The sequence below is a fragment of the Metopolophium dirhodum genome, chromosome 1, assembly GCF_019925205.1.
Source record: "Metopolophium dirhodum isolate CAU chromosome 1, ASM1992520v1, whole genome shotgun sequence".
Classification (NCBI taxonomy): domain Eukaryota; kingdom Metazoa; phylum Arthropoda; class Insecta; order Hemiptera; family Aphididae; genus Metopolophium; species Metopolophium dirhodum.
In genome coordinates, this window is record NC_083560.1 from 95096654 (window position 1) to 95240832 (window position 144179).

At 27.9% G+C, this 144179-nt stretch overlaps 10 protein-coding genes, 1 long non-coding RNA gene and 1 pseudogene across 17 annotated transcripts in view; 7 read left to right on the plus strand and 5 right to left on the minus strand.

The window, feature by feature from the left end:
- Nucleotides 1-11167: 11167 nt before the first annotated feature.
- Nucleotides 11168-19189, plus strand: LOC132936414 (ubiquitin-like-conjugating enzyme ATG3). Its single transcript, XM_061003137.1, has 7 exons — nucleotides 11168-11647; nucleotides 11934-12122; nucleotides 12211-12339; nucleotides 13144-13356; nucleotides 14192-14338; nucleotides 14653-14780; nucleotides 18445-19189. The coding sequence occupies exons 1-7, from the start codon at nucleotides 11576-11578 to the stop codon at nucleotides 18593-18595; spliced, it is 1029 nt and encodes a 342-aa protein (XP_060859120.1). The 5' UTR covers nucleotides 11168-11575; the 3' UTR covers nucleotides 18596-19189.
- Nucleotides 19190-23272: 4083 nt separating this feature from the next.
- On the plus strand, nucleotides 23273-29267 carry LOC132934844 (eukaryotic translation initiation factor 5B). Of its 2 annotated transcripts, none has more exons than XM_061001225.1 (2): nucleotides 23273-23430; nucleotides 25568-28666. In XM_061001225.1, exon 2 carries the CDS (start codon nucleotides 25593-25595, stop codon nucleotides 27885-27887), a length of 2295 nt encoding a protein of 764 aa, XP_060857208.1. In that variant the 5' UTR covers nucleotides 23273-23430; nucleotides 25568-25592; the 3' UTR covers nucleotides 27888-28666. The 2 variants fall into 2 exon arrangements, with proteins under 2 accessions (XP_060857208.1, XP_060857209.1); XM_061001226.1 differs by lacking the exon at nucleotides 23273-23430 and adding an exon at nucleotides 23452-23835 and having other exon boundaries at nucleotides 25568-29267.
- Nucleotides 29268-29464: 197 nt separating this feature from the next.
- Nucleotides 29465-33712, plus strand: LOC132934847 (metallophosphoesterase 1). The gene is made up of 9 exons (XM_061001229.1): nucleotides 29465-30291; nucleotides 30408-30523; nucleotides 31028-31098; nucleotides 31169-31310; nucleotides 31376-31542; nucleotides 31616-31701; nucleotides 32222-32344; nucleotides 33183-33323; nucleotides 33536-33712. Exons 1-9 carry the CDS (start codon nucleotides 30181-30183, stop codon nucleotides 33710-33712), a joined length of 1134 nt encoding a protein of 377 aa, XP_060857212.1. The 5' UTR covers nucleotides 29465-30180.
- Nucleotides 33664-38953, minus strand: LOC132934846 (FAD-dependent oxidoreductase domain-containing protein 1-like). 2 transcript variants are annotated; one of them, XM_061001227.1, is made up of 9 exons: nucleotides 38175-38953; nucleotides 36403-36632; nucleotides 36230-36343; nucleotides 35995-36157; nucleotides 35731-35876; nucleotides 35579-35662; nucleotides 35018-35171; nucleotides 33944-34058; nucleotides 33664-33878 (listed from the first exon to the last, which is right to left on the minus strand). In XM_061001227.1, exons 1-9 carry the CDS (start codon nucleotides 38550-38552, stop codon nucleotides 33739-33741), a joined length of 1524 nt encoding a protein of 507 aa, XP_060857210.1. In that variant the 5' UTR covers nucleotides 38553-38953; the 3' UTR covers nucleotides 33664-33738. The 2 variants fall into 2 exon arrangements, with proteins under 2 accessions (XP_060857210.1, XP_060857211.1); XM_061001228.1 differs by having other exon boundaries at nucleotides 38205-38952.
- A 7859-nt stretch (nucleotides 38954-46812) lies between these two features.
- Nucleotides 46813-51937, minus strand: LOC132934849 (protein cornichon-like). 2 transcript variants are annotated; one of them, XR_009663099.1, is made up of 6 exons: nucleotides 51607-51937; nucleotides 49962-50030; nucleotides 48415-48527; nucleotides 48199-48342; nucleotides 47975-48130; nucleotides 46813-47616 (listed from the first exon to the last, which is right to left on the minus strand). XR_009663099.1 is itself a non-coding variant. In XM_061001232.1 (5 exons), the coding sequence occupies exons 1-5, from the start codon at nucleotides 51685-51687 to the stop codon at nucleotides 48103-48105; spliced, it is 435 nt and encodes a 144-aa protein (XP_060857215.1). In that variant the 5' UTR covers nucleotides 51688-51937; the 3' UTR covers nucleotides 47845-48102. The 2 variants fall into 2 exon arrangements, 1 of the variants encoding a protein (XP_060857215.1); XM_061001232.1 differs by lacking the exon at nucleotides 46813-47616 and having other exon boundaries at nucleotides 47845-48130.
- A 3755-nt stretch (nucleotides 51938-55692) lies between these two features.
- Nucleotides 55693-57650, minus strand: LOC132934850 (uncharacterized). Its single transcript, XR_009663100.1, has 2 exons — nucleotides 57091-57650; nucleotides 55693-56002 (listed from the first exon to the last, which is right to left on the minus strand). It is a non-coding gene; the product is annotated as an uncharacterized LOC132934850 (long non-coding RNA).
- A 48-nt stretch (nucleotides 57651-57698) lies between these two features.
- LOC132934848 (DNA repair protein Rad60) lies at nucleotides 57699-69677 on the plus strand. The gene is made up of 9 exons (XM_061001230.1): nucleotides 57699-57986; nucleotides 58282-58351; nucleotides 60485-60554; nucleotides 60616-60681; nucleotides 60783-60866; nucleotides 60954-61110; nucleotides 61197-61319; nucleotides 61384-61528; nucleotides 69120-69677. Exons 2-9 carry the CDS (start codon nucleotides 58297-58299, stop codon nucleotides 69434-69436), a joined length of 1017 nt encoding a protein of 338 aa, XP_060857213.1. The 5' UTR covers nucleotides 57699-57986; nucleotides 58282-58296; the 3' UTR covers nucleotides 69437-69677.
- An 8917-nt stretch (nucleotides 69678-78594) lies between these two features.
- On the plus strand, nucleotides 78595-101877 carry LOC132933511 (nipped-B-like protein A). Of its 4 annotated transcripts, none has more exons than XM_060999786.1 (29): nucleotides 78598-79614; nucleotides 86367-86482; nucleotides 87401-87569; nucleotides 87640-87773; nucleotides 88660-88869; nucleotides 88930-89079; nucleotides 89149-89244; nucleotides 90007-90150; nucleotides 90305-90475; nucleotides 90539-90726; nucleotides 90808-91019; nucleotides 91091-91343; nucleotides 91489-91692; nucleotides 91770-92171; nucleotides 95615-95831; nucleotides 95894-96153; nucleotides 96228-97025; nucleotides 97090-97324; nucleotides 97950-98110; nucleotides 98176-98373; nucleotides 98511-98577; nucleotides 98659-98849; nucleotides 98916-99227; nucleotides 99307-99453; nucleotides 99620-99828; nucleotides 99897-100074; nucleotides 100134-100325; nucleotides 100893-101111; nucleotides 101174-101877. In XM_060999786.1, the coding sequence occupies exons 1-28, from the start codon at nucleotides 79583-79585 to the stop codon at nucleotides 101103-101105; spliced, it is 5859 nt and encodes a 1952-aa protein (XP_060855769.1). In that variant the 5' UTR covers nucleotides 78598-79582; the 3' UTR covers nucleotides 101106-101111; nucleotides 101174-101877. The 4 variants fall into 4 exon arrangements, with proteins under 4 accessions (XP_060855770.1, XP_060855769.1, XP_060855768.1 ...); XM_060999788.1 differs by adding an exon at nucleotides 85195-85270 and having other exon boundaries at nucleotides 78600-79614; nucleotides 100893-101877; XM_060999787.1 differs by having other exon boundaries at nucleotides 78595-79614; nucleotides 95900-96153; nucleotides 100893-101877.
- Nucleotides 101878-111151: 9274 nt separating this feature from the next.
- LOC132946680 (uncharacterized) lies at nucleotides 111152-112937 on the plus strand (annotated as a pseudogene).
- Nucleotides 112938-114897: 1960 nt separating this feature from the next.
- On the plus strand, nucleotides 114898-116788 carry LOC132946687 (E3 SUMO-protein ligase ZBED1-like). The gene is made up of 6 exons (XM_061016744.1): nucleotides 114898-115001; nucleotides 115096-115187; nucleotides 115544-115658; nucleotides 115705-116273; nucleotides 116316-116493; nucleotides 116560-116788. Exons 1-6 carry the CDS (start codon nucleotides 114898-114900, stop codon nucleotides 116786-116788), a joined length of 1287 nt encoding a protein of 428 aa, XP_060872727.1.
- Nucleotides 116789-131711: 14923 nt separating this feature from the next.
- Nucleotides 131712-134434, minus strand: LOC132946696 (uncharacterized). Its single transcript, XM_061016757.1, has 3 exons — nucleotides 134143-134434; nucleotides 132706-133095; nucleotides 131712-132085 (listed from the first exon to the last, which is right to left on the minus strand). The coding sequence occupies exons 1-3, from the start codon at nucleotides 134432-134434 to the stop codon at nucleotides 131712-131714; spliced, it is 1056 nt and encodes a 351-aa protein (XP_060872740.1).
- A 9647-nt stretch (nucleotides 134435-144081) lies between these two features.
- LOC132946700 (uncharacterized) overlaps nucleotides 144082-144179 on the minus strand; it is a 603-nt gene continuing 505 nt past the window's right edge. The window contains exon 1 of the mRNA XM_061016761.1: nucleotides 144082-144179. This exon is cut by the window's right edge and continues 505 nt beyond it. Within this exon, the coding sequence (XP_060872744.1) occupies nucleotides 144082-144179 (98 nt within the window).

The window sequence follows — 144179 nt, forward strand, 5'->3', positions numbered from 1 at the left end:
AGCAGTTAATGAGTTATAAGTATTTAAAGTTTAGATGAGCGGAGTAGAGTGGTACGGGGTTACCCCGCGAAATGTTTGTCCACTTCACCAAGAAAAATATTTTCAAAAAAAATCTACACTTTTTGAAATAATGAGTGTTGTTTGATAAAGAATCACCCGGTATATAAATATATAAAAAAATGTAAGAGTAATATGATATAAATATATTAAACTATAGTAGTAATATAGGTTAGTAGTTTAATATTATAAAATATAAATAGTAATTTGGTATAAAAATAATACACTATAAGAGTACTGAGGTATAGGAAAACAAATAAAGTATAAGTTAGTTTAGTAGTCTAATATTATAAAATAAATAAACTAAAAAAGTGTTATGATATAATAATTACATATTATAGAAGTAATTTAGTAAAAAACTATAAGAATATTATGGTATAGAAATATTAAAGTATAAGTGTATTAAATTATACAAATTATATTTTATACAGTGTTGTACTGTAATACTATAAAAATTTTAATCATAAAGGTATAAATAATGTAACAGTAATTTGATATAACAGTTTTATGTTATAATATTAGTATACTATACAAGAAATTTGGTATAAAAATAATAAACTTCAAGAGTGATATTCTGTAACATAATTTTCGTTTAATATATTACGACCCCCGTAGGTTAGGTCTGCTATTATGTATACCTAGCTGCGAATACGTTATTTCTCAACTCCGCGGACCAAATGTAGTAGAAAAACTATATTTCCCAACCAAACTCTATGAATTTATATTTTTCTGATAGATAATATCACACTGAATCTTAATATATACAGAACTTACCTTAACTTCAAATATTTTCCCAGAAAACACATCTTGAACGTAAATATTTCGCATATTTTAGCAGTTTATTTTGGTTTGATCTTAAGCCTATTAAACTTTAATTTCTTACCTAAAACTTATAGAGTTGTATTCTTCTGATAGACCAGTTCTCATGACGGTTAAGATAATATAACTTTTGTCATAGTACTAAAGACAATTTCTTTTAAAATGACTTCGAAAAAATGTATATTGTGATAATCCAAAATATCGTAATTACAGTGGTTTCTTTTTTGAACATAAGTCTATTTACCCTTTAATTTTTACCCAAACTTTATGAAATCATATTTTTCTGATAGATCAGCTTGTGTAGAATAGTTTCTTATAATATTTGTCATAGTTGTTTGATAAATTTTTTTTTTAAATTATTACGAAAAAAATATAATATAATATTGGCAATTCATAGTTGTAGGTTGCCTACCCGAAAACTAGCAGGCGCAAAATATCGTCATTTTCACCCCATTAATTTGGTTTTAGGGTAATGATTTTTCGTCAAAAGTCCTAGTTTTTTTTGTTCAAATATTTTTTTTATAATAGTTTCTTATCTCGGGGATTATTATTTACCTAGCAACGTATTCCGTTTAACTGTATAGAATTGTGTTATAACAAACATTTTTATATTCTAAATTTATTTTAGTTTTCAAAATGTACATACAATTTCTTCTAATAAATTTCTTATTTATTTTAATTGATATGATTAGTTTCAGGAAATGCTCCACATTAGTTATAAAAGAAATGGCCGCTTATTCTTCTGGAAAGTCCATTGATGAAGTAATTGTTGAAGATTTTGAAAAAGTGTTAAACTCGGGTTGTCGACAAACACTTAGTTTCAATATCTTTAAAATACTTTTTCAAGTTCAGAGTGTGACAATTAAACGATTAGAATTGATCAATACTTGGATAGCCAGAAGAACTCCCTTGTTGTCCGTCGCATTCCCAGATAATGGTTACGGGAAATTTCGCGAACGTCCATCGACCTACGTTTACCCCGAATACAATATAATGCAATATAATTGGCCGTATCGTTCCGAATTCATTAATCCTTCACAAATTGTGATGGACGAGTTGAAATTAATTGTTGACATTGTAAGCGAAAAGAATGCAACGCAGACAAGCCGTAGACGTAGAGCAGAAATGAGATGCAATACCGAAGATGACCTAGCGCCTGCTTTTCAAGTGAGGAGGGAGAGTAACACTGAAGAAATAATTGAACCTATACCTGGCCCATCATTCAATGAATCAGTCACATGCAATATCTGTCCTATAATATGTACAGAAGAAAGCACGGAACAAATAATCGAACCTATACCTGGCCCATCATTCAATGAATCAGTCACATGCAATATCTGTCCTATACTATGTACAGAAGAAAGCACGGAACAAATAATCGAACCTATACCTGGCGCATCATTAGATGAACCAGTGGCCTCCACAACGTACCAAATAGGTGATATTGTAAATACAAAAGTTCCAGGAGAGCCATATGTTGCTGGAATTATAAAATCAATAGCAAGAGATCATTTCTACATATTATTTCCATACTCAAAATATGGTATTAGCGAACTTCAATTTCAACGCAATGAAATAAGACCTTACAGAGAGCCTCTCAATATATTAACTTAAAGTGCAAATGAGTAAAATTTCGTAAGTGTGTATTTTCAATCACAGAAATAAATAGAATCAAAGAATTAATGTTTGTTAAGATATGTACATTATCTAATTCGCATGTAAAACAGCGAGTTTAGTTTAGTTTTAGTTTATTTATTTTATAATATTAGACTACTAAACTAACTTATACTTTATTTGTTTTCCTATACCTCAGTACTCTTATAGTGTATTATTTTTATACCAAATTACTATTTATATTTTATAATATTAAACTACTAACCTATATAACTACTATAATTTAATATATTTATATCATATTACTCTTACATTTTTTTATATATTTATATACCGGGTGATTCTTTTATCAAACAACACTCATTATTTCAAAAAGTGTAGATTTTTTTTGAAAATATTTTTCTTCATAGTTTCAAGTCACTTAAAAAACAACGTATTTATTAAAAAATTATATTTTTAAATATTTTTATCCTTATAATTTTTTAACTTTTTAACTTTTTTGAATGACAACATAGGGTTTTAATTTTATATTCCAAAACAGAATATTTTTCTTAGTATTTTGATACATGAAAATTGAATTTGGGATGAGCAGTTAATGAGTTAAAAGTATTTAAAGTTTAGATGAGCGGAGTGGAGTGGTACGGGGTTACCCCGCGAAATGTTTGTCCACTTCACCGCTCATCAAATCTTTGAATATTTATAACTCATTAACTACTCATCCCAAATTCAATTTTCATGTATCAAAATACTAAGAAAAATATTCTGTTTTGGAATATAAAATTAAAACCCTATGTTGTCATTCAAAAAAGTAAAAAAGTTAAAACATTATAAGGATAAAAAATATTTAAAAATATAATTTTTTAATAAAAACGCTGTTTTACAAGCGAATCAGATAATGTACATATCTTAACAAACATTAATTCTTTGATTCTATTTATTTCTGTGATTGAAAATACACACTTACGAAATTTTACTCATTTGCACTTTAAGTTAATATATTGAGAGGCTCTCTGTAAGGTCTTATTTCATTGCGTTGAAATTGAAGTTCGCTAATACCATATTTTGAGTATGGAAATAATATGTAGAAATGATCTCTTGCTATTGATTTTATAATTCCAGCAACATATGGCTCTCCTGGAACTTTTGTATTTACAATATCACCTATTTGGTACGTTGTGGAGGCCACTGGTTCATCTAATGATGCGCCAGGTATAGGTTCGATTATTTGTTCCGTGCTTTCTTCTGTACATAGTATAGGACAGATATTGCATGTGACTGATTCATTGAATGATGGGCCAGGTATAGGTTCGATTATTTGTTCCGTGCTTTCTTCTGTACATATTATAGGACAGATATTGCATGTGACTGATTCATTGAATGATGGGCCAGGTATAGGTTCAATTATTTCTTCAGTGTTACTCTCCCTCCTCACTTGAAAAGCAGGCGCTAGGTCATCTTCGGTATTGCATCTCATTTCTGCTCTACGTCTACGGCTTGTCTGCGTTGCATTCTTTTCGCTTACAATGTCAACAATTAATTTCAACTCGTCCATCACAATTTGTGAAGGATTAATGAATTCGGAACGATACGGCCAATTATATTGCATTATATTGTATTCGGGGTAAACGTAGGTCGATGGACGTTCGCGAAATTTCCCGTAACCATTACCTGGGAATGCGACGGACAACAAGGGAGTTCTTCTAGCTATCCAAGTATTGATCAATTCTAATCGTTTAATGTCCACACTCTGAACTTGAAAAAGTATTTTAAAGATATTGAAACTAAGTGTTTGTCGACAACCCGAGTTTAACACTTTTTCAAAATCTTCAACAGTTACTTCATCAATGGACTTTCCAGAAGAATAAGCGGCCATTTCTTTTATAACTAATGTGGAGCATTTCCTGAAACTAATCATATCAATTAAAATAAATAAGAAATTTATTAGAAGAAATTGTATGTACATTTTGAAAACTAAAATAAATTTAGAATATAAAAATGTTTGTTATAACACAATTCTATACAGTTAAACGGAATACGTTGCTAGGTAAATAATAATCCCCGAGATAAGAAACTATTATAAAAAAAATATTTGAACAAAAAAAACTAGGACTTTTGACGAAAAATCATTACCCTAAAACCAAATTAATGGGGTGAAAATGACGATATTTTGCGCCTGCTAGTTTTCGGGTAGGCAACCTACAACTATGAATTGCCAATATTATATTATATTTTTTTCGTAATAATTTAAAAAAAAAATTTATCAAACAACTATGACAAATATTATAAGAAACTATTCTACACAAGCTGATCTATCAGAAAAATATGATTTCATAAAGTTTGGGTAAAAATTAAAGGGTAAATAGACTTATGTTCAAAAAAGAAACCACTGTAATTACGATATTTTGGATTATCACAATATACATTTTTTCGAAGTCATTTTAAAAGAAATTGTCTTTAGTACTATGACAAAAGTTATATTATCTTAACCGTCATGAGAACTGGTCTATCAGAAGAATACAACTCTATAAGTTTTAGGTAAGAAATTAAAGTTTAATAGGCTTAAGATCAAACCAAAATAAACTGCTAAAATATGCGAAATATTTACATTCAAGATGTGATTTCTGGGAAAATATTTGAAGTTAAGGTAAGTTCTGTATATATTAAGATTCAGTGTGATATTATCTATCAGAAAAATATAAATTCATAGAGTTTGGTTGGGAAATATAGTTTTTCTACTACATTTGGTCCGCGGAGTTGAGAAATAACGTATTCGCAGCTAGGTATACATAATAGCAGACCTAACCTACGGGGGGTCGTAATATATTAAACGAAAATTATGTTACAGAATATCACTCTTGAAGTTTATTATTTTTATACCAAATTTCTTGTATAGTATACTAATATTATAACATAAAACTGTTATATCAAATTACTGTTACATTATTTATACCTTTATGATTAAAATTTTTATAGTATTACAGTACAACACTGTATAAAATATAATTTGTATAATCTAATACAGTTATACTTTAATATTTCTATACCATAATATTCTTATAGTTTTTTACTAAATTACTTCTATAATATGTAATTATTATATCATAACACTTTTTTAGTTTATTTATTTTATAATATTAGACTACTAAACTAACTTATACTTTATTTGTTTTCCTATACCTCAGTACTCTTATAGTGTATTATTTTTATACCAAATTACTATTTATATTTTATAATATTAAACTACTAACCTATATTACTACTATAGTTTAATATATTTATATCATATTACTCTTACATTTTTTTATATATTTATATACCGGGTGATTCTTTTATCAAACAACACTCATTATTTCAAAAAGTGTAGATTTTTTTTGAAAATATTTTTCTTCATAGTTTCAAGTCACTTAAAAAACAACGTATTTATTAAAAAATTATATTTTAAATATTTTTATCCTTATAATTTTTTAACTTTTTAACTTTTTTGAATGACAACATAGGGTTTTAATTTTATATTCCAAAACAGAATATTTTTCTTAGTATTTTGATACATGAAAATTGAATTTGGGATGAGCAGTTAATGAGTTATAAGTATTTAAAGTTTAGATGAGCGGAGTAGAGTGGTACGGGGTTACCCCGCGAAATGTTTGTCCACTTCACCGCTCATCAAATCTTTGAATATTTATAACTCATTAACTACTCACCCCAAATTCAATTTTCATGTATCAAAATACTAAGAAAAATATTCTGTTTTGGAATATAAAATTAAAACCCTATGTTGTCATTCAAAAAAGTAAAAAAGTTAAAACATTATAAGGATAAAAAATATTTAAAAATATAATTTTTTAATAAAAACGCTGTTTTACAAGCGAATCAGATAATGTACATATCTTAACAAACATTAATTCTATTTATTTCTGTGATTGAAAATACACACTTACAAAATTTTACTCATTTGCACTTTAAGTTAATATATTGAGAAGCTCTCTCTTCGTGTCTCTTTATCATTCTTCTTTGTGCGTCTCTTGACATTTTTTGTGTTAAGTATAGCGGTTGGAATATCCCCTCAGGTAATTGGCTTTTGTAAGGTCTTATTTCATCGCGTTGAAATTGAAGTTCGCTAATACCATATTTTGAGGATGGAAATAATATGTAGAAATGATCTCTTGCTATTGATTTTATAATTCCAGCAACATATGGCTCTCCTGGAACTTTTGTATTTACAATATCACCTATTTGGTACGTTGTGGAGGCCACTGGTTCATCTAGGTATAGGTTCGATTATTTGTTCCGTGCTTCCTTCTGTACATATTATAGGACAGATATTGCATGTGACTGATTCATTGAATGATGGGCCAGGTATAGGTTCAATTATTTCTTCAGTGTTACTCTCCCTCCTCACTTGAAAAGCAGGCGCTAGGTCATCTTCGGTATTGCATCTCATTTCTGCTCTACGTCTACGGCTTGTCTGCGTTGCATTCTTTTCGCTTACAATGTCAACAATTAATTTCAACTCGTCCATCACAATTTGTGAAGGATTAATGAATTCGGAACGATACGGCCAATTATGGATATTCACTCAATTTCTTATGTATAGTGATTTTCTTATTTTGTTGTAATTTAAAAACGAATATCCGAAATATATAAATATGAGATTTATGTCATATGTTTATTTTATCAATTCCTATACTTGATAAAATTTTCAAAGTATTTTGACTCATTTTAAGCTATTTTCGGACTTTTTTCTATAAATGTCAAAAAAATTGTATGTGTTGAGTCAAGAAGCGTTAAAATTTAGCACAAGGTTCCTGATATATTTCTTAAAAAGCATTTGAAAAATATTAAAAATACATGGGCACAATAATTTTTAGGACACAATTATTTTCTAGGTATAAGTTATTTATTTTAATATTTTCTATTATACCTACTGCATATTTGAGCTTTTTTATTGCATACCTACGTGCTACGCCATTGTTTTTAGCGCATAAAGTTCCGAGCCCTGCTCATTAGGAATTAGGATAACCATTTAAGATATATTATTGTAAGGCCATTGGCCAAGGCATGAGAACTTACTGATGAATAATTAAGTTATTAATTATTGTGATCATTATTATAATTTATATCCGATACGTACTTTATTTTTGAATACAAAATTTTAAAATCGCTTCGATTCATATAATGGTTATGTAATATAATATACCTAGGCAACAATATTATTCCAATATTCAATAGTTTTGACGACATAATAAATAATTTTTCGCTGTAATAATCATGCGCGTCTCAACACGTTTATCAAAATAACATTCAATTAAAATATTAGGTCTCGTACAAAAATAATAAACAAAACTTAATTAGTTAACTATTACAGATATAAAATAATATTCTGCTAATGTTAGAACTATACAAGATTAATGCATTTACTATTTAATTATGTATATATAGGTATTAGGTACCATACAAATATACAACAATAATATGCAATGTTGTAAAAATTTGAACTTCAAACACTCTTAAAATGTAGTTTGACTTTTTGTAGAAATTTTTTGTTGATAAAGGTAAATAAAATTATGAGGATTCTTGTATTAAAGTTTCAAATCTTAGATTTAAAAAGAAAATTTTTTTTAAAAAACGGCTTCAACATTATAGTCATTAGCTGTGAACAAAAACATAATTACATGTTATTTACAATCATCATAGTATTTAAATAAAGGTTATATAGTACAACGGAAATGGTAATAACGCTTTTTGTCAAAAATTGAACTTTAAATGCTTATAAAAACGCTGGCCAAGTCGGGTATCGGCATGTAAACTTTCTTGATTTTTAATTTTTAGAAATTTATAACTGATATCACACCCAAGTGGTATAACAATTTGAATCCAGAAAAATGTCGGTGTGAACAGTCCCACAAAAAATCATTTTCATTTTCATTTAGTGAGATAGATCTCCGAAACCGGAGAGCGGATTTCGTTGTTTGGGGTTTTGTTACACTCACATTGGTTAGGTGAAGTGCTGTGAAGATTTTCAGAACTTTATCTTAAATAGTTAATTCACTACAGAACATTAAAAAAAATTAAAACAAATTTTATTGGGCGTTTTTTTATGTTTTTTAGCTTTAGAGCTTTTTAGTGAATGTCTGAACTATAATATTATAATATATCATATATCTAAGTAATTTAAATATTTTCTAGCTTTCTGTGGGAATGTGGTAGGTATTCAATAAATGTTACTACCTGCAAATTAAAAATTTACTAGGGAATAAAATTTAAAACCCGTGATATCCGGTATTATTATTTATTTTGTAATATATAATAAATACTAAATTAGTATTTTAGTAACAAGGGGGGTGGCGACTATTATCATAATTTAGCAAATTTATCAGAAACATAGTAAATAATACAATTTTTGACAAAGAAAAATAAAGGTCAATACGGCCAAGTGAGGGTGCTAATTCTTCATATACACTTATATTTTTAGATTCTGAGTAAACGATGAATGTATTGATTTTACAATGATGTGTGTTATTTTTTTGTGTCTGTCATCACCTTTTAGGACAATAAAAGTGCTTGGATTTTCCCAGTAATTTTCAAAAGCGACGTGAAAAACAAAAGAAAAATTAAGGAAAAACGGGAATTTTTACGCAAAATCTGTTATCGAGAAAATCGATTTTGGTTTTTGGTGTAACTCTAAAACAAATGACCGTAGGGACATGAAATTTTGACTGAATGTTTATAATTGCATTTCCTTTACACCATAATATTTTCCAAATATTTTGAGCTGTTTACGAACATTGTCAATTTCCATTTTTTTTAGTTTTTTTTCCTATAAATATCAATAAAATTTTATCTGTTCAGTAAAAAAGCTTAAAAATTGAATAGAAGGCTCCTAGGTTATTGTTTCAAAGGCAGATGAAAAAAATTAAAGGTCCTTAGTCACAGTTTTTATTTATAAGCATTTAAAGTTCAAATTTTGACAAAATACGGAAAAATCACGAAAATTAGCAAATTGTTCTGAGTTGAGAATTCATAAAAATTTTTCTTTTTAAATCTAAGATTTGAAAATTTAATATAAGATTAGTCATAAGTTTGTCTACCTTTATCTAAAAAATTTTTATGAGCGTCTAAAATTTATATTTTTACAACATTTAATATTCACTCGATTTTTCATGTAACAATTTTCTTATTTTATTGTAATTAAAAAACGAATGACTGTAGATACTTGAAAATTTCACTGAATGTTTATATTAGCATTTTCTATACACCATAAAATTTTGAAATATTTTGACTCTTTTTAAGCTGTTTACGGACATGTCAGTTTTCAATTTTTTTTAGTTTTTTTTTCTATAAATATCAATAAAATGTTATTCGTTGGGTAAAAAAGCGTGAAAATTTATTATAAGGCACCTGATATATCGATCTAATAGCAGTTGAAAAATATTAAAAATACATAGGCACAATTTTTTTTATAAGCATTTAAAGTTCAAAATTTGAAACATTCATCAAATTTATAATTTATTAATTATTTTGTAGTTAAAAATTTATAAAATGTTTAACTTTTATGGCTAAGGATTGAAAATTTAAAACAAGGCTCCACGTAAATAGGTTATATATAAATTACTTTATTCACAATAATATCATCAAATATACTTTGTAATATCATAGGCTGACTGACCGTTTTCGCTCAGAATCGTTTTTCTTATACAATGATATTATATCATTGAAGTCAAATTTAACACCATCCATAACAGTGACCCACTTGTAACCTACTGCACAGCAGAGCGACATCCAATTACCCACCTTTTTTTATATTATGTGGCTAAATAGTAAATGGGTTTCGAATTACATAATTTTGTAAATTACGTTTACAAAGTGACATTTTAAATACAATGATAATTGTAAGTATTTTTACTGATATTATAGGTATAACCCAAACTATCAACTAGTATTTAAACATTGAGTATCCATGAACTTTTACAACATTTTAATTTTTAAGCAATAATAGTGACATAGTGTTTCGGTAATTTTTAAATATTAAGAGGGTGCCACACAGTACATCAGCACGCATTCTCTCTCTCTTAAAAACACATAACATTGCAAATTTTACGCTCAGTATATCACATTAAGCTCTGTTCATTTAAAAATTAGAGTGAATTGACCTCATATAAAATTTAATAGTAAGATCATTATCTAGTGACTCTCTTAGGTTTTTCTTAGATTTTAATTTTAAAGCAAGTTGTGAGTGTTTTAAAAATGTAAATTGTCTGTGCATTTTAAAATACTCACAACTTTCTTTAAAATTAAAATATATAAAAAACCCTATGATGTTCACTTAATAATATTCTTATTTCTAAATTTTATAAGAGGTCAATTTTTAAACTAACAGAGCTAAACGTGATCTGCTGAGCGTACAATTTGCTATGTTATGCCTTACCCCCTTACCTATGCATTCGTAAGACAGAGAGAGAACACATACGAGTGTCGGAGTATAGCGCCTTCTAAATATTCAACGTCATACTCGCTTAAAAATTATTGTATCTATTGTAAAATGTTAACAAGACAACACTCTGAACAATGACAATGTTCTTACTTCTTATCTTTTACTTTTGATAACAAAAATATATTTACCCAAAAAACTTGAGCTCTCAATTTTCTTATCAGTTAACACAAACCCACGCACACACAATGGCACATATTATCACATAATATTATTTATTAATCACATTACAAAAGTTTTCGCAATATTTTGTTGTATTTGTTTCGTATCAGATTCTATTCTATCAATTGTAACTATTACGCATGTAATACAAAGGATCTACTGACCCTCAGCCGAATTGTCGAACAACAGCATTACGCGTTTTCATAGAAATTCATCCGAATTGTTCGTTCTTGTTCGTTTATCGTTTCTTTGTAGTGCATTAATTACCATAACTTATTACTATTACTATTACTTATTAGTATTTACTTAGTACCTACTTACCTCCAGCAAAGGTTTTTCGGCGACGGGAATCCAACTGGTTAATTTCGATCTCATGAACAGTATATAGGTACATCCAGTCATCTAATTGAAAGTAGTACCTACACCAAAATAACCATGCAAAACGTTATCAATAGCGTGAAGGGCACTGCATTAGGTTTTGCCGGATTTTTGACTCCAGTCTTAAAGGTACTTAATATTTTTTAGTGTAAGTATAGAAGTTGTGCCAGACTTAAATACGATTTTAATCAAATCAAGTCTTGCCTTTAAACTTCAAATTTTGTTATCTTTTCTTGAGTAAACAGTAGACAAAAAGCATAATATAACATGTCTACTGAGTACTGAGTGCACTTTCGACAGGGGTGTACTGTGACATTTATAATTCCTAGTAACAAAATTGAAGGTACATTACGTCAATTACTGTTTGATTTTATATTTTTTATTTAAATTATAAATTGATTTGTGTATTTAATAGGAATCAAAATTTAAAGAAACTGGTGTAGTGACTCCAAATGAGTTTGTTATTGCTGGTGACCACTTGGTTCATACATGTCCAACATGGGAATGGGCTTGTGGTGATGAGTGCAAGACTAAATCTTATTTGCCAAAAAACAAACAATATTTAATTACAAGGAATGTTCCATGTGTACGCCGATGTAAACAAGTAAATAATTTGATTCAATTGACTTAAAAATCAATATAATATGTTATCTGGATACCTATACCTAGTTGGATTATTAATTTTTTAATAGATTGAGAACTGTGAAGTTCAAGAGAATATTGTGGAATCCGAAGATGGAAATGAAGGATGGGTTGAGACGCATCATTTTGATTCTGCACTCTCACCTTTGAGTGAAAAAATATCTGAGATATCGTTAGAAGTATGTAAGACTACTAAGACCAATTTATTATTCAAATAAGTAGACGGTAACTTCAAAATATTTTTAAAACACAAAAATATTATGAACGTTTATTAAAGTACCCGTTTATTAAATAACAAAAACAATGTCGTCATCAGGACTGTTATAAGACTCTAATTAGTTACAAACTGGTTAAATAATACAACAACACATTTTGATATAATATAACTAATAATATCAATTTATTAACTATTTAAAAGATACAAATAATCAGTCAGGAACAGTTATTTTTACATAATCAATTTTTCTGAATAATAAGCCACTAGTAATTTATTAAAAAGTTTTAAACTTTGACTACCTAATTGATCCTTCAAGAGTAGATTTCTGTACGCATATTTATGCTATTTGTCTTTGTTAGATCAATAAACCTTTAAGGTTTCAGAACATTAGAAACAAGATTTCCTCTGTTGGAATAACTAGCATTGGTACATTTTGCGTAATTTATAGTATCTTAAACTCAAAATACAAAGGCTCATTACTAAATTGTTCACATGCAAATTCCATCTTAAATGCTTATCAAAAGTTAATCCCAAATAACAGATACCTGTGACCATAATGTTGTATCATTTTATATTTTTGTATGTGTTATTATTATCACAAAAATGAATAGTTAATTTATCAAAATTAAGTTTGTCTAAAATACTAATCACAAAGTTCATAAATATGGTTTAACTAACTGTTTAATTTAATACAAATTGTAAACATATTTTGTATTTTATTAAATAAATGCTCTACATCGTAATTTTAATATTTAAATGTTTGTAGGGAAACCTGAACAGTTTAAATGTTACAAGTCTTAACGCGGATAATCATGTTTTAAATAGTGCAACCAATGAAAACCCAAATGTAAGAAATATTAATGTTGATACTCAAAAGGTTTGTGTGGATGATGATGATGGTGATGATGACGACGAGGAAGAAGGTGATGCTGTAGATATGGATGCATTTGTAGAAAGTGGTTTGCTTGAAGACGATTCGGTTAGTTTATTTCATACATAATAACATCTATTAAAATTTTCTTGATAGATCACTTAAAAATAAAATTGGGATATTTTCAATCTTTTAAACTTTAAAATATGCATGTAAATATGGCCTAAAAATATCAAAGTATGCCCTTAAAAAATCAAATAAGACTATAAAATTAATTGATTTGAATTTTATTAAAAGAATTTCTTTGAGGTTTTTTTTAATATTTAATCATACCATTGATTCTAAAATACACATTTAAGTTTTCAGACATATTAAGCGCAATGTAAATCGGTAAAGCGAACCTAGACTGCGGCTGACAGCATATTTTTAGTCACCAAAAACTCTTATGGTATGGCTTATCTGTGTATTTTAAAATCAATGCTTCTAAATTGTGTTAAGTACATAAATCCAATGAGTAGGTTAAAAAATTCACAAAATAACAACTATATGTGTGAGTAAACGAATATTAAATAACAAATAATGGATTGCAATGTAAGCTATATTAAAATTTGTATAAAAAAAACCTATAGCAAATATATACAGTATAAAATAGAAATTAATATAGGTACTATTTATTATGATAGTAGATATACCAGGTGATTGTTTTATTAAAGAACTATCATTATTTCAACAATTTCTATTAATTAATATTTGCTAATAAATTTTAACATAATAAATATATCTTGAGTGGGAAAGGATTTAATATTCTGGAATATATTATTTTGAAATAATATTTTAAATATTATTTATAAAGTTATTAAATAATTAGTTATTTTTCAAATAACTTTTATTGATCAAAAAAAAAAATATGAAGGTAAATTTTGCATTTGTATTGTTTTTATAGGTAACTATTTATCCTGAACACACAAAAACTAAAAAGTTATCAAGCTCATCTGTTGATGAAATATTAAAAACCCGAACATATGATTTACATATTACTTATGACAAATTCTACCAAACTCCAAGACTGTGGCTTTATGGTTATAATGAAGTAAGTATTTTAAAATGTTATTGTATTGCATTAAAAATAAAACTGAGTAGTTTTTAACTTTTAAACTCTTTAAATTTAAGTTTTCTGTGAAAGTCTTGTCTTTCTAATAATAAACTTAACTTTTCATTTTTGCCAACATAGTCAATGTTTTGTATAATTTTTATACTATAAAATTCATATTATAATTAAAACAGATGTCAGTCCTAACACAATGTTACCTTACATAAACCTTACTTAATATGAAGCTTAAATATCAAATTATAAAGCTAGTTTTTCTTGTTTTTAATATAAAAATAATTGTTTATGAATCCTAGAATCAAGTACCATTAAGTGTTGAAGAAATGTATGAAGATATAAGTCAAGATTATGCTAAGAAAACTGTTACCATGGAATCTCACCCACATGTTCCAGGTCCTTCTATGGCTTCAATACATCCCTGCAAGTATGTACATTTTTCATAAAGCCGAGCTTACATATTTAAGATAATTTTGTCCGTTTACTTATTAATAATTGTGTATATTAATATCCATTACATCTAGTTTTATACTACTAATTTGCCCGGCCGACAATCTAGCATAATGTGTTCTGGTCATGATTTTAATGTGCGGCCAGTATAGTGCCTTGTCAAAATAACATTAAATAATGAATGCTTAAAAGCATTTATGAGCAATAATTATAATTTCAAATTTAATAAATATGATCTTGTACATGCTTAAAAATTGTCATTATTAAATGAACACACCTATGATTTATAACAAATAAAATGATAAAATAAATTCACTTATAAATAAGTTATTGGTATTTTCCTTTTTTATATAATTATTATTGTGAAATATATATTGTTAAATCCCAACAGTATTCTTACTTTATAAATGCTGAAGAAGACTTCTCTAATATTAATGGTGTATCCGGATTTTTTTGGACTGGAGTGGTACACACCATAATCAGGGAAAACTTAAAGAATTAATGAATAAATAAATAAGGGTCATGTTATTGTTTGATTCAAGTTATTTTAGGTACACAATTTATATATTTTCTAAAAAACTGTGATATACCAACATTTTATCATAACACACATAAGCGTGCGCAGGTCCTCTTGAGAGGGGAGCCAAGAAGACACTAGGAAAAATATTTTGTCTATCACAACAAGTGAACCAATTTATCCGTTCTTCACATTTATTGTTCTTATTTCATATTAGTTCAATAAATTTGTAGGATTTCAGAATTGATTTGCGGTTAGCTACTGTATAAGAAGTCAGTATTGTCAGTTTTCACAGAACAAACCAGTAACCACAGATAAAGCTGTCTTATCAGTTATCATTAAAAATATATACCACAGAATAACCAGAAAGAGCACCTTTTGAGTTTAACATGGGTTCTTATGGGGCACAGATTTGCAACACCTGTTGGAATATCAGTGTTCCCGGTAGAAAGATAATTCCCATTAGTCTTTGTTTCTTGTGAGACTGTTATTCCGAACAGAGGCAATTAATTTATCCTAACAAACTTGTAAGTTGCAACTTCCAAATGCATGTAAACATTAGCAAATCAGTGTGACCAGACAGAAAGAATTTTACATTTTTATTATATTCATGGGTCCACTGATATTCCAACAAATTAAACAGATTTTTGAATGCTCAACGCACGGTCTTAGAAGATAATGTCGGACATTATCATTTATCAGCATTCCGCTTAGTGAGGCAAATCCATTTCAAAATTTGACCGCTATACAATAATTGTATTGCGCGCTGCCCTACAGACTTTTTTTGAGTTTATGGCATTATAGTATTATACAAGTTTAAAATAACCTTCGACCATATTATAAACTAGCTAGTTTTTTATAAACCAACTAGATTATATGGTCGGAGAAAATAATATAATAATATAGTCCATAAAAATAACCCCGAATGCCATATAAATATTGTTCTTAACCTCAAAATAAGTCTAACCAGCAGTGCTTTTGCGGCAATATGGGAAATGTTTTTACCTCATTAATAAGGAATATATTATATTATATTATATTATAAGGAAAGGGTATTGTAGGAACAAGTTCATGAATGACTTAAATGTTTTTCTTGGATTTATAATTATAATTTTAAATTTCAATTCATAGTTTATTTTATACAAAATACAAATCATTCATATTATTATACTAGCATATTAAATTTATCTATTTTTTAAATTATTAGATTAATATTGATATTTATATAAATAGAATTAATGTATTGGATTTAATGTTGTTTTGATATTGATGGAGGTGCCTTTCTGTTTCTTTTATAATTTTGTTTATGTCTACGGTTGTATTTGATGTTGACAACCGCAGTAAATCGTCCAAATGCACATCACTCAAACGATTTCTGTATTTGTTTTTTATAAATGTTACCTTACTAAAAGCAGCCTCACATAAATATGTCGCTCCAAAAAATGTTAGAATACCTTTTACATTTGATAAAAGGGAAGGATATTGATGTTCCTCAAGTGTATTCCAAAATTCCATTGTATTATTTTTACCATTAAAAATATCTTTTAAAGTTATGTAAGAACAATTTAATTTTAGTGTGGGCCGCATATTGGGGACCGCTGATCTAGAAATAAACTTATAGACTTGCGATCAAAGGGTCACTTGATACATCCATCTAATCTATTTAGTTTAATTTCGACTTTAGAAAATCGATACTAGAAACATTGAAAAATGAAGAACTTAATATGGATAATTTATTAACTATTACGTCAAAGATTGAACAAGGTGATTCAATCCAATTGGTTGGTTGTGTTGATCAGAAGGAAGAATTTTCTAAAGCCATATTGTCCGTTTTTTTAAATAATGCGCATGTGTTTTATTGTAAAAATAGACAATTATAAAGATACTATGACTAGTAAGGGAAAATAAAAAAAAAAACAGGAAAATATCCAAACTGTAGTAAATAATAATAATAATTATGAAAATGAAACAGTTTATCTATTTTTACTGTTTATATGTACATTTATTACGTAAATACAGAACATTAATATTATTTTGTAGTTTATTCTTAAAGATAAATTTGCGCTGAATACGATGTTGTAATTATAATTTAATTACGATTTTTAGTTTTTGAGTTATAATTTTTTAAAGGTAATAAAGTCAAGTATGTCTATCTAATACGGGTTAATTATACTCGGACCCAGTTTCGGGTTTGATCGCCACGCAGACTGGTGGAGAAATTAGTGTGCTATGTTTTACGGGACGTTTTTTTGTGGTAGAGTTTGGCCTCTTTATCTCTAGTCTTCATGCTATGTATAATATTATAATACAATACGATAACACTGATTAATACAATATTATAATTGTATTATTAACTATTTTGAGATTGCATACTGTCAAATATATTAATTATATATTTTATTTTTAAAAAACAGTATATTATAAGTACTTTGACGGCAAATCTGATGGGAACAGAAAATTTTGCAGGGGAGGCAGCTGCCAAATTAAATAAGAATTATAATGATTATTATCTGTCTATTGACATGACACACTATGATTATGTGTTATAAATAATATTATTTTGTAGAAAGTAAAATAATTACATATGTATTATGTATGTAACAAAATGATGATAATAAAATGATCAGCTATTATCAACTTTGTTTTTTTTTCATAATACATTGTTTATATTACGATATTATAGTACACAAATTACAACTAGATATTGTTAGATACCTGTAATGGAATGGTAAACCTATAAATAGTCTAATGTTCATAAAATTATAAAAAGAAAATTATACTCGTATAGGTTTTACCATTCCATACAATTGTTTAAATTAATTTGATTTATTTAATTGATTACATTTTTACTGTATATCATTAAAATTGGATTTCATGAATTAATAATAATATCAATAAGATAATTTTTATTTCTTCTGATAATACCTCTTCAAATGTAGGTAACTAACATACTGAGCCACTTAACTTAGAATGGCAAATACCCACCAACCCCTATCCATGTAAACATGTATATGCTTAATAACAACTAACATTATTATAAAAATATAATTTGAATACTTTTATTACATTTTTAATTAATATTAAGTTGTTTGGCATCAAATTAATGATTTTGAAATATTTACAGGCATGCAGATATTATGAAGAAGTTAATCCAAATGGTGACCGACGGTGGGAGAGATTTAGGAGTACACATGTACTTAATTATATTTTTGAAATTTGTTCAATCAGTCATACCAACTATAGATTATGATTACACTCAAAATATTAATTTATAGTAGGAGTCAAGTAGTTCAATTAATTTGTTTCTATGAATATATCAGAGTATAATAAAATGTATTTTAATTTAAAATGTATTCTTTAAACACAATTAATTGATAATTGATACAATTAAAATCAACAGTTTATGTGGCCAAGCAATCATATACTAAATTGTATTAACAAGCCATTATTATTTTAGTTAATATAATTTATGTTAATAATAAGAAGTATAAATTAACATTTTTATCAAAAAAACTTATTTTACTTGGAAAGTTTTTATTAGCAATGGATAACAGTTAAAAGAAAACATTTTTACAAATGTATATATTTTACTTATACCTAAAAGGTTAAAATTTTATTTGTACTTATTTTTATATTGATCATTGTTGAAATTTCAAACTGTATAAATACTATTTAATATGACATAATGTGAATTCAATTTTTTGCGATTGACTTTAAACTTAAAATTAAAAATTATTTAGAATATTTCTTTAAGATTCTTATTGTTATGTTTTTTTAAGTTTTCATTGTTGAAATATATGCCATTTGTTTATAGTTTATTTTTAATCTATTGTTGCTTATAAAATATAATAACAAATATTTTGTTTGCATTAATTGTGTATCTTACAGTCAGCATCGATTTATCCCAAAAAATAGTTGGATTACTGTATAGTACCGGAACTTCAACAAGGAACCTGCATTGTCTTTATTCAAGTCACACAAACAAATTTTAAGCATAACATGTATTTTTTCATGTAAACATGCTTTTATTACAAATACAGCCCTTGACATTTTTTTAAATATAATAGGTTAAGTTTTTTAAACATATAATATGGCTTCCTAAAAAGGTTGATGATCCCTGGTATAGTGTTTACTTCTTAGATCTATGTAGAACTGTAGAAATAATATAATAATGTATTATCGCTTGTCAGTCTCGTTGGTTCTTCAAGAAATCTAGTTAATAAAAATGCTACTTAGATTAGAAAGATGTAGACAAAATGCCTTAAAGGTCTGTACTTTCGCATGGGTTTTCATAATCATATTTCATAATAACTAAAAACTTAGCTTAAATCTGTGAACACAATGAGTTTATATTATTATTAGATGTTATTTTGGATATATTAATCAAAATATTTTTTGTATTCTTTTAACTTAATAATTAGTTACCTATGGACCTATAATACATAAAGGATTATTCATTATTCAGCAAAATGTAATTTCTTATAAAATATTTGTATTTTAATTATATTAACTATAGGTCTGTTTTTTTTTTAAAAATATTTTGAATTCAAATGACTGTTAAGTTTGTGTCAAAATATGTCTTAAATAAACATTCATTTATGCATTAAAATCTGGCCATTTAAGTATGCATTGAAATATGACTTAAAAAGTTCAGAAAAATGCGTATATATGCACTACAATTATGCAGATTAAAAAAAAGAAAAAAACATAAGACATTTTGGTAATAACAAGAAAATAGATCTATTGATATTTTTAGAAGTTGTTTTATTTGTTGAAATGTAATTCCCAAATTTAAATTTTAAAAATATCTATTTATAAATAATAATCTAATAAAATAAATATCCTGGCAGTCGTTAATTTTAAAACAACAATTCGAAAATTTTAAAATGATTCTCATAATATATTTTATACAGTGTAAAAATATAAATTAATGAATCTTTCATAAAATGTTGTTAAAATACATGCTAAATTGCCTAAATACGCTCAATAAAATAGAAAAACGCAAAAATATGCCAAGTAGGCTAAAAAAAACTTCACATACTTAACCAATAACCATGGTACCTACTCTGAAATGGATTTCTACGTCCTCTAGCATTAGGTAAATACGACTTAGCAAGATTGGTATGCAAATGCAAGATCTTACGAGCCCTGCTGGCTGCTTTTATTATGACATGAGATATAAGTAAACGATATAATACTTATACATTTTGTACAAGAATTACGAATACGAAATAACATTTAATTATTAACAATGCACATCATCAATTTATACATATTCTACTATACAGTGTATCAAGTATTTCGCACTCCTAGAACAAGACTGCCACAACTCAAAATGTATAGTTTTGAAAAAAATTAATTTGAAGTTTGGACCTAAGATATTTTAATGAGTTTTTCACTTATGCGTTTGAAATTGAACACTTAAATACTTACAATCATACTTTACAATATTAATTTTTTAAATATTTTGAAATTCACTCTTAAACCCAAAAATTTAGACTTGTGGCCATTCACAATTTTTTAAGTAAATGCAAGACTGCCATATTTTGAGATGCAACTGTATTGCATACAGAAATTGATTTTTAGATGGCCACTTATTAAAATATGGCAGTATTGAATTTAAGCCATGAAAAAATGCAATTATAAATTATAAAATGCAATACTGCCACAACTCTAAATATTGCTGTTTTGCACTCAATATATTACACGATAATTAGTTTTTATTCAGTGCAAGAACGCCACAAGTCGAAATAAGGCAGTCTTGAATTTTGACTTCAGTGATAATTTGGATAAATAAAAATAAGTATACTGCCATAAAGTAAATATGGCTCTCTTGCATTGAAAATTAACCAATATTTAAATAATTCAATACTGACACATCTCTATAGTGGCTAAATGAAAAATGATATTGAATGTGGCGTTCTTGCATTTAATAGAGCTTATTTTTCTCTATCCAAAAGTAGTCATAACTCAAAATTTATGAATTTTGAGTTGTGGCAGTCTTGTTCTAGGAGTGTGATTTATCATTTATATAATATATATACTATACAATATACTATAAGTTATAAACTTATGGATAATCTTGTATTACATTTTTAAATCTTAGATTTAAAAAGAAAAATTTTTATGAATTCTCAACTCAAAATAATTTGCTAATTTTCGTGATTTTTCCGTATTTTGTCAAAATTTGAACTTTAAATGCTTATAAATAAAAACTGTGACTAAGGATTTTTAATTTTTTTCATCTGCCTTTGGAACAATAACCTAGGAGCCTTCTATTAAATTTTCAAGCTTTTTAACTAACAAATAAAACTTTATTAATACTTATAGAAAAAAAAACTAAAAAAAATGGAAACTGAAAATGTCTGTAAGCAGTTCAAAAAGAGTCAAATTATTTTCAAAGTTTTATGGTGTAAAGAAAATGCTAATATAAACATTCAGTCAAAATTTCATGTATCTACAGCCATTCGTTTTTAAATAACAATAAGCAATCTGCAGTATTTTGATTTCTAAATCAGTTAACTCTTAAATTGTCAAGTGCGTATAGTCAAAGTCAGTGGAAATAAGGAAAACAAGGAGCTCTACTTCCCCTAATTTGTATACTAACACACTAACACTATTGTGGAGTCAATACTCAATAGTCATCGATTAAATAATAAATATCCACTTATATTTTAAATTTTTTATAACATAGTAAACTATTAATAGTGTCATCCTCTGTAATTACCGATTTAGAAATCAAAAACTACTGACTGCCGAAGACCCGTTCTCGTTTTTATTATTAAAATTATAACCTAAGAAAATCTAGGAAAACAGTTTTTAACAAATCGTATAATTTCTGACAGCTCTGCACTGTTATTAAGAAAATTCCGACTTATAGTTACGAAAAATTCAACAAGGGGGGGGGGGGGGGGGCTCACGACCCACCATACCACCATTGCCGCCGATCTTGGCCCCTAACAATATAATATTATCATAATTTTGAAAATGCCACCTTCTTACTAAAGTGCTGCTTAAGTTCCGCCCTAGGCGTGGGCCTAGGTAGCCTACCCCTTGAGCCGGGGCTGTTAGTAGATGCTTATTACCGATGCTTATAACCTATTCAACATGTGCCCCCACGGCCCACGCCGATCATGATACTTTGAAGACCATATATATATAATAATATAAAAATAATACCTATATGTATAATTATAAAATAATTGGCATTAATATTCAATAGGTAAATAAATCTAACCTAAATATTTATGTATCGTGTCACAGTGTATAGTGTATTTTATAGTCCGATGGAAGCGGTTATACGAACAGGTTGTAATTTGTTAACAGCGTTTGGAAGCGTACGACGTACGTATATCGTATAATAATACAATATAGTTATGAATTTATAAATTGTATGGCTTGTTGTGAAACTGTTGGAATTGAAAATAAAGTGGTTCGATTTCCCTCTCCCAAACAAGAGTTTGAGTTTACACATCGGTACATTCCAATAAATATATTTTATATTATTTATAATAACCTGCGATCTTAATTATCTACTACATACAGTTCTGCATAGCCAGTAGCCTCAGAAGTAATAAATAATAATTCAATTAATATTAATGTAATAATGTATTCCCGTGTGTTAGTGTCTACCGTGTCGGCGTTTTCAAACCCGAGCGGCGGCGCATAACACTTGAAAGTTGAAACCAGAGCGAGAGGCATGACATTCCTATTATTAAAAATATATAATAAAAATTATTATATTTATTTATACGTCTATGGCGAAAGCCGTCTATGGTCGGTGGGGGGCAACAGCCGATAAGAAGAACTTGGGTCTTGGAGTTGTACACAGCGCACATATTTCTATAATAATATTTTATAGTACAGAACTACAGACGTATAGAAGTCTCTGACGCAGCCGCGTACAATAATAATATACTCTATGGCACCACCACGTCCGTTGATAACAGTATGTGATAAGAAGCACCGTGTGTCGGGTGGAGATAAACACGGGAATTCGTGATTATCGTATTGTCAGCGTCGAGGGTTCTTGTCATTTGCATCTACATTTCCGTAACATATTCGTTAGGCAAGACTGCAGACAGACTGATTTTGCTTGGACTTAACATCGGTGAGTAAATCGTTTCGTATATCGTAAATCGTATGTGATCAGGTCTCGCGTGATGTCTGTCACGCACACTACCGTTATGCAATACCGTCGCTCTGCCACATAACCATCGTGCCGATGTTGGTCACGGGACGATCACTACCTCACGGTTTTGGATTACGTCTGACGTTGGATTTACGTGGTCCAGGTCGATGAGTATTAATTTGCCGTACACACATGGTCGCGTCTGTTTTGGATGGGTTGTTAAATGCCAATGCGTATCTCCGGCAAAACGTGTCCAATGGTGTCAATATGTGTACCAGGCTGAGCCTACGGTGGTCATAACTGTCATCTGTGTTTCGTCGCTTTTATAGAATACAGATTACCTACTCATATCGTAAAAGAAAATCAATAATAATAAAATTACAGGTACATAACTAGGCAAAGTTTAATTTCTATCATTTACATTTCAACAAATTTCATGGCTGATATATTGGGGATCAATTTATTGATGTATTCTTTTATAGCGGTTTAGTGGATTTTACTATCTATTTAAAACAACTGCCCAATTCAATTTACCGAACTTCATTAAGAGTTGTAATTTGACCTGTATAAATGCTGTGTATGTGTGATAAATAGTACTAAACAATTAGGTTTAAAATATTATAATAATACCATATAAATGGTCTATAGTTGTATATCTTACTAGGTTAAATTTAATTCTTATATCTAATAATTAATGTTTGAATTAAAAATATTCACTAGACATATGTTACCATCAAAGACTTAAATTATAACGTAAATGACTAGGATATAACATAAATGCCTAATAGACATGATTTTTAGGGAATGATACATTTGGAAAAATTCCCTAGACAATGACTATACTTTTTCAGCCTCCTTCATCGATAAAATAAGCTTATACCTAGATATAATATTAGTACAATTAATTATTAAAATAATAATAATAGGTTTAGGTAGAGTGGTAAAATTGGTTTGTAGTAAATACCTAATTAAAAATAATTGAAACTTCCTTTGAAAAATGACTATGCATAGATAATATTGTCTATATTATCTGTTCATGTTATTGATTAGGAATTTAGATTATTAACGTAAATTAGGTACATCATTAACAGTAATTGTAATTTACATTTTTAAAACAATACTTTTTCAGAGCAAAATTAGGCAAAATAATATGTAATTTGCAATACTATAATACTAATATAATTTATGCTATTATACAAAAACTAAGGTTACTTACTTGACTACCTAACTCTAAAATATTATTTGTTGTATATTCCTAACAATCTATAGTTAATTCTTTACATTTTATTTAATCTATCTTCATAGTTAATTAACATAAATAAACATATTTGTATAGAATATTACATTCTATCCAACTTAAAAAATATAAATAAGTCAATCAATCTGTTGAATTAGATTATTTTATTAGTTACATAATATTATAAAATTACCATATAACAAATATAGACTAGAGAATAAACTTTGTCTATCCTCTTTAAAACTGTTTGTTTTTGTCGTAAATAGTAATAATATTTTGCACAGTACTTAAATAATTCATTCAATTCATTGTTCATTATGTTGATAAATTATAAAACAATGAGATATCTTGTTTCACTTTATAAAAGATAAAATGTATTATCATCTTTTTAAAACAAAGAAAAAATTCTAAAAAAAATTGATCCCTATTGTCTTACTGTAGGTAAATATTGCATTAACAATTATAAATATTCTAATAAAAAATAATTGTACTTACGTAAATAAATACTATAATTTTAGTGAAATATATGTATTTATTTAATAGAGAAAATATTTTGGTTTATCTATGTTAACACAATTTTAAAATTCTCCAATATGTATTTATTATTATTATTATCCAATTATATTGGATAATAATAAATTATTAAATTTAATTCCAAAATTCCAATTATATAAGTAGTATAATATAACTGTCTATAAGTATGCTATGGGACAATTCGTATTTGACAAAAAAAAATATTCATATCTACTTAAAATTATGTACTTTTTATTTAACTAATCTGCATATGGCTATTCTTAAAATTGTGGTCATATTCAAATTGATAACTTTTTTTTTATCAGTACCTATATTTTATGTTCAAATTGGATTTTTTTGTTTCAGTGTTAATTTCACAATTGTTTAGAAAATGTCGACTAATGATGCAAAGAAGAAAAAGAAGCCAGTTGTCCCAGTCAAAGATAAGAAAGGGCCTGGTAAAAAGGCTATTGCAGCTTTAAAAGAAGTATTACAACAACAAAAAGAAGAAGAGGAAAAACTCCGTAAGGAAGAGGAAGAAGAAGAAAAACGTTTAGAAGAACTCGAGAAACAAAAAGAAGAAAAAATAAAATTAGAACAAGAAAAGAAAGACAAGAAAAAGCAAAAGGAAAAAGAAAAAAAGGAGAGACTAAAAGCTGAAGGAAAATTTTTAACACCTAAACAAAAAGCTGATAGAGCCCGTGCACAACTACTTTTAGAAACTTATAAAGCGCAAAGAGAAGCATTACTAAATCCTTCAACTGTAGACAAAGAAGATGAAAATGGCGAATCTGAAGAATCAGATGAAGAAAATAATGACAATTCTGAGAACAATAAAAATGTAGCTAAGGCTGTAAAAGTTCAAACTAAAAATGAAGATTCGTCAAATGAAGAAGAGGAATCTGATCTAAGAGCTGCTGTCGTATGTGTTTTGGGTCATGTAGATACTGGTAAAACTAAAATATTAGATAAGCTTCGTAGAACTAATGTTCAAGATGGTGAAGCCGGAGGTATAACCCAACAAATAGGAGCTACAAATGTTCCACTTCATGCTATAAAAGAACAAACTAAAGTTGTAAATGGTTATGCTACTAGAAAGTTTTTAGTTCCCGGATTATTAATTATTGATACACCTGGTCACGAGTCTTTTAGCAACCTCCGTAACAGAGGCTCATCATTATGTGATATTGCTATTTTAGTAGTCGATATTATGCATGGTTTAGAACCACAAACTATAGAATCTATTAATATATTGAAAACTAAGAAAACACCATTTATTGTTGCTTTAAATAAAATTGATCGATTGTATGATTGGCAGACCAATCCACGTAAAGATGTTAGAGATGTTTTGACCTCTCAGCATGCAAATACTCAAAATGAATTTAAAACAAGATCCCAAAGTGTTATATTACAATTTGCCGAACAAGGTTTAAATGCTGCTTTATTTTTTGAAAATCCTGATCCAAAATCGTATGTGTCTTTGGTACCTACATCAGCCATTACTGGTGAAGGAATGGGAAATTTGTTAGATCTTATTGTTGAAAATTGTCAAACACATTTATATAAAAGACTTGTTTTCAATACAGAGCTGCAAGCCACTGTATTGGAAGTAAAAGCTATAACTGGCTTAGGAACTACTATTGATACTATTTTAGTTAATGGTTACCTTAGAGAAGGAGATACAATTGTCGTAGCAGGCACTGATGGGCCTGTTGTCACTCAGATTAGATCATTACTAATGCCTCAACCTCTGAAAGAACTTAGAGTGAAAAATGCTTATATTGAGTATAAAGAAATCAAAGCAGCTCAAGGTGTTAAAATTGCTGCTAAAGATTTAGAAAAAGCTATAGCAGGCTTAAATATTTATGTAGCCAACAAAGCAGATGAAGTCGAGCGACTTAAAGAGGTAGTAGCAAAAGAATTAAAGTCTGCTTTAAGTACTATAAAATTACAAGATAGAGGTGTTTATGTTCAAGCTTCGACATTGGGTTCATTAGAAGCTTTATTGGACTTCTTAAGATCTAGTAAAATACCATATAGCAACATACGAATTGGTCCCGTTGTTAAAAAAGATGTTATGAAAGCATCAATAATGTTGGAACATTCTCCTATATATGCTACCATATTAGCTTTTGATGTTAAAGTTGAAAAAGATGCACAAGAATTAGCAGATACATTAAATGTTAAAATATTCCAAGCTGATATTATATACCATTTATTTGATAAGTTTACCGCGTATCAGGATGACCTTAAAAAGAAAAATCGAGATCAGTTTAAGTCTATTGCAGTATTTCCTTGCAAACTTAAAGTCTTACCACAGTTTGTGTTTAATTCAAGAGATCCAATTGTTATGGGAGTAATGGTGGAGTCTGGAATCGTAAAAGAAGGTACGCCTATATGTGTTCCTAGTAAGGAATTTGTAGAGTTAGGCATTGTGACCAGCATAGAAAACAACCACAAAACTGTTGAAACTGCTAGAAAAGGACAAGAAATTTGTATAAAAATTGAGCCAATACCAGGTGATGCGCCAAAAATGTTTGGAAGGCATTTTGATGAAAAGGATATATTGGTGAGCAAAATATCCAGACAGTCGATTGATGCATGCAAAGATCATTTTAGAGATGATTTATTGAAAACTGACTGGCAATTGATGGTTGAGCTCAAGAAATTATTTGAAATTTTATGATAAACATTTTTATAGCTAATATATTTTTTTTCTATGAAATAAAACAAATTAATTATTCCAAATTGGAAATATTTTTTTTATAATTATTCTTCAACTAAAATGATTATCTATTAAAACAAATAATGGAATTTTTTTATCACATTAAATATTTAAGTATAACTATTGTTAGATATGAACATTATGAACTAATAATTCATAATTAAAACAGCCTAATAAATACTTTTAAAAAAGTAAGAGAAATTATTCAATGGTTGTGTGGTAATTTAAATTTAGCATCTAACTATCTAAGTAAAAGCAGATTATTTAAATATTTGTAATAAACATAAACATTTGATAAAAAAAAAATTAAAATACAAAATATTAATTGTATTCTACATTAAACAGGCTTTAACAATTAAGTGGTTTTTAAATTTAAGATTCTTATAGAAATTAAATTGTTAAATATTATTACATAATATGCTATTCATAGAATTGTTTTCTTTTATAATATGTTGTCTTAAAAAATATAATAATCTAATTTTTCTAATGTTAAGTATTAAAAAAATATATTAAGTTATATTAATTTTACTTCATACTTGGAAATTCAGTGTTAAAAATAATATGACTTATAGGTAACACATTAACCACTCAAGTGCACATCTTGAAAGATTTTTCTTTCAAAACAACACATACTACATGGTAACATAATTACATAAATTGGTTAGGTTTATTAATTTAATCGTTACTCTTGGACAAATGATTTATTTGCAGAATAAAGAACATAATATAAAATAATTATCTTGTAAATATTGTCTTTTTTTTACAATATTTGCCTAATTAGTAACTGGAAATAGGTATAATTATTATATTAATAAAAAATCTTGTGACACTTGTAAGTCGTAGGTAATTACTTAATAATGTGATTACTATGCTTGAGTTAGCTGTAGTTGTTATGTGCAAAACTATATACAAGGGCAAAATAAGTAGGTAAGAATTAGATTACCATTTAAAACCGGTATCTATCTTAAATAAGAATAATAACTAATGCACTATAAGTGTCAAAATATTTTTTACAGAATTCAGCTTAGAATAATGAAAGTTATCAAGAATAGAGTTATGTCACTGGTTTTTTTTTTTTAAATATTGGACAAAACATAATTAAGTTTAGAAAGTATGACCTTAAAACCAAATGCCTCAGGAACCAGCTAAACAGTGTAAACCTGCTCCCAATAGAACCACCTCTCTCAAATAAATAATTTATTAATAACTTGAACTACATAGTTAATACTAGAACTATAAAAATTGTATTAAACATTGTTTACAAATTCTTATCGTCACTTACTAAGCAACAATACTCTTTTCTTACTTATATCTACAGCTTATAGACTATAGGTACTTATATACTAATATTATAGAAGGCTAAAGTTGTAACTAAGAAACGAGATTTTCACCACATAAAAAGAAGAAGTTTGACTGTGCAACGTTGTTTTTATTTTTTAGATATCACTTATATGAAAAAAGTTCTTACTGTATCGAAAACCATTATTGTTTGTGTTTTTCAAACTTGAAAAACTTTTTTCATAAAAATGATAACAAAAAAATAAAAACAACGTTGCACAGCCAAAGTTCTCCTTTTTATGTGGTGAAAATCTCGTTTCTTAGTTATGATTGTAGACTTCTCAGTTCTTTCCCGCATATAACAGTTGCTGCCATGTTGTACATTTGTAAGACGGAGACAATTACACATGCGAGTATAGCGTCCTATGAATTGAAAAAAAGATCCACGGTCCACGGAATAGAATAATAATAAATAAATATTATTATATTATTATCTATTCTATGATAATAGTATTATTGTTATTTACATTATTTTATACAATAATAATATGTATTTATGTTTGATAGCATTTTTGTTGTGATTGATAAGACGGCCGAGTTGTACCGACAATAATTTACTAATTAGTGACTACCGATCAGGCGGAGTTCTTAGTCAGTATTTAGTATTTCTGTGACTTCTGTGGTATTATAACAATTTTTTTAATAATTACATTAATAAATGTTAATTATTAAAATTAGTAACTAGTAGGTAAATATTAAATTATGTCCTGTCTGTGGTCGGCACTAATTATGTCTAGTATACAAATATATTAGCTTCCTAGCTAGCTGTTGATAGATTCTTGGAACTTCAAAATTACTAGAATTATGTGAATTATGCAAATCTCAAATTATTTTACGTTCTGTACTTCTGTGTCCATAATTTATCAACGGTGGATACTCAATTGTTCTGCTTCAGTTAAAATTCGGGAAGTTCACAATGATTAAGCTTCTTAGTCTCATTACTAAGAAATTCATACGATATGTATTGTGTATCAGTGGTTTAATTTTTTTTTGTGAATATGGCATTTATTACGTCGTCTTATCACAAGTAAGAATTTAAATTGTATTTGTTATAAACATGTACATGGCTCAATGTACACTTTGACATTTTAGCCTATAGTGATGATAATACAATTTTAAGTATTATTATAACTTAATTTCTAGTGCAATTGGCCTTCAGATAGTAACATGACATCGGAGCAACCTGTTAAAGTAATGTTTTTAGCCGACATACATTTACTTGGTACAAGGAAAGGACATTGGCTTGATAAAATGATACGGTAATTTAAAATGTCTATGCAAATATTTCTGAAAGAAGTGTAATTTGATATATTTTTTTATTATTTATTATTAACATTTTAAGTTAGCAGAGGTATGCCATCTTAACTATGCCAAATTTAGATGAAAAGTTTAAAAAAAGTCAACTTCTTAACTTAACTAGCAAGTATCAATTGCAATAACTTATTAGTTAAAACAATACGTTTTGTTTTTGTTAATCACACTAAATACAATGATTTTAAATAAAAAATAATTAAATAAGTATTCCTTAATTTAATAAATTGCCTGGATCACTACAGCTAGAGTGTACAATAAAAATCAATATGATGGACATTTAACAAAATGTTTTATTATTATTTAAAAAAATTATCTTTGAAAGATTTATCATAAGTAAGCAGTAGCTCAATAAATATAAAACCACTACTTTATAATTTGTAATACATATTATGCATTCTGAACTTATTATAATACATTTAGAAAATTAAGTATTTCCAAAACTATTTTAGAGAATGGGAAATGGGATGTGCTTTTCAAACTGCTATCAAATTACATAAACCAGAACTCATTTTTGTTTTAGGTAAATACGTTTTGTTGATTTAATAAAATTTGTATGCTGAAAAAAATAAATGTATTTGTTATTTTTATAGGTGATTTATTTGATGAAGGATTATGGAGTAGTGAAAGAGATTTCAACTCGTATGTTGAAACATTTAATTATTTGTTTTCAGTACCATCAGATATTCAATTATATACTATTGTTGGTAATCATGACATCGGATTCCATTATAGGTATAAATAATCCATTTATTTGTTTATACTTAATTAGAAATAATCAACTTTATTTTATGATATAGCGTAACACCATATCTTGAAAAAAGATTTAATAAAGTGTTCAACACTGGTCCAGTAGAATTAATCAGTAGACGTAATGTTCATTTTGTAACAATAAATAGTATGGCAATGGAAATGGATGGATGTTTTTTATGTCATTCTGCTAAATTAAAACTAAACATCATTTCTAGTAAGTTGAAAGATATTATTTTATTTTCCTATAACTTTTTGAATAAAATGTTCATAATTCCTGACTATTTTAGAGCGGTTAAAATGCAGCCAAAATGAAAATAATTGTTCAAAAAAAATGATGCTAGATGGCAATTATAGTAAACCCATACTATTACAAGTAATTAATACTTTAAATTCTAAATCATTAAATTTATCATATAATTTATATATCAACTAATATTGTACTGGCATTTTTTTTTAATATTTTAATAATGTTTGATTAATAATTGTTTTTTTATAATATTATTTCTCTTTATACGGTTGGTATTCTATACCTATTCGAAATAATTATTTTTGATACCCATTTAGAGAGGTTATAGTATTAATTTTAAAAGCAATTGTTATTACATTTCATCACATTTTATATCCAATCCTTAATCATAAATATGTTAAATTCGCTAGGTTTAAATGTAGATTATATGTTTATTACCGAATAAAGAATATTTTGTTTTTTAATTGGTAAGCTTAGACATAAATTGTTAAGTATTTAAGCATTTTTAAGATCAGTATAGTAATGATTGATATAGGTATAGCTACAAATATAAAGTAATAGTGACATTATGTTTTTTATTTTATTAATATGAATTTATTTTTATGATAAATTTAACTAAACTATAAGTAAATAATTTCAATTTCAGCATTTTCCTTTATACAGAAAAAATGATATGGCCTGTAATGAACCGGATTCAGCTTCATTAAAAGAAAAAGAAAAACCGTATCGTGTGGGCTTAGATTGTCTACGCAAAGATACAACAGATAAGGTACTGAGTAAAATGTAAAACTAACTCAACTTTATAAATATAAGTCTTTATTATTTATCATCTAAATATATGTGAATAATAAATAAATATTATTTTATATTGAGAATTTGTGAAAATTATTCAAATAAATATACACAATATATAATTTAATAAAATGATTTTCTATTTTCCATTTATAAGTAGGAACTATATTTTTGTTTAAATACTCAGAAATTTTAAAATTAAAATAGGTAATAAAGTTAAAGGTTTTTCATTTAACCAAAGTAAATTATTTTTTTATTGTTTTCAAACTTCAATAAAATAATTATTAAGGTTTCGTGTAGGTTTTAATGATCAATTTAGTACACACATGAACCTAGGGTCTAGTCAAAATTAAGTACTTTTATATGTTATAGTAGGCTTATAAATAGAAAATTTGAGATACAAAATTCGTTTACATATTATACTAGTATATGCTGATGAAAAAAAAAATGATTAAAACCTAATGTTGGCTGTTATAAAACTAATAAAAAACATATGTAGAAATTACCTATCAAGAGATTTTTTTTCACGATTGCTTGTATATTTTTTCTTACTTAAAAAATTGATTTTGATGGCATTGTTATGTAAATTTTATAAAAGTGGTTTTAAATTTTATTCTGTGAAAATGTACGCATAAAAGAGAATATTAAATAATGTATCTACAGAAATTAAATTTGGTACCAAATATTCTTAATTTCTAGTTTCATTGTTTTACAGTATGTCAAATACCTAGGTATTAATATACCTATTATCATTATCCGTTGTGTAATGTTGAAAATATTTATAAACAAAAAATTTTTTGTTTCTATTTAATTAGTTGTTGAAAGTGGTGCAGCCTCGTTTAGTTTTTGGCGGTCATACTCATCACGGTTGCCATATTGAGCATACTAATGGAGTTCATGAATACAGCATATCTTCATTTAACTGGAGAAATAAATATAATCCAAGTTATATGCTTGTAAGTATAATTGGAAGTGTATAGTGTGTATTTATAAATTTTAGTCATCAATTAACGATGGCAGCAGAGGAATAGTATTGAAAACAGAGCCTCCCCTACTACAGGTTAAACAAGGAAAAAAAGTATAATGAGAAGTGTAATGCAATTACTATATTAACTGCCATTTTATGATAGTTTATTAACAAATAATATGAAATGTTTTTCTTTTTCAGGCATTATTTAGTATGGATAATTATTCCATTGAAACCTGTCATATGCCTCGAGAACATACAATTGTATTTATTTACTTAACATCTATTATAATATTTTTATTTTTTAAAATATTTAAATTAAAACAAACTTATTCTCTGAACAATGATCTATTTAATAGTAAAAAATCAAATCATTAGTATACTAGAATTTATTTTTTAAGCAGTTAGACAATGTTTTTTTCGTATAATGGTTGTTCAGCAATTAGACGGCCAAAACCTAACCTAGAAAGATCTATTGTGTTATATCCACTCTCAGTAATCATTTCCATAACAGCTCGGCCAATAGCTGGTGCTTGTTGTATACCTAATATTAATAAATATAAATAAATTAAATTGTATCAATTCAATTTAAATGTTTATATTATATACCATGTCCACTGAAACCAGCAGCAAAAAATAAGTTGAAATAACTTGGATGAGCTCCGACAACAGCATTTTGATCATACCAATTATAATCATAAAATCCAGCCCAGCTACTTTTCACCTGTGAAATAATTTAAATTATTAAAAATGATATAAATTGTAATAGCACAGAATAAAACATACATAATTCAAACAATGAAATCGTTCTGTGATAATACACATTTTAAAATTAACGTAAACATATTAAGTATAAGTATCATTTGTATTTTATTTAATAGAACATAATATTGAATATTTATAAACACTGCATAAAATATAATACTTTATTGTCGGTTGCATGAACAATCACTAAAACATTTTATTGAATCAATAGTGAGCATATGGTATCTTAAACATGATTTAGTGGCCCATGATTTGTCCATTTAATTTTATTGAACCATTAAATTAATCAATTTTTCATGCAACTCGGCATACCTTTAATAAATTGTTAAGTAAAATATGTTACTACTAAATTAAGTTAAGGATTAAAAATAATTTATTTTAAATTGTGTAAATGATATATTGTTTTATGTGAGAGGGAAAATCTTAGATAAATTAAAAAATGAATTCTCACTAAATTAACTTAAATTCTTATTTACATTAGTGTATTACATTTGTAATATACCTACAAATTACCTATATATTATTGTTTAAGTCTTAAATCTGTTGTTCTATAATTTATTATAATGATGTAATAAAAGTATTAAAAAAAATGTGTATTATAACTAATTATTTTATACAATGCCCGTCATCACTTGTAAAATTGGTAGATAATGAATGACCAATACAAATTAAAATATGTATGGCTATAGTCACCAAATAAAGACTTAATTACAAAACAGGTAAACTGCATGTTAACACCGTCCAGCCACAGCCACCCGTTTACTTATGTCAACTATGTGTTAAAATTGGCTTTCAACGTGTTAAATACATCTTGAAATTTTTTTTTATTTAAATTATATTTTGATAATATAACTAATTTTGTTATTCCTTTATAATTAACTGAAATAAAATATTTATAGTGGAACAGTTTTTAGTTACTTTTGCTTCTTCAAATGCAGGTACTCTGTGTGCAAGTGTTGCCCAAATTTCCTTTTCAAAAAAATCATGATCTACATCTAAATTGACTGTTTCTGGTTCTTCTGTATCACAGGGTGATTTACCACATATATAATGGTTGTCAAAACTGTCAGGCCTACAAATCAACAGTTTAACAAAATACTTTTTATTTGATTTAATGCAAGTATACTAATAAAAAACCATGCATTAAAATATTTATTTTATATTTAGTTTATGTTTAATATAAACATCTAGAAAAAGTTTTTGAACATTTTTATCTTTAAATTGATAATATAAATATAAAATATAAAATATAAATAAATAAAGACAAATTAGCATTATCTTGGTGATAATATTAATCTTAAATAGTATATGCATAATAAATCTTCAATAAAATTATGTGTCACAAATAAATAATACATATTTACTTCCAAACATTTTTTTTTCTACTGAATAATCTTGAGAGTAATGTATTTTATAATTTATTATACAATTATTTCATTAGAAACCACAAAATATTAATATATATTTTAAGTTTGTTACCTGAAATAAGTTCCAGATGGATCAATTACCATTGGCGACATTGAAGGACCCTTAGGTGCGTGGTAATAATACACAAAACGTTTACTGTAAAGAAAAAGTTTGGTAAAGAGCTAATTATAACATATAAATAGTTAATGTTAATTTTTAATTACCGAGGTTCAATAGGTAAAGGTGTAGATAAAAATCCTTTTCCATTTCCAACTTTAGCCATTCGAGCAATATTTCCTGATTCGGCACCAGCTGCTACTATACATACACCAAATACCATTTGTTGTGTTTCACCATCTTTTAATTTTACCTAAAAAGTTGAAAACCATAGCTTAAGTTATCTAATAATTTATATTTAATATGTAACGTGTCAAATATTAAAAAATAAATATGTAAAACTAAAATTGTAAATATAATACCGTACATACTTTTACGCTATTAATCCCTTCATATTCTTTATTAGGATCTTCTTCCACCATTATGCTTGTATCTACTTTAAAACCAAAATCTTCTACTTCACCTTCAACATAATATGTCCCAAGTGATTTAGCTTTATTTCTTAATGCATCCAACAAGGACCAAGGATCAAACCTATATAGTATGATTGTAGAAAAAATTAGTCAAATAAATACAAAAAACTAGTGTATAAGTTTTACAATTTACCATCCTGAATTTAAAGTTCCAAGACTTCCTAATTCAATATCATCTACATTTAACCAAGGAAATTTAGTTTTCATCATATCTTTTGATAAAAGCTCGACATTAGCATTTAATTCCCTAAAAGGTAATTTAAAAAAATTAAAAATAATCATTTTCATTTATTGGAAAGATCATACTTTTGTAGTTGATGATTTTTTAACATTGTATCCACACCATTTTCTGTAGCTAAAAATAAATAGCCAGATGGGTTAAAATTTATTTCTGGTGGTTGCTGTTCTGGAATAGTCAAGTAATTTTTGATATCTCGAAGAAATTCAGCACTGAATTGGGATAATTCAATGTTTTCTTTAAGTGAAAACTGTTGACGAATTCCTCCGCAAGAAAGTACTGAAGATGCTTTTGCATACTAAAATATTAAAATAATTATTATTAATTTTAATAGGCATTTTAATTTAACACAGCTTTAGAAAAATTAAAATGTTGTACAGTATACATCATTTAAAGTTCTCCCATGTCAGTGATAGATCACTATGACGTTATGTTACTATGAATTTGTTCCATAATTACAAAACTATGTGTAAAAACTGTTTTGCTTGAACCAATTCCATTTAATACACATACATATATGATGTTTTGGTTAATATACTAATACAGTAACCAAATAAATAAATTATATTATAAAATGTATTAATGGTACAGAAAAATTACAGATATATTATATAAGTAGTTATAACAATACTCTATTTTATATAAAAATTTGGTTATTTTATTATGAATAGTACTCATAACTCATAAGGTTTTCACAACTATATAATATTTATGACCAGGCCCAGATTGGGTTGGTGAGCTACTGAGAAAATCTCGGTAGGGCACTCAAAATATAGACTGCAGGTCATGAGTGTTTGGCAGTAATTCTATTTTTATATGATAATGAGAAATTAGTACATACATTATTTAGTAGAAAGTATAGTTCAATGAAATTATTAAACCATTTCAACCGTACAGTAGATAAAGCTATAGTCAAACGTTAGAAATCATAAAACTTAGTGGGGTGATACCTTGCTTATCTGGTGCTTCTAACAAAAAAATTATATGACCAAAGCTCAGACATCCTAGCGTAAAATTATCATTAAAAAATGAAAAACCAACTAGCAAAGTTATCTAAAAATGTACGGTATATACACTATTCATACATCAGTGTATCTATTTATTTTAGTATTTTAAAATTATGATAATTAGTTTTAGATTCTGAAACAACCAAATTGTATTATAAATATTATAGGAAAAAAAAAATTTAAGATTAACATTTCTCAACTTAAAATTTATAATTATAGTATAACTTGAAAGTCCAGTCTTGTAAAAGATTTTATACTAAATTGATAGATCATTTTACTCCATTTTTTTTTTAAATTTTACTTGATTAAATTAAAAATATAAAATATATCAACTAAAAATAAGATAAATTTTATATTAAATAGAGATACTTTGAGTAAGTATTGAAAATACATATTTGAATACTTTTACTCGAGTACATTACAAGACTGCTTGAATTTTGTTCAGTCAATAGATGCTGATAAGACTTAAGTTAAAAAAAGTTAAAGAAAGAATAATATTTATTTGGAAATTATGTATAGATATTCAATTATAAATTGTGATTGATTTATATAATTATCAAAATAGATTTATTCAATTATTACATATATTTAACTAATTTAGATATAAAAAGGGGTGTATTACAAATTAGAAATATAGGTAGCTTATTTTTTAATCTGGATAAATTGATTTTACCAACAAAAATAATTATAGTACAGTAGTACCTATACCTAAAAGATTTATTTGTTACAACTCTCAATATAACTCAAAAGCCGATACAAATTTCACTATCTTAATATCAAAATAATTAATACTGTTACCATGTACGCAACAAATATTTAATCAACTACAATACCTCCTGAGTAGACATAACTGATTTGTTTACCGATAAATCTTTTTCAACAACAGCAATTGTTAATCCATCTCTGCATTTATTTTGGAGCCAATAAGCAATGGATGAACCAATTACACCTCCACCAACAATTAAAATGTCAACCGTTTTGGGGAATATTTTATCATCTTCGTACTGATCAAATGGGTCATTAGCTTTTTTCCACATCTCATTTATATCCCTTTTGATAAACCTCTTACACCTCTCCAATGGATTCTCATGAATAGCATCCGGGTCATAATAGTTATCTGGTTGTTTTGTGGGTAAATCGCTTTTGAGTCTGACACAAAGGCAAGATTTAAAATTATGTCGAACAATAAGACCGACCTTACGCGTATACATATTTGAACGTACAAATCACAACTAAAATGCGTTAACGCGTATATTCAATTCATATGTAAGTGTTAATATGGTTCATCGCATTTTCTTATCTTCAAAATATTTTAATTAAAGAGGTATTACTAATTGCTGCTGTTGAAATACTAGTAGAAAAATTAAATTAGCACTTGAAACACAAATGTATAGTGTTAACTATGTTTTGTTGATGATAAGATAAATGAAAACGCACGTTATTCAGAAGAGTATAAAATATATTATATGATTACACAATTATATAATTAATAATTATAATATATAATCAGCGATAATATTAAAAATGTAAAACGTTTTAATTAAATTTAATTGTCTTATTAAACGCAGCTATTTGCCGGTGTGCTAGATCCTTATCTGCTTAGTTTTCACTGCTATCATTTAACAATATTAATCAAGGACGTACGTAGGTAAAAAACATCCAAACGACCGTACATAAAATCATAGAACAATAAAATAAGTATTGATAAAATAGGTAAGTATTAGATAAAATCAAATACTCAACGTATCTAACTAGTAACTACGCACCATAGGTAGACCAAAAAAAGATTAAGGAAAAACGGACATTTTTACGCATAATCGGTTTTTGACAAAATCGATTTTGGTTTATGGTGTAACTCTAAGACAAATGACTGTAGAAACATGACATTTTGACTGAATGTTTATATTCTCATTTTCTATATACACCATAACAGTTTCAAAATATTTTGACTTATTTTGATTTTTGAGCTGTTACGGACATTTTTAGTTTCTTTTTCTATAAATATTGTTTATATTAGCATTTTCTATACACGATACAATTTTCAAAATATTTTGATGTGTTTTGAAAACTGTATACGGACAGCAAACTATTTTGGGTTAGGAATTCATAAAAATGTTTCCTTTTTAATTCTAAGATTTGAAAATGTAATACAAGATTCCCTATAATTTTGTTTACCTTTATAAAAAAAAAAAATGTCTACAAGAAAGTCAAATTAATTTTTTATGAATATTTTAATTTAATATTTTTACAACATTGAATATTCACTAGATTTCTCAAGCAGCGATTTTCTTATTTTGTTGGAATTAAAAAACTAATAACTGTAGATACATGAAAATTTTACTGAATTTGTATATTTTCATTTTATATACACCATACATTTTTTAAAATATTTTAACACTTTTTGAGCTATTAACGGACAATTTCAAATTTCAATTTTTTAGTTTTTTTCCTATTAATGTCAATAAAATGTTATTTGTTGGGTAAAAAAACTTGAAAATTTAATAACGGGCTCTTAATACATTTTGACAATGACATTTAAACAATATTAAAAATCTATGGTCACAATTTTTTTTTATAAGCATTTAAAGTTTAAATGTTGACAAAACACGCAAAAATTACGAAAATGTGCAAATTATTTTGAGTTAGAAATTCATAAAAAATTTTTTATTTAAATCTAGGATATGCAAATGTAATACAAGATTCCTAATAAGTTTGTCTACCTTTACCTAACAAAAAATGTCTACAAGCAAATCAAATTAAATCTTTATGAGCATTTGAAGTTCATATTTTTACAAGATCGGATATTCACTCGATTTCTTATGTAGAGATTTTGTTTTTTTGTGATAATTCAAAAACGAATATCTGTAGACACTTGAGATTTATATCATTGTTTATTTTATCAATATACCAATACTTGATAAATTTTAAAGCTGTTTTCGGACTTTTTTCTATAAATGTCAATAAAATTGTATCCGTTGAGTCAAAATTTAATACAAGGGTCCTAATATAATATTTCTTAAATAATTATCTAATTATTTTTAGTTGAGAACTCATAAAAAGTTTTATTTTTAAATCTAAGATTTGAAAATTTAATACAAGATCCCTCATAAGTTTGTCTACCCTTATCAAAAAAAAAATTTCTAGAAGAAAGTCAAATTAAATTTATTTTTACAACATTTGATATTCACTTGATTTCTCATGTAACGATTTTCTTATTTTGTTGTAATTAAAAAACGAATTACTGTAAATACGTGAAAATTTCACTGAATGTTTATATTCTCCTTTTCTACACACCATCAAATTTTGAAAATATTTTGATTCTTTTTGAGCTGTTTACGGGCATTGTCAATTTTGAATTTTTTTGGTTTTTTTTTCTACAATAATTGTCAATAAAATTTTATTTGTTCGGTAAAAAAGCGTGAAAATTTAATACCAGGCTCCTAATATATTTCTTAAATGGCAGTTGAAAAATATTAAAGATACATAGGCACAATTTTTTTTAAAATCATTTAAGGTTGGAATTTTGACAAAATTGATCAAAAATTAGTTATTTTACTCTAAGATTATTTAAAAATATAGAAAAAATGATTCTGCGTTAATTTGTTTTGTCTATTCTGAGCGTGGGCCAGAGAGTGAACACAGATAGTGCGCTGACAATTGACATCCTCTAAATTTAAAACATTTTTTTTAATCGTTATGTTAATTGTTTAAAACGAATAAAACATATGTTTAAAACAGTGTAAAATCTAAGTGAATATTGTGTTATGTTTTTTTAAAACTGTTTTTAACTATTTAGACTGTTTAAAATTCTAACAATTTGTTTTGTTTATATTTTTCAACTGCTATTGTAACAATATATCAGGAGCCTTGCATAAGGTTAGGTTATTGCCGAGCATATTTAACGCTTTTCCACCCAACAAATACAATTTTATTGATATTTATAAAAAAAAATTGAGAACTGGCAATGTCCGTAAACAGCTAAAAAAGTGGCAAATTATTTTCAACATTTTTTCGTGTATAGAAAATGCTAATATAAACATTCAGTGAAATTTTCAAGTATCTACAGTCGTACGTTTTTTAATTACAACAAAATAAGAAAATCGTTTCACGAGAAATCGAGTGAATATCAAATGTTGTAAAACTATGAATTTCAAACGCTTACATAAAAATTTAATTTGACTTTCTTGTAAACATTTTTTTTTGATAAATGTAGATAAACTTACGGATAATCTTGTATTACATTTTCAAATCTTAGATTGAAAAAGTAAAATTTTTATGAATTCCCAACTCAAAATAATTTGCTAATTTTCGTGATTTTTTCGTATTCTGTCAATATTTGAACTTTAAATGCTTATAAATAAATCTGTGACTAAGGATTTTTAATATATTTCAAATGTCATTGTAACAATATAGTAGGAGCCTTGTATCAATTTTTCAATCTTTTTTACCTAACAAATAAAATTATATTGATATTTGTAGAAAAAAAAATTTTAAAAAATGGAAACTGAAAATGTCCGTAAACAGCTCAAAATCAGTCAAAAAACCTTTGAAAAATATTATGGTGTATAGAAAATGCTAGTATAAATATTCTTTTGTTTTTCATGTCGCTTTTGAAAACCACTGGGAAATTTTTACTTTTGAACCCCCCCAAAGTACTAACTAGATTCACTTTCCTATCAGAAAAGTTACTGTTGAAGAAAATCCAAGCACTTTTACTGTCCTAAAAGGTGATGACAGTCAGAAAAAAAAGTTAAAAATGAAAAAAAAAACACACATCATTGTAAATTCAATACATTCATCGCTTCGCTCAGAATCTAAAATCCATTATTGTAAAATATTATGAGATATGAATCCGACAAACCACTTTCAGATAAAATACAGTTCTGACAAAATATAGTCCTCCGTTCCTACCTACTAACGTATCTAGGATTTTTACCCAGTGGAGGGGGAGTATAAAAATGTTAATAGATATATATTCAGTATACACATCTATTAATATTATTTTATACAAGTTGTATTATGTTCCCAATTTTGTCTAAAGAAGTCATTTGAGTACCTAATAGCCCAGTATTTTTCAAAATGAATGAAAAGACAAAAAAACATTACACTTCAAATTTTCACCAAACGAATACGGAATAAGTACATATTAGCATTTTTTATGGACAATAAAAATTTTACTCATTTTGGGTTAGACATTTGAAATGTTTAGATTCTGATTTTATGAGCTTAGCGACAAATGTATTGATAAGGAAACACTTTTTCTAATAGAAAAAATGAAATTATCATAAACTTGAAATTTCGATTAAGGTTTCTACTTTCTGGAACCAGCATATCTTTTAACTAGTTGGTGCTTTTGGGAGGTCAAGGTTAAAACATTTATAAATAATATTTATTTTTTAATTTATACTATTTACTATTTAAATACATGTATTAGTACGTATATACCTACTATGTATTATAATATTATTGTGTAAGAAGTACTAAGAGCCAGTGGCAGCGTGAACTTTTTTTTTTCCTATGAAGCCAACTACCTTAAATAAGTACACACTACACACACACACCCATTTTTTCACATGTTACACTTATCTTTTCACACATTTTATGCGTAAGGTTGTATGTGAATACTGAATATGCGAGTGTAAATTATAAACTAGTCCTCCCGTCTATACGGATAGGTCTTGGATACTGGAGTCATTGGGACACCCACTTTTGCATGAGGTGCCAGAGGCGGCAACCTCATAAAATAGCTATTCACGCCGCCCTGGTAAGAACTGTTAAAATTATGTAAATTTATACAAAATTCTTAATAATAGGTATTCTTTTAAAGTAAGTGTATGAAGTTTACTGATATGAAATGTAAATAATAGTATATTAATATATTATATTATATTACTAAACTGGAAAAATAAAAACAAAATTATTTAAAATAGGTACCTATGTAAATAATGCCATTGTTTTTAGATACATATATTCAATATTGTACTTTTCAAAACTTTTTGTAACATGGAAACATATAAATAATATACCCTTGGCCGACTTAACATTCTATAAACCAGGTAAAATTGATTGGTTGATTAGTGCTGAGTTTTTCTGTAAGCTGCTAAAGACTGGTCAGTCATGCCCTCATGTGAAAACAAAGGTTGGCCTACACTCCAGAACATTGAATTGGGATGGATTATTGCTGGTGATTATGAAATGCCACTTACAGTTAAGGGAGCTACAATTGAAAGCTTCACCTGTCACACTACTGCAGTTCTATCCACATTAGACACAGCTGTTTAAAACTTTGGAAACATTGAAAAAATGCCTAGAGCTACTCAAATGATTAAGGTAGATTTAATTTGTGAATGTCGTTTCAATTTGAGCAACAACCTCGGATTTATCTGCCACATCATCATGTATGCCGATTTGTTAGTTCTTCTACTAAGGTAATTGTTGTTTTTGATGGATCAAGTTAGATGGATAATGGCTGCTCGCTTAATGAACGACTACATTGTGGTCATAAATTGAAAAAACATTGTTGATGTCATAACACCAGATTACCAAATTGTGTTTACCGCAAATATACGTCAAATGTTCAGGCAAATACAAGTTCACACAGAATATCAGAAGTTTCAAGGTATTGTATGGAGAGATGATCCATCATAACCTACACATAGCTACAGACTTGCAACTGTGACATATGGATGATCACCTCAGTGAGGGTGTATTTAGAAATTAATAATGGGGGGGGGGGGGGACCAAAAATACACTAAATATGCAATCATACAAAAAGGTACCCTTAAAAAACAAATAAATGATCAGTTTAAAAATATGCACTAAAAATTGTCGGTCTATGTTGTTTTTATACTAGTTTTTTCAATTTATTAAAAAAAAATTCACAACACTGTACATTGTACAAATCATTGTAATATGTTTAAAAATAAAAATATATATAGTCTGTCTCACGAAAGAACGGGACCGTTGATTCCATTGGTGCGTGGACAACCACGTGATCACACTTACAACGGATAGTTGGGGGGGATGCGGGCGGCAGTTCTGTTCTCTCACGAGACAGACTATAGGTAAAATTATAATAGCTGAATACGCCTCGGATGTTTAATAGCAATGCCTCTCCCATTGTAGACCTTAAATAGGTTTTAGTACGCTATTCCATTTCTGTTATTAAAAAGTTGAGGTATACAGGTATGCTTAATAAATAAAAACTCTATAATAGATTTTAGGAGTAAACTACTGTTGTCTCATGTCTGTTATACTACTTATACTTTACTTCTGTTGGCATAATATTAGAACAATTCACCTATCTATTTAACATTCTTGGTACTCGAATTTCAATATTAAATTCATCAGCAAATCTTGAGCTTTTTTAAATAGATCTATAAAATCATATTCATTTGGTTGATTTTTTAAGCAGTAAAAACAGATACCATTAAAGTTTGAGCTTCAGATAAATCAAAAGTTGGACATTGAAGTTGTTTTGATAAAGGCAATGTACAGCTCATGGTATTTATGATGAATTGTAATGTTATTAAAAAATTAAATGTTAATATTGAACTGTACAATCCGTTAACTTTAGTAATATTTGACCGTCTGAACATTCAATCATGTATTCTAAAAATGAAATAACTGCAGGTAGCATTTGATAAAATCTAATAAATGCTTCATGACATTTGACCCATCGTGTAGTACATAGTTTCAATAGCATATCTGTCTTGAGATTTGAACAATCTTTAGTAACTTTATTCTAAAAATGTCAACCTTTTTAGGAGTCTCTAATAAAGTTGGTAATTTCTTCAAAAATTCCAGTTACGTTTCGTACAGATTGTATTGTATACATTTTAACTAAGGCTAAATTCAAACAATGGCTATAACAGTGAACATATGTGTAGCTAGAGGTTAATATTTTAAAATATAAGCTTAAGTGCCTTTATGAATTCAGTAATAGTTTTTCCAAATGCTTCTCCACTTAAATCAATGACTTTAAGAAATTTAATAAAATTCTCATGAATTGTTTTCAAGTCAAAATCTACATATCGTATACTGATTGACAACTGTTCTAAATGGCTAGTACCAGTAGTTTCATCTGCTAAAACAGAAAAATATGTTGCATTTTTACTTTTTCTTGTATTTTTTTTTATGACAATATCTCCGCCACATTGTATTATATAATTTTATATCAGCCCAAAAATTACCATCGTTTTCAAGAACTTATATTATTATTAAATCAAAGAGGTTTCGAGCTGTGCAAATGGGCAAGCAACCACCACATAGCCTTTAAACATTTACCCTCTGAACACAAAATTAAAGAAAATTTGTTTGTTCAAAAAGAAGCAGGATTCCACATTAAAAATATTGCGCATCAATTTATTGTAATTTGTAACACAACAAATGACACATTTAAGGCGAAAGCAATGAAAGTTATTTCCCATTTAATAAAAAGAGAACTAGAAAAACTCGAGTTTCATCAATTAAGAAAATTACCATACCAAGATTGGAGTTATGTAGTGCATTGTTGCTTGCTGAGCTTACTAACGCCCTACTTCAATCGATTAACATAAATATACAATTAGTAAATTTGTGGTCAGTTTCAATTGTTACATTACATTGGATTGGTAGCTATACAGCTAGGTGGCTGACTTTTGTCTCAAACAGAGAAGGACAGATCCAAACCTTGACGCCATCAGCAGTTTGGCGATTTGTTCTATCTGCAGACAATCCAGCAGATGTGGCCTTAAGAGGTTTAAATTACCTAACCTAGTGGAACGGTCCCAGGTGTCTTACTACTCCTGCAGAGTGGCCAGTAGCAGAACATTATAAAAATTCTATATTTAATATTGAAGGATGAACAGCGAAAATATGTTCCATCTGGCATCTGCTGACAACCCAGCAGTGGTTGAAATTGCCAAGAGCTTACAACTAATCAACTATGGTAGAACAGACCCAGATAGCTTACTACTGCTGCCGAGTGGAGAGTAACTGAAAATTATGATAATTCTACATTTAACCTCGAAGAAAGAACAGTGCAATGCAGTATTCCACATTCACTAATAGCACTTCACCAAGTTTACAACTGCTGAGTTTTCATTCTAATCTAGAACATTTATTAATAATTGTGCTTTATATTATTTGGTTTTGCAGAAGCTGTGCTATAAGTGAAAGGTGTCAAGTAGTGGATATAGTGCAAGGAGCAGAATTTATCATGAAGCTAACTTCCCTGAGTCGACAACATAATGTAAGGACCAATAGTCAACTAGCATGTTTGAACCCTTTCATAGATGTAAAGGAATATAAAGAGTAGCCGATCATCTCAAACATTCAAAATTGTCTAATGATATGAAACATCCCATTATTATACCAAAAATCATGAGCTCTTGATTTTAAAATAAAAAGCAGTTTTTTTTATTAATTCTAGAAATACTTCCAACAAATACATTTTTGAAAATTATGGAATACTTTTATTAAATAGTGAACCAACAATTTATTCCTTATTATTAGGTAATAAGTTAATATTATATACAAATGTATTAATCAAAATATGGTATAAGTAGTGACTTACATTATCCTGTTTTACTATTACTCAGTTTTAGCGAGTTTACAGTTTACATTTTTAATAACTAGAATTAAAAAGAGATTTGTATAAGAATTTATTTTTTATAAATACATTTATTTTGAAATTATAATTTATTAAATATAAAACAATTATTCATAAAAACGTGGAAAGTAGGTAACCATTCATTTTAAAAGCAGGAGTCAAGTTTCATTGAGTACTATTATAGAAGTATCAAATTTGAATGTAATCATCAATCTATTTAAACGATGAAAAATAGATTTTGAGGTCTAACAATTTGTACATTTTTAATTATGTATATATATTTATGTACCTCCAGAAATACAAAAAATAACAAATAATATTATCATAATCATTTTGTAGTATTGATATTATGAAATTAATAACCTATTTAAATCAGCTGACCAAAGTCCATAATAAGCTATTATTATTCATTTGATTTCTTGCAGTCACGAGTTTATGCTCTGACACCTTATATAATACTCCCCTATTAAGTGTAAGAATGTATACATATCTATCAAACATAATTTGTTTTATGATGATATAATAAGTTAATTAAAACTTTGTAAGGTTGTACTTACAATTATTATTTATGTATTACAATTTTAGTAATCTATTAAATAAAAGTATCATTTATCATTTTTTTAACACAATTGTTAATTATTTTACGCATAGTTCCAATATTCCAGATTGCCAGAAACATTTACCTGCAAATACAATTTTTAAATTTTGAGTAAATTTAATTTAATTGGGTTGTAAAATTTAAGAATACAAGTTTGAGTACAAAACATTATAAAACATTATAAACTGTTTTGTAATTTTTACATAATTTATGACTATAAACTTCACTTTTTTACCCAAAATTCTAAAAAAAATATATATTTAACACATAGAAAAGATTTACGAATTCATTAGTTAAAAAATTCTATAGAAAAGATTTTGAAATACAATATATTTTTAAATGATAACCAATTTAATAAATAGTGTATATTTATTATATCCATGCATAATATCAGCATAATTATTTCTAATGTAAACATATAAAAAGTTGAAGATTATTCTTACTGAAATAATTAAAAATGTTGGGGTTATTCAATCTGGTGATTGTTGTCCCAGCTGCCCATAGTTATATTGAACTTTTAAGCTATTATAGTTGTACAAGATGAATGTTCAGACTTCCGAGCATCTTAGATTTAAACTGTGATTAATGCTCTTATCATTCTAAAAAATTGTAATAAAATATGTCATTATATTGATTAAATTGTGTTTTGTTAAAATAAGTAACTTACCCATATAAGTAGTAAAAAAATGAGAACAAATAAAATGCCAATTTTATCCAACCTTCACGTTGATATTTATTTAGTTTATCAGCATTCATAATACTTGTTGGATCATAGAGACCAAAGCCAGACATAGCTGGTCTATTTCTATACCTAAAATAATAGAATGGAAGATTTATAAATATATCATTTAACAATTTATTACTAAAATCTATGCACTCTTACTTTGAAATATGATAAGCCATTAATGGAACATTTATAGCAATGGATAACCACTGGCCTCCAAACAAAAACAGCAAATTGGAGAAAAAATGTAAAATATATTCTGGAATCACTAACTGAAAAAAAAATTACAAAATTATTATTCCTTATTTTTTTATTGATACAATTTTATCAATGAGACTACAGATGAATAGATAAATTTATACCAGCTTGTATTACGAAAAAAAATAATAATAATAATAATAATAATAAATTATAAATTAAGTTTAATTTGAATATAAATTAGTTTAATGTACAGTGTTTACTGTAACTCTCATTATGTCAAATAAAGGGGACAGAAAAATGTTGAAATATTAAAAAATTTGAGACATTGTTTAAACCCTTTCACAGCTACACTATTTATCCACTGCATTTTTTGACATTTTTATATTTTTAAGTCATTTTTATATAAGAATGGATAAAATTTAATTTAAATTCATTCTAAAAAAATAAAATAAAATATTATTTATTTTGTGTGTTACACTTAAATTTTTATATTTGTAATGTTTTTACCGATCAGATAAATATGACCCTGTCGCCACCTATAATACATTTGTACGGTTTTTATAATTAATTTTTTAGAAATGATTTTCTTGCTAAAAAGAAAATAGAAAAAGACGATTAATAAATAAATTAATTAATAAGATGTTAAGAATAATTAATAATAATAAAAATGTATATAATAATTATTAATTATAATAACAAAACAAATTTTTTCAATGTTAAAATTAATTTTGAAGAGCATTAAAAAAATGTATGTTATAAGTGTATTAAATCATATTTTTTTTCTGTTTTATGAGCATTTAAATCTGTTCTTTGCTTATAAGATATTATGTTCATTAATACAAGCTGTAGTGTATGGGTATCTAACAAAAAGCCCGATAGGCAAGAATTGGTGTATAAGGACACCACACCCAAATGTATTGTCTCAGTTTTACAAACATATGACACATCAAATTTGTGTTCACATGTTATAATTGTGTAGTATGTATTATTAACATAATATTGTAATTGCTGAACACAAATTTGATTTTAAACGGAAAATTGAATTTTTAAATCAGACATTTTACATGATGTATATTTTTAATTTTCACTAGAAAAGGTGCATTTTATAATACCCGTTTTAAAACAGTTAATTATTATCATTTTATCCTAATAAAAACAATCTATACAATTATATAGACAAAATGTTTAATTGCTTGTCTTAATTAATAAGTATTAGTTTCACTGTTAATTTTAGTTAAATTTTTTTTTCAAAAAATAATTTAAACATTAATAATTAATGTACTCAAAATGTTACCCAATATTACAGTTTTATAATATAAGTAGTACTTTAAAAAATAAATTATTAACAAAATATGAAGTATAAAACTACCCATTGTTTTTATAATATATAACAGTTAATAGGTACCATTTAACACATATATTATGTAAATTATTATAACACCTAATACCAGTCGATTACGACATAAATCATGTAAACTTTTCTCATATTTAATATTTATACATACTGGATTTAAACTGTTGCATTGATCTATAGGATTCTTGCTGTCATTTTTCAGTTCATCAAACGCAATAACCTATAACCAAAATAATTTCAGTTAAAAGAGAATAACAACAGAAAAAAAAATAAGGTAATAATAATATTAACCAACTATGGTAACTATTTGCTATAATTAATTTGATACATACATAATATGACATGAGAATAACAAGGTAAACTAGGTACTTAATAAACCCGGTAATCTTGGTAATTTTGGTAACTTATAAAAATAGATAATCTATAATGTATGGACCTACATACTAATATATCTATTATTATTCTAGTTAGTAAATACTAAACATCTATAATACACCTATAAGTCTAAATTATTATGACTAATAACAGGAAAACTTTAAAATTATGTATACGATTTTCATAATCCAGATTATATAGGTATATAATAAGTAATATAATATATAAGTATGTGTGTGTGGTGACACCCTTCCCTGAATTAGTGAACAATTACTTACCGGACTTAACAATTTTATCGTCTCTAGGTACCTAATTTAACCCTCTCCTCCACATCTTACTATGTGTTGTGTGTATTATTCTACACAACAATTAAAAAAAAAGTTAACAAGAAATATTAATAAATGATTTATGTTTGGTGTAAACACATAATGATATATAATATTATAGTTCTTTATTAGGCACACCAAAAAATCATAATAGTTTTCATTATAATAATAGGTATAATATTTAACCTTATTATGATATTTCCTATAGTAAATTATTATCATATCAAATCAATAATAATAAATTACTTTTACAAATCTTTTAGTGACCCAAAACATAAAAATAAACAGGTGGACCATCGGGCCTACTCTCCCCTATAGAAAAATGCTAAATGTACCACTGTTTATTAAGATGATTAAATTACCTAATACATATATTAAGCAGTAGTTTTGTATAATAATTTAATTTTTTTACCACATACCTAATCCTAACATAAATATATGTTGTATTATGTATATGATAAAAAAATATAACAAATTACAATCAATATACTAATTGTTAAACCGAGGTATATATTAGATTCAGCTTTAAACAATGATTTAATAACCACTAAATAAGAAAAAAATTGTAAGGACAGAACTGATGCATAGACATTAATACATAATGGGCATAATCTAAGGTCTAAACGAAGCATAACAATTTGTGAACTATGCTTCATGTCCGTTATTACATATTACTTTAATACAACATTTAAAACTTTGAAATTTAAATAAATACCATATTTATGCAGGGTAGACTATTTTTCTTTTCATTTTTTGTCACATAACTAGTATATTTTAGTACTTACTTTGTCAGATAATACACGTTTTAAAAAATTGAGTTCTGAACTCCATAATACGACTAGGAATACGAGTGAATAGAGAAAACATTACCTGACGCAATAATAAAAATAGACAAATATCATTAACCGTTCACAGTGTCTTACCCAAAACTATATTGTACACAATGTGATTCAATATACCTAATTAATTTTCACATACGGCATATCTACGCACGTCGTTCATAGTGACCAACGTTCAATCGAATTATCAACCAAACCTGGCAGTGCGACGGTATCTAGAGGCCATGGCCTAGAGTTTTGGGTAGTAGGTACTCACGTGAAACACAGAGAAAAACAACAGAAAAGCGTCGGTTATCATGGCCACGATGTAGGTGCACGCCGGGAAGTTGAAAGCCATGGCTGTCGGCGGACGTTTTCGTTGTGCGTACAGCTACTCTCGGGAGTCGTAAACGTCCGTAAAGTGGTTGAGAGCTGGGAATCGAAAGAACCAAACAAGTGTACGAATGAAGTAAAGAGACAGATCAATACAAAACAAACTCGGAGCGTTGAAACGGCAGGCGCGTCGGAGGTGTTAACCGCCGGAATAATGACTCGAGTATTTGACTTCGATGATTGTTGAATGATATCAACTATTGACCATGGTCCATGATAGAAATAAATGGGTATGCCAGCTGCCTGCTGCAACTCCGCCATGGATTCTTATCACTAACTTTTGTTGACTGATAATCAAATAACCATTACTACCACGATTGTATATCTACAACCGTGATTAGTAATAGTATGCTGTTCAATTTTTTAACTGTTATGAGCACGGTCTTAGAACATTTCTATTGTGGACATATTATAACATATTATATAAGCCACTTCCCCACTAAATAATATATTATATTCAGTGGCGTACTCATGGGTGTACACGATAAGTAGTCGAAATAATGCTTCGATTTTCAACTTCAGTATCTTGTTCGATGCCAAAGTGAATCTAGTTGGTGCATTGGGGAGTTCAAAATCCCATACTGCCATACTCCCATTAGTGTTGAAAAGCGCCGAAAAAAAAAAAAAAATAAGGAAAATCGGAAATTTTTACCAAGCCACAGGTTTAAAATAAATTAAATTTTTAATACAAATTATTTAATCATATAATTAACATAAATAATTTAAATTTTAAGTATAATGAGTCAAAAAAATATGTTGTATCAAGAGATGAAATTTTTAGTTTGTTAGAAATGGCAAGACAAGATTTCGAAAAAATTATTCACGTGATAGAAATCTACCCAGACACAAATGTTATATTCGGTGATCCATCCTGTATTGATTTAGCCAATGATTTGTTGAAACGATGTTTCATGAATAAACATATTCCACAGTTGGTATCTTATGATACTACATTTAATTTGGGTGATTTTTATGCATCTGTATTGGTCATGCGTAATACAAACATAGGAGGAGACCCAACTTTTCCAGTGTTATTTATGATTCACGAAAGAAAGTTATTGCGTACTCATTAGCTTTTTTGGGGTAGTTTTGTAAAGAAATTGATACATTTTGAAAAACATGGGCATAATGTACCAATTATTACTGACAGAGAAAAAAGTATTGTACCCTGCGATTTTAAACTCAATCAGTTCAGTATAGCTAATACAAATTTAACTTTTTGTCATAACCATTTGATTCGTAATGTTAAACATTGGTTACATACCAATAATGTGAATCAAGATGATTTAAAAGTATATATTAATGAAATAAAATATTTAATTCAAATAAAAATGAATTTGACAAAAAATTGAATGAGTACAAAACTAAATGGAGTCGATCGTTTTTAAATTATTTTGAAAAAAATATAGAATATGATTTGAAAAACAGATGTCCATTTTTTAAAACAAACAGATTTTCAGTTTACGCTAACATAACTCCTACTAATAACATGAGTGAAAGTTTAAATAAAATGATCAAGCGATGACTGGAAAGAATTGCCACTAGATGCTTTAGTACTTTCATTGTATAAAATGCAAATATTCTATGTTAATGAATTTAACCGATGCTACAGAAACATGGGGGATTACCATGTTAAAGAAGAGTACATTAATAAAATCAATGAACTTAATATCCCAGTTTCATCTATTAATGATGATATTACAGAAATTATGAAAAACATTAAAAATAATGAAATTGAACCTAAAACAATTATTGAAAAAAATCTACCTACAGAATGACACAAATATCTTTGGCAAATCATGTACTGGAAAATAAATTAATCGATTATTCACCACACTTGCAAGTACACATAGTTCGATGTGCCTATTCTAATAAAACACACACAGTAAGCAAAGTTCGTAATAATCTACAATGTACATGTACCGGTATAACTACACGAGAATGTTACCATATTATGGCAGTTAAATTTTTTACATCCAAAATTCAACCACACAAAAATAAAGTATTTAAGTTATCAGAGTTGAAAAGGAGAAGAACTAAAGGAGGAAGAAAAGCACCTCGACCGGGTGATATTGAATGAAGTAAAATTATTAGAGCAAATGACTCACTAGAAGCTGAAGGATTATCATTAAATTTCTCTGGAAAAAAACAATGCCTAATAAAAGTAACTACATCTGAGATTAAAAACAAAAAAGAATTTCCTAAGTTAAAATTAAATGACACAGTTAATTTAAAGGGTTTTGAAACATTAATGCCTTGTTGTTGGATTAGTTCATTTGTTATTGATGATGTCATTAGTTATTTTATTGTTAATAATGAAAAAGATGGCTCAATTTTGTATATCCCATTAAATATGTATGAATATTTTTATATTAAAGATTACACAAATATTATTCAAACATTTTTGGATTCTGACGCTCTAAATAAAGAATTTATTTTGGTTACCATAAACACTAAATCATTACAAGGGGAACATTGGATTCTTGGTGTTATTCATTTAAAAGTTAAAATAATTATTATCTTAGATTCATTGCTTGACCAAAACGAAAGGGAAGAACATTTTATAAACTTGCTCCAAATTACATTTTAATGTTATAATGTTGCTAATTATTACTATGAAACAAATTTGAAATTTAAATTACACGAATGGCAATGTGTATATGTTAAAGATGCAATTCAACAGACAAATTCATTTGATTGTAGTTTATATGTTTGTATACATGCATTTTGTTATATCAAAGACATATCTTTTTTTAATGAACCTTCTAATAGTGGTAGAGAATGGCTTTCTTACAACTAAAATGAATATTCAAAATTTAAAAACCTGGAAGAATTCAAGTTCTCAGAAAATCAATATAGACACATTTTAAACAATGCAGATATAAGTAAAATAATGAGCATGGAAAATGAAAATTTAGAAGATGCACAATTTTCTATAGACAATATTCCAATTCAGCAGCTAACAATACATTTAAAAAACAATATCAAAACATTGTAGTCAAGTACATTGTGTAAGACAAGATTTAGATTTAATAATAATAATTTTTATGTTCAAATCGCATAATTTATGCTATACTGAATTATTTACAGACATGCAGTTAACTATAAATTATGTGTTTGATATTTTTTTATAGATATATAAACCCCACTTCAACCCTATTGTTATTTTTTTATTTAGTACCAGTGATTTCATTTCTTTATTTATAAGTATGTATGTGTATATAGTTTCAATAAATTAATATCACTAAATTACTTGTACTACCCAGTTTATATTACTTAGTACCTACACTCTCAAAAGTTATTATTTATATATAAATTATATCTATTCTTATATGATAAGCCAATCAGACATCATTTACGGGCTGCACTTACTATACATATATATTTTAGTGAACATTGGATTTTAGTTATAATTCATTTGAAAATTAAAATAGTTATTATTTTGGACTCGCATCTTTCCTAAATGAAAGGTAAGAGCATTTTATTTGCTTACTTTAAATAACATATTTTTGTTATAATATTTTAAACTATTGCAACAAAACCAGTTTGAAAATTAATTTCAGTGAATGTGTGTACGCTAATGATTGATTACAGCAAAGCAACACGTTTGATTGTGGTTTGCATGTATATTTACATGTATATTGCATCACTGATTCATATTTCTTGAACACGCTGTCAAATGATGGCAGAGAATGGCTCTTTTATAATTTAAAAAAAATTTAGAATTAGTTGATTAGAAATTAGCACAAGATGATAAATATTAAAAAAAATGATACTAATCTTTTAAAATTCAGAGGATATTAAAAATAAAACAAGAGTAGCAAATGAACAATTAGAAAATTTGTTTTTTTTAAAAATTATTTGTTCCATTCCAATTCAGCCTTTCTATTAAATAAAAAAACAAAATAAAGTAAATTAATTCATATAATATACCTGGCTTGTTAACTTATATATAAAAAAATACTGTATAGTTTTTATAAATTAAGTTTTACTTATTTATTATTTTAATTTTTTTTTATTTAATGTTGTTTAAAATATCTCTACAAAATCTAACAACTAACATTAAACAAATAATTGATATACAGCAGTTAAAATATTTTTGTAAAAACTTTTGAATATTTCAGCATTTAAAAGGTATACATGTTAACATATAAACATGTATTCGCGTACACTAGTTGCTTTCATAGTTCGTCATAGTTGAGGTGAGACAGTCAATTGACTTATTTGTATTCATATAGCAGTTGAATGGTTGTAAAATTACTCCATAATCAAATTGTAACCTGTAAGACATAAAACAAACCTATCAAAAAGACAGAAATAAAAATATATTAATATGTATATAAAAAAAAATATACATTTGGGTACCGTACCAATATTTACCATATTTTCACACATTCATTAATGTCTTAATAATTTAATTGAATTATTTAACCTTTATACATTTATTTCAATTCTATATGATCTTAATATTATTGGATTATAAACACTGCAATTTAATCTTAAAGTTGTTAATTACTTAAATTAAATAGGTATTTAGATAATTAATTAGTTATATTTATAAAAATGTCAAATTTTAGTCAGCATCGATTAAAATAAATTAAAGAGTTCAATTTTACTCTTTAAACATTAACAGAATGTCACACCCACATGTATTATCTTCAACTTACTAACAGATATAATACCAAAATGTATGTTCAACATTCAACAGTTCCAATTTTTCTTGTTAGCTTGAATATTAGAGTGAATTGACTATTATCAAACTTCAAGATCTTATAAGAGATTTTCACTTCTTTTGTAATATTATCTGTGTTAAATATCTCGTTTGTTTTTTACAATATTTTAATTTTTAAATATTAATATTTAATACCTGCTAATGACTGGTGCTCATGAATTGATTAATAATTAATAATTGTTTTGTTACTCATAAATTGTTTGTAATTGTTATAATTTGGTGACAATAAATATTATTATTATTATTATTATAATTAAAATATTGTACAAAACAAACGAGAGATCATAGACAATAATTGTATCATTCAGTTTGTTTATAAGTCAATACACAATATACAAGCTAATTAGGTCTGCCGAACATACATCTTGATATGTTATCCAATAGTAAGATAGGTTTCTGTTAGTAACAAATGTGCGGACGATATATTCTTATAAATGATTGCAAAAAACCAGCACTCGAAGTTCTAATATGCATCATATTCAATTTAAGAAACACATAAACAATATTATACAAAACAAGTGAATTGCTCAATTGTGGTAAAATAATACAATAAAATAATTACTTCAGAATAATACCATGAAATTATGTTCAATCAAAAAATAATAATATAATAAAATAAATAGTTAAAATACCTACCATTAACAATAATATTATTCTTGAATAGAAATTCTGTGGTCTTCTGTGAAATTAACTCAACAAATTCCACTATATTGTGAAGACTGCAGGGTCATTTATTTCTTATTTTTTCATCAACTGTAAGTATAAGAAACAGATACCTTACACTATTACCTAACTATAGTTCAGCGATCTTTACTATGTAAAATGGTAAATCACCGTTCGTAAAAAACAAAAAACATTTACATTATATAATTTTTATCAGCCGTGATAATAACAAACACAGTTAAGATAGAGGGATATTAAGATAAGGGATATTTAAAAATGCTGATTATCATTTTTACCGATATTATCACAGAATAAAATGATATTATTCTCTTGTCAGCACGTCCTGCACTGTAGAACTCGTCCATTCAGTACATTCAGAACATTCAGTCCATCCAATTAGACCTTCCCAAATGAGGGAGCATGCAGATATACCATGAACTAAGATAGTATGGACTGGTGGCGACACGATGGGCGGGTGGTAGTGGTGCGGTCATGTTTTAAAACGTAGTTTCCGTAAAGAGGGAAATCTTGCAGCCGAAGCGATCGTAGTGTTATTTTCATGAACTACCAAGTATCAACTATTCAACTGTGTTCCGTTCGTTCGCTGGTCGGCGGGCGCGCGCTATCTTAGTTCATGAGATATACCTACATAACCATTTCTTTATCATGATTTTTTGTAGTTAGTAATTTGTATTCGCTTTGCGCTAACGTTGATTGGTGCGAACCGAAAATGCTGAGTGCCATAGGTTATTAATTTGTAGTTAGTACGGTTAAAATACATTAAATTCAAATATCATACGCCGGTTGTCACAGTAAGATCGTTCGTGTGGTAGAATTACATATCGGTTGCCAGTAAGCAGTCGTACGAGGTTAGTAGACATTTTTATATTGTATTTAATTGACTTTACACCCGCATGCGTTGTCTTACAAATGTAGGTACAACAGCAAAAACTGTTTTGCACGGGTAAGAGCCTACAGTCTGAATAGTTTTTACTTGCGCAAAACTGTTATTGCTATGACTTACATTTGTAGGGCAGAGACAACACATGCGAGTTTAGCGTCCTTTTAATGAACCTTTGATGTATGCGGAATACCGTTAACTCGCCGGATACCGACGAGTTTAATAATTTACAAAATATAATAATTACCTAATAATGATTGCAGCTTTTCAAACACACAATGGATTTATCCGATGAAGATGAAAACCCTTACGATTTTGTTGCGCAATATAAAAGTAAGTGCCTGTTATTAAATATTTTTGTACCAATGGACGTTTGTGCTGTACACGAGATAGTTTAGAAGAAGACCCAGAGTCAGAACTCGAGCACATTAGGTTTAATAAATTATTGAATATTTAATACCAGCTAGTGCCAGGCACGATAAACTTACACGTTTTGTTTTTGTTTAATAAACCTACAACATTGCAAATTTGCATTATGCAGAACCAATTTTGTTTATCAAACTTTAAGGTAACAATATTACTTAAGGCACCTCACAGGCTTCTATTGATACTTTAATTTTAAGGCGAGTATAAACTTATAACTATGTTAAATATTACAATTTTAAAATCCTCATAACTTGCTTAAAAATTTAAGTATAAATAAAAGTCTACATTATGCCTATGCTCTAGATGGACCCTAACCTACCTAAGTTTAGCAATGTGCCAATTCACTATAATTTTAAAGCTTACAATATAAGATTAGTACTGACTACTGATGAAAGTTAACTTGTTATATTTATGTTTGTGTAACGGTAATAAAATATGCAGGTTCGGCATCCACTTCAGCCCTTTTCCCTTAATTGATAGTAATTATTGCTGTGTCCAGCACTATATTTTATTAAGTATTGTATAAAATCTAGCTCACTCGAATTCAGGCTTAACTCTATTATCTATCCTTGAACATTTTTTTCTAAATTAGGATCTATCAAATTACATTCAACTCTTACACTTCAATATTTGGAACTGAAATTATTAAGAATCGGTATTGGTTATACTAGGTACTAAAATGCATAAACTGGAATTAAGACTGAAACCTTTCATTAATATATATTTAAAAACCTCTGTATTATGTATAATGTATAATGTACAAATCCCTTATGTACCATTTGTAACCATACAAAATAAAATATCTGGTGTTATTCGGTTCTAATACAAAAGCCAAAGGTCGCATTAACTTGTTAAAAAGTTAAAGTATTTTTGTTATTTTACTTATTCAGTTTAACATTATATTGTTATTTGTTGTAACTTAACTTTTTATAGTTAAATATCATTGTCGTGCAGTTAAGTCAATTTTATTTTTGTGTCATGCTAAACCAACTGGACAATACTGATTCTTTTTGATTAACTCTTTTTTGATTTTGGTCATTTATTTTCTAATTATATATTATAATAATCTCATTTTTTACAGTGTTAAACGTCTTGGTAAATGTTTGTGTGTATCAGAATACTAGAGCTATTTATGACTTAAAAATATTGTTACTTGATAAAAAATTAACTTTTTTTTAACCGAGTTAAGTTAATTTTATTTTTTATCATAACTTTAAACTTTTCTAGTTAAATTTTTTTTTGTTAATTTTAACTTAACTGAAAGCAATTTAATTAAGTTAACTTGATTTGCCATAGTTAGTTATTTTCGTTAACTTGCCCACCTTTTCAAAATACTATGTTTATTATTGCATTATAATTTTTTTAATACATGTTTTTGATATAGTAAAATCATGTAATCAGCTCTAACTTATCGTTTCCCAACTTATTGGCACCCGATAACTTGCTATTGTTAACTTCTATTAAATTTTTTTGAGAATCAAGCTAGATACACTATCTTATACATAAGGGTATAACTTAGTAAAAGACTAAACAGTTGTGAAAACCTTAAAATGTGTATACAAATTTTAAATATATGATAAAAAAATGTTTTCAAGCTTTGTAGGACGACTAGTTTGGTGTTTCCATTGACTGCTAATATGCATTTTTGTGAAAAGTTATTACCTATTCTCTATCCAGCAAGAGAACATGCCGTGGCCCGACAAAAATAGGTTCTTCTGTGCATCCTCACGTAACACACTATAATGGAACCAGGGCTCGATGATAGGGTGTTGCGTGGAGATAGGCAGAGCATATTTTAATACAATATTTGCAACAGGACAGTTTATTATCATTTTACTTAATTAATTGTTTATTTATATTTTAAGCTTAATGTTTACTCACATTCGTCCAAACCTAAAAATCAACTCATTTTTTTGGCATTATCTTCAATATAAACATTGGTTGGGATTTGATTGTTTTTATTGCTTACTGTAAATCATATTTTAGTTAATCTAAGATATCATATCCTAAATTTCTATTGATTTTATGTACTATTTTTAGAACTTCAAATGGAAAGGAAAAATAAAGTTTCCAATGATAAACAACAACCAATCGTCAACAGTACCATAACGTAATGTTAAATGTTGTATTATATATTATAAACTGTACATAATAATGATCAATTTTAATAGTTCACAGACTACAACTTCTGTAAATGTAACACAAAGTTCCTCTACACAGTCTGATGCATTAACTAAGTAAGTTTTATACTTTATTTAAATTACCTAAAAAATAAAATAATGATAAATGCTTTTAAAATATTGTATTTTACATTATAATATTTATTATTATTTTATAGTTCAGTTGTAAATACTATAGTCAATTCTACAGCAAGTACTAATGGCCAAGGTCGTAATGCTCGTAGTCGTCGTCAGCCAAGAGGGTACATTTTTAACTTAAATTGAAATTATGTATAGTTTAATAATGCAAATAATATACTAATTAATTATTTTTTTATGGGTTACTTCAGAAGAAGAAATTGTGCAACTGAAGAATCTACTAATGCAGTTGGACCAGTAATATGCATAGGAGATTTTGATGATGGTTATGATATGTCATTGCCTAAAGTGTCTACGGAAAAAACAACTAATGAAAAAATGATGGAGGATGCTGGCAATATTATGGATGTAAGTTATGTATTCATAGTTTAAAATATTTTTTTTTATACAAATATATTATTAAACATTATATAATTTATATCTACATTTGTTAGAATTGGAAAAAAAGACAAATTGAAGAAGCTGAAGTGGAAGATGCCTTAGCTTTAGCAAATCGTGTTATGAATGTAAAAGTCTATTGGCGACAAATGCGTACATATCGTTTTCCTCTTAGAATGGTTGGATATTTTTTGACAATTGGTTATTATTTATACATTTGCTTAAATAATTTATAAAAATTAGTTTCAGCCAATTTCAAGTATTTACGAACATTTTGCAAAATTAGAAGATATAGATCCTTCACATGTTCGTTTGGATCTACACAAAAAGACTCTTTCACCAACAGACACACCAAATTCAATCAACTATAAAATAGTAGATTTCATTGGTAATATTATAATTTTAAGTTATTTAAATGTCACTGCTGATCAGCGGCAGATCTAAGATTTTTTTATGGGGGGTGCTTAGGTTAAGGTATAATATTGTATTCTGTATACTACATCCTGATGGCATGACCTTTTTTTAGTCCTAATAATGTGATAAATATTTAAAATGATAAATATAAGTGACAACTTTAAAAATACATTTTAAATCAAATATCTTTATTTAAAAAAAAAAATAAAACAAATAAAAATGTAAACAAAAAATTTAAATTATATCACATCCACTTATTGTATTTTTATTTCTTAATAATTGATTGACAAAAACAAATAAAAATAATAGGTCATTTTGAATTAGAAATTCCATCCTCCTTTTTTTTTCCGAGCGAAGGTGTCAACTACTTGGTTTATAATTTTATATCTATCTTTTTATGAATATTTAACATTGCCAAACCATTTAGTCGTACTTCAGACATAGTGGACCGTAAATAGTTTTTGAGAAAGATCGCTCTGCTGTGGCTGTGGAAACTGGTAAAGTGGCAAAAATTTGTAAAAGTATTTTTAAGTTGGAGAAAAATTCATTGCAGTGTTCTAATGCCTCAACTATAGTTGGTGGATTATTTTGAATGTTTGCCCACTTATTTTTCCACAAATCTATTTCTGCTTTCAATTCTAAATCTGAACCCTCAATATCTTCACAATAGAATTTAGCGGATTCTAATATACTTTTAGTATCATAAAAGTTAATGTTTGTAGGAATTAGACCTCTAGTGCAATAATATTATTAAATTTTTCATTGAATCTAGAATGAAGTTCATGTATAATATGATCCAAAAATAGTATAAATATTGTAACTTGAAACCAATCCATAGGCACACGGATAATTATATTATTTCTTTGAGTTTGCTGACCACAAAGTCGAGGGATTTTTATTTCTTCTCCAAACATTTGAGCTTTTTTGCGGAGTCTGTGCAGGTCAACATTTGGATAATGTTAACTTATGTCTAATAATATTATTATATGTTCATAAAATGAGGTTAGACCAAGTATAACATTTAAAATCTTGTCGAAAATTTCATTCAATTAAGATAAAATCTATACTTTATGCTTATCGGTCATTACTTTAATAAACCATTAGATAAAACATATTATCAAATCCTACATTAATCCTAACAAAATTTAATAGTGTTGTCACTAAATTATTTAAAAATGTATCAAAAATGTATGGAATTACAAAATTTAAAATTATTTATGAATTATGATTAGTCGGGATTTGTATGCATTTACATATTTGTAATGAGTGTATGCATTTCGATGGGAGTAAGAAATGTGGACGATTTGTGTAACAGATAATGCATAGAAAAAATTTTATTTTGCATATAAATGCATACTTTAGAAATGACTGCACATTTGAAAGTTTTTGCATATTCAAGCATATTTTGTATAAAAGCTTATTAAGCCAATTATTTTGTTTCAATTTCCTCGTAGAAATTATTATTAGTTCATTACGTATTGTTGGGAAATAAATGTTATTCTCCGTATGTTATATTTTTGGACAGTTTATGTTAAAATTATATCTCGTTTATCACAAGTCACAACATGGTCATCGGCAACAATGCTGACTGGTTTTATTATTAGACTTATATTTTTTAAACACGCAGCGTAGTGTTGTCGCGTTGCCGTTGTCGGGCATAATCGTCATTCGTCAGTCAATTGTGCACTAGTGCCCCCATATATCATTCGTGATCCGCGTTCCGTAAATTTATAAATTAAAATTTTTATTTCATTACAATTTATACATTTTAAAATGCCGAAAAGTCGAAGCACTGTTCCAACTTTAATAAAAACATGGATTGCTCTTTATAATACAACAGACGAAACCATTTTTACCACGGACGGCGCTGTAGTATTTTGTCAATTGTGTGACAAAAAAATTGTGTGCTCAAAAAAATTTCAATTACAACAACACGTTGATACCGCTTTACATAATAGTGCTCTAAAACGTAGAGGAAATTAAAAAAAAAACAATTATTTGTATTGGATGCAAAACCGAAATCCGGTAACGTTTTTAATGAGGATCTTTGTGCAGCTTTGGTAGTATCTAATATACCTTGGAATAAACTTCAAATTCCCGAATTCAAGAATTTTTTGGAGAAGTATACAGGTAAGCATATTCCTGACGAGAGTACATTAAGGAAAAATTATCTTGGTCCATGTTATAATGATGTTATTATTGCAATCAGAGAAGTTATTGGCAACTCAGATATTTGGATTGCTGTTGACGAAACAACTGATACAAACGGCCGCTACATAGCAAATTTAATGGTTGGCGTTTTAAAACATGATACACCAAGTCAACCCTATATTTTAGCATGTAAAGAACTGCCTAAAACCAATCATTCTAAAATATCTCGGTTTATTAATGACAACTTAAAAATATTATGGCTTGCAGGGGGAAACGATGAAAACCTACGGTTGTTTTTATCAGATACAGCACCATATATGGTCAAAACAGGAGATTCATTAAAGGTCTTTTACCCAAATATCGTTCACGTAACATGTGTAGCACATATCGTCGACCTAATTTGCAAAAGTCGTATCTCCATTTTTTGTCATTTTGGGATTATTTACTCATAAAATAAAGAAAAAAAAACTGCGTCTGTTGATACAATCAAATTTCCGATTTCATAATATTATCCTCCATGAAATTGATAATTAGAAATCGTCGTATCTCCAATATATGATGAGATCATGAAAAAGTCGTATCTCCATATCAATAAAATATTATAATATTATTCTACATAATACATAATACATAATAGATTAAAAGGGAAAGCATATAATGGCAAAAATTTGATAGATGGTAAATGGAATTATGAAATAAAACGATCTGCTAAAACTATGAAAGAACCATGCAATTGTAAATTTAAAAATGAAGATAATTCAAAATTGAAATGTGGTGAATTCACAAATGATCAAAGACATGAAGTATTTAAGTTATACTGGGACTTAGATAAAAATGCAAAAACACAATTCGTAACCAACTACACAACTGTAACAGCAACCTCACGAAAAAGAACTTTGGAAATTCAATCAAGAAGAAACTCGTCTATTGAATACTATTTACTAGCAAATAACAAAAGAATTAGAATTTGCAAAACAAATGTTTTTAAACACATTAGGTATTAGTGACAAAATAGTTAGAAATTTGGTCTGCAATAAAAATGTCATTTCTAATAATGATATTATTGACAACGATTTAGACAGTGTTAATTTTACTAATGTTATTGAAGCAAATAATGTATCTGAGAGAAAAGGATTACTACATGCGTTTTTGGATTCACTACCAAAAATGGAAAGCCATTACTGTATTATAGGTCTAGTTCTTCTAAACTATATATAGAACTCAATTGGCTAACTAAGAAAAGTTTATAAAATGATTTTTATTGTTCAGATTTTTGTCAGTCGAGAAATACTAAGCCAATGAGTAGTGCAGCATTTGATAATCTATTAAAGGAAAAAAATATTTCACTTTTTCAGCCAAAAAAAGATGCATGTGATATATACACCGCTTTTCAGACAGGTAACCTTAGTATAGAGGAGAAAGAAATACATGATCAGATGAAGAATGAAGCAAGACAGGAAAAAGAAAATGATAAGTTGTCCATTAATGAGGTGTTTACAATGGACTTGCAATCAGTACTTCTTTGTCCTAAGTCTAATGTGTCATCGCTTTACTACAAAACAAAATTAATTGTTCACAACTTCACTATTTATGATATAAAAATAAAATTAGATTACTGTTTCTTATGGAATGAGTCTGAAGGTGGTCTATCTGCCAATGAATTCACTACAATTATAGTATACTTTCTTCAAAAATTTGTTATTGAAGTAGCAAAAGAAAACAATGTTAATATTATACTATTCAGTGATGGGTGTACATATCAAAATCGCAACTCAACATTAGCAAATGGCCTACTAAATTTGTCTATCCTAAGTGGTGTCACAATCTTACAAAAATTTCTTCAGCGTGGTCACACTCAAATGGAGGTCGACAGTATGCATTCTACAATAGAATGAAAAATTAGAAATAAAAAAATTAATGTACCAGCAGATTATGTATCTATATGCAAAAGTGCCTGTACTAAAAGTCCCTATACTGTTGAATACTTATCACATGATTTTTTTAAATCATTTACTTCCCTTCAGTATTGCAAATCTATTCGTCCAGGGAATAAAAAAGGTGATCCAGTAGTGACAAATATTAAAGCATTGATGTCTGACCTCAGCACTGATTTCTGACCTCAGAAACAAATAAATTATAAACTTGGATTTTCCGAAGATTGGTCAGTACTTCCTCTACTAAGGAACAGTAAACAAAGTGAAATTAATTTTGAAGCATTGCCCCAGCTGTACAAAGAAAGAATAAAAATCAAAAGAGAGAAGTATGAACATTTGCAACAATTAAAAATATCCATGGAAAAAGACTTTCATTCATTTTTTGATAATCTTCCTAAACAATGATGTAAAATTATTTTAATTATTATTAGTGACGAATGTGATAATAAACAGTTATTATTATAATATTTATTTCTTACTAGTATTTTTATTATGTTTAAGGGTGTTAATTTTGTTGATTGTGTTATAAAATTTGATAATGTTATTTTTTATAATATTTAAAAGGATGTTACATTTTAGCTATAAGTATGAACAGTGATTAAATCAAAAGGACTTGAAATACATTTTATTTTATACTTATACAATACTAATTTGTAAGATTATTTAAAAGGTCATACTATTATTATGATATTAAATTTAAATAAAAATACATTTCATCTACATTAAACACAGTAATAATAATAATAATAATTGTATTATGATTAATATTATAAATAATGATGTTCCATTATTTTATTTTATTTAAGTCGTATCTCCATTTCTTTGGAATTATAAGAAGAAAAAGTCGTAAGTCCTTTAAATTTTAATTAAAAAAAAAAAAAAAGTTTAAATTGATAAATTATAACAAAAATATAATTACTTAATTAAAGAAAAACATATCAATACTTATTTTAATAATGTGAATTTACAAACTAATTTTTTCCTCTCCTGTAAAATTTACTATTTTGGACATACAACCTTTGCGAATTAGGCCGACGAATTATGTTAAACAGAGTAGCAGAAAAAGTTAGAGAATTGTTCCCTAATGTAAACAAATTGATTAACAATGTAAAAAAAATGTTTTTTAAAGTCACCTTCCCGTATTCAACTTTATAAAGAAACATTACCCGGTTTACCATTGCCACCTGAACCAGTTATTACAAGATGGGGTACATGGATAGAAGCAGTTATATTTAATGCAAATAACTATGAAGGTATTAAAACTGTAGTAGAAAAACTAGACAATAATTTGTCGGCAAGTGTAGAGAGTTGTAAGAAAATGTTCAATTTGCCTACAGTAAAAAATGATTTAGCATTTATAAAAATTAACTTTTCTAGACTCATTCAGGCAATTACAAATTTAGAAGATACTAAATTGACTTTAGTACAATCATTAGAGATTATGAAAAATATCATTTCAGAACTATCAAATATACAGGGTGACAAAGGTTCTATTATAAAAACTAAAATAACTCAATTGCATCAAAAAAATAAAGGGTTTCAAGTAATGGAACGAATTGGACAAATTATATCAGGTAACAATGAAATACAACTTCCAGAAAACTTCAACCCTTGCTTCGTATCCAACATGAAATATGCACTACTGACATCAGTAGATGTGGAAAGATCGTTTAGTCTGTATAAACATATACTGAGTGATAGAAGAACAAATATGACACCTGAGCACATGGAAAAATATATTATTGTCAACTCTTTTTATAAAAATTAAAAATCATACATTGTATCTATTTATCAAAATATTTTTTATTAATAACAAAATTATGTTTTTATTGGTTTAAATTGTTTTTTTTTTTATAAAATGTCTTTATATTGTATTTTTTTCATAAATATGTACCAAAGATATGGTATTAGAGGATTTAATACATTTTTTATTTTTTATTATTCTTAATAATTAAAGTATTTGTTTTATTTGTTGAATATATTTTTAAATATTTACTGTTCTTTAATAAGTGTTTAAAGTTGATGTCTATAATTAAAAAATTAAGTTCATATAATTTTATTGAATTATTATTTATGGAAGAAATTAAAAAAAATATATTAAAATGCATATATTTTGGGTATAAGAGCATATTTTTGCATATTATTAAAAAAAAATAAGAGCATATCAAGTGCATATTTTGAAGTTTTTTGATGCATAAATGCATACTATTTTGGCCTTTTTTAGTGCATACAAATCCAGACTCTAATTATGATTCACGCCTTGCTTATTTTAACTTGAGCAAGGTAATACCTAATTAATTTTCTTATTGATTTAAATTCAAAGTAATAATAATATTGACCAGTTTGGTACTAAACAAATTATAAATATTATAATACCAAACAAATTTCTATTCTTCTTTTAAACTGACAAAATATTATCTTGTTTTAAAATATTTAGTCATATTGAATCAAACCATTCTTTTGTGTTAAGATAATTTAGTAAAATGTAAAATCTAACTTTTTTTATTTGGTTTGTATTTTTAATATCATAGTTGAAGACATTATTTCACAAAAACTATTGTAACAATTAGCAGTGGTGGGCTGAAAGGCTCTATTTGACACAGTTGCCCCCCCCCCCTGATTGCTGTGCAGAATTACATGTTAAGGCCAAATCTTTTAAGCTCTTTCGAGCTCATTTTTTTACATCATAGCTTTATTATAAGTAAACATCATTTATATTAACAACATTTTTTTGTTTATTTTGAAATTCGAATACTAAGTCAAATAACAATAAAATATGTATACAATTGATGTCATTCCCTCAAAAATATTCTCCATCTTTTTTGTAATGGGTGTTTTTACTCTAAGGTTACTTAAAACAGAAAAAATGATTCCTTGTAATGTGTTTTGTCTATGTTGCGCGTGGGCCAGAGAGAGAAAACAAATAGTGCGCTAATATCCTCTTAATATGGTAGTATCTATCAATATGGTAATATAAACTTTTTTTTCCATTTATTAAGCCACTGAATATTTTTACTGGTCATAGTTGGCATTTAGTTAAATCTACAAAGGGTTTTTTTAGTTTATTTCACAAGTATCTTAAGTTCTATAATAACATTTCTCAAACTTTGGGTTGCGAGAAGTTTTTTGAATTATATAGATTCTAGGAAATGTATTCATTATGTACCTACCAATATTATATTCATTATAATTTATAAATTAATAAAGTAATAAGTTATAATAATAGAACCTACTCAAATTTTGTTTTTAGAACTAATTTTTAATCTTGTAAATAAACCATTTGGGTGGCTATAGATTTTCGGGGATAAAATTTTTCACCGTCCTAAAAAGTTTGAAACCCACTGCTCTGTAATATTCTCTACAAGTATTAATGAATATCTCAGATTTTAAAACTTATAAAATAATATTAGGTAATATTTTTTAAGTCTTTATTTTATTTAACAAGTTGAATAATGATTGCTCTATTATTTTAATTTTTAGATGGTGAAATAGAATTTTATAAGAGCCCCTACGATACACCCGATGTTGTTCCAGAAGTCAAAGAAGAACCACAAGATGATTTAGTCAAATTTTGTATTAAGCAAAAAGATATAAAAAAACCAATTTTTATGGAAATTAAAAAAACTGACAAAATGCTGATTTTATATATCAAACTATCAGAAATGTTAGGATTTGATATAGACTCGTTTACATTAGAGTTTGATGGTGATAAAATTAAAAAAACTGATACAATGGAAAGCTTGGATCTAGAAGGAGATGAATGTTTTGAACTCTTCCAGAAACAATCAAAAAAATAGATTTACTATGAGAATAAAAATAATAATACCAGTATATTTAATAATATATACTAACTATAAATAATGTGTTTATCTTACTTATTAGTTACTAATATTCCTTATTTTATTAAATTGTCAATAATTAATATTATTAACATTTTGCTTATTTGTTAAATAGGTTGTTCAATGATAGAAACTCATCCTTTAATGTAATTTTTCTTTTTATTATTTAATATTAAAGTATCAATGTAACAGTCCAATATTATTGTTGTATATTTTATGCTTTTACGGATAAACATTAATTTATACCAATGATTGGTATATGTGAATTTTATTTTTGTAATGTTAATATTAATTTTGTTGTACAGTAGAAACTCGATTAACCGTCAATGACGGGACCGGGACAATGACGGTTAACAAAAATACAATAATAAAAAACAATTTTTCAATGAACGTATATATTTTACAACGTAATTTTCAGACAAAAATAATAAATATAATAATAATAAAATAATAATTTTCTGCTATCTTCGAAACACAACACATAAACTCTAAAAACACTATAATAAAAACAGGTTACTCGTCAGTCACTGGTTAAATTACATTTATAACTATTCAATTTGTTCGTTATCGCCGCATTTATCGCGTTTATTGCATTGATATTATAAATTATTTTTATACGTATGATAGTCACCGCGTTAGGTACCACGACGATTTTATCGCAATCGCATCATTAACTTTTTTTTGATTATGCTTGCTGGACTTAGGATGCAATGTGGGGCCGCCACGTGAGTCGTTTTTTCAAGAGTACACCGAGGTATTTAACCATCGGTTGCCAGGGTATACTTTCACTGTCAAAGTTTAGTTGTGGAGGGGTAATATAGCGACGTAGACTAAAAATAACTCCATTGCTCTTTGAGGCGTTGATTTTGATCCTCCAGTTTTGACACCAGCGTGAGAAGGTATTTAAGTTATCTTGCAGATTTGAAGTTATTGCTTCGATGTTGCGTGATTCCGTGAAGATAGTTATATCATCAGTGAAGAGAGCAATATGTGTGCGTGGTGATTGAGGGATGTCGGAAACGTATAGGTTGAACAAAATATTACCAAGTTTGGAACCTTGAGGTACACCAGCAGAGATAGACTTGAGGTTAGAGTCACTGTCGTTAATTCTGACTGAGTATTGTCTATTTAAGAGGAATGAGCGAATTATATTAAAAAGATATATTGGCGTATTTATGTTAAGTATTTTAAAAAGGAGGCCTTCATGCCACATTTTATCAAACGCCTTTGAAATGTCGATAAATATTGCGCCAGTGTGACAGTGCATTTAAAACGCAGAGTTTATGTGTTCCGTGATCCGTAGTAGTTGTTGGACGGTAGAGTGGTTTGATCTGAAACCTAACTGGAATTTCGGAATGGCGTCCGTGATGTTCAAATAATCAAGGAGTCAGGTGTGTGTGACGTTTTCAAAAATGTTTGATAAGGATGTTAGGAGGCTATAAAATAAATTACACTCATTAGTTCACTTATCCCTATAAACTATAAGTAAAAAAAATGTGTTTTTAAAAAAAAAAATGTAAGTTTAAACTTCACAATTAAGTTGTTACGAAACACAGTTTTGTTTAGAACCCAGCCTAATCTATGTTCCTACCTCATAATTTATACATGAACACCAGAATATATACTTTTAGGAGAAAGTATTTATTAGTATGTAGGTACCATATTATATGTAGTTAACACCTTTTGGAAAACAAAAAAATACTGTGTATTTAATTATATACTTAACTTATTTATACTTTTAGAATTTTAGAAAAAATTTAATTGAATACCACCACTATTAACTATAAATTTTTTTTTTAATATCCTGTTAAAATAGTCGACGTTAATTTATCTGTATACACCTATATATTATGAAATATTAACCTAAGCTAGGAGCATATTATTTTTCTACAATAACAATACCTAACTACAAAAGTTAATTTAAAGTGCGTGATGAGCGGTATGTATCCTGTTAACGATCCAAACACAGCTGATATGTTGATAGATAAATTCTTTAGACTTAATAAGTTTATATATATAATTATAATATGTTAATAACACTTTCAAATAATCCAGTGTAATATTAATATAATCTACAAACTATCAAGTGCAGTAAGTTACTAGTTTATAGGTTTATGGTTACATATTGGACACGGGTCACTGTAATGGATTGTATTAAAGTTGAATTCAATGATGTAATATCATTGTATAAAAAAATGATTCTGAGTGAAGACAGCCAGTCAGTCAGCCTATGATATTATTAAGTATATTTGATGATATTATGAATAAAGTAATCTATAATATATAACCTACTTACGCGGAACCTTGTTGTAAGTTTTCAATCCTCAGCTATAAGGGTTGAACATTTTATACATTTTTATAGCTACAAAATCATTTTAGAATCTGAATGGAACGATGAATGTATTGATTTTACAATGATGTGTGTTTTTATTTTTTTGTGTGTCTGTCATCACCTTTTAGGACAGTGAAAGTGCTTAGATTTTCTTCTTAAGCATATTTTATGATGGAAAGTGAATCTAGTTGGTACTTTGGGAGGCCAAAAATAAAATTTTTTCAGTAATTTTCAAAAGAGCCGCGACAAACAAAAGAAAAATTAAGGAAAAACGGAAATTTTTACGCAAAATCGATTTTTTACTAAATCGATTTTGGTTTTTGGTTTAATTCTAAAACAAATGACCGTAGATACATCAAACTTTTATTACTGAATGTTTATATTAGCATTTTCTAGATACCATGCCTTTTTTAAAATATTTTGACTTATTTTGAGCTGTTTAGAGACAATTTCAGTTTCCAATTTTTTTAGTTTTTTATTCTATAAATATTAATACAATTATATTTGTTGGGTAAAAAAGCTTGGAAATTTGATACAAAGCCTATTGTTACAATGATATTTGAAAAATATTAAAAATCCAGTCACAATTTTTTTTTTATAATCATTTAAAATTCAAATCTTGACAAAATACGTAAAAATCACGAAAATTAGCAAATTATTTTGAGTTAGAAATTCATAAAAAATTTTCCTTTTAATTCTATGATTTTAAAATGTAATACAAGATATTCCTCATAATTTTATTTACCTTTATCAAAAAAAAAAAAAATGTCTACAATAAAGTCAAACTAAATTTTTATGATACACGATTTTCTATACACGATAAAATGTATATAATAATTTGACTTTTTTTGAGCTGTTTACGGACATTTTCAGTTTCAATTTTTATTTCTATAAATTTAAATACAATTTTATTTGTTGAGTAAAAAAGTGTGAAAATTTAATGCAAGTCTCCTGATATAATGTTACAATAGCAGTTAAAAAATATTAAAAATACATAGAAACAATTTATTTTATAAGCATTTAAAGTTCGAATTTTGACAAAATTTATCAAATTTAAAATTTAATAATTATTTTGTAGTTAACATTTTATAAAATGTTCAACATATATAGCTAAGATTTGAAAATTTAAAACAAGGTTTCGCGTAAATAGGTAAATATATAAATTACATAATTCACAATAATATCATCAAATATACTTAGTAATATTATAGGCTGACTGACCGTTTTCGCTCAGAATCATTTTTCTTATACAATGAGTATAAAATGGTATAAATTCAAATTCAACACCATCTATTACAGTGACTCACTTGTAACCTATTGTACAGCAGAGCGACATACACTTACTCACTTTTTAAATTTAAAATTTAAAATATGTACTCAAAAATCGAACTTAAAATGCTTATAAAAAAAAATTGTGCGTATGTGTTTTTAATTTTTTTTAACTGCTATTTAAGCAATACATCAGAAGCCTTGTATTAACTTTTGTTGGATTTGGCTCAACAAGTAAAAAACAAAAACAAAAAATTTAAATTTGAAATTGTCCTTAAACAGCTCAACACAAGGCCAAATATTTTGAAAACTTTATCAAGTATAAGAGTTGATAAAATAAACATATTATTATGATATAAATCTCAAGTGTACGGTTATTCGTTTTGCTACATAAGAAATCGAGTGAATATCCAATGTTGTAAAAATTTGAAAAAAATTGTAAAAATGTAGGTATTACCGTTTAACAAAATAATTTAAAAATACCGGTATACAGAAAATATTGTAAGCTCTACTTTAATGTGTGATGAAGCCAGCCAGGTCAGGTCATTTGAAGAACAACAACTTACTATATGTGTAAGATACTCCAAAGAGAATTTCATAAAGAAGCAATTGTTTTCCATTGTGTTGCACAAAATAATTATAGGCATTAAACCAAAAGAAATTATGTAGATAAGTGAAGGCATGTCGTTTTGAAAATTATTGTGATATGGTAGTAAAACAATATCATGGTTCTATTTTATAAAGTTTAGATACTGAAGTTGAAGAAAATAATTAGTTTAACTGTGTTGAGGCTAGTGGAATCTCAAATAACCTTAAAAAGTCCATTTTGTTATTAACCTTTTCATTTTTCATGAAGTAGGTATTTAAGCAGGTTTATAAACATTTTTAGCGAAACTCTCCAAAGTAAGTCTATGGCATTAGGTAAAGCTTTGGAAATCCTAAAAAGTGTTGATACAACATTAGAGGACAAATGAAACGAACAATCATTTCATTGTTTTAGGGATCCATTTACAGAATTTTCTAAAAATGTTGAAGTTAATCTAAATATACTGTCCAATTAAAAAATAAAAGAAAATGTTTTGAAAATACTTTACTAGAGATAGGATATAGTATTATATTATCTTTAATTTGGCAATACTTAACATAGAAAAGGTTTTACTAAAGAACTTAAACTAAGAAAATATGCTTAACGACCTAACCTAACCACATACACTAATAAGTAATAATCATTTTATTACGACTAACAAATGCTATGAGTAGCGGTGACATAATTGTATATTGCCTAAATATCGCCCCTTATTTCAAATTATCAGAGTGACAAAGCTGTGAAAGGAACGAACAATTTGATATATAAATTATAATTTACAATATAGAAAAATATATGATGACACTTAGGTACGTAATATACTAATATATAAATAGTAAATACTGCCTAGGTAGTTCTATACATTAATATAAATATTATTCTGAATGTTTCAATTTTCAGTGAATCAGTGCAGTTACCAATACTTAGGTAGCCACTAGAGTCAAAAGTCAGAACTCACGAAAACAGTAATATCGTATATAATATTTTACTTATTACTTAATACTTACATTAATTTGTTTTTATATTTCATCCATAAATATAAACAATATACATTATACTCGTTACACAAGCGTAATATCGTACACAAAACCCGTATGCGATTAGTTGATAATTACATTATTTAAATTCAAGTCACAATATTATAGGCTTCTATACAACAGTAATATCGACAATAATGTTTATTTCAGAATGTCAGTTATTATTATGTCAAATTTTATATATTTTTTATAAAAAAATTCCAATGATTAAATTGTCTAGTAAAAAATATATAATATTGATAATTCAAACAAAATCGATTATAGCTATAGGTACACAATTTAAATACAATTATTTGAATTTAAAATATAGATAAGTACGAATATAAAAATACTTTTCATTTTAAGTACAGTATAATAGTGTTTTAATTTTTAATATTTTCACTCCAATACTTTACAAGCTTGAAGATAAAATACCTATTGTTAAAATTTATAAATTTGGAATCCAGTAAAAAATACTTAAGATAAAAAGTACAAAATATAAATTTTAAGAAAACTTAAAAAATATATAAATGTGAAAAAAATATTTTATAAGAAACTAAAATTGTTCTAAGTAATAATTTCAAGATAAAAGAATCACTTTGTACCTATATTTAATATAATTTTTAAAAATATTGACATGAAATATAGTTCTTACAAATCTTTATATGGGTTGAAATGCATTTATTAGGTTAGGTTTTATTAGTAATTAGTACTAATTACTAGATTTTCAACTGGGGGGACTTGACCGACATTTGGGGGGACTTAGTCCCCCCCTATTGGCGCCAATGGTAAAAAGTATTTTACATGGGAAGTGTTCGACAAAAATATAACTTATTTATTAGATGGGTATCAATAATTATTTTTAATTTTATGTTAATAATAATTTATAACATAAATATGAAATTATAATGTTTTTAATAGTATTATGAATATTCTGAAAGGAGCATGAATGTATTGATTTTACATTATTTACAATTATGTGTTTTTTTTTCATTTTTTATGTCTGTGATTTTCAACTTCGGTACCTTGTTCGATGGGAAAGTGAATCTCGTTGGTGCATTCAGTAGGTCAACATTTAAAATTCCTAGTAGTTTCCAGAAGCACTGGGAAAAACAAAGTAAACATTTAAAAAACAGGTATTTTTACGCAAAATGGGTTTTCGACAAAATCGATTTTGGTTTTTGGTGTAACTCTAAAACAAATGACAAAGATACATGGAATTTTCACTAAATGTTTATAATAGCATACTTGATAAAAATTTTCAAAATATTTTGAGTTGTTTACGGACATTATCTGCAGTTTCCAATTTTTAAATTTTTTTTCTATAAATGTCAATCAAATTTTTATTTTTGGTCAAAAAGCGTGAGAATTTAATAGTTACAAGGTTCCTGATATATTGTTACAATAAAAGTTGAAAAATATTAATGGGGCACTATTTTTTTTTATAAGCATATAAAGTTCAAATTTCGACAAAATTTATAAAAAAAAATTAAAAAATGATTTGTAGTTAAAAATGTATAAAATGTTCAACTTTTATAGCGTAGGATTGAATATTTAAAACAAGATTTCATCAATAGTTTTTATATATTTTTATATTTAAATACATTTTATAGTAATTTTTTGGTTTTTGGTTATCTGAATAGGTAGGTAATATTTTAGGAATGCTCCGAATACTTATGAGTAAAGTTATGGTGACCAAATGTGCTTTTTTTCTATTGCATTGTCTTACTAGTTGCAGTGCAATATTTGTTTTCTCTCTCGGACGGTCGGAGTGTCGGACCCATACATAGATCATCGAACCATTAACCTTAAATCGTATATTATTATTTTTTAGTAATCATGGAGTAAATTCGCCTATTACAAAAATTATAGAGGATACAATTTTTGAGAGTTTGACATGGTTTTAAATTGTATTATTATTTGACTATTAACCTGTGTGACTTTAAAAATAAAAAATAAATGATTTACATTTAAATGGATATTAAATTGTAATGAGACAATATTTAGACAAATCTATACGATATTCCCTCAAAAATATTATTCTCTATAATTGTTGTGATGATTGATTTTGCTTTAAGATTACTCAAAAGCTTAATTGAATTAATTTATATTTTATGACTAGATCTAATCCATTTTTGCATATATAAGTATAGTACAGTAGTGACTATAGTAGGTACCGCACAATATAATGTTTTTCTACCATAGTATGAATGATCCACTATAAGAACCAGTGGCGTAACGAAGAGGTTTTTATTGGGGTTGGTAGTTTGACCAATCCTAAAAATTAATCCGGGGCTAGTTTTTTTATTTAGAGACTCTGAGCTATTTATCATTAGGCTCTTAAAATGTCTTTATTATACAAGTATAGGTAAATGACAAATTTAAGTTTTAATACTGTGGTATGTTCGCCCCTGAATTAGGAACTTCAATTGTACCTACATTATGCCTTCATAATATAAATAACATTTTTTTATGACAGAGGAACTGAAATTTATAATGTACCTATTTTTTTAGAATTTTATATCTACTATACCTACGCAAATATGATGTATAGTTACTACGTAAACATTTGTATCCACTATCCATAAATATTAATTATAATTTATTGCCAGTCTATATTTATGAATTATATAAACGCAAATCCTATAGCTGTGTCTAGTTGCAATATTGTAACTATTACGATATCTATCACACAACCGTTATAGGCTAGGGATATGTAAAAGAGTATCTTTTATACTTTTATCTAGGTACTAGGCAGTAGTAAGGAAAAAAAAAAAGAACAATAAATTCAGCTCATTACTTATGTAACTTTTTAAAATTATATTTATATAAGTTAATTAAATATTCTAAGATTAGATATGGATCTACGTTGATTCATTATTTTGTTAGTTTTTTTTACTTTACCTACCAACACAATTATTGATACAAGCATCGTAAGCGTAATAATTACGTATCCATTTTTATCTTTACAACTTTAATTGTTTAATTGTATGATGTGATTTTTTTGCGCAAACTAATAGTAATAAGTACCTATGTACAGCTTATCATATAATATATTATTGTCGACGAAAACTTTGTTTCAAGACGTGGGCTATGGCCTAGGTTCAACTGTGTTACAAGCTATTATAGTAGGAACATTATATTATTAATAAAATAGAAAAATTATTAATGTTGTATTTTAAATGTTACCAAGTCTAAACGTGGCATGGCAGTAGGTAAATCGCATAGGTACAACACTATAAATGTATTGTAATCATAGAGGTAGCTTAAATTATATTAATTAAGTAGGTAGGTAGGTATATTTTTTGATAGCAATATTAGCAATATCAATAACCCGATGACTCTGATGTACTTTATCTGACTTCTATGGACTAATGTCTAATCTATTACCACTGAACAATATTATTACACATCAACAATATTGTTACACGTATCGGTGATGATAATATTAATAAAAAAAAAAAATAATAATAATAATTATAATGTCATTCGGTACGGAGCCGTAAAATTTGTACATGCGCGTCTCCGGCGGGCGAGTGGATGCACACGCCGTGACACCTGGCGGACGACAGTGGTACCGACGATGGATTGGCGGGCGGGGAGCACTTTCCGGCGGACGCGTAATGACTCCATCGGCTTTGCGCGTCGGTGGGAAGGCGGCCGGGGTGGCGAGCGGTGCGCAACGGTCGACGGAACGTTCCGTGCGCCCGTATCCCGACACACGGGCGAACGGTCGCATCGGTCGATCGGCGAACGGTGGGTGCCGTTTTTTTTATGTTTTTCTCTCTTTCACCCCGTTTCGCTACTGTCTGGCGAGTGGCGACTACCACTACTACTAATCAAACGATTGATTCCGTGTGGCTGTGTGCGCGTTCCCGTACGTTAACGCCTGTCCCGCGCGCGCGTGTGTGAGTGTGTGTGCGTGAGCGTTTGAGTGCGTGTGCGTGTGTGACGTGTATTTGCGTGTGCGTGTGCGTGAACGGTACTGTGCATATACTTTGTTTATACTTCATATATATACATAATATATATTATATATGTACACATACCTGCGTCCCGCACATATATAATTATATAAATACATATAAATCAGTATACATATATACTTATAAGTTATATTATTACCCACATAATATTATAATATTATTATGTATATACACGTACACTATAAATCGAATGCGTACATGTAACAACAGAATAATAAAATAATATTTTTGTGTACATTATCGCGTGTCTATTATAATATTAATTATAATAATAAACAATAATATGCGTCTCGTGTCGTAATAATCTCGTTGTAGTGAGTTTTTTATTAGATTTTATTTTTATTTCGTTCCATTTGTTTGTTCTCTCTTCTCCGTTATTGTTGTTTTGGTGATAATAATAATAGTAATAACAATAATAGTAATAATAATATGAACGGCGTCTGCGATTGGTCGCGACTGCAGTTTTCCAGTACTGGTTCCGCGTCCGTCCGTCATCACAGAAGCAGCAGCAGCCGCCGCCGGAACCAACGACTACGAAGCGTGCCATCACCGCAGCAGTGACGACAACGGCGATAACGACAGTGGCGGCGGCGACGACGACGACCACGACCACGACCGCGGTATTCTCAAGAGACTCGCGGAAAACACAAACCGAACGTCAGAGGCCGTAAGGGGACGGCGGTACCGCGGGTTTTCGCGTGTGATGAAGGTAACGTTCACGACGGTCAGTCGCCCGCAACACGAACCGTCCGTGGTAGTACGACCGCTGCGCCAACAGCAACGACAAAGAAGACGACCACTGCTGCAACCGTGGACGCACGACGCACCTTCAGCCGTCGGATGCCATCTTCGAACTCGGTAGTGACAAAGACCGTCTGCCACCCCCGATAAAAGTCTGCATATTATTTTCGTTTAATGTACAGATCGACGCACAACAACAGCAACCTGTAAGTAAAAAACGTCGTTCGCGTTGATAATTATTTATTCTTAATTATTCTATGGTGGTACCTGTTCCTATTATGATTATTTTTTTATCGTCCGTAAAACGACAACAATGACGTCGCGTGCGTGCGCGCGCTCGCGATCGTGAGTGACACTGAATAGGTTTTTTGCGATAGCGATCGCGCGCCAGTTCGGTTTAATAAATATTATTGTTAGGTAGTACTAATACTATCGTTGTTACGGTTTCGTTTTCGTGATATATGTATGTCAACCAAAGGGCACTTGACGCATCGACAGACGCACCGATCAGTAGTGACGAATCATTTTGACATTTTAATATTGTCTCGCATCTATTCGCATTGGCGATCAATGGACAGCACGTCAACGTTGAATAACATTCGGTACGTTAGATATATTCTGTGTCCTAAGGGTAGAATCCTATGTTTCTGAAGCAGTGTTACTATTCTGACGTTGAACGTAGCAACGGGAGTATCAATGTACATTGGATATTCCTTATTAGTTATTGATATATTCTTTGTTTTTCTTTATGGAGACTAAATGGAGTACGTAAAGTTAAAAAAATAAAAATTTTATCTAATAAGATAACAGCATCCACTATAGTAGCATATTTTAACTTAGTAGCTTAAGTTACTACTAATTTACTATTTCTTATACTAATTTTATTAGGTAATAATATGTACATTTAATAACTCGATGAAAAATTATTTCAGATTTGAGTTACCATTGCATTAGGTCCATTAAGTAGGAAGTAACAATTATCAACAATCTACCTAGTAATATTTAGATAAGACGGTAGATAAAAATAATGTGTTTCAAATAATATGAATATTTATAATTATTTATTTTATGTAGTTAATTTTGATCAAGTGTCAAGTACCTAAATATAATTTTTTTTTTTTTGTTTTACTCGGTCATAGGTAGGTACTTAATATTTGAAATGTGCAATCATTTAAATACTCATCAAAATATTTTCTTAACGACCTTTATCATAATATTTCATTATTACTACTCATTTAAGAATGTAAAATAATATAAGAATGTTAAAAATTAATATAGGTAAAATAAGGATCTCTGATTAAAAGAATAGAATAATGAGACATTGTTTAATTATATTTTAATAAATTAATGTAACAATTTTCTCTTTTAATGGGAACTCTTATATTAAACTCTTTACAAGTAAATATAATTGAATACAATAGCTAATACAATGTTCTCCTTATAACTTTTAACCTGATATAATATAAATTTACTACCTACAGCATAGACAGCTTATCTTAAATTATAAAATAAATAAAACAGTTAGTATCTAAGTGTATAATGTTAAACAGGTATCGTTGATAAATAATGACTTAACAATTATACCTATTCTACCCTGCTAAGAAAGAGGGCCGTAACTCAAAAATATTTTTAAAATGAGTTAGATACGGCAGCATCTGATAAGTTTATCAGTTTTACACAATGTTTGTATAAAAAATACCCCAGAAATTACATTGAATAGGCTATAAACTCAATCATCATTCTTTGAAAACGCTGTAACAAAAAAAAATTAGAAGTACCTAGTAAGAACGATGCATCTTACACTTACTAAGCATAAACACCCAAAATATGTTTATAGATATGGCATTTTCACATAACACTTCCATGTTCTATCCGAATTATAGCGTTATTACTAGGGCTCGGATTTATATGTAAATACATATTTTTACTGTGACTTGATAAATTAATTTAGGTAAGTGATAAATTCGTTTCAAGGGATTTCCATTGTAATGAACTATATTTTATTTTACATATTTTTACATATTTTGTCATAAGTACATATTTTTACGTATTTCTCAATAATTCCATTTTTCCCTACATATTTCGACAATTTACGATTTATTAATAGTTTTATTGCATAGAATAAGTACAAGGACCCTTGGGAGTTGCAGTAAAAGAAAAAATGCACAGCGTATTACATAAAAATCCTGGTTTAGACTGCCTAAAATTAATTAGAGATACACATTGCGAAATGAATGGGGTAATATTTCCGGCTGAACTCACTGCTTTGGACATTGCAAATATGAAATTTGCACCCATTACCTCGGTGGAAGTCGAGCGCTCCTTCAGTCGGTACCAATCTGTGTTACGACCAAATCGTAGATCATTTAACTTTGAAAATTTGAGCATGTATATGGTATCTCATTGCTTTCAAAACCAAGATAATCAAAATGAATAATGAATAATAGTAGTAAAATAAGTAAATTAGTTAATAATGTCATTTATAAAGCAATTATTTATATTTTTTTGTAATTTTTTTGTATTCCATATTTTCATTTTTTAATCACATATAAAGTGATTTATTATTACATATATATTTACATATTTTGGTTTTTTTAATACATATAAATCCGAGCCCTAGTTATTACCTAACATTTATACGAGATTTATATTAATAGTTTCTAAATTGTTATCTTCATTATTATTTGGAAAGTTTATTATTTTATTATGGTCAGTATGTTAATAATGTGAATTTTGTTCTGATTATTATTTGTCAGTATTATATTAGTAAAATTTACTTACGGTGTTTATGCCTAGTAAATAAAAGTTTAAACAGCTTATATTGCTAAGTAATAACATAAAAGTAACTTTTATTCGTATAATATGCAAATAATACTTTTAAATTGATATTTCATTGCATTCCTCGTATTAAAAACTATAAAGGTGAATATGTTTTGTACTAAATCAAATAGACTAACAAATAATAAATGTATACTAAAATGAAAAATACAAAACTGCATTTTTCTCAAAACTAATATATTGGTTTTTACAGCACTTTTGCTTGGTAGTTTAATGAAATATTTTAACTTTAAAATGGCCTAAAAGTGAAAATAATTTTAAAATATAAGGTAGTTATTGGACTAGAACTTAAAAATAATATTCCAAACTTTAGCTGGGAAACTTGAATGAATTACTGGATAATTCCTATTTAATTGGAGACAAGGAAAATTAATCGCGGACAATTTGTCTCCGTCAAAGAAAAAAACAGTCTACAGACGTTTTGCCCCATTAATTATTAAGATATGTCTTTTGGCCCCTTGGTATTTTAAATCACCAAATTTAAATCTATATTTTTTTTTAATTTTAAAATTTTAATTTTTTTTATAAAACATAAAATGTCAGTAGGTTTAATTTATATTAATAAAATATAAAATATATTATTATCTACAATATAATTTTTATCACCAAATTTAATTTTCAAATAATATAAGTAAACTATTGCTAAATAAGTAATTACGTCTTATAACTCCTGGAAGCTAAATGTACAACTTAATGATTGACGGGGACGGATTGTTCGTGTACCAAGTTATAATTATAAAAATAATATATAGTTCATAACAAAGCCGTATCCAGAAATTTTTTTGTGATGGGGGATGTAAAATATGTATACCTATTGTAATTTTATTGAATTTAGGTTTTGATATTTGGTTAAAAATAAGACATCTTGAAGAAATATCAGACCCCCTGGACCCCCCTCAGATATGGCCTTGGTTCATAATATCTGTATAGCATTATTCTTGAAAAAAAATACCTATGTTTAACACTATAACTAGAATATTAAACACAATTATGAACATTTTTTTATATACAGTTTTTTAGTTATAATTAGATAAGTATTTACTTTTTATGTGGTATATATATTTTAATTAATATTTTTAAACTTTTTTAATAATAACAACAAAAATTTTGCGTCCCATACCCTCCTTTCATGTTTTGATACTGTATTGGCTTTACACAATATTCAATACAGACAACTTTGAGTACCTATTCATTATTTTCAGTAATAAGGTAGGTTACCTCTGACATTCTAATTATTTTTAACAGAATGAAATAAATTTCAATTTTTTACTTAAAAAATGGTAAATAGCATTTAGATATAAACAATTTAATAGGCTTAAGATAAAAATAACAACGTTCATAATATGTAATACAATTGACTAGGTACCTAATAATATACATAATTTTCCAAACAAATAAGATTGTTGAATATGCGAAATATTTACACTACCTATTATTCTAGGACCATATAAAAATAAATTGCTCCTTGCGAGCCAAATCATATTTAAAGTCTAATTTGTATAGAATATAAAAATGCATTGGGCATAATCAATAAGTGTTGAAGAAAAATAAAATTTAATAAAATTGAATGTACTGTATTTTACTTGAACTTGTCTGTTTTTTAGTTTATTTTTATTTTGAATGTAGAACTATAATTTGTATATTATATTTCATATAAATATGGTAATATTAGGGGGACGTTGCACCCACATCTGTTTGTCTCCGTCTTATACACATACGGCATAACAAAAACATTTAGCACGGGAAAGAACTGAGAAGGTTACAGCAGTCATAACTAAGAAACAAAATTTTCACCACATATAAAGAAAAACTTTGGCTGTGTAATATCGTTTTTATTTTTTTGATATCTCTTATTTGAAAAAAATTCTTATTGTTTCAAAATCCATTATTATTTGTGTTTTTCAAACTTTAAAACCTTTTTTAAAATTTCCAATAACGAAAAAATAAAAACGATATTGCACAGCCAAAGTTTTCCTTTTTATGTGGTGAAAATTTTGTTTTATAGTTATGACTGTAGCGTTCTCGGTTCTTTTCCACGCAAAACAGTTTTTGCTATGTTGTGCATTTGTAAGACGGAGAGACCCATGCAGGTGCAACATTCTCTTAATAGTTCATTTTTGGATCACTGCAGTTAGTGGGACAGTAAAAAATTGTTAGCAGGCCAGCAGGCCATAATTTGAGAATCCAGCAATATTCCATAATGTCTATAGTGGTCATGATAATAATATTCAATTATTTTGGTCTAAAAATATCTTGGTACTTATTGAAGCTGTATACTTGTAGAGTTTCGGCATTACAGTTATTGTGTGATAAGGGTTTGGGTATTTGGCATTTCATAGAAAAAAATGTGATAATCCACCTATGTTTATTATTAATATTTTTTGTATATTAAATTGACCAAAACCATTGCTGAAACTCCATTAATTATGAATTTTTAATTATTTAAAATAATTATGTACCTACATATTTTAAACGTATGCTTATGTTTTTTTTATTAATAAATATTCTATTTATTCCTCCCCCTTCCTCAAATATAATGTATAACTAATTTAGTTTAGAATACTAAATATCCATACATATTATGTGGGTTTTTAATTCACTAATTAAGTTATACATTTATTATGTTCAGAATTAATATGCCTAATATATTCCACATCTAAGATGCCAGTTTCATTAATTTAAAACAACTATAAATTAACTATAACTATGAATGTTTGTAAGTACCCTTCTTGCAATTTTATATTTGTATATAGAATGTTTTTTTCATTTATTGCGATAAATGGAACATAATTATCTTAACATTGTGTATTTATTTAAAAATTCTCATTTTATTTAGGTATAAATTCTACGTATTTAATACTTTTATTATATTTATTTGAATTAAATTAGGTACCTATGCTATTAAATTTAAGTCTTAATTAAATATAGAAAAATCTGTTTTTCTGTAGGTTTATTTTTTATTGGCTCCTGGAAAGCTGGGTGGGAACAGTTCTTCTAGGGTCGTCGGTTCAAAAGTGAAGAAAGGTATATTTTATTTTATTAAAAATATTTTTTTTATTGGTACATGATATTACATTTTAAAAAGATTTTTTATTTATTCATGTTTGCTTTCAAATTGTATTGACACTAAACTATAACAGTTAAGTAGGTACTTCATACATTTATTCATAGTTTTTGAATGCAAAAATAAAACAATGTAAGAAATAAATATTCATTATTAATGCTTGTTAATAATATTCAATTTTATTATTTCATGATGTATTATTCAAGACATTTCCTAGTGTAAATAGTTGAGCATAATCTTATGGTTTATCAAACAACATTTAAAGAGTAGGCAACAAAATAATATTGTTCAATTTCATAAGATTACAATTTTTTTATGTTTATTTATCTATTTTTTTTTATCAACTTTGAAAAACTGACATTTTACTGAAAACTTTAAACAATATATATTTTTAGTAATAAATATAATATCGTAGTAAATCGTAAACATTTTATTTATTAAATAATGTATAGTTGTAAAAAGTAAACTTATATAGTTAGTTATATAATATAATCACAAAAGTTTTTTACATATAATAACTAATTCAAAAAATTTGTATAGATTTGCTCTACAATTTAAATAATTATTGTATTTGTGATATGCTATAACTTTTGAAGTATTTTAAATAAATAATGTTACACATTCTATAAATTCCTTATAATTAATTAAATTATTATTTTTTTAAAAAAATTAATGATTAAATAATTGGTATAATTAATTAAATGGTTTATTTATTATTTTGCTTGAAAGCAAATTGTATTTGAAATAGTATTTGGGTGTACAGTTGAATATAAAATATGTATGTGGTTAACATTATACCTACCAGCATTTTTGTACTGTTGTTTTATTGTTGAATTACTACTTTTTTTTTAAAGTTGCTTTTATATTTTTATTATTTATTAAATATTAACATTTTATTTAACACATTATAAAGCTATTACCTAGAATATCTAATAAGAAATCTTCAAATTATTAGTTAACATTAAACAAAACATACATATAGGTTACTTATAATTTAAACTGAGAAATCAAACATAACATTTTAATAGCTAAAATTATTACTTTAAATTTTTTCAGGCAATATGACTTGAAAGTAGGGTACAACGATGGTCATCAAAGGACCATAGCAATGAACGGGGAAATTCCTAGTGTACCTATAACAACCCTGGCTGGCATTTCAAGTTTAACAGATTGTAAGTATTAAATTAGATTGTTTTTCTTCTAATTAACTCGTGTTACGTCAGTTAGCCACAAGGAAATTATATTTGTACACATGTCCCTGTATACAATGTACATTGTTATTATTATTTATTAATGCATACTTATACTTTTATCAATTCTATACCATAATAATAAAGGTGTCTGATTATAAAATTGACAATCTCACGAGGATTATCTAGTCTATAACATCAGTTTTGTTTTTATATTTAAATTTTAAAGCGTTTAAGAGTTATGAGCACTTTAAAATTTACCAAATATTTTCTATTTAAAAATGCTTATAACTTGCTTTAAAATTTAAATTTAAAAAAAAACCTACTTCATCAACTAGATAATATTCTTACTTCTATATTCTATATATTTATTATATTTTCAATTCATTCTTATATAAACATAACAGAGTTAAATGAATTAACCAGAACATACAATTTACTATGTTGTACATTTATAAGACGGAGACAACTCGAGCGGGTATGGCGTTCTCTTAAACAATAATATATAAATAACATCAGTTATTTTAATTAATTTATAATTGATAAATATTTTAACATTAATTGTAGTTCAACTGAACATTTTTAGAATTATGTTTCTTCAAAGGACAAAATACAAATTAATAATATTTATTATATCATAAAAGTTCAGTACATTTATGAAACTTTTAGGATTGTTTTCTATAGCAATTTTATTTAGATGCTGATGCTCATGCTCATGAGTCTTATAATTTAATTTTGTCAAACGTTTATGTATTTTATTTTATTTTTATTTCAAAAAATGTACATAATGTGTGTAATAGGTATATAATATTTTATAAGAAAATAAAATAATTATTTTATTATGTAAAAAAAAAATATATTTATATTTGATACTTATTTAAAATTTGAATTAATTTACAGTGTTACCTGAAATGCCACTGCCTTCACCTATGCCTCAAACATTAGGTAATAAATCTTTACTATTTCATCCCCGTGTAGCTGAAGAAGCAGATATTTTACTTAGCCTTCGAGATGATGCTTTGGTACCACAACTAATTCAGTCTTTAATAAATACTTCATCAGACCATATGTAAGTATTAGATATTATGTATTAACACATAGTAATTATATTGTATTAATGATGTTTTCTATTTTTGTAGACAATTAAAAGACAAATATATGTACACAGAACATTATAACAATCAACAAAACATACCTGAACTCCTTAAAGCAATATTACATCAAAATGCTAATGTATTTAGAGGACCACCGCCAATATTTCAACAACAGCAAGGTAATAATTTATTATTATTTTTTTAGATAAAATATCATAATTTTTTGTTGTACTAAGACAATACATTGTTCTATACATTTTATTTTGTTTTTGAAATTATCTTATCTAAATCATTTAATTATTTTCTTTTGAATACTATTCTTTTAAATAAATGTTCAGTTATGAATATCTTTAGTTGTTGTTAATTCCTTGCCATTGGAAATGTCCAGATCTCTGATTTTAAATTAAATTAAGACAAATTTTTATTTGGCGAAGGAGCTGATTTTGTATAAAATAATTTCCAAAACATGATTGTTCATCAGGTTTAAATATTTGTAAAAATGTCTGTGTTTTTCTGGAATAATTAAAATAAAATTATACTTAACATTCAGCATAAAACTCCTTCAAGACCTTTTATTAAGTATAGACCACTAATATTAGATTTGATAATTTCAGATAGTATTTAAATTATTTTGCAACTATTTTAAGACTACCAATTTTTAACAAATATTATATCATCTGATACTATTGTATTCATATACAAAAATTCTTTTGTATCTTATTAATTATATTAATTACAGAGTATATAGTCTTTGACATACCAAATAATTAAAAATAAACCTATAGATATGGTTTCCCTGCAGTGTCAAACATTAGAACATCCTCTAGACACCGACCCATGTCTGGATCAGATATTAGAAAAACGTACCTTAAATACGTACCATAATAAAAAATATAATATGAAAACAAAGAAATCATTTTTTTTTTTTTTAATAACTAGAGCCCCGATTATATGCATCTGCAGGTTTTTATAACTGGCCAAAAAAATTCCTACAAGTTTGAATTATACAGTCATATTTTATAAATTTAATTTATTCTCATCTAAATTGTAATTTTTCTTTTTCAGAGAAAGAAAAAAATATTGAAACCAAAACTATAAATGAACTCAATGAAATAAATAGTTTTGAGACAGCATTGATTGATCAACATGATTTGTCACATAATGAACTACTACAGCAATCTGAGATATTAAACGAGCTTCCTCCTCAACAACAACCTGTCATAGTTCGAACACCTCCTGCAAAATTATCCAGATTGATTTTAGACGATGAAGATGGTAAACTAATTTTTATCTTGTTACTTTTTCTTAGATATTGAGTTTATTTTTTTTATACAGATAAAATACTAGGAGATGTTGAGATTACAGAAAATGATAAATTAAATGTTCAAAACTTGGAACGTCAATTTTCTCAAATAACAAATAATTACGATGTTTTCTTAAATCAACCAACAATTTCATTAACTCGAATTGATCTGAGTCAACATGGTATTTATTTTTCATGCTCTATGGTTAAAAGCAAATGTTAACTAAAATATTTTAAATTATTTATTTTAGTTGTGAGCAAAAAAAATATAATAAATATGGAAGAATTGACAGAAGATAATGATTTTGGGTTAGCCCTTGCAGAGAGACCATCAATTACAAATCAAGGTTACATACTATTTTTAATAATTTTTTTTTTAAATTTTGTTAGTTGAAAATGTACGATCTATACAATAAGTATATGGGTAATAATGAATATAAAATGAGGCGGTGCAAGAAAAAAAAAAGAATAAATAAGAGTTTTACATTAGAAAATCCTGGACATGGGTGGTCATTTTAGGGTGAAAGAATAATATATACATAAAGTGTGATGTATGTTGAGAAGATCTCTGGGTCATTCGCATTGCAGGTGTCTGGCTGGGTTGTCTGGAAAAGTATAGGTATGAAGTTAAGCGATGAGGGTGTTTGAGTGGTGTTCCATATTGGCGTGTAGGCTTAAGTAATATGTGATAGCTGTTTGCCTTATGGTGGAGATTTGAAAGTTACTATTTTTAATAATTTATAACTTTATTTACATCATTCACATGGGAATCTATAAACTATCTAAAACTATTTTTTTGATTTGTTGTTAATATGTTTAAAATGTATTAATAATAAATTATTTTTATTTGTTTTCATTTCCATTTCAACTAATGGATAGCAATATTATTTTATCTATTTTTTGATGTATACAGACTTATTAATTTAATAAGCATTACACTTTATTTGAATTTAGTAGAAAGAAAAACGAGAGGTAGTTTTTGTTACACAAGTATCGGCCAAATATCTGTGCTACCTTTTAGACTATAGTCTAACTTTTTATTTTAAACAGCTGAATACTTTTTGTAACATATATTTAACCAAAAGTCTGATGTGTTTATTTAATAATAGATAAAAGAAGTTTTCCATCACAAGTAGAAAATGAAAGTTCTGATCCGAATGACTTTGGAGTATCATTAACTGAAAGAATTAAAAGACGAAAAAGAGCTGCCCAACAATCGGAAGTCAATGACAAAAATAATAGTTTTGACGAAAGTAATTATGGTTTAAGTTATATATTTATAAATATAGACAACAGTTATACTTAATATTTATGATAGCATGCTATTTTTAATCAAATATGCTTATGTGTTTTCATATTTCATTTAAAATAGTAATTGTATGTTGTTTTTTATTCAAAATAATTTAGATGAATGTATTATAAAACCGAAATTAAGAAAAGTTGAAAGAAAATTTGTACCTATTGTTGAAAAGTTATCTGTTGAAGAACTAATGGAAACTAATACATATCAGAAGTTCAACAAATGCATAGAAAAAGTATTTGAGAGTACTGAAGAAATTGATACATTACTAGATTTTGGTAATTGATAATATATACTTATTAATGGCTGTTGTTTATAATTTAAATTAATAATTTTAATAGGGGAAAATGATATACCGCCAGAAGCCTTAATACCAAAATATGTGTTACAAGAATTATGTAGTGAATCGGCTAAACTTAAAACATTAGGCGCTATGGAATCAATTCCATCAAACAAAATAATTCGCATTTTAAGCATACTTGAAAAAAATATTAGAGATGGTGCAAAAGTATCACCAATAGCTGATCCAGTAAGCAAATAATCTGTTGAAATATTAGTGTTTTTCTAATTTCTCGTTATAACATAATAATTTGTTGGTTATTTTTTTTAGGAAGATGATGAATGCGAAAGAAAACTGTGGATGGAGTTAGCAATGGAAAGAGTTATGCGAGCTGTAGATGCATCCCTCACTACTCTCTATGTATTAACTTCGCCAAGAATGCAGAAAAAAGTTTATATGGAAGATGTTATTGACAGAGTGGTCATGTTCACAAAGTATCAACTACATAATACAATTTACCCTGCGTTTGATCCTGTCTACCGGTACATTTAAAATCTTTATTATTTTGTTTTAAATTTGATTCATAGAATGGTCATTTATATTTTTGTTATAGGATACATAAGAGTAATGATTCTTATGCAGGAAGTGCACGTAAAAAACGTGCTCATCCAAAAGAAGTTCGTGATAAAAATGTTCTGTCCCTATATACCAAATTGGCAGAAGTAGTTTCACTTTTGGCTGAGCTTTTACAAATTCAAACTCTTACTGATACAGCTGTTCTTCATACTTCATCAATGGCAGTTTCACCATTTTTTGTTGAAGAAATCAGCGAACTTCAACTTTCTGCATTAAAGCTCGTTACAACAGTAAATACAATTTAATAAATTGGATTAAAGATATATTATCAACAGATATAAATGTTTTTTTTTTTAATATGCATTATTCTAATCATACATTTTTAAAATTACCTAAAATTAGATTAATTACATTTCTTTATATTTATTTGAATAGATATTTACAAAGTATGACAAACACCGGAAATTACTATTAGATGATATACTTGCATCTATGGCACGATTACCAAGTTCAAAGCGAAGCTTAAAATCATTTCGAATTAGTTCTGAAGAGTATATTCAAATGTTGTCAGCCCTTGTCTTACAATTAATTCAATGCATGGTTGTACTTCCATCTAATTTAGCAGATAAACAGTCAAATGTATGATTTTTTAAATATTTAATTTTAACAATATTTGTTTTTATTTGTATAATTTATGTAATTTATTCTTTTTTTAGCTTGATCCTGATACATTAATTGTCAGTAAATTCAAGACTGCTCGTTCAACTGCATCAAGTTTTTTGCATGTGTTTTTATCAAAATGTAGCAGTAAAAGTGAAGAAATTGATTACCGTCCAATATTTGAAAATTTCATTCAAGATCTACTGACTACTGTGAATAAACCAGAATGGCCAGCATCTGAACTTATGCTTAGTGTACTAGGGAGGTTATTGGTTGCCAATTTTGTTAACAAAAATTTAGATATGTCTCTTAGAGTAGCCTCTTTAGATTATCTTGGTGTTGTAGCAGCTAGACTCAGAAAAGACTCTGTTACGTCTCAATTAAGATTAAAAACTATTGATTCCATAATTATGGACATACGGACAGAAGAACTAAAGGATGAAGATGGAAATTTAATGGTATGTATTAATGATACTAATATCGTATATTTTAACTTTTTTGTATACTCTGTCCAGCGAGAGAATACACTGATTCTACACATCCCCACTCGACACCCTGCCATTAAGACCAGTGTCCAGTTCCACTATGGCAGGGTGTCGCGTAGAGATACACAGAAGAACCAATTTTTGTCGGGCCATGGTGTGTTTTTTTGCTGGACAGAATATAGTTGATGTATGTAATGTATGTCTTCTTCTAATGAGGAACTTAATTTCCTCTCTCTCATCCTATACGACTATAGGGCTTAATCTCTTACCTATATTTTACTTACACCAGCTAATTCCATGTCACTATCGAGAGACTATTCATTTTATGTATTTCTTTGGTCTTTATTCCCTTTGAATTTTTTTCCACATTAATTTCCATAACAACTTCCACTGTCCCCAAATCATCTATCCTCATAACTAGAGCGCGGATTTGTATGCACTTAAAAGTATTGAAATATGCCTTATAATATGCAGTAAAAATCATGAAAATATGCAAATAATATGCAGTAAAAATCATGAAAATATGCAAAAAATATTTAGTCAAAATCATAAAAATATGTAAAAAATATGCAAACATTTTTTATTTATTTAAAATTTACAATACAACTTATAATAATTAATTACTTAAATAGGTACTTCATAAAAAAAAATTTAGGGAATTTTCTGAAGTACTAAATTTATTTTTAAAATTTTATTTATTATTAAAATGAATAATCATGTTCATTTCAAGTTTTTCTTCTGTGAAGCTGTATCGTTTATCGGTTAACATATTTTTAAAGACTGAGAACGAACGTTCGACGTCAACCGAAGTTATTGGGGCATATTTGAAGCAACTTAGTATTGTCGGGTCTTCATAAAGATCTTCGAGCTGAACGTTTTCGCCTAATAACACTGAATTAATTTTTCGTAGAATCTTCAGACCTTCATTTTTGTTGGAAAGTTTGTTTAGTTTTGTTGCAAGTGTTGCACCTTTCGATCCAGGAATAAAATTAATTTTCTTTTTTTATTAATATAATATAATTAAGTTTCGTTAATTATTGAAATGCTTTCATGTAAAGTCATATTTTGATTTTCAAGTTTTTTTATGACTATTACTAAAATTGCCAAATGAGTAGATATAAATGTTAAATCATTGACAACAGTACCATCTTCAATTATATCCAAAACTTTTCTAATACTTTGTGCATCATCCATTGCCAGTCTCTCGATGACTTTTTATATTTGGTAAAATAATCTGCGTAATATAACGCAGCATGTACCCATGTTCCCCACCTTGTAAGAACTGGGACCAGTGGTAAAGGGGTATCATTCATTACTTCTTTAAAAATAGAGATTCGACTCGGCGCTTTTAAAAATATTTTCTTCCCATTATTAATTAAAGTATTAACTTTTGGAAATAACTCCCTTACTTTTTCTGCAAGACGATTACAAGCATGAGCGGTATACGTTACATGGATCATATTAGTATAAAATATCTTTAAAGACTTCCCTGCTTTCACCATATATGACGCCGCGTCTGTTAACAAAAGTAATACACGCTGTTCCATTCCCACATCTGTCCATAATAATTTTAAGGAATCATTGATAAATCGTGTAATCGTTTCATTGTTTGTTTTCTCCAATTGTTTACATGCTAAAAGATAAGGTTTCCCAGAAAAGTTTTTATTCATAACTCCTAAAAGTAAATTTTCAATGTACAAGCCCCGTGCATCAGTTGTCTCGTCAACAACAATATAAATACAATTTTGACCAATTGTTTCTTTATTTCATTCATTGTTTTTTGATAGCATATATTTACATAGCTCTTTCGCAATGTGCTTTCATCTGGGATAGGATGATTAATGTATTTATTCAAAAAATTACGAAACTGTTGGTTTTTCAACTTGTGTAAGGGTATGTCAGAAGAGACCATAGCAAAACATAAATCTTGAAAAAAAGTGTTATTGGTAGAACTTGATCTAGAACTAGTTGAAAGTAATTGTTGTTTTGATAACTTATTTTTAAGTGCAGACAAATGTGCAGCTTAAATATAAAATTAAAATAAAAAAATATAGAAAATAAATAAATAAAATCTTTTTCTATTTTTATAAGTACCGACCTGTTTTTATGTGTTGATCTACCTGAGACTTTCTCTCACAAATAATAGATTTTCCACAAGGGTTACAAAATACTATTTTCCCGTTAGTAGTGAAAACCTCGGTGTCTGTGTTTGCTGTAGAAATCCATTCGCGAATTTTGTTAGAAAACGAACTCCTTATTTTTGGCATATTTACAATTAACGGAAAACGACAATCGACGAAACTCAGTTGTATACTGGTATGTCGATAACTGACTGATACAGCAAGAGCAATTTAGATTATAGGTAGACACACATTTATTTTCGGCATATTAACGATTTACGGACAACGATAAACGATGTAACCGAGTGCCAAGTGGTATGTCGATAACCGACTGACACAGCAAGAGCAATTAAGTTTACGTCGTAATCGATTATTTATCTTATAAAGGTTTAAATAAATATATATATACATTATTATTTAGTGACTATGAAATTTAGTTTTAATTTTTCTACTTGACAAAATATTATTTTATACATTTTTTTAAATTTTTGCTTTAATATGCAATAAATTTTGAATTTTGCCAAAATATGCAAAAATATGCAATAACCTTTAAATATGCAGAAATATGCAAAAAAAATTTTCTCCATTAGCTTCAAATTATGATGATTCGTGGAGATAACTGACAACAATCCAAAAATATTAAAAGGAAAAAAATATGCAATTGCATAGAAATCCGCGCTCTACTCATAACATATATAAACCTATTCTCCCTCTTTTTGTTTATAATTAATACAACTCTTCCACTTATCCCTTAAATATTAATTTCTTATTCTATATTCCGTTACACTCCACATCTACTTACCCTTTCATATATATTATGTATTACTTTCAAATATACACTTACAGTACCTACTCCTCTTTTTTTTATCCATGCCCATCCCGATATCTCTACTGGAACTTTATTTTTGGTATGTCCTTCTTTTAAATATACTCAACTTTATTTTATTCTCCCTGCATTTCTGCCTTACATTTTGCCTCATACAAAATACAGGTTCCACCTAAACTGATAGATTTGTCAAAACCATAGTCTCATCTTATTTTGTTTCATATAATCTTTTCTCAAAATATCTTTTCATTATTACTATGAATTTTAAGTCCTATTTTCTACATTCGTGTTCATCTCACTTGCCGTCGAATATGGGTAACAGAATACTTAGTCAACTCCTTTGGCATTTTCCCTACCACTAACACCTTGCTAAAGAAACCTGTCAATCTCATTATGCCTAAGTCCCTAACATCATCCATGTATACATTTAATGTATGTAGTTTATAACTAATTATTATTATTATTTACAGGAAGAAGTTCAGGAAGTTCAAGATGATGAGGAAAGGATACAGTTTTTGCAAAGGGTCCTTTTAGATTATTTGGCTATTAGAAGTCTTTCTGAACCAGCATTAAGGCATGCACGACATTTCTATTTAGCTCAATGGTACCAAGATAATACTGATGCAGGAAAATCATCTGATTCTTTATCAAAAAGAAAGAAAGAAAAACGCGCTCGAAAAAAATTTGGTGTGTATTACAATAATTTAAAGTAATAGATTTGTTTGTAATTTTTAAATTTTTTATTCAAGGTTCAGATGATGAAGACGATGGTGAAAGTAGTGATTCAAGTAAAGAAAATGAATCACGAATAGATGCAAATAAAGCTATTGAAAATTCAAGGCTGTGTGATCAGAGAAAAGAATATTTGCTAACTAAAATTAATCCTTACGATAATCAATCTACACAAGTTATGCAAACATACATTGACTATGATAGTGCTGAACTAGTAGCAAGATATTTAGCCTCTAAAAGACCATTTTCTCAAAGTTTTGATACTTACCTTAAGCATGTAAGAAAATAATTTCTGGAAATTCAATGTTTACTTATATAATTTCAAATAATATGTTTAATTTATTATTTTAGATTATCAAGGTTTTAATGGAAACCTCGGTAAATATAAGGACAAAAGCTATGAAATGTTTAACAATGATTGTTGAAGTTGATCCCGGTGTTCTGGGCTTAAAAGAAATGCAGTTGGGTGTAAGCCATTCTTTCCTAGATCACTCAACATCAGTTAGAGAAGCTGCTGTTGATTTAGTCGGGAAGTTTGTTTTAAGTCGTCCAGAATTAATTGATAAATATTATGACATGTTGTCTACTCGAATATTGGACACCGGTGTCAGTGTACGAAAACGAGTGATAAAAATAATGAAAGACATATGTATTGAATGTCCGGACTACCCAAAAATTCCAGAAATATGTGTAAAAATGATACGACGTGTAAATGATGAAGATGGCATTAAAAAATTAGTTATGGAAGTTTTTCAAAATATGTGGTTCACTCCAGTACGAGAAAAACCTTCTCTTGATACAAAGATGTTATTGAGGAAGGTATTAAACATAACTGATGTGGTAGCAGCATCAAAAGAATTGGGCTTAGAATGGTTTGAGCAACTATTATTAAGTTTGTTTAAACCTAAAGAAGATAAAGATGATACAGCAAAAGTATCTACCGAACCCCCAAAAGCTTTACTTACTGCTTGTAAGCAAATTGTAGACTGTTTAGTGGAAAATGTTGTCACACTTGATGGAGGTGGCGGAGGTACATCACAGCAGCTTGTTGCGTGTCTTACTACATTATATCTATTTGCTAAAATACGACCACAACTATTAGCTGCACATTCTCTCACTCTTCAACCATATTTAAGTTTAAAATGCCAGGTAAATAGTTTTGAATTGTGTGATGTACATGATATATTTGTTAACTATTTATTTAATTGTTTAGACACAAGGTGATTATCAAATTATTAGTTGCGTTGCAAGGACACTTGAACTTGTTGTTCCATTAATAGAACACCCTAGTGAAATATTTTTATCACAACTTGAAGAGGACGCAGTTAAACTTATTATGAAGCATGATCAAACTGTGATTTTAAGTTGTATTTCGTGTCTTGGTTCCGTGGTGAATAATGTAACAAGAAATTTTAAGCTTATCAGGGATTGTTTTGGAATATACTATAGTAAGTATAATTTATTATTTGCAGTATTAATTTAAATTTGTATTCAATAAACTATTCGTGTTCATGTGTTAAATTTATTTGGATATTTATAAAATAAGTTAAACTTAACTATACTCTATTCAGTATAAGAAAGGTATTGGGCCCCCAACTTGTGCGCATGGGGTGGCTTTGGTTCAGGTGGTGAACCGAAAACCGGCCATCGCTCGGTACCTTTCTTATTCTGAATAGAGTATATTATTATGAATATATAATTTTTTTGATGATATAACCTTATATTTTCATATAATATTTCAACACTTGTAGTATCGACTTTGTTTTAATAGCTATTCCATTTAATAAAAGTATGAAAGATAAATTTTAATTGATTTAGTTTAAATGACGAATACAAATTATGAAAGTAACTTAACTAAAACAGTTTATTTTTTACAAAAATGTCATACAAATAAATAAGAACTTGTCCAAGATATGATCTTGGAATGCATAATTCCATAGTAGGTCATTGATCAAATAAGTTTTTATTTTTATAAGCTTTCATTTAATATATAATATTGCCTGACCATTACAAAGTAATAACAAATTGAAATTCTTTATTCTTGATATATAATTGCTATGTAATTTATTTCAGAATACTTAAGTAATTTTCAAAAGTTACATCAAGATAGACAGACAAATCCTCAAGGTTTAATACCACTACGGCCAATATTTCGTCGTTCAATCTATATAATTGGCTTAATGTTAAGATTCTTTGATTTTACCGACAAAGATGTTTATGGTGATGCATATCCAGTAAGTTTTTTTTTTACTTCTTAAAGCAATACATTTTTTTTTAAATATTTTATTTATTTTAATAGGAAAATATCAGAGATTTAGTGTATGACATAATGTCATATTTCATGCATACAAATGAAGATGACACTAAATTATTTGCTTTAAAAGCTATTGGATCGATATGTATAAGACATTATGATTTTATGTTGTGTCAAGATCTTATGAACACTTATCTTGATATTTTATCAAATAACAGTGTTCCAAATATAATGAAATCTCAAGTATGCATTTTGGAAATATTTTAATTAAAATTTAGTTATTACAATTCTCAAATACGTTTAAAATTATTCCAGTTTTATATTTTAGAATAATTGTTAATATTTTATATTCAATTTTAAATAAAATTATTTATGTGTAGATTTTGAATAACATTGAAATATACTTGGAAGAAGAAGAAAAACGAATGATTAAACAAGATTTAGAATGTAAGAGTTAAACGTTTTTTTATTTGATTTAATGAAATGCAATCAATATGTTGAAGATAATGTTGTTTATAATTTCTTTAGGGTCAAAAATGTCTAAAAAGGAGAATTTAAAGGAAATGGGTGATGTTTCTTCTGGAATGGCTAGTACAGTTATTCAATTATATCTCAAAGGAATATTAAATTCGTTTTTACACACTAGTGTTCAAGTTCGGCAGGCTGTACTCAAAGTTATACAATTAATTTTAGCCCAAGGTCTTGTACATCCTGTTCAGGTATAGAAATTATAAATCTTATTAAAGAATTATAGAAAATTCATAATATTCATGTTATGTTTATAGATTGTGCCTTATCTTATATGTATGAGTACCGACACAGAGAAATCAGTTAGCAGTCGTGCTGATAAGCATTTGCAAGAAATAGAAAAGAAATATCCTGGATTTATACATATGGGTGCACAAAATGGAATTAAATTGTCATTTCAGTTACAAAGCATTGTACAAACTGAAGGTGAAATGGTTAGAGGATATCGCTTAAAAGAAAATGACACTATCCCTAGTGCTTTAAATGGATGTCTTTATTCTATACTGAGGACCAAACAACAACGTAGAGCTCTAGTGTTGTCAATTTTAAAACAATTTGAAGATCAAGGCGTAAGTTAACAGCTTTTTGATGAATTTAATTGAATAATAAACTTTTCATTTCATGTATGTATTATTATTTTTTTTATAGAAAACAAATTTAGCTCAAATGTTATACTTAGCCGATAACTTAGCATATTTTCCATTTCAATCACAAGATGAGCCTTTATTCATTATACATCACATCAATACAATGATATCAGTAAATGGAACTAATTTGCTTCAAAACTTTAGAGAGGTTAGTATAATCTTTTTGAAACAAAGCATTATTTCATTATATATATTTAAAATAATACCTTATTACTAACATTCATGGTTTTATTAAATATTTTAGTATGCTTTCCATATAAATAAAACTTATAAGATTTTTTAAAGTTAATAATATTATAAATATTTACTTTTAGGGTCTTCTTCCGAATCCTAATGCACCAGTACAATCTAATAAAGTAGATGGTGCCGTTGAAGACGAAGAAGATGAAGATGAAGGAACACTTGTCGACAGAGTACCTGATGATATAACAATTCTTCAAGAAGTTCTTATTAAATCTCAAGGTTGCCTTCTACTTTTAGTTCTTAAACTATATCTGAAAACTGTTTATGGGATAACAGATTTGTAAGTCCTATTTGAATTGTATTTTAAAAAATAGTTAGATTCTTTATAACTGAAAACATTTATTGTAGAAAAATCACTCAATATTCACCGTCAGAATCTAGTAAAATGTATGATAAAAATTTAAGCAGAAAGTCAAATTCAAAATTCAACCCTAAAGCTACAATACAAAAGCTTAAATATGGATTAGAAATAAATACCGAAGACTTACAAAAAGCTAAATCAGAATTGATTGCTTATTATTTAGAAGTATGTTTAGAAATATTAAAAAAAAATTAAGTTTATTATATAATATTTTATTTTTCTAGTTAAAACATTTAATTATCAATCTTGATCCCGACGATGAAGGAAATGAAGATGCAGTAACTCCCAAAGCTTCAAAGAGTGTTCCTTCCACACCAAGTAATCATGTAGGTAGCACTCCTACCCAAATTCCAAATACGCCCAACCACAATGATGTTTCTAATGTGTCTTATGAATCACCAGAATATCAAAAACAAGTAATAACAACATTTATATAATATTTTAATTCTCAATATAAGATTAAGGTAGCTCTTAGTGACTATTGTTTAAGGAGCAACATTTAGGCAGCTTATAATTTAGTTGACACCGGCCGTGATTGTTTATCGGTAATGATTATAAGGGCAGGTTACTTAAAGACCAGTCTGTAAATTTGTTACCGGCCCTGTAATTGATTTGTTCTACAAAGTTAATGAAAAGTTAAACTATGCTAATTTTGCATAAAGAAATATAAAATTATTGATAACCGCGATTAAAAAATAAATTAAACCCCAATAACATTTATAATGTCAATGATATTTCATTGATCTGTAAGTTACCAAACTATATTCTGATCTTCAGGTCCGGTAACCGATGATTTATAGGACCATATGCACTATTGGGCGTTCAAGCAACACCGAGTTTTATTTACAGAACCGTTAGCGGTTAACGGTGTAATAATTTTTTTCTCATTTTTTTATGGGAATAATAATTTGTTATTATTTATTTTTTTTGTACTAACCTTGAAGTAGTAATGATCTGAAATTATATTTTTTGATGTTACACAGAACAATGTGCAATCAACACCAAAGGTTCCTAAATTGACGATTATACCTCCAAAACCTCCATCGTCCAAGCATTCTCATCATCATCATCGATCACATAAATCAAAAAAAGCAGATCGTCCTAAAAAACATCATCATAAGCGAAAGAAAGCTAAAGGTGGTGGCAGTTCTGAAGATAGTGATAACGTCTATAGCGATCCAGATTTCTTAATATAAAAACAGGTACCTTATTGTAATTTAAATGTGCTGTAAATAGATTTGTTGTAAATTTTTTTTGTTGACAGATGAATTATTTATTTTTATGGATAATTAATATTAGATTTTAAGTGCTCAATTGATCATTCTTCTATGCCTTGTGCACTTGAATACTTAAGTGTTTTTCAATATGAGCACATATTGTGAGGTCTGAAACTTAAAATGTCATTTGGTTTAACATTATTTTATTTTGAAAATAAATTATATTTTCCGAATTGTACAGAAATAGTGTTTTCTTGATTTATAATTAAGAGAGGATACCATGCCCGCATCTGTGATCTCCTTCTTACAACTTGGCAAATTTGTTCCAATTTTAAGTTGTTAGTCTTAATATTGGAGCAAATTTTTTTTAGTTTCTTATATTTTTTTTTCAAAAGCAAGAATTGAGTATTTTTTAACCGTTTTTACAGTCATATTTTGTTTTAAAATTAAAATATCAAAAAAAAAAGACAAACAATAGATAATGTTAATTTTACCTTTAAGTTTTATAATATTGACTTATCTATCTATTAAATATTAAAACTATCAACACAAAATTGGAACAGCTGAACCCAAGTTTACTGTGTTCATTTGTAAGACAGAGAATAAGTGCGTGTGTGGCATCACTCCTAACAAGAAATATCTTTAGTTTTTATAGTGTATTGATTGATCTTTGAATAATATTATTATACAATTTTTTGATTTATGTTCTGTAACCGATTATTTTATCATTAAACCCGTCATTCTTCCTAATGTTTTATGTTTTATGTTTTATTTTTATAGTAATTGGTACAAAATGATTCTGTTAACCTATTGAACTGCTTCCAAAATGTTACCATTATGGAACAAAATTAAAGTAAAGCTCTTTGGTTTTTATTCATAAAACATTCCTTACATTTATTTTATTTTTCATTAGACATGTTAACCAAAATTATACAAATGTTGTACTAAATAATAAATTGCAAAAATATACTTTTTCTAAATTTTAAAACAATTGACAAAACTAAATATTAATAAATACCCAATTTTTAATTTAATCATATTCATTTCATACTTCTTATAACAATTCTTATTTTGTTTTATACATTTCTCTTATTTGATAATATTGAAAAAAAATTGTACAAGTGATATTTGGTTTTACTCTACACTAAGTATTATACCTGTATTAATATTGGCTAAGTTAAACAGTTAAAATTCATAGCAATAATGTCAGACATTTTATTGTGGGTAAAAAAATAATATATTGATGCATTATAAATTAGATAGTAATTTTAATATAATCAAAACTAGAACAAATACAGAAAAATCATTATACCAATGAGTGACCTACAAGCTTATAATTGATATAAGAATTAATTACAGTGACAACATTATTGTTCATTAAATATATAAATAATTAATAAATTGAGTTTTAAATGTTTTGGTATAAATAAAGCATTATTATTCTATTAATATTATTTTAATATTACTATTATTACGAAGTTTAGTTTATTACGTTAATTTAGTTATGTTTGTAGATTGATTATATAAAGTTAATAATATAGGGTAGATAACATACCAAAATAAAGATATAGTAGGTCACATTGTTGGTATAGTGTAGACAAAAATATTTCCTATACACATTGTGTATCTTTGTGAAAATCTTAAATGAAGACTACTAGGAAACAACCTTTTAAAATATTTAATTTTTTTGTTAATATTCTCCATAAAACAATCATTCTGACCATTAAATAAAATTATTCTGAAGCCAAACATTTTGTTTTTACAGAAGTAGATTTGAGATTTTTAAATTAAATTAATTATTTAAAATCTGCTTCTATTAATTTAATCTACATATAATTTTTGTAATTCAATAATATTTTAATTAACTATTTTACATTATTTTCATTCATCCCATCGATTTCACTGATTCACCAATTTAAACTAATTATATTGCTTGATACTATAAAAATTAAAACTTATACAGATATATTGGTTCAGAACATAAAATTGATTATTCCAAACTGCTGATATGTTCACTAAAATAATGTTGAGATGTCACCCTCTAAAAATTTGTTGCCAATTGTTTTATACAATTCATGAACACAGTGGACCCAAGGTTAGAACCTTTAAATAAATGTTTAAAAAAACTTCATTATATTCCTGTTTTAAATATTTTAAAGTTTACATCAATTTACAGACAAGTAATTTTATTTTAATTATAAGTCTTATGGTACAACAAAACAAATAATAGGTGATATTTCTTTGTTTTTAGTGTTGGTTTTTTTATTACGGTTCAGTTTGATAATTTTGGTTTTCTATTAGTAAATGTGTATGATATTAAATTATATTTTTTAAATTACAAAAAATGCATTCATTTCCACATCGTTTGAAAATGATAAGCACTGAAATTGAAAACCATTTGGCCAATGTAGTTCTTATTGTTAATATATATAAATTGTGTTATTATTATATAATATATAATATAATTTTTTTTCATTATAATTAAAATAAATTGTAATCTGAATATAATATCTAAATTTGACTATTTTTTTAGCAATAATAATTTTTTTTATTACTGTAATCAATGTAGATGTATTGTTTTATATAATTAACTGTACAAAGTGTACTTTATCACCAAAATAAAATAAATTATTATATTTTAATAATTAAATTTAGTTTTTAAATTATGTGCTAGAATAAGTAATGTGAAATTTACACAGATTAGAGATACTAACTGAAGTTATCTGTGATCAAATGTATATTTATTATATTTTTAAATGGTTTATTACTAATTTTAGTTCAGTACTCGTAATCTATAATAATATGTTCAACAGATTCATTCTTCTGTCTGTAATCATCAAGTAATTACTTACGCTACATTACAAAGAAAAATTAAAGAAAAATCTCACTCCCAAACAACAATAAAAAAATATCACAAAATGTATGTTTAAATTTAAAAGCTATTAAACATGCTTATATGCTGATAAAATTTATTAGATTTATGGTTTTATTAAAATTGATCATGGGCCACTAAGTCATGATAGGGAACCTTATGCTCACTATTGATTTGTTAAATTGTTAGTGATTATTTATGCAACCCCGCACAAGCATTTAAATTTTCAACTATTTTCTTTTTCTTTTAAATTAGTCTTTTAGATTAATTATATTATATTATATTTACATTTATACATTTCAATCGACATCATTGTAGTAAAATCAGTTAGCTGCAGTATATTTATTTCATAATTTAGACCTATAAGTGTTAAGAATCCTGACAAATTTGATTAGAACTATCGATTTCAATACGAGTTTATCATCCCATATTCCAGGTTATTGCACAAATCAATTTTCAATTAAAACTGTTAAACTACCATTTTTTTTCTAAAACTATATGAAACTTTTGTTAGGAAATCAATTCCTCCGTAACCTAGAAATGATCCAAACTATTTTGACAGAATAACAATCTGATCATTCTAAGTAGATATCATTTTGTCAGACTTTTAGATCTAAATTTTAATTTCATCATTTTACTATTTGGGGATTTTAGTGAATAGTTTAGCTTTTTAAATTTAGTCTACTGTTTTCTAAAAGTTACATTAATTTTGTATAATATAATCATTCAGTATTACGAAAATCACAAATGATGTTAATACTAAATGCATTTAACAAAATTATTGACAATATCTTTCGATGCTATCTAGATTGTTCATCTCATAACTATCTATATCAGCTGTGTTACAAGATTCCTTTTTTAAAACTTCAAAGTAATCTAAAAAAAATTGTGAATGTATTTTTGATAGAATAAGGAATCTTGTAATACATATTCAGAATAAATGTAAGTTGTAACTTGTATGCAGTTACATAATTTATTGTAACATGCTTAACTCTTTTCTCTCTCTCTCTCTCTCTCTCTAATTTTATATAAATATAATTACAGTTAAACTATATTTAAATATGTGAGATTATCTCGTGTTCAATCTTTAGTTCAGTTGTGTCATTTGTTGAGTAAAGATGTGTGCGTGTTAATTACTAAATGTTTATATTAACATTGTGTTATAATAATATCATATTATGACAGTGTGTCTTGTCAAATATCAATCGCTTGAAAGAAGACAGTTCTACAATGTGCTACATGTTATATGTATTATATGAAATCCTCAATAATGGATAAAGATAATCTTAAACACATTAAAACTGTTATCCAAAAATAAGTGTTTTGGAGTGTATTTTTAAGTTAAAATTTATACTATGATGACATGATGCTATCCCAATTAAAGATGCTCCCAAGACAAAAGAAAATAATATACTACCTATGTCCTAAAACATTAGGAATAGATACAAAATCAACTATCAATAGATTGGATCAGGTGCCTACCAGATAACTACAACTAATTCATTAGAGGCACTTAATAATCGTGTTATTAAACTGGAAAAATCGTTGAAAGAAAAAGATAAAGTAATTCAAAGAATAGCAATGGAGAAAAATGAGAAATTTTGTTATGTCAAAAAAATAAGTGGTATCCAAAAGGAAAAAGACGAAAATGTTGACAATTTAGTACATGACATTGCTAATGCATTAAAAATAGATCTTAACTTGTTTGATAGGTACTGAAAACGCTTATCGTAAACTATCGATCTGAAACCTGGATATGCCTTTGATAATTGTCGAATTGGCATCAAGGAAAATACATGACGAATTTATTAAGAAACAAGATAAAATAGAATACAAAATTCATCGAATCTATTCAAAAAAAAAATCTAAACAAAAGTCGTAACTGCATTCAGTAAAAAAATTATTTTGGGAATTGAGAATGAAAGGTAAAGAACTGGGCTATTGTTTCATTTGGACAGGTCATGGCTAGATATATTGCAAAAAAGTCGAATATGGCAAATATATAAAAGTAAAATATTTCAAAGATCTAATTATATATTATTTTATAATTATAATAATAAAATATATTTTATAATTTTATTTTATAAACTAACTACAGCGTAATATTTTTATTTAAATTTAGACACATCGTGCACATTGGAAAAATTTTATCATATAGATTCTAAGATACAGTAAAACTTCCATATAACAAACTTCCATTTAACAAAATTTTCTGTTTAACAAAATATTTTTGAGAACGAAACCAAATTAAAATTGAATGTATTTAGTCCTATTTCACAAAATTCTCTATAATACACCTTTCTTTATAGTCCCTTAACCATAATGGCCTCAGGTCTTATACAAATACATGGATTGGAGATATAAATATTGACACGTTGGAAAAAAATACAACTTTTATAACCAAAAACTATTTAAATATACCATCGTCAAATGGTTTTACTTCTCAAATCTGTATGCATACTAGAGTGGGATACAATTCTAGATGTTGTAGTATTAACTACATATTTAATAAAATCCCAGCAGAAATTAAGACTAGATAACAGATCATTACGTAATTATAGGTTGCTTAAAAACTTACAAGTAAATAACAAACCCATAGATAATCATTCAAATTTAACATCATATATTGGTTACCTTGTATCAAATGGACTGGATTATTTGAAACCAATAATACTAATACTGCAATAAATATTATTAATAAAATTATATTTGACAGAATTAACAACTGTATTGTATCAAGGTACAAATTAAGTAGGAGACATTTTAATCTAAAATTGTGGATGTGCAATTGTGCCATCAATTAAAAATAGAAATAAACTTAATATGAAAATTAAAAAGAATACATCAAATAATAAATTATTTAACTATTACTGAGCACAATAGCATAAAGAAATAAATTAACAATATTTATTCGGAAGGCTAAGGAACAATATTATATCAATAAAATAGAAACATGTTAAGGGGCCGTTACAGTGACATTTGTTATCTCGTCTTACAAGTGGATAACATAGCGAAAATCTAATAAAATACTGAAAGAATGTGTGCATTAATAAAATTATAAAAAGTCAATATATTTACATATATCTTAACCACATGTAACTCTGATGTTAATTTTGTTTCTAAAATATCCATCTACGATGTTATATTTAATTAAGTCATATTTTTAAATGTATTAGTATTTACTATACAATTAATTATAATATTCACAAACTTTGTATACCAGATACGAGCTTATAGCTCATTTGGTATACATATCAGCTATTTTTATGTAATTTATTGTAATTGAGTAATTATAACTGGTTTGGCTAAAACAAATAAATAAATAAACGTTCAACTTTCTGTAGCTGAGAGATATGTGATCTTATCTCATGTATATCGGCCATCGGTAATTTTGTTTAAATGTTGGTCTATCTGCCAGTCCGTTTTACAATTTAAAACCAGTACAGTGAAGTAACTCTACAACAATTGCGTAACTGTGTAAAGTAAGTATCAATATTGTAATATCTTATAAATGTAATTATAATAAGCAGTGGCAGCTATCTTCAAATAAATATGTGTTGCTGATGATAGTTCTGAGGACCCACCCTCCCACAAACATTTATTAGAAAATACAAATTTCCAAAATTCAATCAGTGGGTCACATCAGGGACTGGAACCGTTTGAATTTATTGGTATCGGTTCCGGTACTGGTTCTCTAAAAATAAAATAACTGTTCCGGTTCGGTTCAGTAATTTGATAAAAAAAATAAAGTTTTAGGTTCCAGATAATTTAGGTACCGAAAAATATAATAATTTTAAATACCTATTCGGATTGCTGGTTTAATTAAAAGTATGAGAAAAATTAGAAAACTTATATAATCACACATAGTTTATACACAAATCAGTAATACCATTAAATTATGATAGATAAAATTATTTTATTTTGGAACCAAAAAAAACCTATTTAATTTAAAAATTCAGGTTCGGTTTCAGTACTTTATTTATTAAAATAAAGGTTTCGGTTCTGGTGCTTAATATTTTAAAATTTCTTTTAGGTTCGGTTCCAGTCCCTGGGTCACAATATATATTATTGTTAATTTTTGGGTGTTATCAAAGTATAATTTGTTTAATAATTTAAAAAAATAAAACATCTTTATTTTTATTAATTAGTTACAAAATAAATAATATTTTTCATAAAAAATCAATTTTTCTAAAGAAAAAATATGTATAATTGAAAATTATTGTACCATGTAATCAAATTATTAAACATACCTAAAAGCATTATAAATGTCAATAAAGCATTTTTTGGTGAGTCAAAAGGCTTGAAAACAAAGTTCCTTGTAAGTTGTAACTATAGTTATTTAAAAATATTAAAGTTACATACACAAGATATTTTTTTTAAGCAGTTAAAGTTCAAATTGTTACCTACCACCACGAATCGTGGTGGTAGGTCATATTAAAGGTAAATAAATATATAAACATCATTACATATACCTACACTATAGATAACACAACATTATATTAATTAGTCGAAAAAGTCAACAGGTTATATATAAAAAAAATAAATATGAAATAATCAGGCGCGGATCTAGAACATATTTACGGGGGGGGGAGGCATCTTAAATAAAATTTCAGCCTAAGTCTGATAAAAACAAAAATAAATAGATATAATAGAAAATTCACCAGTCTGCGGGGGGGGGGGGGGGGGGGCATGGATCCGTGCCTGTAAATAATGTCTTGAGTAGATAATGATAATAAAGGTAACGTATGATTTGTGTTTTTTTAAATTTCATCGCTCCAAAATTCTGACATTTGTATAGTTATATACCATTTGTATAAGTTGAAAGTTTGTTACGTCACATTTGATTGGCATTTGTTGCAATTTAGCCGGTGTAACATTGTCTGGGCTTCTCCACAAACAGTTTGTGTCGTCCTTCAAATCGCTTATTCTCCATTTTTCAGGTTCTCCCTCGAACGTCCAACTCTTGCACGTTAGCACATTTAGTGTCCTCCACCATCCATTTGTGGTTATATCCTTGTGACTTCTATTTAACTTTTTGTTTACTCTCAACCTCCCATAATTTTAATCTTGCCTTCTGTGGGTTTTTTTATAATTTCTTCGTGCATTGTAGGAGGAAGCGCTTTCTTGATTTTAGTTTGAAACATTCAATTCGTGTATTATACATTGGGTGCCTTTCATCCATGATCTGTTTCGTCCGTTCTATGTCACTAGCAATTTGTCTACGTATATGTGGTGGTGCTATTCCAGCTAGAGGATATAGTTTGTCTACTGGTGTTGGCTTTAAACAGTTAGTTATAATGCGTACCGTTTCATTTAACGTAGTATAAATTTGTTTAGTGTGAGTTGATCTACTTTATGCCCGGAATACACGAGGCTAGTTTTTCAAGCTTGGATAGCAAGCTAGGTATTTCCAGCTCAAAAAATTAAAATGCAATCCTATTAAATTAGCCTTGCTTGACATGCTAGTAAGCTACCATATTCACTAGCTTGCTAGGTTAAAAACGAAGCTAGCTCTGTTTTCACAAAGCTAAAATTACTAGCTTACTAGCATAGTAGCATTATCTCGCTATCCTAGCTTGAAAAACTAGCTTCGTGTATTCCGGGCATTACGCCGGGTATGCATTTTCAGCAACCGAGAAACACAGAGCTAGTGCAGAAATTCTAACTGTTTCGGAAAGAGCTCCCCACTTAGAGCTAACCAATTTTCGCAATAGAGTGTTTCTAGCACATATTTTCCGTTTTAAGGATGATCCACACTGAACCGACACTCGCAGACCGGCACCGGACCGCACAAACCCGTACCGGACAGACAAATAATTAATTAATATAAAATAATATTCCAATTTACATCCAGTGCCGCAACTATGCCAATTTGGGCCCGCGTGTAAATAAAATGAATAGGCCCCCCTCCCTTACTCTTGAAAATTGAAAAATTAATCTATCGACCATTGTAAAATTATTTTTTCCAAATTTGAAAATATACTTTGGAATTTTAAGTTTTTACTTATACAAAATAAGGTTAACAACGCGTAGGTACCTATGTATTTACAAATAAATAAATGTAATAATTTGTAGCCTTTTTTATTCATTTTAAATATAAATAATTATCAAATAACAAAAAGGTGGGTAAGTGGATGTCCTTCTGCTGTACAGTAGGTTACAAGTAAGTCACTGTAATGGACAGACACAAAAAAAAATTTAAAAAAAAACACATCATTGTAAAATCAATACATTCATCGCTTCGCTCAGAATCTAATAAATTGAACATACTATACATCAACAGTCAATTAGAAACTCAAAAATAAATACTGTACTCACTTAAAAAAATTATGGCAATCATTTATTTATTATTTTAAATTTAATTATTCATATAAATATTGCAACTAAGTTTTCACATACGTTATCAAAATGGATAGTTTATTGACCGACTACAAAACACCGACCGTAGAAGACTCGCCTTTTGAACGTGTATTATAAAAGCGAGCCCGGTCTCGTTTTTCTCGTATAACAAAAATAGGCACCAATAATTGAAACGCGTAGACACGCTCACACTAAACCGGTCAAAAAGAGCGTTCCTTCGCATGACGCATTTGAATCAATTGCAACCAAACTATTTTTAATTTCGGTTATACAGGCCGCAAAGAAACGTTGATGTATGATAATGTTGTGTACAAAACGAAACCGATCTATTGTTCAATCTTTATTAATAATTATTATTATAACAAAATGGTTTTATTTTTTTCTTTCTATATATTTTTAAATTTTTATCATTGGACCCCCCATTATGGGTTGGGACCCTGGGCCCGTGTGTTCAACACACGCAACACACCCGGTTATTGCGGCACTGATTACATCTAACAGACCGTCACCGCGCGGCGCGCAGACACTAACCGCACCGTGCCGTACCGACAAACATTCTATCAAATAATGTTTTGTCGGTGCATGTCGTGTCGGCACGGTTGTCGTATTGGCGAGGGGGGGTTGGGGTATGAACGCAATAACGACGTTCGTCTACTAAAATAGAATTTAAAAATATAATATTATTATTTTAAAATATTATTATATTTATCACAATATTGATTCAGTATGTAAAGTATGTTAACAACCTATAGTACGTATTTTATTAGTCAAATCTACAGCTATTTGCTTAAAAATGGACAATGAAATTTTAATTGAGCTAGTTAGAGCTAGGAATTGCTTATATGATTTAAGTCACAAAAAGTATAGTGACTATTCGCTTAAGGAATCAATATGGAAGGAAATTGGACAAGAAATGAATCAACCAAGTAAGTAACACTCCTTTACTTCTAAAGATAATTAACATTTATTTAAAATAAGACTCTTGTTTATTAAAAGTTATATAATTATACATTTTGAGTAATTTTATAATACAGTATTTTAAATACAAGTAGTCATGATAATTTTGTCAGCATTTTTTGGTAATATTTTCATTCTTCTTGAATAAATACAAAATTTTTGAGTAAGCTGTCCAAAAGTATTTTCTACTACTTTTCTTGCTCTAGAGAAACGGTCATTAAATTTTCTTTTAGTATTATCAGCATACATTTGAGGACCCGGGAATGGTCTTAATAAATATGTTTTTAGGGGAAATGCTTCGTCACCAATTATTGTAAAGGGGTTTTTTCACTAGTTTCCGGAAGTGGTTTTCCATCAGGATTATTTAATTTGTTTCGTTCAAGTGCTTTTCCGAAATTATAATTTGAAAAAATACCTCCATCACTATTTCTTCCGTAAGCCCCGATATCTACTGCAATAAATTTATAGTGTGCATCAACTAATACCATTAAAACTATGGAAAATGTTTTTTTATAATTATAATACATAGATCCGTTATTTGGAGGTGCTTCTATAACAACGTGTTTACCATCTAACGCTCCTATACAGTTTGGAAAGTTCCAAATTTCCCAGAAATCATTAGATATCTGCTCCCAATTTTCTTTTTTTGGTTCTGGTAGTTCTGTCGCTAAAAATCTATGAAAAAAAAGTTATAAAATATATTTTATTAAATAATTATTAAATCAATAATTTTGATGAGTTTTATAAAAATTTTAATATATAACGTCCATAGATTTTTGGACTTAGTCCCGTTTCTAATAGAATAACGATATGATTCTGATATTTTTTTTGTAGCACAAGAATGTAAAAAGGCATGGGCAAATTTAAGGGACGCTTACAGAAGAGCTATTAAAAAAAGTGCAACAGTGTCGGGTCAAAAAGCCAAAAATTTAAAAAATTAGAATTACGAATCGGAGATGGAATTTTTGAAACCGTACACGAAGGAAAGGGAAACAGTATCCTCAGTTGATACTAAAAGTGACGAAGAAAAAAGTAGTTCCGATTCAGAAAACGAATTAAATTATTCTAAAAACGAAATAAATAAATTTGACGACATCAAAATGGAAAGTATTATTTTACCTGAAGAAAATATTACAAATAGTACACCATCGAAACTATGTCCAAAATTTTGTAAACCTTCACCAAAGAAAATTATGACTCCCAAAAAAATAAAAAAAAATGACGGCCATGTAAGTTCAGAATCTGCGTCCTCGCATTTGATGACATACATCATGGAAAAAGAAAAGGAAGAAGAAGTTAAGGCAAATACAGAAAAAAATGAAACTAATGTGATTGATCAATTTTTTCAAAATATGGGTTCGACGGTGAAACAATTTTCTCCTTATCTCCAGCATTTGGCTAAAACAAGAGTCATTTCTGTGATTTCTGAGTTAGAACTGGATCACATAAAATCTCAAAAACTGCATGAACAACAATATCAACAACAATACCAACAACAACATATATCGGCGTTGCTACCAATATATCAATCCACACAAAGTTATACTGACGGTTCAAATCACCACTCTGATTCAGACACATCATCAAACGTAGGTAACTTTTCAACAACATTCATATCTTAATTCATACTTTAAAAATGACTATTGTTTTTTTCAATAATTATATTAAATTGTAATTTTTAAAAATAAAAATTGTATTTATAATATACTTAGTTTCCGGTATGTTTTATTTTAATTGCATTTAATTGTTACGATTGTTAAAATATATTATTTTATATTAATATTAATTATGAGTCGAAAAAAATATAACGAATAATGCTTGTAATTTTATTTATGCATATGACACTCAGCATGAGCTCTTATTTAAATTTAAATTTAGCAGAATTCAATGCATGTAATAATAATAATAATGTATTAGTAATTCTATATTGTCTCACCTTAAACATACTGCCAATTTTTGTTTAGCTGGTATCGCTTCTCTAAAGTGAGTGTTTTGTTTAGTAATATCATTTTTTATTTTTGATAAAAGTATATTAAACTGATATGAACACATTCTAAAATAAATAAAAATTTTTTCTTCGTGATCTTCAAGAGTCGAACATAATGTATAAAATTCACTATCTACTTTTCTCTGTTTTAAAATTTCATGCACCCAAACACGTTTTTTACCTTTATCCTTCATTGTTTCTTGTTTTTCTTCATCTAAAGCTATTTCCATCATGGCAAGATGCTTAGTAGACAAGTCTTTAAACATAGTTTTAGACAACCTATGCGGGACTAGTTGCACTAGTAATAACTTACTAACTGTTACATTAGTTGTCTGTCTGTGTACGACGGTATGATGTGAATACTCTCTCAAAATGTCGGTCCGGTACGGGTCGGTGCGGTCCGGTGCCGGTCTGCGAGTGTCGGTTCAGTGTGAATCATCCTTTAAGGCGCAGTGTTCTAAAATGTAGTGAGAATTTATCAAGAGTAATGCCTAGGTACTTAGGGTAGGGTGTGTGTTCTAACTTCTTCCTAGGTGATACCCAGTTAAATAACAATAAAATATGAAATCGATATGTAATACCCTCAAAAATATTATCCTCTATAATTTTTGTAATAGTTGATTTTACTCTAAAATTACTCAAAAATCATAAAAAAATCGATTTTAGGTGAGAGCGTTTTATCCATGTTGCGCGTGGGTCTGAGAGAGAAAACAAATGTTGTGCTGACGTCATCCTCTTAAGTAAATAATGATCAAGCAAATATAATTATTGTTGAACAAAACTATAAAACAGGAATTGTTATATAGAATAAAAAATGTACAAAAATTGTAAGTCCTCATCTCACCAATCCTCTTACAGCGCACATTATTCACAGACAATTTCCAATTATAAAATATTATATTATGTACATAATTATCATTAACAGCTGGTAATAATAAAATTGTTTGTGTATCCATATTGGTTGATGAATACATTTTTGATTGAAATATGTATGGCCCATGTCAGTGGTGTTTTCATGAAAAAAAAAATGAACGACCAGTGGCGTATAGGTATAGAGGGAGGTCACCTGGGCGAGAGCCCATAGTGAAATTGCAGGTTCAATTAAAACATCGCTTGCATACAGTGGTGTAATTGCGGGGGGGGAGCAAGGGGGCATGTTTTAGAAATGTTTGTAGGGGAGGGCAAAATGATACTTTTAATGATGTTATAATATTTACTGTAAATAATGATTTATCAACAGGTTTTTGTGATGTTCTAACAGCTTGTATAATTTTTTTGACAATTCCTGTTACTGTGGCTTATTTTATATAGGTACCGTTCCATATTTACAACATTTTCTATATTTTATCGCTCTACGCTAATAAATTGTCAAGCATTAAAAAAATAAAAATCATTGAGAAAAAATAAAATTTCTCTTCTATTACTAATTATTAGTAATTATTAAATATCATTATTATATTAATTTTACTGTGGTTTTAGTAAAATTAGGTATTTAATTTATTTTTCTTTAAATTTAGATAAAAAATAATTATGAAAACAAAATCAAAAATTTGGTTTTATTTTGAAAAACACCAAAATAAAGGGCTTTGTAAAAAATGCGGCGAAAAAAAAACAGCAAAGGCGGTAACACGAGCAATTTAAAATCACATCTGCGTTACAAACATCCAAATTTGTATTCAGAATATTTGAAAATTGATGGGTAAGCACTGAGCTTACATACATAAATACCTAATATATCAATCTTTAATAAAACTAATATTATCTTAAATGTATTATTTGAATCATTTTTAAAGAAATAGTACAATTACTACATCTGAAGAAGCGCAAGAGTACAATATTGATGATCCTGTTTTAATTAATCTTCAAAGCAATTTGGCGTCGGATAGTCAGGGCAGTAGCTAGCCAAAATTATTGTTATCTAAGTGTATGTAATAAGTAGGGCTAGGAAGTTGTGCATATCGTTCTAAATTCTACTCTCGATTCATAGCAGACCAAACTAGAAATCCGAGATATAGGTACAAGGATGAGTTTAAAAATGTTTAATTTAAAATGCATATTTTGCATATTCGGTCAATTTTGGGAGAAAAGTGTATATTTAATATCTTTTAAAAACAATTAAAATTATTTTCTATTTTTATCGTTATAATCTTATGTTAAATAACTGTCGTTCATTTGAATTTTAAAATCTTAAGAAATTATTGCACAGTTACATAATATAAAACATTTATTTTTTTTATTTAGGCATTTTGAAACAAAGTAAACTAAAAGTATATCACCCACTTGTTAAAAAACAGTTGAAAAATATAAGCATGCCATTGCCGTTTGGATGTGTGCAGACATGCAACCGTATAATTCGGTAGAAAAAAAGGATTTAAACATTTACTTTCCGTCCTCTGTCCTAGTTTTGAACCTCCTAGCCGAAAATATTATTCTGACCATAAAATTCCTCAATTATACGAAAACGTAAAAAATTGCATTAAGGAAAAATTAAAAGGTGTATCGTATCTTGTCCTCACAACTGATTGTTGGACATCAGGAAATGGTCATCCATTTATTGGATTAACAGCCCATATTATAAATGAGGAATGGGAATTCGAAAGTTTTTGCTTGGCATGCACTTCTTTGAATATCGACCACAATAGTTTTAATATTAAAAATAGTATCAAGCAAATATTACATAATGACTGGGATATTGACGAATCTAAGATCGCGGGTATCACCACAGATTGTGGATCAAATATTTTAAAAGCTGTTGAACTAATGTCATTTAACCATGTTCCTTGCTTTGGACATGTTTTAAATACTGGTGTTACAAATGCATTTTCCTTACAACCTGTTAAATATTGTACTGAAAATGCAGTAAAAGTAAGATCTGTTTTCCACTACAGTTCCAAAATGAAACGTGCATTATTAAATGAACAGACAAATTTAGATCTTTCTCCTCTAGTTCCACCGTCTTCGTCTGACACTCGTTGGTAGTCACTACCTCCATATTTAAACTTTTTAAATACAGAGAATAAAGCGTTGAAAAAAATTTTAATATGCACTAAACACCAACAAATTTTACCCACTTTTAACCAGTTGAAGTTAATTGAACGTATATTACATATGATGGATCCTTTAAAACAGTTGGGCGAAGCTTTAGCATCAGAAACTAAGGTTAACATTTCAGGATTATGGCCAGTATACGAGCAACTAAAATTAAATTTAAATAAAACAGAAAATATAATACATAATTGTCATAATTCCATACAAAGTGCTAATTTAGAAACGGATAGTGTTCAACTATTTGACAACACTGAAGACATTAATTTTGATAAAAATATATTGCTAGAAGAATCTTCTACTTTTTTTTCTCAAATAAATTATAATACCGAAGAAGATGGTGATACAGATGAAACTTTAAATATAGAACTATCGCAAGCACTCAATCACGTAGAACTCTTAATAACAGATACTATATTTGAAAAATTATCTAAATACTAAACAATTGATACAATTAGCATCGTTTATAGATCCCAGATATAAAGCGTATTGTTTGAATGATTGTGATTTAAGTAATATAAAACAATTACTAATAGAAGAGTTGAAAAAATCTGGAGATCAATCAGGAGAAATAAATAAAAATAAATCGCTTTCATCGGAAAAAAAAAACGTTATTCTGGTAAGTTTATAATATTTAAAAAACATTTTATTTGACACATAACTAAAATGAAACATTTTGCACAATTTATAGGCATAGCTTTATTTTTAAGTAAAAATGTACCTTCTGAATCAACATTAAATGACTAAAATATTTTTGAGGCGGAAATCGAAAAATATATTCAAATTCCCAAAGCAGACATAGATTCAGACCCTCTTGATTGGTGGAAAATATATAAATCAGAGTTTTCGAATTTATCTTTATTATCAAGAAAATATTTATGTATACAAGGCACTAGCGTACCTTGTGAAAGATTGTTCAGTTATGGAGGTAACGTAATTACTGACAAACGTACATCGTTGTCAGCGGAACATGCTGAACAACTAATATTTTTATCAAACAATTCTCATATGATAGTTGGTAGTTAACTAGTATGATTTTTATTTTTAGTATTTTGGTAAACTTTAATTTAATTATATTAACTTTGTTGTGTAAAGTAACACATTTATGTAAAACAAATATTACTACTATTAGTATTTATTATATTACTTTGAATTTGTTAAAATCATCAAAATGATAATTTTTATGATTATGATATAAAACAGTGTATAACTTATAAAAAAGAATATACAAGTATACCTTTGTTATTTTATTGTAAAAGGAACACATTTTTAAATATGTATATACATTACCTATTATAAGTAATATAATTATTTTAACATGTATGGCTATGATTTTATGTTTTAGTGTATTATTTATATCATAATTAATAATTCAATTTATCACTCATTACTATGCATAACATTATTCATTATTAGTTATAATAACTGTAATATTATAATATCTTATAATTCTTGTACCTAATTAATAAAGTTTATTATCAAACAAGTAATTTTTATTTCAGTTGAATATCTTTTAAATATTTGTCTATGCATTTTGTCTTACTCTCATATTCGTGTAAACCTTGTGTGTCAGAGTTATTTTTATAATTATTTTTTTTTGTTCTGATTCACATAAAAAATTTGTACTTTCCAGTTTCTACTACCACCGTGTTCGGTAAAGGAGCTTTTAGCCTTTAGGCACACTTGACCTTGTCGTTTGAATTTAGATATATTCAACTTATAGGTAACGTGTTACTAATATTTTGATACCTATCCTAAATAATGTCCCATGGATTTAATATACCTATAGTCTGCACTAAACAACACGACACGATGAAGTGTAAAGGCGCCTCAACGTATTTACGAAGTTTGAGACTACACGGAACACGGCGATAATATACGGTATTTATATGATCTAAAATACATGTAGTATTTACCGAATGTATACGGTATTTATCGAAGAGACGGTATAAACCAAAGAGACGGTATATACCGAAGGAACAGTATTTATCGAAGAGACGGTATTTACCGAAGAGACGGTATTTATCGAAGAGACGGTATTTATCTGAGGGACGGTATTTACCGAAAAAATTTGCGGTATTTACCATACCGGTATACCGACAGAAACCGGTATGTAAACACATACCGACTACCGGTGAGTGAATTTCACATACCACCAGCTCTAGGTTCACATACAAAATTATAACATAAATCATATCTAATAATCTATAATCAAATTATATCAAACATTTACCTACTAGAAAACTAATATTTAGATATTTAAGTAATATTAATTTAGGTCATTGTTCAAAATTAGGTATTATTTACTGTACCCACTTTATATACCTATGTTTAATGTAATACATATACATCACGTAGGTACACGCGGATATTGAAAATATTATAGTGGCATAACTGCATAAGCCATAAAGGCATATACATGTAGGTATGGATTTTATATAATATACGCGATCCGCCACAAACAGAGGTTGAGAGAATAATTAACATCGCTCCCGAATGAGCACAATCGTCGCCTGGCCGCCGACTACTAGTAGTGGGCGCGGCTTAAACGTCGCGTGCTTGCGCATCGTGAAAACACTTAGCAGCGCGTTCTCTCGGCCGTTGTATACGTTTCGCTTTAGGTGTAGCGTCCTCTTAAGACTAAATCAGGGTAGGCCAGGACCTCGGCTTTATTTAAGCGGTGTTGAGATCAGCCGCTTGAAGCACGCCGACTGCAACGAGCTAAAACCGAGGCGACGTAAGTATACCGAAGGTCGGTACCAGTGTCTCATACGGTCCGGAGCGCCGCGCCACACGAATACGCCGTGACCCGCACTGAGCTCTGTCACCACGTCTGTACGGATATAGTGATACGATACGATACGCCAAATACGCCGACCGCATCAGCCGTCGATGCCCGCGACCACTTAACGCCCCGGCGACATACGAAAACGGTTCTTTTCAGAACTGACAAACACCGGTTGCTTATTTAAGCCTCGCCGGCCCGAGTTCAATTCACCGCTCGACCGCCGCTTAGTTGAGCTACACGCAGAATGGTTGACTCCATCCCAATAGAATTATGTACGATAGTCAATAATACCATTGATGTAAATATTATACCACTCATAGTATATTGTTAGGTCACGCTACGGCCTGACACTTCCGAAGTCCGGCCGGTACAGACCCGGCGCTTATTACTGACCACCCATAATTGTACATATAAATATAATATCTAGGGAACGGATTTTAATTTAGTATAAAATTAAAAATATTTAAATATATATTTGTTTATTACTTAATAAATATTTATTTATAAATGTGTAATATTTAAATATTTAGATTGAAAATAACATAGAATTATTAAATAATTAATTCAAAAATATAAAAAAATATAAAAAAATTAAAAATCTATTCTGAATCATGATAGTCTTCATGTGGGAAACAGTTAGAAACAACATATAGCTTGAAATTTTCAAATGAAAAGTGGCGGCGGTTCGGTCTTAACGGTTGAAATATAAGCTTTCTGTCTTTATTGCCTCTACTGGTATTGATGTGCTGAATAACTTGACCACGTTGGTCGATAGATACTGATTTATCACAAGACTGACAGTATAAAACTTGTCCATCACTCCTGAAAGTTTCATTCGGAAATTCTTCCAAATAAATACTAACTTTTGACCTTTTTGTGCGAGCTACTTTGGGCATATTTAAATAGTTAACAATATTATATTATACAAACTACACACACGGACACAATACGAAAATAACGTGATCGAATAACGCTCATACGAATACTAATCGAAAAGTGAACGCATATATAACGCATATACTCGTATACTGAAATTACTACCTACTACTTAGATAACTAGATAAGATATCGAATCGTTGTCGTTTGATGTCAAAGGTGTACAGTACAGAGACCTAATCGTATCGCAAAATACTAAAATAAAAATGGAAATTCTTCAATAATACAGAATACGTATATTCATTTGTAAAATATTTAAAAATATTTAATTATTCTAAAATATTTAAAAATATTTAAAATAAAATTAGCATCAGATAACTTGCAATTAAATGAAACGTATACATATATCGAAAACTTTCCGATGCTATTATTACATAAAAATATTTATTTAAATTAAAATCCGTTCCCTAATAATATCGCTTGAAGAAATATACACCAACCGTGATACCATAAACAATAAGTGTTATTTTTTACAATGATAGGTTGGCCAACCCAACCCGGCTAACCAATTCAATTACCTACACCTATCTATATTTTCTATAAAGGGTGATCTTACATTACTATTAAGACCATATTATATATATTATTTTGACGATAGTAAGTTCCTATAAAACTGGAAAATAAGGTTGTGTTATTCTCATTGCAGTGATTTTAAATAACACTTAAACTTTGCTTTTTTCTTCAACTTTGCCATTTGTATTTAACTCTTTTTATTTAGCCTATTTTCTTCAACGGTTTTTTTCATTCAAATAAGTTTTATTTTTTGAACATGGCTTTTTTATTTAACTTGGCCTTCCTATTCAGATACCGGTATTAATCCAAACCGAAACCGGAAAAAATTGGATACCGACATTATAATTTAAATCAAAACCGAAAATATAATTTAAAAAACGGTATTTTTTTGAAAATCTTTGGTATCTTGAACATTTTGGAAGGTTTACTTTACACAAAAGTATCCCGCGATTCAAATAAATTAATAAGCTAAGAATGAGCGTAAATAGTTCAGGCCTTGAAACCGATTTTATAAGCCGGTATAAACTGTTTAATAACTAAAACCAAAAATAAAAAATCGAAAACGAAACCGGAATAAATTGGAAAACGGTATTATAGTTTATAACCGAAACCGAAAAAAATTAAAAACCGGTAAATAAAATCGAAACCAAAATCGAAATTTCCTAATATCGGCATTGAAAGTTGAAACCAAAATCGAAAAAATTAAAAACCAGTATACAAAAATGAAACCAAAACAGAAAATGTTTTCAATTGGTTTCAAGCCCTGCCTTTTATATTCAACTCTCCATTTTTTCTTCAGCTACCTTTATTTCTTCAAATAACCTCGATTAAAATTTGGCTCTTTTTATTCAAATTAGATATTTTGTTTTTTGAAATTGGCTTTTTTTCAACTCAGCTTTTTTTTCTTCAACTTAACTTTATTGACATTAGTCGACGCCGGCATTGATTCAGGTATGGCATTTTGTGTCAGGGCCACTCAGGGACTTCAGGACCTCAGGACTCAGGAAAAAATATTGATTTGCAAACTGGATTTTAGATAATTGGATTGATAAGATCTAGGCCCTAGGCCCTAGGGTACCATGGGGTGGATCTAAACCAAGATAACGGGGAGGGGGGGGGGGGTGGGGGGCGAATTTTGAATACTTAATGGCATGGGGGTGAGTCAAGGTGGGCATTTGCCCTTTATTCTTCTATCGTTTGATTTTAAAAGCAGCCCAAATGAGCCGACTCCCAGTGGTTTTCGAATAACTATTATTATATTATATTAGCACAAAAACATGCATATATTTATAGAAAAACTAGCTGAATAATTTTGAAAAAAAATTTGATTAATTAACTCATTATAGGGTTTAATTCGCTGTGCATATGGAAGCAAAATCGTATTATATTTTAATTTTTAGCCATCCCGCGTGGCGTTGCCCGTGAGACAAGCTTTTGGTTATGTAAACAGTATATTGTCAGGTAGGCGAGGTGGGCTATAAAATAAAACCTATATTACTATATTAGTATACCTTTGTAGATGAAAAAAATGTTTGTACAGTGTACCTAAAATAGTATTGAAGTCATAGTCGATCATCCTGAATTTCTAGGAGTATTAAGTATTTATATATTAATATATTTTGGGGGTTATTAATATATTTTATTTTAATTTCCACCGTGAATCTTAAGATCCCTGTTTGACCACCTCTTTAAAATATGAATATCAGAAAATCATTTCTTATTGCACATTGTTGTATTCTTACAACACCTTTTTCTCCTTTAGGGTTGAATTTCTAAAAATCCTTTCGTAGCAGACGCTTACATCATAATGGCTATCTGTGTTCCAAATTTCAGCCCGATCCGTCCAATGGTGTGCGTTGATAGATCAGACTTACTGTTGTATATATACAGATAATATATTGTGTAGGTCCTAAGAATTTTCTTAATGATAAGTTGTTAGTTAAAAATTACTAATTAACAGTTGGAATATATTTATATTTAGACACATATGTGGCTGTGTGAAAGTTGGTATGTATGTAATTATGTATGGCGTATGTGTTTTATGAATATGTAAAAATGATGTGCTTGCGAGCGGTTGTTTTTTAAGTTACCTATCCCGCGAATACCTGGCTACCCATTACTAGTAACGACTGGTCAAAACTTTTACCCCATCTATTTAAAACTGAAAAGATGCCACTGGGCACACATGATATAAATAGATGTAAATCCCTATTTACGTCTAAAACTTAAGTTTGGGACTGGAACGAGGTGATCCCCTGATCGCCCTAATCGACGCTTCTAATACACCCCTAAGGGCACCTCGTATAGTATTTTTTTATATTCTGATTTTGAATCAAGTTATAAGATTCTTCAAAAAAATTACTAATTTAAAATATTCATAACAAGCATCAATATTAAAATATAACAATAATCTATGAGTTAATGGGTACCTATTCTTACCATTGAATTTAATATTAGATTAATTCACTCCAATATTAGAAATTTAGAAATAACAGATTAAAATGGATTTTTTTTTACATAATTAACACAATACATTATATTATTATAATTTATAAGAAAACTAGATTCATAAAACAAAAAAAATTTCAAATCTTATTTATTTTATTTTATATAACTATATAACTCAACCCATATTATAATATTTATAAGTGGATTTATTTACCGTATTAAATCGGTATGCAGGATATACTGAAAAATTAATCCCACATCATCGAAATCCTAGTAACCATTCTAATAAAAATATATACCAGGTCTTTAAAATTGATTATCGAAAACATTCCTCGCGGACTTGTTATGTAAAACACAAAACTACCATGAATAAATAGATCCATATGTTGTTACCATATGCATGGGATCTCTGGATGACCAGGGTACTATCTTTTTATACACCTATTACCTATACCTAATAATCCTATAAATTTTATCAATTTTAACTATAATACTTAATTGGGGAAGCAGATTAACAAAACGCACTCTGCTAGAAACAATTTGGATCTTCCTATTCGGGATGTATAGTTTTATATTGGTAATTTTACTTTTTATAATAAATTAATTTTGCTATCGAAACTTTATACGCTTTTATAGCTAACTGTGTACGTTGGTAAGTACAATTTCTACTAATATTATCAAATACACTTCACTTAAAGCAAAATGTATGCGAAATGTCGGGAAAATACATTTAATCTCCTGACTCCACGTAGGGGGAATCCGCCTAACCATCAGTACCTACGATAGGCGTCGACAACGCTCCCAGTGTTAATCTATCTTCCCAATAGCTATAAATAATAGTAATTACTATATTTTGTGGTAAGGGCGGGAATTGAGGTAGGTATTTAAGTCGCGGGCAGCGTGTGCTGCACGAGGGGCAGGCGAGGGGTACATTTCACCCAAAACTGAAATTGCATTCCCGCAAGAGCCATACATACTATTTTTTGTCACGCCCATACGTTCATCGATCACGGCAATGGTATTGTATGGATCTATCAACCACACTATAACTATGATTTTATATTTCATGAAAGAAACGATTTTATTTTATTTATTTTAAGCGTGACGCATGGAGGTTATAATATGAATATAAGATTTAACCAAATATGTAAGGACCATGGTATAGATTTCAGTATAAATAATAGTTATTGTTAAAAATAAGAATAAAAAACGTTATCACTGCAAAGGTAATGCACTATGCAGGGATCTATGCAACAATCAGATTATTCTACGAAAACGATTTCATGAAATAAAAATGTTTACGCATAAGAGCTGATTATAATATGATTATAAGATGTAACCAAAAGTTTATGTTTCGTATAGATTTCAGTGCACATGGGATTTCTGCTTTACCGGCCGGCACTTTTGGGGATTTCCACTTTACCGCCTGGCACTATGGGGATTCCCACTTTACCACCCGCTGGACGAAAACGGTCTCTTTCCAACGCCTCAACCACTATCAAAAACCAAACTTTCGGTGCAGGCGAGGCGTGACAAAAAATAAATTATATTGTAACAAATCTATTTTTGTCACGCCTGCACCGAAAGTTTGGTTTTCGATAGCGATTGAAGCGTTGGAAAGCGTCCTTTTTCCGTCCAGCGGGTGGTAAACTGGGAATCCCTAATAGTGCCGGGCGGTAAAGTGGAAATCCCCAAAAGTGCTGCGCGCACATTTCACGCGCGACGCGCGTATATCCTGCACAAACGGTCACTGAAATCTATACCACGGTAATCGGTTTCTTACAAATTATAACCTCCATGCGTGACGCTTAAAATAAATAAAACCAAATCGTTTCTTTCATGAAATATATTGTTGTTGTATAATTATAGTCTAATTGTTGCATAGTTTCCTGCATTACCTTTGCCGTTATCGATGAATGCAGAGGCGTGACAAAAAATAGTATGTGTGGCTCGTGCGGGAAAGCAATTTCAGACCTGCGGCCATCGCGACTGAAATAGCTCATTTCCCGCCCTTGGTACACAATATACTATTTTGTCATGCCTGTACCGAAAGTTTAGTTTTCGATGACGGTTGAAACGTTGAAAAGCGACGTTTTTCCATCCACTGGGCGGTAAAGTGGGAATCCCCAAAAGTACCGGGTGGTAAAATGGAAATCCCCAAGAGTACTGAGTAGTGATGAGAACTATCGAATAGTCACTATTGAACTATTCGATAGTAGTTCACTATTTGAACTATTCGATAGTCATCTATAACCTATTCGAATATGAAAACTATTCGAATAGTTTATCGATTAATTTATCGAATCGTTTTTATTCGAATAATTTATCGAATAGTTTATCTGAATAGTACTGGTTGCCCACAGATCTATGATAAGATCGTTTTAAACTCGCAACCAAATTAAATAACCAGAACAGCTGGAATATTCACCACTAGTTAATCTTAACAAATAAAAATGCGATGCCACCGTCAGTCAAAAGTCTAAAAAATACAATAGAGCAACGACCCATTTGCCGATAAAGGTACTCATGTGGTCATCTCTGTATTAAAAACAATATAAACGTACAATATAATAAAAAATTAAGAGCCGTTTCTCGCAAACGAGAACCACTTAGGCTATTAATAGTCCACCGAACTATTCGATAGTGCTATTCGATAGTTTTTCAGACTATTCGATAGTTTCTATTAAAAACTACTAATCGGTTATGTTAAAAACATTCGAATAGATATTCGATAGTTTATTAAAACTATCGAATACTATTCGATTGTGCCCATCACCAGTACTGAGCTCAGATATCACACGTATTCTCTGAACAAACAGACACTAAAATCTATACTAGGTACAGTCCTCATAAAACATAAACTTTTGGTTCAGCTTATATTTAGGTATATTATAACCTCCTTGCGCATGACGCGTAAACATTTTTCTTTCATTAAATTGTTTTCTTATAATAATTTGGTTGTTGCATAGATTCCAGCATAATGCATAACCTTTGCCTTGATTACATTTTAGATTCTGAGCGAAGCGATGATTGTATTGATTTTATAATGATGTGTGTTTTTTTTTAAATTTTTAAATTTTTTTAATTAATTAATTTTTTAAGTCTGTCATCACCTTTTAGGACAGTAAAAGTGCTTGGATTTTCTTCAACAGTAACTTTTCTGATAGGAAAGTGAATCTAGTTGGTACTTTAGGGGGTCAAAAGTAAACATTTCCCAGAAGTTTTCAAACGCGACATGAAAAACAAAAGAAAAATTAAGAAAAAACGAGAATTTTTACGCAAAATCTGTTTTTGATTTTGGTTTTTGGTGCAACTCTAAAATAAATGACCGTAGGTACATGAAATTTTGACTGAATGTTTATATTAGCATTTTCTATACACTATAACATTTTCCAAATATTTTGACTTATTTTGAGCTGTTTACAGACATTTTCAGTTTACATTTTTTTTAGTTTTTTTTTCTACAAATATCAATAAAATTTTATCTGTTTGGCAAAAAAGCTTGAAAATTTAATAGAAGGCTCCTAGGTTATTGTTTCAAAAGCAGATGAAAAAAATTAAAAATCCTAAGTCACAGTTTTTATTTATAAGCATTTAAAGTCCAAATCTTGACAAAATACGGAAAAATCACAAAAATTAGCAAATTATTTGGAGTTGAGAATTCATAAAAATTTTTCTTTTTAAATTTAAGATTTGAAAATGTAATACAAGATTGTCTATAAGTTTGTCTACCTTTATCAAAAAAAAAAATATCTACAAGAAAGTCAAATTAAATATTTATGAGCGTTTGAAATTCATATTTTTACAAAATTCGATATTCACTCGATTTCTCATGTAAAGATTTCCTTATTTTGTTGTAATTAAAAAACGTATGACTGTAGATACTTGAAAATTTCACTGAATGTTAATATTAGCATTTTCTATATACGATAAAATTTTGAAAATAATTTGACTCTTTTTGAGCTTTTTTACGGACATTGACAGTTTTCAATTTTTTTAGTTTTTTTTTCTATAAATATCAATAAAATTTTATTTGTAGAGTAAAAAAGCGTGATAATTTAATATAAGGCTCCTAATATATCGTTCTAATAGCAGTTGAAAAATATTAAAACATAGGCACAATTTTTTTTTATAAGCATTTAAAGTTCAAATGTTGACAAAATTTATCAAATTTATAATTTAATAATTATTTTGTAGTTAAAAATCTATAAAATGTTCAACTATTATAGCTAAGTATTGAAAATTGAAAACAAGGCTCCACGTAAATAGGTTATTTATAAATTACTTTATCCACAATAATATCATCAAATATACTTGGTAATATCATAGGCTGACTGTTTTCGCTCAGAATCGTTTTTCTTATACAATGATATTATATCATTGAATTCAAATTTAACACCATTCATTACAGTGACCCAATTTTAACCTACTGAATAGCAGAGCGACATTCACTTACCCACATTTTTTTTTTTTTTGTTTATTTTAATATAATAGTTATTATTTATACTGAAATCTATACCACGGTCCTTACAAAACATACACTTTTGGTTACATCTTATATTTATATTATAACCTCCATGCATATTATGACGCTTAAAATAAATAAAACCAAATCGTTTCTTTCATAAAAATTGTTTACGTAGAATAGTCTGGTTGTTGCAAAGATCCTAGCCTGAATTACCTTTGCGTGATGGCGCGATCAATGAACGCAGAGGCGTGACAAAAAATAGTATGTGTGGCTCGTGCGGGAAATGAGCTATTTCCTGCCCTTGCCACACAATATACTATTGTGCTAGGTATTTCCATGTTTTACGAAAGGATCGGCATATTTGGGAAATAAAAGGCGACAGGTGACGCCCCAATAGGATAATTTGTTAACAAACGATTATAATGTACGTATACTATATATGCCAGGGGTCGTCACCAATTAATATTTTTGATGTGTCACATATAAAAATAGTTGGCGGACCATCAAAATTGCAGACTTCGATAAAAAATATTGACAAATTTGATAAATTACAACATTAAAACATAATATTAATGGTTTTTAATTTTTTTTCCAATATGTAGGCAGGATAAAATCCGTCCGCGGGCCGCTATTTTGTGACCTCTGCTATATACCCTTGGTATTTATTATATCTTTGAGACCAGCAATAGTTTTTTCCAGGAATTTTGTAGGAAGGATGGTAAAAGTAGTTTTTATAAGTTAAAATATTTTAATCTTCTCGAGTTGCATCTTTAGAAAATTCCTTGATGATTCCATGAAATTACTCAAATTGATAAATACTGTAATTTTTTTTTTAGTACCTCCTTACTAACTTTGCAGAATAAAATAAAATCGTGCAATCACACAATTTACAACACCACAATATGCGATACCCTTTATCGGTTCTCGAAAATGACACGACTAAGGCACGATGAAAAATCACAATAATAGGAATAGGTCAACGAGGGTGGATGTATACACAGTCTTATAATATAATGTTTATAGGGGTTGGAGTTGGGTGTTGTTCATCCCACTTGTCACTACAGTTTAATCGATACACGTTTTTACGAAGTTCAAACATTTATCGTCACATAGCGCTGCTGGGCGCCGCCATACGCTTACTTATTTTTTTTTAACAAACTAACACCTGTTACAGAATAACTAAATAAAAAAAAAACAAGTGTGATCAATATTTAAGTTTTGTTTCATAAAAACAAGTAATAAAAACTCATAAAAACAAATTACACGAATTAAAAATCGCTCAGCTCAGAATTGTAAAAAAACATAGGTACCTATAGTTTCATTAATAACATTGGCAAATAATATATTTTTCTTATAATAATAATATTGTATACAGAATATTAATACGCAAGACAAATAAATATTTTTTTTAATTTAGACATTTTATATGTATTTTTTACAATGCAGTAATGGAATATTATTTGATGTAACTTCTGTGATTTCTGTAATAGTAGCTGTTGAAGGTGTAATATGCACGGTATTGATGAAATGATTTTCCTAATTCCGATTGTAACAGAAGTAGGTATATAACAAAAGTATTTGACGGGATGTTATCGAAAAATATTTAAAATACGGAATCGATTAGAATAGAATCACGTGAGCTAAAAGGATACAGTAAACACACTCACACGGTGAAGCAACGAAGTATAATATTATAGTATACGGTGCCACGTACACGCAAGGGTGTATTGATCGGCGGTAGGTAGGGTCACGGAGGCATACGAGTTGGTCTTACCACCCCAATGTGCGCCAATCGATATTTCACATTAAAAAACAATTTTATTTCACAGTTGTTAACATGATGTATTGATACAACCACTGTTCAACTATATTTTATCCAAAGAGTCATCATAATATCACAATGGGGACATGGTCGAAATTTCAATGACAATACCTAACCTTGAGGAGCTGATAAGCTCTGAATAATTATGTGTTCAATAAAATATGCTCCAATAACAAAATTGAAACTCAGTAAACTTCAAGGCATACATAAATTATGATGCTAATTTTAAAACTGGTTGTGGCTAAGCACCCCCAAATTGTGCTTATATGTTCCAATTAGAAACCCTACCCAAAATCAATGTCCTCGTTAAACCAGCGTCCAGTGATACATAGTAAAAATAGTTAGAAATCATCACTACCTATTAAGTATTAGTATTGCATTAACACTATTTTTACTATGTATTACTGGAACGAGTGTGAAAATGGCAATAATTGACCTAGTCATTGATAAGAAAATATACAATCGAAAAAGGCAATAGCTAGGAAGTAGTCCTAAAATAATTATACCAGAATATGGAAAATTTGTATTAGATCCAAATCAGTAAATCATAGCTAGTGCTAAATGATTCATATTATATTATATTTACTATTTAGTTAGCTTTTTGAAAGTTGACAGTAACTGCCATTATGACGACGTTAATTTGCTCACCCCCGGAAGACGTATAGACACCTATAATTTTGATAATTTATTATTTTGACTTTCGTGTAATAAATGATAATTATTAAATTAAAATAAAACAACTTTTCTAATAATATAATAAATCAATTGTCTTCAAAAAACCTTTAATCTTAAATAGAAAATTGCATTGATCAATTAAATGAGTACAAAGAAGGAAGCTATGCTAGGTAGCCAGTGGGGAATGTATATAATAATAATTAACTTAATATTACTTAATACTTATCAAAAATCTTACATTTATTCTACACAAATTTAATAACATATTTGAAATATTACAATTTGGTATGAAAAAAACAACTAGGTATCGTGCTAAAAAATTTAAATAACTTATAGGTAAATAAACCATATACCTAGTCAATAATTTTGATACCTAAATTCTTATTTTTCACTAATGTACAATTAATGATGATAATTAAATTTAAAAACTAAATTAATCTAATTCAACAGTATAATATAGGGAGATTCTATTAAATAGTTTATAACTAGTGGATTATTTTTCTAACAATATCATAGATAAATTATTAAAAAAAAGCTTTAATCTTAAATAGAAAATTGTATAACTCTATAAAACATTTACAAAGAATGATGCTAAAAAAACTAAATTGACAATACTATATTCAACAATACAAATAAGCGCTATTGTATCAAATATTTTATAGCTGGTCGATTATTTTTCTAAATTTCTAATGATATCATAAATAAATTAGGTATATCAAAAAATCTTATCTTAAATAGACAATTACATAACTCTATAAAATATGTGTTTACAAATAATGAAGCCATGCTACAGTATTACAGGAAATAGAGAATAATAATTAGGTAACCAACATTAATGATAAATAGTAGTACCTAACTAATAACTTGTCAAACATGGTGCAATTCAACATGAAATTTAATTATATAATGTTCAATAAGTACCTAGTACCTACAATCAAACTATGTATGAACAAAATCTTATTGTGCTAGAAAAATCATATACCTAATCTTATTCAACAATATAAAATATGATAAAATATTAGATAAACGTTAACTTGTTTTAAAGTTAAAATAAAATTAGAAAAATGTTACTAACTAACTAAATTTTCATGACAATAAATCTGGTCTAGTCTTGTAGACTATAAAGATAAAAAACCACCTATGAATACATATTTTATAGATATTCAAAAAAAAAGTCTATTTCTGTTAAATTATTTTAATAGGTACCTAAATGTTAAAATTGTTAAATTAAAAACAATAGGTATATGTTTTTATTGAAGGCTGGGAAAGGATCCGCTCCTGATGGAACTTAATCACTTGGATAGCAATTTAATATAGTACCTACAACCTACCTATATGTATGGATGTATATACCTCTTATGTACCTATGTATTTTAAAATCTATTGCATTTATATAACTCTATCCATATTTTAGACTAGGGAATAATTTAAATTTAAATTAGAGCATAAATGTACATAAAACATACCGATTTCTGTATACTATATACAGTAAATACTGTATAGATAACTCAAATATTAATAATCAAAAACTATCTACTTAATTTACTACTTAGTAAGGGAAAGTATTATATTTCGGATGTTGACCGCCACTTTTATGGTTAATACAATCACATGAAATGTGAACTATTTAATTTATTTACATAATTATACTAGAGATGGAAGAAAATTTATAGTAAATTTATAGCAAAATATGGTTATAGTACCATTGTTAACATTAAGACTTGTCTTTACTATTCAACTTATTTCCAATCATCCTTACATTTTCTATAAAAGTTGTTTTTTTACTCTCTTTATGAGTATATAAAATATTATTCTTGAACTTTTTTACTGCATTCAATTGAGCATTACATTTTTTAAAACCTTGACCTTGAAATTTCTTACTACCAATCCTTAAAATAACCTTAAAATTTTTATTGACTGTAGGTTGTTTACCTACAAGATAAAAAGGAGACCATATACTATTTCGTAGATTGTAAGTTTCCATAAAAGTGTATGGTGCTGTATTATTCTCATCGGTGCAATTTTGAAGAAATGGAGAAATTCCTGGTTCTTTACTACTTTTCATCGGTACCAGATTATCACAGCCGTCTAAAAAAAAAAGGATAAAAAAAACATTATGTGTATCAACTTAGATTATGAATTAAAAATTTATCAAAAACCAAAATTAATAATTCAACATTATAAATATAAAATATTGTGTTATATTATAAGGGCTGGAAAATATTGTATTATTTAAATATTTTTTCTGAATACTTCAATACTTACTTATAATATTGATTTATAAATATAAAATTTGACACATTGGTAGGTACGTATAGGTAAAACAACATTAATTGGATGTATCTGTTTATGTTTCTTCTTAATTAAAGTGTGATATTTTATCATTACTTTCAATTAATTGAAGTACCTACCTAACTACCTACCTACAATTTTTAGAAACATCCTAACATATAAAAGTATTTTTTACAAAAGCTTTTTTATCTTGATTTAAATGCATCATTGTTTTATACCGACAGTTAAATTGGTTTGTCAATAATATAAAACAAAATCTTAATATGTATAAATTTTAAAATTATTGATGCGGTTACAAGCATATTACATAACAATATGATTTTAAAAATTCTAATTTTTTTTATATACATTTTGTTATACAAAAATAGTTTCAATTGGACAACCAAATTAATGAAAAATATGATATTATACTTTACCTGATGGTTTAGTATCTGCGCAATGAGATATATTTCCTTGGTCATTTGATGGTGTATTATCCAATGTTACTAGAGTTTCAGTTTCATTATTTTGATTACTTATTTCAAAAAAGTTATCGACGGGACTTGAATAGAACTTCTTTACTGCGACTAATTTAGCTTCATCTTCTGTATGACCACTACCTTCAAATCTATAATCACCTATGTTTAATGCAATCTTTGCACTGCATGTATTGGATGATTGATTATTAATGGAAGACCAATGGCATAGCAAATTATATGATTTTTCAAAATCACGCAGTAAACGTAATCTATCATTTTTAAAATGTTGATCGATATGATCTAGACATTCGGTCGATGACGACGTTGATTCTGCGTTTTTGGAACAATCTAAAATAATAAATAAGTAATATAGATATTAGTGGGTTGGTTTATAAAAAATGTTATTGTTTAAATGATAAATGTTTAATTCAAAAAATAATTCAAACGTCAAACAATAAATGTATAATATTGTCTATCTCCCAAAGTTGTGCTTATTGTAATTTAGACATATTGAAAATACAATGTTTTTTTAGGTGTTTAGCTTTCAAATTCTTACAATATTTTTCAAAATCCCGAAAATGTCTAAACAAATATGTTATTTAAATTTAAATACCAAGCCACATATTTTTATTTTGTTTAATTTTTACTATTATTACATAAAAAATATTGTTATAATTTATTTTAATGAGTTTGTGTATTATATCAACGAGAATTACATTTTAAATTAATCATCCAGCATCCTTAAGCATTTTAAATTAGTAATGACTGAATAGTGAATACCATGCAAGTATGCTGTAGCTTGAAGGTATAGGTAGTAATTAAGTACACATAGTAAAACAATAATATAGGTACCGTATTTGCTTGGTTTATGACTATCTACAAAACATAAATTAGACATTAAATGGCACATAAACAAGGTAAAAAGTTAAAAAAATACACATGTGTGACAAACATTTACATTTTTACATTTATAGTTATTGATATTATAACTTATATAATCATATTATTACAAACATTTTGTATTATTTTCCATAGATTTTATAATATAAGGTAAGTTGGTTTTAGGTGACTATATAATAACTTTAGGTGACTTCAGTTTATTATACATTACCTACAGTGGTGTAAACATGATTTCTGAAGGGGGATCAAAAAAAGAAAATGACATAGCTAAATGGGAGGGGAAAATTGGAAAATCCCCCACCTTACCAAAACTTTTTACTTAGGTAGTAAAATATTTAACAATAAGGAACAATGAATATAATTTGAAATGATTCAAAATTCACATCAAACACAATATCCAAAGCCAATGGGAGGGAATCTGACCCGCATGCCCACCCCTCCATTGTATACGCCACTGATTACCTTTAGTAAATAGATAATTTTATTATACTATACCAGATGGCTGAGTATCCTCAGCACAATGAGATGTATTTCCTAAATAATCTGATGGTTCATAATAATTGTTCGTCATATTTTTTGAAGAAACGATGGAATAATACATCCTTATAGCATATGCTTTAGCAGCAGTAATTGAAATTCCACGACCTTCAACTGAATCTAAATCACTGTGCAAATAAATATTATACACTTTTTTGTATTTATTATAAATTTCAGGAGACCATGATGCTCGTGGATAGGTCTCGCTAAATTCTTTCAGTGTAGCTAAGTCATTAAATGTCTCAGTCATTTCGAACGTTAAATTTTTCAAACTAAATGATAGATTGATGATTCAATTGGCGGTAGCAGGTAGGTAATAGTTTCTGAAACAGTCTATAGTAAAAATAATACATTTATTTATGTTACAAAAATATTAAAATTTATTAGCTTAAATACATGTGTTGAGTTTGTTTTACTAACGCGTAACATAGAACATTTGAATCATAAATTAGTGGGTGATCGAGTAACGATACATAAATGCCCCACCAGAAAAAAGTTTGCCCCTGTATCGCCCCCCTAACAATAAATATCTCGCGCCGCCACAGCGGGTAAATTATTCTATAGTTATATTTTAACTACGTTACATCAGTAACATTATAATTATTCATTTATAGTGGGCCAAAACAAAATACATGTGTATAGGGGTAGAAAAATTAAACTTAAAACACCCACCAATACTCAAGGAACCTTGGTTTAACTTTTATTGAAATCGGTAAGGTAGTTTCTGAGATTAGCCTTTAATAAAAATTTATTTTACATTTATAAAAGGATATATTTAACAGATACAGATAGTTATTAGTTTATAAGACGAATTATACTTAAAAATGCATACCTCCTTCGAGACTCAGCCAATAGATTGGTGAAAACCGTACCTACTAATATCGATTGAATAATTTCGATAATTTATCCGGGATGGCTGGTAAAAATATACTTTACTTAAGTTTTCAATTGTATGTACGGACAGACCTAGGCCGTGGTGACGGCGGTCGACGGGACACTGTATTCGCCCAAATAGTGGCCTAATCGATAAATACGGACATCTATTCTTAGTTTTCTGAATGGTATATAAAGTATAAACGGTTTGCAAAATAAAATGAATCAAATGCACTCACCAAATTCGCCACACCACAATACGCGTTGATACGCTTTGACGATGAAAATGTAAAAGTAATTTGTCAACGAAGGCGTTGACGACCCCACTAACCTAACCCCACAGTTTAAAAATCAATAAGCATTTGATGTACCTAGTTCAAACAGTTTTCGTCACACAGCGCTGCAGGTATACACTATTAGTTATTTTTTAACAAACTAACACTTGTTAGAGTATAATTAAATTGAAAAACCAGTATGCCCGATGTTTAAGTTATGCTTTTAATTTTCCACAACCATATCCAAAATACATGGCTGAAAATGTATTTTTTAGTCTAGAACTTCAAACAAGTAGTGAACTAAATCGATAACGTTATTATTAAGCAGCTGACTATAATAATTTACGTGACCTCAAACAATTGCGGCGGTCAAATAAGAACACTTTAATTTTACATTTGTTAACATAATATAGGTAAAACCACTGTTCAACTGTATCGTCATATCGATCATTTCGCAATGCCTAAACGATTTCTTTTCAAGGGTGGACCAAAGAGAGGGCAACATAAATTATGGCTGGTATAGTGTTGCATGGTTTAGTGGTACCTACAATCTGTAGGGGGGGGGGGGGTTTGAGTGACGGGTAGCATATTACCTTTGAACCTTCCTAGCTAATCCGTATATGAGTACGTTATAAAATATTATTTATTTATTATTGAATTTAATAATTTCCCAACGTAAAATAATAATATTAAAATAATAAATAATTATTATATATCGAATTATGGAAAATGATTGGTTTAACAATTTAATAAATAATATAAAGAATTTTCGAATTACATTTGTTTTCTGGTTTTTAATATTTCTATATGTTTTTAATTTTAATAGAAACATCTACATTCCGGATTCAATAATAAAATAAAAATAAAATAGTGTCCCAAATTACTGCAGTATACCTTTTTGAAAAAATGTTCATTGTGTCCCAATTCCCTGGGCATTTCCTTAAGCCGGACAATATATGTTTACTCGGGGGTCCACAGGGTGGTTGTAAGTTTTTTAAAATAACTCAAAAATAAAATTGTTTGAATTTAATTCATATTATTTAATGAATTATGACCATCAGTTAAAGTAGAAACTGTACATTTTTATTGTGAAATTTATTGAATGTATATTGTATATTTATAATTTTTTTAGGTTTACGCGAACAGTCGTTAATATTTCTAAGTTTCCGAATATCCTTTTCTTGTGGATTTAAATATAATTAATGATACAGACCTCATTAAAGATGAATTTTTTGATTTAAGATCAAAAGATCACAAGATTTTTAAACAAAATATTTAATCAAATTTTGGTGTGCGTTGAAAAACACCACGGATGTCTGTGAGCTGTATCTATCTTTTGATTCCATCACATATATCTCTGCGTTTCTTGATTTTGAATTTTCTATAACGGCCACAAATGTGATTATTCACAATAATGTAATGATACATTAATTTTTAATATTATTTTAGGGGAGGGGGTGAGGGTTGGTCCTTGGTTATAATTTATACTTCAAAGGGGTCCATGACCTAGAAATGGTTATGTCCTATATTATTTCAAGTTTAAAGTCCGACAGAGTTTTAAATTTGTTGGTATAAAATTATTTTTATCTACTAAAACATGTACTTGACACTTAAATTTTAGATTTGTCGTACTACTGATAAATTATTTTTAAACCATAGGGTGGCTAAGCTGGAGGAAGAAGATTATTTTTCATCATCTACACCCCGTGATTGACAGTTGAATAATGCAATTTATAGGTCAAAGACCTTAAGAAATGAATTCATATTTTATGGGTATCCACTTAACAGTACAACAGTTTTTTTTGTATAACGGAGGATATCAGAACTTAGATCACCTAAATTTACTTTCAAAGTAGAGTAAAAGCCGAAAAATAAAAATCAACACTTCTAAAAATCGTGCCTAAATGTAGGTATTTATGATATTTTTAAACTGCTATTAAAGCATTATAATATGAGGATTCTTGAATTAAATTTACTCTCAAGCTTATTTTACTAAGTGAAAGCGTTTTTCGACAAAAGTTTAAAACTATTTTCAAGAATATAAATAGACTAAAAAAAGATAAACATATTTTGAAAATGTTACAATATAATATAGACAATTTAAATATAAATATTTGGTGAACATTTCATGCGTTAACGATAATAAGTTTTGAGTTACATCAAAAAATTAAATAAAAATTCGGTTTTACGTAAAAATTCCTATCAGTGACGTAATTAGGAATTTGGTTTGGGGGGGGGGGGGGGCGGATATACGTTTTTAGCAAACATAAATGGTTATTATCAATACTTTGATCAAAATGTTAACGGTAAAAAAAAAGTTTTGGGGGGATCCATCCCCTAATCCACCCCTGATTATGCCCCTGATTCCTATTACTCCTTCAATTTTATTTTATTTTCCGACACTTACAAAAACTACTGGAAACTTGCCATTATATAATAATTTTTATTAAAATTCTAACATTAAATGCTTAAAAAAAATATCTTGGCTATATAACTTTTATATATTTTATCTTGCAACTTATGAGGAACATTATTTTAAAATTTCAAGCATTATGATCCAGCAATACAGATTGTTTATCGATAGTTATACTTATATATAAAAAATAAAGTTAGGTTAAATAGCTGAAAAAGAGTAAAATATTTTGACAATTTTACTATCAATGGAAAATGCTATTATAAGAATTTGGTGAAAATCTAAGGTTACTTATTCCTTTTTTTTATCACAATAACATAACATTATACCTATAAAATTGTTTAATGGAACATCGTTAAATTACGGGTGAATTCCAATTTAGTAAAAATGATTAAATTAAATAATCATAAAATGTATGTCACATTCAGGTAAACTTTTTTTTTTGTTAAATGTTGAAAAACTAATGGGGAATCTTCTATGCAATTTACAAAGGTTAACTATGAAAGCAAACACTTTTATGTAGTTAAAAATTTTCTAGACAATTATAAAAAAATATTATTGATTTATGCTCAACATTGATTTATTAATGGCATTGTTAAAGAGTCATATGGGACCTTGTATAAGATTGACAAGTTATTTGATAGGAGACAAAAGTAATTTAACGACAATAATTGAAAAAAAGTCAAAATCAGGCACTTAGGCAAGGGTTGACCTGGGGGTAATGAACCCGTGACCGTTTTCATGTATGAAAAACATTTTATGAATTTTTAAACCATCTACGGTTATTACTTATTACTTATTAGTTTTCGAGTTAAATCGTATAATGGTATCAGTAAAAATTCATAGTTGTCCTTTATTCTATTTTGTTTATTCCAACGCATTTGAATACTTGTGAGGATTTTATACTATCGTATTCGCCGATCACTTCTAACCCGTAAAATACGATTCAAAACAGCATTTTTGGTAACACGATTGAGAACGCTCGATATTTTATTTTTTTCCCACGTTGCCAAATTTAATAGAATGATAGTTTGATCACGGTAATCTGTTGATATTGAAATAATCCAGCCATATATTATGTTGTTGTTAAAATTATAATTGAAACTCAAGCAGAAACAATATTGAAATTAGCTATGATAGAGTCAAAGTACTAAGAACAATATGTATAGCCCAATAGTAATTTGTTAAGTAGATTTAGGGGCTTAGATGTTCTGTTGATGAATCTGTTAGATGAATGTTAGTAATTACAATTGATCACGCTATTAGTATAAATAATTTGTAAAAATGATTTAAGTATAACGAATACTAAACCTATATCTAATATTACATAATATAGATGGTTTATATTTTTGTAAAGTCATATTTAAGAATTATTATTCTTAGCATGTATATTTTAATAACTCAGAAATTACTTATTAGAATTTTGAATTAGATACTTCAACATTTTCAAGAGAATTATCAGCTAAATAATTTACAGTAAAAAAGGGAGATTTTCATTTAAAAATTGAAGTTTATATCGCCACAGGACATTCCTTATTCCTTATTATACCTAAATTTAGAAAAACACACAGGAGTATAGCAACAACAATTATAAAAACAAAAAAATAGAGAAAACCATGTAATATAAATTGTGATTTAATTTAATAATTGGTAAAAACAGTTTGTCTGCTCATTTGAAGTTATCGTCATCAAAAAAATGAAATAATGTCAATCCCACGATGTTTTTGAAAAAAAAAGATTGTCGACCTATTTTAAAAACTGAAGAAACATCATTTCAAAGTAGATTAATAACTTATATTATTAAAAATAACATGGGTATTAAACATGTACAAGTGTTTTTAAATTGTTTAGATAAACCAGTAATAGAACAACTTAAACAAACATTAACAAAGGAAAAAAATTTAAAATTTAAAAGTCAATATTATGTTTTTTGCTATATATAAGAGAGGGTATGATGAAGAAAATATGGGATATAAAGAATATAATTTTAAATTACAAAATTATAACTTAAGTGATTTTTATACAAATGCAAAAATTGAATATCCAAGGTTAGAGAAAAAATTTAAAATAGCTGAAGACGCTATTAATATTATAAACAAATTAATGATGTTGAAAAATTAAAATTATATTAAGATAAGCTTAAAAACGAAACAAAAAATAAAAAAATTAATACGTGGTGGTTTTCAATGTCATACTATATTAAATAAACTGTCCAGAAAATGTATTGCCTACAAAACACGGAGAAGAGGCGGTCGAATTCAAATTATTTTTCAAAATTTATCTAGATTTTTAAAAGCATAATTATGTTTTGCCAGCTTATTGGGATTGTTTTTTGTCAAGTATTTTTAAAAATAGTTTGAGTGCCTTATACATGACTTGTTTATTGAATCGGGTACGAGTGCTATATGAACATATTATAATATAGTCGCCACTCACCACGTCCACCAGCATATTAAACCACATTTACACACTAATAATCATTTACAACTAACACAAATATTACGAAGACGTGAATCTGTAGTTGCCCTTAAAAGTGCCTTTTTTGTAAAAATTCGGAATTCCCACTAAACTACTTAAAGCAAATTGCACTAGTTTCCTCAACCAAATGTACCAAGTGCCCTTACATATTATATAGACAATTGAAATAACAACTCGTCAAATAGGGGAGGTAAACATGTAGGTCCATAAAAAAAAAATTAAAAAAAATGCATATAATAAATAATAAATAGTAAAACAGTATAGCTATCAAACATATCATTGTAATGGATGTGCTTTATTTGAATTCAATAATCAATCTTTGTATATTAAATATGATTCTGAGCGAAGAAATTGTGTCAGCTTAGCATTCTTGTAAAAATATCAAATTTAACAATTGAAAACAAATTAATAAATAGTTATCAAAAATATCAAAAATATTTCATGGCTATAACAAGCGAAATTTTCAGTTTAATTTTTTTTTCTTAATAAGGGTAGAAGACTTGTCGTTAACCCTCTATTAAATTTCTAATGTTAGCTAACAAAAGAAAACATTTATGAATATTAACTAGAATAAATTTTCAAATTTTATTTTGGTTTTAAATAGCTCAAAAAGAGTCAACATTGTTTGACAATTTTACCATGTATGGAAAATTATCATTTTAACTTTTAAGTGTCTACAATTATTGTTTTTTTGAATTACAACAAAATATCAAAAATTGATAGATGAAAATAAATTAATTTACCGATGAAAATCCAATATCGTAAAAATTTTTAATTCAAACGGAATGTTACATTCCGGTAACCTTTTTTTTTTTGTTAGAATATTTGTGGGGAAATTTGTGTAAATATTTCTGTGTATGTTATAGCTATAAAAAAAATTTTTTATGAATTTGTAACTGAAAAAAAGCTTGAAAATTTTCGAAATTTTAATGAATTTGAACTTTTAATTCATATAAAAAATGATTCATATCATACACATCATTTCCACATGAATAGCGTCCCGACGATATTTAATTGCTACACGAATTGCGTCCAAACGTAAAGCATTATTTTCCTCCTCATTTTATATTAGAACTGGAAATAGCAAATTATTACTATCGGTAGGTTAAAAATAATGATTTTGCCGTTGTTATTCCATTAGTTAAGTAAATTAAATAAGTATTTATTTATTTATTTAGTTAAATTCTAACGGATCGTAAGATCCAAGTACAATATATATATAATAGTACACAATAATTACAATGGGGGGATGGAGTGGCCGAGCGGACTAAGACGCAGCCGACCCGAGTTCGATACCTCGGCCGCGGGTGGCATTTTTCTTCGGGCCAGTCACGGTTTCCGGAGAACAAGTGCCGCCATCCCCCACCCGGGCATGGCAGATACCTACGGGTGCCCAAATTAAAATTCTGCTAAATCAAACACACACGTGTAAACAAATCAACAGTACCCTCTCCTACAGTACCACAGGCTAATGACTTAGTAGTCGAAGCCTTAACCCTAATAAAAAAAAAAATAATAATTACAATGATATTAATAATACAATTGATAAACGATAACAGTAATAATCCATAATAATCAATATAAATATCATCAAATATCAAATATCATTGATGCGTGTTTATGGAGACTTATTTATGTGGTAAGAATGTAGAAGTGGAACCAGAGACCTAGAAAATATTATTAATTTGCACTTTTCAATGTTTAGTGGTAATCTATTAACTGTACACCAGTCGGACAGAATATTCAAATCTATTTGTAAAAGTGATGCATCATAAGATGAATTAACTATTCTAAATAATTTCAAATCGTCAGCAAAAAGAAGAGTTTTCTTGAATTGAGGAAGTAGATATCATTTATAAATAATAAAAATAATAATGGAGCCAAATGAGAGCCTTGGGGCACACCAGACGAAACATTAAATGGGTCAGAAATGAAATTTTTATATTTTAATTTTACGATTTGTGTTCTGTTTGATATGTAGGACGAGATCCAAGAAAGTACAAAACCATGAATACCAAGTTTATATAGTTTAGATATTAGATAAGAGTAACGTATTATTCACATTGTAAAAAGCCTTTGAAAAGTCAGTAGGTACGTATTATATATAACAATATAACATCAACTTGAGAGCCAGATGCAAAGGCATCTAAAATACATTTCTGAAACACTAAATGGTTAGTAGCCGTTGTTTTACCACTCATGAAACCACGCTGGTCAATAGATACTGACGAAGAAAGCAACGGTGTTATTTTTTTTTAGATATTATTGATTCGAACATTTTAGGTATAATAGAAAGAAGAAAAATAAGGCGGTAATTTGATATACTAGTTACATCACAACTCTTAGAAATAGGTATAATATAACTTGACTTCCAGAGAGTTGGAAACAAACCGGTTGATAAAGAAAGATTGAATAAATGTAACAAAGGAACTGTTCATACAAATTTACAATTTATAAAGAAAATACTCGGTATCATATCAGGACCTGGGTTTATCAAATCAAATTCATTAAGAACGTCAGTGACATTAAGATAATGGAATATCAATTTAACTGATGTGAGATGTAAGACTCATGTGAGTCTGAGGCTGGTATTGTTACATCATAAACACTTGAAAAATATTTAGAAAAACTATGAACTATATACTTTCCATCGCTTATAAGTTAATTATTATACGCCATCGAAGTTGGAATAGAGTTATCTGAACGTTTAATTTTTATAAATTGCCAGAATTTTTTTGGATTTGATTTTAAAGAATTTTTCTTATCTATAATATATTTAGTATAATTTAATTTAGAATGACACTTAGCTCGCAGGTTGGAAAATATATTATAATTAGCTTGTGAAGGAGATGATTTGTATAATTTGTGAGCTATTTTCTTTTTAAAAACTAAGTTCCTCAATGTAGAGCTAAATCAGATTGGATATTTGCTAGTATACACTTTTTTTTTTTATTACAGTTAGCATTTATAATCTTAAATATGAGGTAGCAAAAAATGGATACAGCATTGTTTATACATTCATTTTTAAATAAAATAGGCCAATCTATGCTGGTTATTTTCGAATTGATAATATTATAATTACTACATGAAAAATCGATTCGTATATCGATTCATTGTAATAAAGTGTCTGGTAATCGGCATTAATAGGAAACGTAACAATTAAAGCTGGATGATAAAGATAATCAATTGGTAATAAAGTGTCCGTTTCACACGAAACTACAATGTTTTGTAAATTTTATAAAATTAAGTCAAGTACGGAATATTTTCTATTTTTATTTTTTTGTTACATTGAATACATTAGGTTCTAAATTACTAAAATTACGCGAGTCAGGGACAATTTTCTTGTTGATCATAGACCAATGTAACCCAGGAAGGTTATAATTACCTGAAATAATAATTTTAGAATTACAATATTCAGTTAGGTAATAAGTTATTTACACTATCAGTGTGAGAATTATAAACATTATTATCAGATTTCGGTGGAATGTAAACTGCACCAATTAACAGTGTAAATTACCCTATTGATGTAGTTTAATGAATAATTGCTAAACATCATTATTCTGTAGTAGTATACGGTAACAATGAAGGTGACGTTTGACTGCAATTAAAACACCACCGCCTCTGATGTTTATGGTAGTGCCAAAGATACTACCTCTATCACTGCGAAAAATTGAAGAAGTTGGAAGTAGACCGAGTTCATTATCATCAATGCCGTTATGTAATCAAGTTTCGGATAAAACGATTACCTATGTCATAATCGACCAAAGCTACATTACTCGTAAAAACACCAAGTTTGGTATTATTAATACCACTTATATTTTGGTAGTAAAATGTAAAGTTTTTTGATTTATTACATGGTTAGGTTACACCGTTTTTTGAGACGATTGGTACATTGTTAACATATTTAATAAATATATCTATTTCATCAATTGATTTTCTAAAATTTAACTCGTCCA

Excerpts from the sequence above, each read along its gene's own strand:
- LOC132934849 (XM_061001232.1), bottom strand. The coding sequence starts at position 51,687 with ATGGCTTTCAACTTCCCGGCGTGCACCTACATCGTGGCCATGATAACC. Across the intron at positions 50,031-51,606 it reads TGTTTTTCTCTGTGTTTCAC|GTTATTGCGTTTGATGAACT; the intron begins GTGAGTACCTAC and ends TTTTGGTTATAG. Across the intron at positions 48,343-48,414 it reads ATGGCTTATCATATTTCAAA|GTATAGAAATAGACCAGCTA; the intron begins GTAAGAGTGCAT and ends CTATTATTTTAG.
- LOC132934847 (XM_061001229.1), top strand. The coding sequence starts at position 30,181 with ATGATTAAGCTTCTTAGTCTCATTACTAAGAAATTCATACGATATGTA. Across the intron at positions 30,292-30,407 it reads ATTACGTCGTCTTATCACAA|TGCAATTGGCCTTCAGATAG; the intron begins GTAAGAATTTAA and ends CTTAATTTCTAG. Across the intron at positions 31,702-32,221 it reads GTAAACCCATACTATTACAA|CATTTTCCTTTATACAGAAA; the intron begins GTAATTAATACT and ends TTTCAATTTCAG.
- LOC132946687 (XM_061016744.1), top strand. The coding sequence starts at position 114,898 with ATGCGGCGAAAAAAAAACAGCAAAGGCGGTAACACGAGCAATTTAAAA. Across the intron at positions 115,188-115,543 it reads AAGCAATTTGGCGTCGGATA|GCATTTTGAAACAAAGTAAA; the intron begins GTCAGGGCAGTA and ends TTTTTTATTTAG. Across the intron at positions 116,494-116,559 it reads GGATTATGGCCAGTATACGA|TGCTAATTTAGAAACGGATA; the intron begins GCAACTAAAATT and ends TTCCATACAAAG.
- LOC132933511 (XM_060999786.1), top strand. The coding sequence starts at position 79,583 with ATGTACAGATCGACGCACAACAACAGCAACCT. Across the intron at positions 88,870-88,929 it reads GATTTTAGACGATGAAGATG|ATAAAATACTAGGAGATGTT; the intron begins GTAAACTAATTT and ends TTTTTTATACAG. Across the intron at positions 90,727-90,807 it reads TATCACCAATAGCTGATCCA|GAAGATGATGAATGCGAAAG; the intron begins GTAAGCAAATAA and ends TATTTTTTTTAG.
- LOC132934846 (XM_061001227.1), bottom strand. The coding sequence starts at position 38,552 with ATGTATACGCGTAAGGTCGGTCTTATTGTTCGACATAATTTTAAATCT. Across the intron at positions 36,633-38,174 it reads CAGTTATGTCTACTCAGGAG|TATGCAAAAGCATCTTCAGT; the intron begins GTATTGTAGTTG and ends TTAATATTTTAG. Across the intron at positions 36,344-36,402 it reads AAAAATCATCAACTACAAAA|GGAATTAAATGCTAATGTCG; the intron begins GTATGATCTTTC and ends ATTACCTTTTAG.
- LOC132946696 (XM_061016757.1), bottom strand. The coding sequence starts at position 134,434 with ATGACTGAGACATTTAATGACTTAGCTACACTGAAAGAATTTAGCGAG. Across the intron at positions 133,096-134,142 it reads TGAGGATACTCAGCCATCTG|ATTGTTCCAAAAACGCAGAA; the intron begins GTATAGTATAAT and ends TTATTATTTTAG. Across the intron at positions 132,086-132,705 it reads CGCAGATACTAAACCATCAG|ACGGCTGTGATAATCTGGTA; the intron begins GTAAAGTATAAT and ends TTTTTTTTTTAG.
- LOC132934848 (XM_061001230.1), top strand. The coding sequence starts at position 58,297 with ATGGATTTATCCGATGAAGATGAAAACCCTTACGATTTTGTTGCGCAA. Across the intron at positions 58,352-60,484 it reads TTTTGTTGCGCAATATAAAA|AACTTCAAATGGAAAGGAAA; the intron begins GTAAGTGCCTGT and ends TACTATTTTTAG. Across the intron at positions 60,555-60,615 it reads ATCGTCAACAGTACCATAAC|TTCACAGACTACAACTTCTG; the intron begins GTAATGTTAAAT and ends CAATTTTAATAG.
- LOC132934844 (XM_061001225.1), top strand. The coding sequence starts at position 25,593 with ATGTCGACTAATGATGCAAAGAAGAAAAAGAAGCCAGTTGTCCCAGTC.
- LOC132936414 (XM_061003137.1), top strand. The coding sequence starts at position 11,576 with ATGCAAAACGTTATCAATAGCGTGAAGGGCACTGCATTAGGTTTTGCC. Across the intron at positions 11,648-11,933 it reads TTTTGACTCCAGTCTTAAAG|GAATCAAAATTTAAAGAAAC; the intron begins GTACTTAATATT and ends TGTATTTAATAG. Across the intron at positions 14,339-14,652 it reads GGCTTTATGGTTATAATGAA|AATCAAGTACCATTAAGTGT; the intron begins GTAAGTATTTTA and ends TATGAATCCTAG.